The 144,179-nt window shown below is 37.7% G+C and overlaps 2 protein-coding genes across 3 annotated transcripts; one reads left to right on the top strand and one right to left on the bottom strand.

Annotated features, from left to right (window-relative positions):
* Nucleotides 1–24,174: 24,174 nt before the first annotated feature.
* On the bottom strand, nt 24,175–139,861 carry LOC140146610 (kelch-like protein 11). The gene is made up of 2 exons (XM_072168480.1): nt 137,853–139,861; nt 24,175–26,496 (listed from the first exon to the last, which is right to left on the bottom strand). Exon 1 carries the CDS (start codon nt 139,652–139,654, stop codon nt 137,897–137,899), a length of 1,758 nt encoding a protein of 585 aa, XP_072024581.1. The 5' UTR covers nt 139,655–139,861; the 3' UTR covers nt 24,175–26,496; nt 137,853–137,896.
* LOC140146603 (uncharacterized) lies at nt 62,848–71,952 on the top strand. Of its 2 annotated transcripts, XM_072168473.1 has the most exons (5): nt 62,848–65,395; nt 66,651–67,621; nt 68,323–68,392; nt 70,085–70,247; nt 71,268–71,952. In XM_072168473.1, the coding sequence occupies exons 2-5, from the start codon at nt 67,616–67,618 to the stop codon at nt 71,425–71,427; spliced, it is 399 nt and encodes a 132-aa protein (XP_072024574.1). In that variant the 5' UTR covers nt 62,848–65,395; nt 66,651–67,615; the 3' UTR covers nt 71,428–71,952. The 2 variants fall into 2 exon arrangements, 1 of the variants encoding a protein (XP_072024574.1); XR_011858268.1 differs by lacking the exons at nt 68,323–68,392; nt 70,085–70,247; nt 71,268–71,952 and having other exon boundaries at nt 66,651–67,615.
* Nucleotides 139,862–144,179: the final 4,318 nt, after the last annotated feature.

Here is a 144,179-nt window from a genome sequence, read left to right as displayed (position 1 = left end):
TGAGTTACTTCCACTTCTAATTTGCTCAGTACTCTTGAATACTTTAATAGTTGCAAAGTTATGAACCTTTTATAATATGTCCATTTACTTATGTTTTTTCACCTCAGTTTTGCCTATATTTCAGTTTCAGTTTTTGCCTATTATTTCAGTTTCATTTATTGCTAACTTTAGCCCGATTGCATCAGATGTGGTCAAAAATTTAAGCCTATTTCATGTATTTGGGAGCATTTTCCTTAATGCACATGCTTTTTTATTTATTTTTTCTTCATGAAATCATTTTCATGCCATGTGTCAAATGGCACCATTTTATGATATAACACTATTAACAGTGACATGTATTTTAAAAATATGTTTCAATATTTGGTAATAACGTTTCTGAATTCGCCGTTGAAAGTTAAAAAGGCAGCCATTTATTTCTGTGTAGTTGCATCCTTTTCACGTACACTTCTTTTATATTTAAGCCAGGATTTTAGTGTCATTGGTTTTGCATTGGAATAGTCAACAAGGAGGAAGTATAGGTAGCGCATATTGCCATTGGCAATGCCAACTATATTCCATTGTATATAGATTTGCACTTGCATTGAAACCGTACAAATCCTCATGTACATGGCTTGGTTCATCGAACCCAAATACATTGTGCATGTATAGAACAACATTTTAGTGATTGTGGGCACTGGAGGTACCGACTCATATATACAACACAAGGCTAAGTTGTAAGATATCACTGCTGTGGTGCCTGATATTCAACTGTGGCATTAAAGATGAGAGTGATTTACTGGAAGTTTCTTTTAACAACAAATGCTTATAACATAGCATACTCCCGAGCATCCTTCTCCTGCATTCCAATAGTGTGCCAATAATATGGCTTTACTGGTTGCTACTATACCTGCTCTTAAGCTTGGAACCCACTATATAGACCCTAGCTAAACCTCATCAACAAATTTAAACCTGTGGTATACTGCATTTATTGTCCATCTAGCCATGATGACAAGGAACTGTATAAACTTGTATTGTATAGCTAGCTACATAATGTATCAAAATGTTTGGTACCCATCAGTTTTTGGTGTTTATTGACAAGCCTGTTCTTCAATATGCAACATTGGATCCTCTTGAAATGCCCATGATTTATATAGTTTTATGACCTTTAATAACATTCATCTGTTCTAAGGGAGCTCCTATGTTGCATTTTGTTGTAGTAGTCTTGTCCATAATCATTGGAAACTGATGGGTACCAATCATTTTGATACACCATGCAGAAATGTCACCCATCCACTTAAGGCTGAAAAAAAACCACTTAGTGGCAACTCTGCCATCATAACTTTATATGATTTGGCTTTGAAAATCAAGGTTGCCAGTTATATTTGTCACCCAAAGATCAACGCCAGTCATTGTGAATAATGGAAACAAAGCAGTCTGCGTCAACCCCGGGCGTCAACACACAAGTTACACTTACATACACTTCCCCAAGACCACCAGCCCAAATATGTGTCGAATGCCCATCATGGCAACGGTAGGCCTACTTACTAGCAATTAGTATGTTGTTTCCCTATCTGTGGGTCAATGTGCCTACAAGTTTGCAAATATATATTGTTCTCCTCCACTTTGATCTGTTAGTACTTGCTTCATCACCGAGAATTGAACCCGGGACCTCATGCACCAACAACAAATACCCCTTTATCATACACAATGCCATGCTCTTTGTTTGTGACAGGCTAGTGCATTTGCACAGGGAAGAGGGTAGGATGCTGTGTTTTTACCCCGGGGGGTGCACTCAACTTTGGAAGTGACGGGTATGTGCCTACCGGAGTCGCGAAGTAGGGGCCTATCGGGTACAAAGCGTTATTTTTAAAAAGGGGGTCATTGGGTACAAATAAAATAAAAAAGGGGGTCATTGGGTACAATATTTTGAAAAAAGGGGGTCATCGAGTATAAGATTTTTAAAAAAGGGTCATCGGGTAGAAAATTTTGAAAAAATGGAGCAAAATTTTGAAAATTTCGGCATAATTTTGAAAAAATGGAGCAAAATTTGACAGTTTCGCATTTTTTGTTGCATTTTGATGATGCTATTCTAGAAAAAAGGGGGTCATTGGGTAGCCACAACCAAAAAAAGGGGGTCATTGGGTAGCCGCAACTAAAAAAAAAAGGGGGTCATCGGGTATTTTAAAAAAGGGGGTCATCGGGTATAGTCAACTTCAAAAGAGGGGGCCTATTGACAGGCACATACCGTCACTTCCAAAGTTGAGTGCCCCGGGTTTTTTACCTGCATAGGGGTATTAATTGGTGGTAGCTCTCAACTGCCCTCTTCCCTGTGCAAATGCATTAGCCTGTCTCAATAGATTTCTTTAAAGTAGCTAAATTGATAATTAACACTAACAGTTTCACTTTCAGTTTTGTTCTGCAGCACTAGGGAAGCACAGGGGCCTTAAAAAGTGTTTCAAATTTGTTAGAGTTCAAATGAGAACACATGTCTGAAAACCTGGGAAAGATGGAATCTCAATGATAAAAATTTGGAACAAAACTCCCTGTATTTAATGGACATTTCAGTAATGTTCTAATATTTGTTTCTTTCTTTCTCTCACTCACTCTGTCGAATAAAGGTTGAAATCAAGAACCACATCATCAACAATCAGTTGCGTACTTTGTTGCAATAATTTGCATGGATATAAATAAATTCCAGAATAATTCTTTTCACTACAATTTGCATCATTTAATAAGTTTGTAGCCTTCTATCTATTGCTATAGTTGATGTAGCTACAGGCCCATAGTGTTATTTATATTGGTTAGTGCATTGATCAACCTGCAAGGCAACAGCTAGCAGAATATAATGCAGGAAGGTCAGACAAAGCCTCACTATTTGAAACGAAGTGCATCACGGATTGCAACGATTATAGTCTATCTAGACAAACTTGTGGGATCGTGCTTAAAAAATATGTTGCCAAATATAAAATGTGTTGTTTTTCACCCAGCATTCTCTTAAAAGCTAATACAAATGTAATATAGTCCTGAAGCTACCACAGGCTGTTTGTTTAAACCTTCTGCATGCAGCAGCCGATATTTTGCAGACAATACGCTTCATTTTACCAAATTTATTTTGAAATTAGTAAAAAAGTAAGAGTTTTTAAGTTCTTACAAATAATTTCTGATAAAGTATATTTTGCTATGTTTCCCAAAGTCATACATGCATAGTATTGTGTCACCCATTCTGACAAAATTCAGTAAAAATATGTTATAAATTTAAATATATTATAACCTGTTAGCACAATGAAAGCTTAAAACAGCACCCCTAATACACAACAGAAAGCTAAGACAATCAATAGAGAAAATACTACAGAATTCATCTGAGCTGAATTTTGCCTTTAAGATATTATGCTAACCTCCGGTTTATACAATGTGTACATTTTCAATGTCCGTTCACTGATTAAATGTGTAAGAGTTTATTCCACACACATTTTGTTTAAGCTTATTAAAGTAAGTAGAATCGTTACGCTTCCAGGTGTTTTTTTTTTAAGTTGAAAAATGACCAGACTACATCTCAATCTGCACAACATGGATGCCAACAGCAAGATCAGTGCATGTTAGTGTCAAAAAATCTATTTTTAAATATTAATGCCATTAAAAACATTAGCAAACTTGAAATCCTGAGTGTTTTCACATCAGGGAAATGAAACTCATCTTTGTAGCGTACATCTCATCTCAGAATTTCCTGTTATGTGCGTATCCGACCAATATTTCTTCTTCATCCAATATCCTTCAAAAATAGTCCTCAGGGCAAAAAATTCTGAGTTGTTTTGCTTAATTTATAGTGACAAGGCGGTTGATTCAATGGTATTCCTATTCATCCTGATTTGGTCTGCTTTGCACTAAACACTTCACTGAATTGCTGAATCATGGTTTTTTTTCTGAAAAATGTAAGATTATAATCAAAAGAACGGTTGTACAAATTTAAATAACTCAATATTTTTGTGCTTTGACGCAAAATGAATTTAGCAATTTATTAATTTCACTGCTCAATCCTTCCCCATACGTGCACTGCATTATTAAACATTTCCTGCTTGTCTTGTACGTTTCATATTTGGAAATTGAATGAATAAAATTCTCTAACTTTCTGCACCATGAATATATTAGGATTGAAATTGTGGATGGACTGGCAAGGCCCCCGAGTTACCAGTGCAATTTTGACATGTTCTTTTAAACTTCGTCCCAAATTTAACCAAGAACTTGTTTCCCTACACCAGATACTATTAAAAGCGATAATTATGTATGATTTGCTCCACAGTGACGCCCTCAGTCTTACTTCAATTTCTACTTTTTGCATGATTGTAATGCCCAATGGTGTACTATATAGAATACCATGTGAAAGATTAAGCCTGAAGTGCTTTAAAGCCTTAATGTATGATTTCCTTCAAATTTTAACTTTATGTTATTCTATACTCAAAATGCTGAAATAACATGGTAAAGTGAAAGAAACCCTACTGGTCATTTTGGCCATTTAACATGTAGTTCTATGACTTTATGTTGAATTGTGCACTGTTGACCTACAAACACAACAAATTTTGATTCCATTTAGGTGCAAGTTGGGACATATGCAAACATTACAAATATGCCAAAAAACAGGTTTGAAAAAAAAAAACTTAACCACTTTCATATTATAATATCATACATTATGGCTTCTACAGTAAATTAAGAGTTTTTATAGTAAAACTGGGATTCTCCTGTTTCATTTGCTAATTCCCCCACAGAGTTCCATAGTTAAACAGAAAGTGGATTTCTTAATTTTACTTCATTATTTTGGCATTAGATGATCAGAAAACTTCCTTGACAGTTGCTACTAATAGTATGTAAGAATATTTGACAAAGAATAACACATTGAACTGTATCAGTACAGATCAAAAAGTATCACAGGATATTCCATCTTAAGGATGGAACTCCCCATCCCGCATTGATCTATATCAGTACAGATCCAAAAGCATCACATGATAGTCTCCATATCCTATTCCTATAAAAGAACGACCTATATCCCTCAAAATACCGAGTGTCTAAAAACAGAATATAAAGACGGTAAAAGAAAACATTGTACATCACGGTCCAGGATAGGTTAAAAGCAAGCCGCATGCTCTGCACCTTCTGTCCTAAACTCATTTACACAATCTATGTGTAGACAGATAGTTTTCTGTCAATTTTGACATATAGACGAGACATCTTTAGCCTGGTCTGAAGCACCCATTGACTTTTAGCTCGATTTCAACCGTTTCTTCTATCTCGGAGTCTAAGAGATACAGTGCAGGAAAACCAAGATGAGCACTTTGGGGTCTTAAGGACTTGGTTTACCCTCAGGGGCATTTGCGCTTCATGAATTGGGCACACTGTATTGCAGAGTCTATCAACTGGCTTTCAATGTTTCTTATAGTTATTATCCTATGAAGTATGTGTATGTATGCTCACTATGCTGTATGCCTATCGCAGAGATGAGGTGGATCTAGCTCACATTTTCAAGCTGTACGTATACAAGCCTTGAAATAAGCGGGCGCGGGGAGCAAATTTACCCTCGTAAAGCCACCAATTGGTCCTGGTCCTAGTAAAATTCACATGAACCAGGAGCAATTTTCTAAAATAAATTGCTCCTGCTTACAGTTTTACACTTGATGCAGTTGTGCTGGTATGCTGTATTGTATATAAGCAGAAAAGGATTTAATATTGAAAATTGCTCCTGTTTCCTCAGAAATTGCTCCTGGTTCTTGTAAAATCCCAGTGAACCAGGAGCAATGTTCAAAACAAATTGCTCCTGGTTCCAGTCTGCTTATTTCAAGGCTTGTACGTATAGCTGCAACATTTCACTACATAGCGAATTTGTTTTATTTATTATATTCTATACCTATGGAATATGTGATTGGTTAAGTGTTTCTGCTCGCTACGCTCACAAATTTGGACCCATGTGATGTTATGATGCAATCACCCTAAAGTGGTAGATACGCACAGTTACAGAAACATCTATTGCTACCGGTCGGACCTAGTGGCATGCGGGGGTCTCGGGTTTGAATCCCGACCAAAACAAACAACATCTTTGTTTGTTTTCTGTCTTTATTCCTTCCTTCTTTCCTTTACGGGATGGGGTATGAACGTTTGGACAGTATTTATTGTGGGACATCAGACACATCGAATTGCATTCTGAATACGAAGAATGTCTTTCTGATATCAAATAATTTTGATTTGTTGAAATTCGCAATGTAATACACATTTTATGGCAAATGATTAAAAATTGATATTTTTGATATTTAACAGTACTCGAAGTAAACTTTATAAATCTGATGATTTATACGTAAGTAATAAGTGTATGTAGGTGGGATGAAAAGCCAACAATCAATTGAAAATGTTGACCTTTCGTATTGAAGATATGGATTTTCTTTCCCAAACCACCAAAAAAAATTAGGTCTTTTTGGGAAAAAAATCCATTATCTTCAATATGAAAGGTCAAAATTTTCCAATTGATCGTCGGCTTTTCCTCCCAGCTACATACACTTTAAGAATATATCATTAGATTTATAAAATTTACTTTGAGGACGGTTATATAGGCCTATCAAAAATGTGAAAAATATCAAATTTTAATAATTTGTCATAAAATTTGTATTATATCATGAATTTAAAAAAATGAAAATTATTTGATATCAGAAAGACATTCTTCGTATTCAGAATGCAATTCGATATGTGTGATGTGCTCTCATGTCCCACAAAAAATACTGTCAAAACGCTCATTCCAGATCCCTTAAGGTAATAGCACATTAATCAAGCCTTGAAATAAGCAAACTGGAAACAGGCGCAATTTGTTTTGAATGTTGCTCCTGGTTCACTGGGATTTTACAAGAACCAGGAGCAATTTCTAAAGAAACAGGAGCAATTTTGAAATAGTAAATCCTTTTCTGCATATACAATACAGCATACAGCACTACTGCATCAAGTGCAAAATTAGAACCAGGATCAATTTGTTTCAGAAAATTGCTCCTGGTTCATGTTAATTTAACAAGGACCAGGAGCAATTGGATGGCTTTACGAGAGCAAATTTGCTCCCCGCGCCCACTTATTTCAAGGCTTGACATTAATAATAGTGGTTGAGAGACAAAGAATATTAACAACCTCATTTCATACTTAAAAATACAGCTTATTTTATTCAATAATAACTGAAAGCAACAACATATTTGTCAAAATAAAAGTTAAGCGGTTAATTCTCCTTCCTTCCCTTTACAAAGACATTGGTCAATATCAACATTATTATACACGTTACCAGCACTATAAGTTTACAAAAACGTAACAAAATCAATATAACAATATTTCATCACAAAACTAACACTTCTTCCGTATTATAATGCAATTTTAGGATTAATTTATAATAATGCTTATTTTCAACTTGCAAAAAATTTCAAGCCAAAGAAGATAGGTTAGAGTTGAGGTCATTTTCCCTTATTTTGGTCTAATTCTCGATCAAAAAATGATCGATCACCTGATTCTACATAATTGTACAACAACAAATTTGGTGCCAACCTTGATCATGTTTATGGAGGGTATTAGTCAAAAAGACAGTGGAAAATAATCCATTTCTATAGCACCTCTTATAACAGTTACCATGGTAACAGCACTCAAATAAATAAATAAACAATAACTTGTTACCTTTTACAGTTATTTGTTGTACGCAGATAAACACTTTATATGTATTCATAGGAAGAGTACAGAGACAAAATGATATATAAAAATGGCTGCCTTGTGATTTTGGCTATTCCAGAAAATAAGTGCACACCTCCTATAGAGGTATTGGAATTAGAACTGGAATTCCAGTTGGCAATGTTACTGGAAAAAGCTTGGAAATGCAAATAAATGAATCACAAAATTGTAATGAAGTGAACCTCTCAAATTGAGGATTCCCAATTTTGAACTATTTTCTGCTGGATTTATTTGGAATCTGATCTCCTCTATAGGAGGGGCGTGCATCTGGAATAGCTCCATTTCTTGTATTAAATTTGCTATTTTCAGTAACAATACAGATAAAGGTAACATCAGGCAGCTATGATATATACACGACAATAGCTGCCATGATTATTTCTTGGATTACATTTGCTATTTTACATAAGCAGATACATTTATAAGTACTAATTAGGGAGGGAATTACAAAGGGTGAATACAATATTAAACATTGTATAATTCAGAAAAGAAATGTGCACCAAAATATAGCATTTAACACTATCAATATCAAGAAGGTGACAAAAAAAATACTTCTGTTTTTCAGGCCCAACCCACCCAAGATTTTGTGTTTTTTTATTTTGTTTTAAATTTTGCTATTATCATGTAAAATCAACTCTTTTGGGCCAAAATTAATTGATTTTTATTGACAATTTTTGACAAAATTTCAAAACATTTTCAAAATATACAAACATACCTTGAAAATGTTTAAAAAATCTACGGACAGACGGATCCTACTTGAAAAGCCTGTCCGCCCTTAAAACGGTATTTTTTTTTTCACCTAAAGATAACAGAATCACAAGGCAGCTATGATGTATACATTGTATTTTGCAACTAAACTCTTCATATATTTATGATCACAATTACTGGGTGTGGTACTAGTGGGCAGGTCCTTGATCCAAAACAATAGCTATTTTCATAGATGATGAACCAACTTAATTTTGTTGACAACTTCGTTTAACTCAATATTTGAGATATTAAAAATCACTTCCTTGTCATAAGGTGATAGATCACAATTCTAATTGTGTGGTTCTTGTGTAAAAACAACAGTTTCCATTACAGATACTTCTGGAAATTTAAAGGTTACAATGAAAATATGTTGTTTTTCAATATTATTTTCTAAATAATACTTCACTAACACCTTATTTCCATATTTATTTTTCACAAACATCACTGCATAATTATAGCAAAGTGCCAAATTTTGTTGTCCATTTTATTTCTGCGAAATATCCAGCAAATTTACACAAAATTAAAGTCAATAACAAAGTTTGTGAAATTAAAATGCTACAAAATTAAGTTGTTTCACATTGTTTGCCTACCAATATTTTGTTCACTTAAACCAATTAGTTGTGCATTGAATATCAAATATGTCACACAATAGATCCCTAATATGGCATAACTGGGATCTGACCAAGCAATATGTAGACAATTACCACCAAAGTTGTTTTTAAGTTTAAATGCAACTTAAATATTGAAATTTGGTTATTTTCTTTGATTTCAGTTCAGTTATCCTGTTGTATAAAATGGGCATTGTATGTTACATTAAATTGGTGGGTGATAGTTCATATTGCTACTAATTAAACATTCTTTTACATTATTTTGTCTAGTTATAGGCTTAATTACACGTAGGCAGTATAAAATTATTTTTTTGGTTCTCATTCCCTCCCACCTCAATTTCTGTAATTTTTCAGATTTTTATTTTTTCAATTTTTCACAAATTTGAAAAAAAAAAGTGCCACCTAGTTTTCCTCAAGCACTTTTGGAAACCCGAGGGTTGGAAGACACCCAAAGCTACCAATAATGCTAATTTGATATTGAAGAAGAAGGGAAAAAACACCTCCTTCCCTCATCAATTCATGAATATCCTCGACAAGAACCAAAAAATTAATTTGAATTCAGTGGCCTTTAATTACACAGTAATGCTGAATATATGGTTGTCATATAAGATGTTGGCATCAAAATAATAACCCTTTACACAGACTAATATTTATAATGGTTACAAGGTTTAGTTCTGGCCATGAACTTAATTATGTTTAATTAAGCATAGAGTTGTTTCAAGTCTGTTGTCAGGTCAAGCTAACTGTTAGTTGAATTTCCTTCACTAATAATTGTACTGACAAAGTGCACTGAATTGTATTATTTCCCAGGATGATTCTTGATTGAAAAACACATACAGTATTGGACCTAAGTAATAAGCGATTATCAGCGCCTGTGAGGTACTTATTAAAATCATGAAATGCAAGTTAAAATTGAGAATTGACACCATCATTAAAGATACATTGTGTGAAGTCAAAATCATCAAAATAAGAACCTGGAAAGTTATGATGGTGATTTTATTTAGATATTTGATGGAATTGAGTTATGCAGACTTGTGCATTCAAAAAGAGACGTTTAGGTAACTTAACTATTCCATAGAAGATACTCATTTATTAATAGGGTAGGGATGCTAATTAGGTCTAATACTGTACCATATACCTTCATCAGAATCATCCATAATTTAGCCCTACTATAGGGCCTTTTAAAGATGCTATACTCAAAGAACTAAAGCTTAGTGACAGCTCCACCCAAAGGGGGAGGTCTTATCTAGAAGGGCTACCATGATTCATATTGCATGTAGTAAAAATTATCCTTTTTTTCAGACCCAAAATTGGTACCCACTAGAAATATTTCACATGGATAAGTAGGGGGTCAAACTACCATGAACAAGGATGAGGGTGCTTACAGACTAGATCTACTCATTAATACAATGGCAACCAGATGGTGACATCAAAACCAGACAAAAATGTTCTAGAAATATTTCTGAGTAGGTAGCACTTCTTGAACACCAGAGAGACGATGACTCCTTACAGGAATTGAAATATCTCTGAGTAAAGCAATTATAGAAACACCAGATTGATGAGGACCCCTGACAGGAATTGAAATATTTCTTAGTGGCAAATTGGACTCTGAAAAAAGGACATTTTCTACTCCTACCATATACATTCAGTTATTGAATATGGATTGCCAATGTGAGACCCATTTTACATGATCATGTTACAATAAATGTGTGTACACGGCCCAGTTTTTCATAAACATCTGTACAACAATTGTTTATGAAATATGTTTGTTTAATAGACTAACATATTTCTGAATACAATGGGTAAGTCTCATAGAATGAAAGCAAATTTAGGCTATTCCAGTTGAATTCCATACACCCCCCTATGGAAGACCAGACCTAAATCTCCCACACAGGGTGTGCAAATTTCAAATGAAGTCACCCATACAGGTAACCCCATTTGAAATTCACACTCCATCTTGAAGATTAATGTTATGTCTTCCAGGGGGTGTATGGATTTCAACTGGAATAGCCCGTACAGTAATACACACTTCACTTTATATTTAGGTGGCAATCAACATGACAACTCTTAATCCAGATTACAATAAAGTTGAAAAAACCAGATCAAATTATGTGAGTTCCAAGTTTAAACTTGATCAGCCCTATGCATCATCTGGTTTCAATGTGGACATTAGGCACATGATGAGTCCACACTGATCTGAATTAAAAAGATACGCATAGAAAGCCACCAATGTCAAATCATTATGACACATATTGAAACTATAAAATTAATATTGGACTATACAAACATACAGATTATAATTATACTATGTGCTTTAATTACAGTACAATATTATTGTGGCAAGCACACAGTTTATACAATGGTTAAGAGTGTAATACAACAATGTGGTACGATCTGATCCAGCCAGACCGAAGGAGGTAATTTTGAAAATTGAGTCAAGGTGACAAAAGAAAAAATAACTGATTTATGGGCCCAACCGACCCAGATTTTGCATTTTGAGAGACATTTTTTTTGCTTTTGATAAATTCATGTAAAATCAGGCATTTCATGAATTGACTGAAAATTTTTTGAAAAAAAAAAAAATCAGAACATTTTCAGAATATGTTTGCAAAAGCATCATCACATTTTTGCCAAATTTTCAAGCTTTTGGTGATATTTTAGCCTCCAGAAAAAAAACCCTGACCTATCCATCCTACTTGAAAAGTCCACCCACTCGTAAAACAGCGTAATTTTTTGTCGCCTAATATCATAATCAACTTTCACCTACACTTGAAAGGAAGTTCCAAAAGGAACCCTTTTCGTCCTCTCAGGACAGCTCTTGATGGCTCTAAACATGCTAAAGGACCATAAAACAATCTTAGTGCACTCTGAAGAATCTTTGATTCTCTGAAAACCATGCTGTTGGTTCACCCCAAATGTTTTTAATGCTCACAAACACCTTTTGAATTTGAAGGTTCTAAGGGGAACTATCTCTATTTAACCCTTAGGTTCTTGAAGATTTAGAACCTTTTAGAGAACCCAAAGAGGTTTAAATGGCTTTCAAAGAACCTAAAAAGGTTCCACAGAGTGTTCTAATCTCCTTTCATGGTTCCTCCTGAGAACCTTTAATTAAGGGTTCTCCTGAGAAGACAAAAATTTTTCCATCAGAACTTTCTTTTCTAAGAGTATAGCATGCAGTAACTACACTATTACCACCTTCAGCCTGGTCAGTTCAAATCACACCATAGGAACTATTATTAGCTGCACATGAATAGGGTTGCTGTGTAAGCAATCATTACAAATATTTTCACAATTATTCTAAATCTTAGAAACTTCTGAAAGTGATTTCTTTTTTCTCTCATATACTATAAATAAGATGCATCATTTTTAAGTTTTTGATCATAATGATGAAAATATGTCAGCTATGTAATAGATCTGACAGCAATCAGTCACATTGTAGATTCGTGAACATTTAGCACATTTGAAATTTGTGAAAATAAGCACCACAAAAACTTACACACAATTTGTCATCTGCAGAACACAACTGCAACATTAAATTCATTGTACATTATCAATTAGTTCATACACAAAAATATGTGAAAGACCAGCTTTATTCATCTACAATGCAAAACATGTCTGGGGAAAAAAGGTGCAAAATACCTTTATTTGGTGTGAGTACTTATATGCCCAGTAATGGCCAGTGTTTATTCACACCAGTGGCAGAGCCAAGGGGTGAAGGGGCCCTATGTCTTGCACCCATCTTTGCCCCCGTGTAGGATGCTGGCTGTCATGATATTTACTTTTTAGTACATTTTGGACAATTTTTGAACATTTTCATCAAATTTTCCCCCTTAAAAGTTGCCCCCACTGAAAAAGTATTGGCTATGACACTGATTCATACATTGTTGGCAGATTGGTAAAATTTGTATTTTATGCAATGTGAACATTTGGTGTATAGCAAATAAGCCAGAATCATAATCAGACATTCTATTTTTTTTAATACATATAATCATGGATGTTCTTAAAATGTTTTTTTTTAGATTTTTTTATCCACAAATCGTCTTTCACTAATTAAACACTTGTCAATTCTTATATGAATTGTCAATTCTTACATGAATTTGTACACAATGAATTGAACTCAGAACCCACTGACTTACATATGCCAATTAGTTGTTGAGTGTCTTTTCTCCCGTGCAAAATTTATGCTGGAATTTCTCTTACCATTACTAGGCATGTTTGTACTCATTTAAGTGCATTTTCAATGATGATCCCAAATATTATAAGCAACACAAATTATAATTTTAAAAATTTTGTTAAGATTTTGTGAAATTTTGGACCTTGACTATCCACAACATTGACAGTAAGGGTTAATTGGCATTCTATGCCTTTTGTGTATGCACAATGAGGACAATTGTGGCTGAAAGAATAGCTGCCATAAGTTATTTTTAACATTTGCTACAAAAATAGCATTTTTCCCTTGAAGAGTGTGAGCTTATAATATAATAGAATTAAACTGAAAAATATGGACTAAAACAGTTTCCTGCAAACATTTGTCAAAATTAGTAAGAGGAAACAAATGATAGTTGAAAAAAATGTTCATGTTATCTGACAAATTTAAACAGTACAATACTGTTCAAATGAAAATTGCAAATGGCAGCTATTATACTTGCGCATATCACCCATTACACTTGTACACCAAATAGGCTAGCATTACGCCCCAAAATTGGTGTGGTTTTAATGAACTGACAAAGCATTTGTTCTGTTTTAGTGCTCACAGTCATGTAAATGTGGTTTTGAATTGGACTTTTTATATTAAATGACTCATCTGAATCGAAACGAAAGAAATTAAAAGCTTTCCTCTTTTTTCATAATATTACCATGTCATGCAAGTCATACCAGTGTTTTGAGAATTTTCAAGTGCGATTAACAAGAACAAAAGATGAAAGTGTTGTACCGATCTTAGAGACATGTTTTATGGAAATGCTAGGACAATAAATGCATTGATTATTCATTCAACGAGGGCTTTGTGAAAACAGAGCGATCAGCGTATAGCGTTTCATGGACGGCTTGCAAGGAGTGCTTGACTTTTACAGAAAAGTCGGCACGGCATAATCAACAAATTAGATTGTGGGGCAAACAATAAAAGGTTGTTTTTTAGTTATGAGTACATTGTATAAGGAGTGTAAATTGCACGCTGTAACCGATGAGTTAAATTGTCATGAATGATAAAACGCCCGTCGGCACTAAAAGCGTATTCATTTGATATGACGGTGACAGTGGCAGGGCGGCCGCGGCGCGTAGACATGGCAGTTTCTCTCTTGGGGATGTCTGTTGCTTTGTCGCTGCTCAACCTGTTTCCATGACTCGATTTCAATTTTGCTGATGAATTAGTTTTTGAGATAAAAGGCACAAATATTGCTTTTTCCATTTAAAAAATATGTTACGGAAATCTTGATTGAAATGCTGTTTGAATGTGCCATTCACATAATATTGATAAGCGGATCTTGAACTGGTGCTTTTACATTTATTAAATTTTAATTTTTTTAAAGGATTGCACAAGTAAGTCATCATATTGTGCACAAAGTAGCAAGTGACATTTGATTTTTTTTCTCATCTGAAATTCTGAATGTCACAAAATAAAAGTTCAACAAGTTTTAACACAAAAGTTTAGGCTATGTTGTTTGTGGTATTGGGGGTGGGGGGGGGGTGCCAATTTGTTTATTTTTTATTTTTTTAGGCTGAAAAGTGGTGCAGCCATGGCGGCACCTTCCGCAGCGGTTCGGACGGGCCTGATGAAAGCACAAAAATTTGAAATGTAAAATGACATGACCGAACTTGTAAACAGCAACTTGTGACATTATTATTAATAGTCCAACAAACTCTTGGTATTGTCCACATCTACATACCAGGTACCAAATTAAGCATTGTAATATTGACAAACGTGGGTGGCTTTGTTTGTTTACTAGAGACAGATATCTTGTTGTGTTCAGTGTCACACAGCTGACATGTAAGTGACAATTGCACGCATTAGGGGCGCATATTAAACCGACTATTAGCCAGAATCTAGTCAAGCAAATGAAAAGGCGAAGAAAAAAAATATCAAGTTGCCATGCTGCCTGCAATTAGGTGTTATACCTACATTTAGTATACAAATGCCGAAGTCATGCAGCCCAGAGTCAGATGAAGGCATTTTAATCACAACTATGCCCATAGATAGGATTTACGAGTGGATAGTGAATTTTGATTTCAAAAAGGGTTGATTTCAACATCTTTACAAAAGAGGAGGAACCTATGTGTTTTTTTCACTTCAAAAAAGGGTTGATTTTCAATATTTTTAAAGAAACAACAGACCTTTTTATTCCCCCCTTTTCTATTTGGGGATGGGGGTTAAAGCTGGTAGACATATGACCTTAATCATCAACACAGGGAGTGTGAGTTTCAAATGGAGCTATGGGTGACTCCATTTGAAATCTACACCCCCTGTGTGGGAGATTAAGGTCAGGTGTTCTTTAGAGGGTGTTCAGGGCTTAGATTTCATCTCTGTTTTCAAGAATCAAAATCCATCATAGTCACTGCACTTACTGTATGATATATTGAGAAGTTGATTCGCATAACTGAATCTTACGAGAATAGATTCTGTAGTTCTCGTCAAAATCTAGGCCCTGCACTGCATAAGGATTTTGTCTGAAATAACTAGCCCATCATGTCTCGCCACCTAAGTCAACCTGTTTATTACCCGCATTTATTAGACTTGCTATAGTTTTTGAAGTGGTCATATCCAGGCAGGCGTTAGAAATAGGTCACTCTTATGTGCGCAGCATATAACGCTAATGCCGCGATGTGTGTTTGTGTACACATCTTGAAGTAGCACTGATTGAATGAAGCAAAAATCAATGTAAATTTGATTTCATTTAATATGATCGAAATTGAGGTTTACTTGACTTCAGTCGGGTAAATTTGGTCAATTTTAAAGATTATAGTATATGTATGAGTTGTCGTTTATTGGCTTCCTTTGTTAGATTTGGATGGGAGATAATACTCAAAATACTTTCCTATTTACAACATATTTATACATCAGGTAATAATAGGAATCGCCTAACATTGCCTATTAAGGGTGGTGCAATAATTATGTGTAATCCAGGAGTAAATTAAAAGAGGGGGGGGGAGAGCATTTTGTATGCATGACTAAAAAAAGGGGGGGGACAAAGATTTGTTGGCACATCAAGAGGGGGGGGGGGGATTTGTTGACAAAAGGGGGGGGGGGGGGCAAGCACGACACAACTAATTTTTGGCAAACCATTTTGAACATTGACCCCCCTCCTCTGATACACATAATACCTACATGTAATTAAGAAGCTCAATCAATGCAAAATAGAATGCATCCAAGTCAAAAATCTATTTGAAAACAAACATCGACAATGATATATATCGTCCATCCTTGGTCTGGAAAAACCTTCATGTACTTGTGGCCATTGGACAAATCTGCCAAGAGGTTACATCAAGGTTTTAAAATTAAATATGTTCAGGGGTCCTATCTATAGAGATTAATGCTACGCCAAACTCAGGCCTATTAATTAAACTTAATTCATATGTGCAAGTTTGAACAATGCCCTCGCTGATCTATCCAATAATATTATACTGATTTACATTATTTTTATAACTGTAAATGAACTTTGAGATGACAAGCAATCATACACCTGGAGAATACATTGATATGGGACTAACTTGTATCTGGCTATCTTGATTTGAATTGACGTATCATGAATCCAAACAAGAATGATACCACAAATAAAACGATCCCACCTATAGCTCATCACGTACCAGGTTTCTGGTAAAGACATTATGTGATTTGAGAGATGGGATCATGTTGTCATTGCATGTCATACGCAATAAAATATCACCACTCTGTGTTTGAATAGATATGTCGAAATGTGTGAAATTGAGTTTTGGACGATATTTGATTACTGGTGTGATCATTGCAACATTTTCATATATGATGGGATTTGGGCAATTGTCATGTTCACACTGGCGGCAGACACTCACAGGTTCAGAACCCTTGAAAGTTCACTCAGGGGTTTTGCCTGTGTGGAAGCACTTAGAGGTTTCACATTCCAAGTGAAAATTAGAAGTTTGACCAAATGCAAACCCCTGAGATTTGTTAGGGTTTTGGTCGAATCTCAAAGCACATTCGGAGGAGACTTCAAGGAGGTTTGGGCTATTTGAGGGTTTCAATCAGAGGTTTTCAGTCAGAGGTTCGCTGTATGATGTACATGGCTCAGTGGTTTCTGCTGTGTGGACACAAGGAGGCCTTGTTCACACGGGCTTAGTGTTAAGTTTGTGCTAGGCTAACACTAAGCTACCTTTGAATACGTATCGTGTTACCAAACATGAAGCTTTTTAAAAGATTTACTGAGATCAAGATTTACCGAGATCAATAACACGAATCAATGATATAGACCTAGCCGCAATTTGTGGCCCTCACAGACTTGGCCAGCGCGTAGCATGAGCAACCGACCGCGTAGCATGAGGACGCAACCTCACTGGATAGTAGGCCTATAGCAACAAAGCGTGAAAGTAATGCTACTATAATAGACCATGAGGAACTGTGTGGACAAGTATCAGTGTTTTATGATGACCTCACACTACCACCATGTTAAGCTCACACAGAGGTAAGCTCGCATCTGAACAAGCCTAGAGTTACTTATTTATTCTACATTTAGAGGTTCAAACTCTTGGAAGGTCGATATCCTTCTGAACATGCTTAATACAAGCTGGTGAAGATATAAATGTACACCTAGGAGTTCAAAACTTAATATCAAAATTGAGTTAAGTTCCAAATTGGATGATTGCAGATCAAAACCGGGGATCAAAAGAACCGATTGGTAGTATACAAACTAACTGTATGACTGGAGCAGCTTTCCAATGGTGCTGCTACTTTGAGATAACACATTGAGTGATCTAACGATAGTTCTGCACATCAGATTTGCTCAGGTCTGTAGCCAGAGAGATAATCCTGCTTCATGGACTTGGAATCTGATAGATGAGTAAAATTTGTCATCAAACTTAATAAACCACTCAATCTAGGCCTATATAAAAGGTATCAGGAACTAAAAAGTAGCTTTGGAAAACAAACAAACAAAAAAAACCCCAAAATTGCTTTGAAAAAAAATCCTGATGGAAGTCAGAGTCAAACTCAAAGACACATCTGACAAAAGCTGGACCACTCACACAGGGACTGGCTGCATCGGTACTGACGGCATACTCATAGCAATATAATAACTTGTTACAAATTTCCGTCGAAAAAGCCATCTATACTTATTAAAACCTATCTACTTTAAAAAAGAATTTTTGTTGAGCATTTTCTCTGTACACTTGTGAGATGTCATGTATTATGGAATTCTGGTGAAGTTGTCAAACTAAGAGCTAGAGAACTCTGATGAACCTTGCTCAAACTGTAGTCAATTAAATAGGGTCAGCCCATAGGCGCCTGGGATTCATGCAACATCACACACCGGTTATCTCTATATTCTACCAGGAATAAGATTTTACTCCATCACACTATTGCATCTCTTTCAAGTTGAATGTCAGACGGACTTTAAGTGCTTTGATAAATACCATACACTTACTGCCTTTTTGCATGAGAAGAGTAGCATCGGCTTAGCAAATCTTCCAATTGGAATACCGTAATTATTCTCTATGCGGAGGTGTGGAGCCTCCCCTATGTCTTTGATGAGATGATTAGTGTATGGTTGATTGGTCCTCAAGCCAATTTAGCCAAGTATTTGTCCAAGAGATGTGACGGGAGGCCGACCAGCACTGAGCTGTGTGTGTATGTTTGAAAATCATTATTGTGAATATTGGAAGAAATAATGCACTTGCCACCTGCCTCAAAAATGTATGACACACTCTTTAAAAAACCCCGGATCAAACTGGTCCAGATTTGGATCTAGTAGGTTCTATACATCATTTTTTTAAATCTGGAATCCTACATGTACTTCAGCATTTTACATTTTCGAAATGTATCAAATTCTTAAACAAACTGAAATGGCCTAATTCCATTTTACAGTTATATCACTAGTCTCACAAACAGGCCTGTACGCAGGATTTTTTTTCAAAGGGGGCGATTTTGTGGAAAGTGGACTTTTCCCAAAAAATTTGGACCTTTTTTGACCAAAAAACGTAAAAAACCTGATTTTTTTGCTCGCTACACTCGAAAATTTTTGAATTTTGGGACTTTTTGTATACTTTTGCAAATTTGGGGAGGTGCGGTCGCACCCTCCGCACCCCCCTGCGTACGAGCCTGCTCACAAACATGACAATCTCTAGTAGGCCTACACAGTTCCTTAATCCCAATATGCTTAATACAATAAAATACACCCAAAGATGATGAACTTCGGATGCGTTGGATACAAAAACTCATGTTCCATAACTTGAGGTCAAAATTTGAGCTTTGCTTGTTCAATGGGAATCATTGAGATATATCATTGGGTATGAGATCATTTTGCCTCATAGTGCCAGTAATCCTTTGGTCCATATCCAAAAAATGCTGAATTCAACACCTTGACCAGATAATCTTTTGGCCCACATCTTATTGAAATTGTTCAATTTTTGGTGCTACTGATACCATACAGTACATGTATTTGTATTATTACTTTATCTGAAAGCGCCCAACAAGACCTTTAGCCTGTAAAATACAGCTTTGGAAATTTTGCTTCAAAAGACCTATTTGGTGCATTTATGATCTATTTCGTATGAACACTCTTCTGCTTTTCAAAGGGCAAATCAAAGTATACCACTGTACAATAAATTCGGTGGTATAATGTGGAAAATAAATCTAAATTTGAGAAGAATAGTATCATTTAAAAGCTTTCATTGGCAAGGAGGTTTCCACAGGACCCAGCCCCCCTCGTTTAGATAACGGATGATTGGATGAACACTGCTCACATATATATACAAAAAATGTAATATTATTTCATAACAAAGTTTGGATCATTTTTTTTTCATTTGATTTGTTTGCTTTCTTTTTCTAATGGATGATTAGGTTTCAGTTTTATATTTTAAAGACATACAATGTACTAGCTGAAGAAATTGCACTGCCACAAATCCAATCGTTTTCATTTCTGCTCCAATAACTATGTCATATAGGCACTAAGGACCTCACTAATGGCCTCATCCCAATAACATAATTCAATAACCTCAATTAAACACTCATATTGCAAAATTTCACCTTAAGTTGTAGAGTATGAGTTTTCGTACCCAAATTTTCAAAGGTCATTCAATGATTGTATACAAATGTATTGGGGTTAAAGAACTGCACCCTGATGGATGAGCATGTTGTGGCTCCTATTGTGGTTTCCTACACATCTACGTCCCCACATTGCTTACATTTTGCATGTTTTTGTTTTTCTGCCAACAAAACTATGACATGGAAGTAATGCAGTGTGACAAGTTCACTATCTTACAGTACTTCCAAAATAGGCCAAATCTGATTTTCATGCACTATTTTCTTTCATGATTTATTTGCTGCAGATTAAGATTATGATGGATGTTAGGCAGCATTAGCTTCAACCTAATAACCCAATTTAGTGCTAAGATATATGTCAAATTGTCAATTTTCCATATCATTGCAATTTATATCCAAATTGAGAAGATTTTAAATTGGAGATTGATATCATACACATTGTATGAGTCTGCTGGAGACCAATCAAATTATCAACATTTATGTTAGCAGTGGAAGAACCCCCCTTTTTTGCAAGGGGCTATTCCATTTGAAATCCATATGTGACACGATCAAGGGAAATGAGTCGGATGTCGCTAATATTGATTTTGAGGTATTGGCAAAGAAAGTGTTAAAATTCTTTTGTTTTATATTGTTTTCAGCGATTGATAAATTGATGTAACTTTGCCGAAAAAATTAGTATCAACATGGGGTTTTCAGTTTCTGAAAGCACTAAATGTCTTCTTCAGAAACATATGTAAACATCATTTTTGACCAGGGTCGACATGTGACTCATTCCCCTTGATCATGTCACATATATGCTCATAGACATTCACAGTGGCGTAGCGTGGGTCATCCGATTGGGGGCACCGACCATGATTGGGGGGGCACAAGCCATTTTTGGCAATTTTCCTATGGGATTTTCTGAATTTTGCAATCGATAGCCCCCACCCCGGTCCCTATGACGGTATGCCACTGGACATTCACACTCCAAGTGCGGATGATTAAGGCGGTATCTTCCATAGGGAGTGTATGGATTTCAAATGGATTTCCCAAGGTGGCTAAACTGCAAATCTCATATCCCCCTTCTTTTATGGAAAACAAAAAAATGTCTCCCAAATTTAAAATTTTAAGCCCCTAAAACGCCCCATTCCTCGATCCTCTCAGCATGATTACTAAACAGCCCCTTCTACAGTTTACCAATCATTGCATATGACAACTTGAACTTGGAGGGCAAAAGAAAAACCTGGAATTTCATTTGGGCATATTTTAGAACTTTGATTGGGAGGAATAATGAGCTAATTAATGTAGTCCTGATTGAGGCTTTCTTTCTAATTAGTACGACTCTCTAAAAACTAATCAGAGTCGTAATGGTAACGCCATAGTTCAATAACCATCATAGCTACCAAAGTTAAGAGTTTTTAGTACCCAACACAGTCAAATGTCATTTCATGAGTGTAGAAGCATTACTGAGTTGATGGACAATGTCCTGTTAGATGAGAGTGATTTGGATGCTTGTGATCATGGTGATAGCGCTTGACAACATGGATGTGACAAGGAATAAATAAATAAATAGATTCTGTCAATGATGGCAACCGAGATGGGAAACTGGGACACGTAATTCGCAATTCTCGCAATCAAGTTTCTTCTTTTGATTGTTATTGAGTGAAACAAATCAGTTAATTCAAAATTACTTTCTTTTCTTTGATTTCATGCCAAAGCAATTTCCTTGGTGATTGGACCATCTTCTGGTTATGAAATCAGGGTTTAAGTATTAGGATTAGGCTTAGGATTATGATTTAGGCTTAGGGTTATTACATGAAATAATTACATAAAGGATGGACCCAGATTCTTCTGTAAAACTTGCTTTGGTGGTTCGCTCTGAAAATTTGGGTACAAAAACTCATACTCTGCAAATTGATCGATCCTTCATGTAATTATTTAACTCTAACCCTAATCCTAACCCTAATCCTAATCATAACCCTAATCCTAACCCTAATCCTAACCCTAAACTAACCCTAATCCTAACCCTAAACTAACCCTAACCTTAACCCTAACCCTAACCCTAATTTCGTGTAAAATTACATGAAGGAATAACCCAACTTGAGGACAAATTTACATGTAGCACTATGATTGTTTTATTGAAGTTATTGAACTATGCAATTGGAATGAGGCAATTGTACCAACCTGAAGTTGACCATCCGCTGATGAATGAGCTTATATCTCAAGCTTGCAAATTGGACATTTTTGAATTAGTTAGAAAATTAATGATGTTGGCAAAGTGACACAGTGACACTAATGATAGCTACATGTATCAATTCACATCCATCAAGTCAAGTCCATTCAGGATGTATGGCAGACAAATTTTTACAAAAATGTCAACTTCTAAATCTTTTGCCATCTCTGATCAATTATTGTCCAGCATAGAAAAGACTGGGATCTAAGCGAGTGCATATAAAAAACAACTTGGGCTGGGGAAGGGGGTCATGATCCACCAACTGAGCTTGCGGTTCTTGATATGGAAAGATGTGAAAGCATTTAAATGAGTAAAACATGCAGGTTTTATTCTAGTTCAACGCTGATGATGCTTGACATAAAGATAAGTTTGGTTTCCTTACGGAATGAATCTCATTTTTGTATTTTTGCATCATCACATTGATTGGACAGATTGAGCAAGTACCTTCATCCTGGACTGTATATGTATAATAAAGTCAAAAATATTAGGGTGGTCAAACAGACTTAAAGTAAGCCTGAAGAAAAAATCCGGATGCATAAATTTGGGCTAAAAAGCCCCAAAACGATCTGAAAAAAAAAAAAATAAAAGTGTGGAAAATTGGATCCAAATAATCTGGAATTAGGGATTAATCCTGAAAACTTACAACCCTGAGAATTGGAACAGCGAAAATAAGGTTTTGACCTATTAATATAAAGAAACATACATAACAAATTACTCAAAAATTGGCACTGTTTGCTACAATCATGCTTTCACAGGATTTCACCCCCGTCTTATTAACTTAATATTTATAGACCAATGTGACCACTGAAAGAGGGAAAGAGAAATTTTGGAAAAACAACAGGTGTATAAAAGTTGGGTATAATTTTAAAACTTGATTACTTGCAATGAACTGAAGTTGAGAACCAAAACGATGCAAGGTGAGAGCACAGATTACACATAGGTTATTCTAAATAAACAAACAGGGTGATTATAGAAAATATGAAATTGGTAATTAATCCAATCGATTAAATTTGCCAAAACTGACATCCCACCATGGAACTCTCAAAACACTGATGTGTTGCAAAAGTATGACATATGTAAGCTGTTAGTAACATTTTATACAACCTTTGTAATTTCTGTTCTTTTCTGATCCAATCATCCACAATTTTAAAACACAATTTTCTGTCATCATTTTTTCCCCTAAAATTCTATAAGTTTCCAAAATGTTGAAAATCCCATGAATCTAGCATATCTCTGATTGACAAGTGATTGCGGTTAGGTAATCATTGATTTTGGCACCTACATGCGCATTAGATCAAAACAGGAGATTCTTACATAATTGTCAAAATGGCTGAATACATGGCATTTTAAATTTAACATGTTACCATGGTTACTACATAATACAATACTGACCTCATCTTACCAACAAATACTCCATACAGGGTGTTTAACATAAATTACAAATATCATTATACAGGGTGTTTAAAAAAATAACAAAATATCCATTACCACACTTAACCTCACTGCTGAGACTTTCATTATATAAATGTGCAAATTCAACTTAACATTTCAATGAATACCATACTTAATACATCTTTGCATTTCCAGTGCAAACATATTCACAATATACTTGGCACTGGTTTATTATCACAAATTGAGATACCATAGAATTCATCTACAACTTCAAGCACATGTTTCTAAATAAGTTTTTTTGACGAAAGGCAGGCACCCTCCACAAAATCGTTATTTGGAGTTTGAGCAACTATATTCCTGATACAGGCGGCTGTACAAACATGTTATTGTAAGATCAATCTATTGTAATGTTTTTGTGGAAGGTGTCTGCCTTTTGTGATTTTGTCTCTTCTGCTGCCAAAAATAAACTCATTTAGGGGCATATACATGTCAATCTTTGGCAATGTTTTTGTGGAGGGTGTCTGCCTTTTGTCTCTTCTGTCACACTCCCTCCCAACTCATTTAGAGATCACGGTATGTTTATAGACAGAATTCTATGGTATTCAAGCTTTCATTAGGAATACAACATTTTTCTATAGTAATGCAATTATTTCCTTATTCAGTCTGGAACCAATAATTACTTTTGAAGGGGTGCAGATAATGTGCGAGTTGCGAGTGTGAGTTGCAAGAAGAACTTGCAAATGTAAGCTCACAACTCGCAAATTTCAACTTGCAAATCGCAAGTTTCAACTCGCAACTCGCAAATGCCAACTCGCAACTGCCATTGGCAACTCGCAACTTGCAGTTTTCAACTCACATCTCGCAAAATACCTTTACCCCTTTTGAAGACAACATGATAGCTTTATATCTGGTAAGGTACTGTACATGACAGGCTGCAAATAGGGCCAATGCATAGTCTGACATTTTTGTGCACATTTTTCTGTTGTGAAAAACAATTAAAGCAAATCCTCTTCTTCACTGCAATTTTCAGCCCACTCTCCATTTCAACGATTTTGTGATCAATTAGCTTAGTAAATTTGGGGCTTTGTTCTTCTCAGCAATGGGCTATTCCACTAATAAGTGCACACCCCCTATGGAGTAACTTTTCAATAATGGAAATGTCTGGATTTCCAAGTTTGCTTTCTGAAAATGACTGGAATTTCCGTTGCCAATGTCGCTTGAAAAAGCAATTAAATGAATAACAACTCACAGACTTGTCAAAATAAGCTTCTCAAGTTGAGGATTTCTGATTTTGAACTATTACTCTATTGACTTCGGACACTTTAAATATCTGGATTTCCAACTATCATGATTATGGACAAAAAGTCTGAACTCCTCTATATGGAGGGGTGTGCATCTATTTTCTAGAATAGCCCGTTGCTGTAGCAGAATCAATGCTGTTGTGTTTGTCACATCATAAAAATACACACAAAACATCGAACTCTAGGCCTACTGGCTCTTATTCTTGGATGGAAGGGGGGGGGGAGTTCATGGGATATAAATGAATAATAAAGGGAGTACTTTTGCGGGTAATTAATTTTTTCATTATATAAATTTGTTTACTTATTTTTTATAAAGATATACTCAACGAATACACATTTTCACAAGTTACAAATTTGTGCACATTAGTACAGCATTAAAGGCAGCACAAAAATAATTATTAAACATGGCATGAAAATTACCGCTTTTATACAGTAAATTTAAACCCTGTTGACCCGATTGCCTACTCTATTTGAAACCCATACTTTAGCTAAATCTTCCAGAGGGAGTGGGGATTTCAAACGGAATAATAGCTCATAGACACAATGATCCACAACATGCTCATCTATCAGGGCATAATTCGTTAACCACAATACATTTGTAAATGCATTGAGTGACCTTTGACAATTTGGATACAAAAACTCATACTCGCAAATTGAGGTCAATTTTTGCACTGTGATTGTTTAATTGAGGTTACTGAACTATGCCATTGGGATGAGGCCATTGTGGACCATAGTGAGATGACTGCATTTCTGTCTTTCCAGGTAAGAATACAGTATCTGCTTTCTTCACACCACAGGCACTACTGCATTTCTTACAGAACCAATGATTGGTTAATTACATGATATAATAATTTGAGTAACCAATCAAAATACAGCTTTTAGATCACTGCATTAGTGATGACTGAAGAAATCTGCAGATATCTATTTTTTCCTTCTTCGGGTGATGATGAGCAACAGGCGAAGTTCTGGATCCCTTTTGATGATCATTCACAATAAATATCATAAATAGCATCTGACTCACTAAAATTCCCCATTTTGTAGTCTGTTGCAGAATGTCACAAGGGAACAAACAGACAGGAAAGACAAACATGGGATTAAAGTTTACCTTCTGGATAACATCCAAAATGTCTGTAGAATACTAGTATCGTTAATCCATCCTCTGGGATATGGTATGAAATAAATGCCATCTCCTGAGGGTGTGTTCCCAATAAATATCATCCTTAATGAGACTGCATCCTCATCATCATCAATTCACAAAAATGAGATGCGGTTGCTATGTTGTGGTTTATCATTCATCATTGTCACTATCTGTATATAAGAGAAATAAAACAACAGAGAATGCATTTAGTAATTACTCTCAACGGAGTTATTAAAAGTTCAAAGTCAAATACATTATGAATGACACCTCAGTTATCTGGAGGTAATTTTGCAGGCACATTAATAATGAAAATGTCTGACAGGTTATAAAAACATAGTGTGTGAATATTGCACAGACTGACTATATTAGGGGATCGTATAAACCCCTATGGTAAACTGATTCAAATTTGTATTTTGTCTGAAGGAGACTGATGCGGGTGTATATGAGGACAAAGACCCTGTTCACATTAGAAAATTTCTTCATTCGACAAAGATAAGTTAATCTTGATTAACTAATTAAGCATGCGTACACATTACGCTGAACGAAGATCGAACGAAGACATTGCACTGTACACATTTCATGACAATTAACGAAGCTCAAACGAAGCTATTAACGCCCGGCTATTATTAAAGCCGGCGAAGGTCACTTGTCACATGATCACTTTCCTTCGTTGAACGAAGCGAGCGTACACATTACAAAATTAGCTTCGTCGAACGAAGTATTCCTTCGTCGAAACAACCTTTTTAGCTTCGCTGAACGAAGCAATTTTAATCTTCGTCGAAGCGAAGGAAGAAAAGTGCGTACACATTAGGAAAAAACGATTTTTAATCTTCGTTCAAGGTTCGTCGAAAGAAGAAAATTTCCTAATGTGAACAGGGTCAAAGAGAGTGTGTTTTTTGTGTAATTTATTCTACTAATATAATGCTATCCACTCTGTTAGATGCAATAGAAAGTAGCTGGGGCATCCAGGGAGCAACTCTGTTTATTCATTTATTTTCTTTATCATATGAATTTTAGGGGCCACAACTTGCTCTGCACTACCATGTATTCTGTAGAAATTAAAATTTTATCTTTCAAGCCTGTTGATTTCTTTTTATTAACTAGTACAATGTGTTGAGGAAGGGAAAGGAGAGTACTATCATCTTTCTTTCCCTCTCTCCTTCCTTCCTCCCTGCCTCACTTCATACTTCATCCACCCTTTCTTTGTTCCTTTCCTCCCACCCTTTCTTTCCTTTATTTTGCAACCATCAAAAACAACCAACTCTCATATCTGACACTTCAACACTCTATGCCGGTGTCAACTGCAGGCGACAAGTTTCAAATTTTCTTTCAAAATTTCAGAATAATGTAGAGCCACATTTGTTTGGAATCAGCATGGAAAATGCATCAACATGAGTACAAACAAACCTAGTATTGGTTCAGTGGTTCTTGAGAAAGCTCTTGATATATTGAGAAAATACTCTCAAAACTTGCACTTTTTATGTTGAAGCCTGTGGCTGGTATTTACAAGCAAGTCTGAAGCCATTAACCACGCTTTCAATATTGCTTTTAAGTTGAAAAAGGCGCAAAAAATGAACAACGTGAGGCTATTCCATTGCAACCATTAAATACAACCATAAGTCTCTCAGATCTGGGGGCAGCACATGTGCTAATACACCACGCCTGCTTACCAATACCATCAAAACTGCTTTGTTATGGGAAAATGCATAATAATGTAGGCCATATGCAGACATCAAATGCGGCTTTCAATTCTAAATACTGTCTACTACAACACTGATATGGCTAGACTAGACATTTATTTAGCAACATACCCAATTTGCATTAAAATCAGCTGCAAATTTGCATTAAACTCAGCTGCAAGCTATTATAGGGCCGTGGAAATGAGCGTCTAAGTGAGTAACATGAGCGAGTTTGCTTGTACAGCCTATATACCAGATGTGATCATAAAATGAGTCACTTTGACTAACTTGTGGAGCTAAATGTAAGCAAAGTCAATTTCGTTTTAGTTCTTAGTTCAACATGTTAAACTAAATATGTGACCATCCAGCACAACTGAGCCCTGAAGTCGCCAATCATCATTTTTGAGATATTCAACCAAAATATTCTGCTTGAAATTAGCTTTAAAATGATGTATATCATGTCTATAGCACTTTATATTTAAATAGTGAAAAATCAATAAAACAGTCAATAAATCCTTTGTTTCCTATTGTTTATTGTTAAGTTCAATGGAGCATATCTCAATAGTGGCACTGGCGACATCCGGGCTCAGTTGTGGAGGATGGTCACATATATGACTTAATTAACACCCTTTCCATGTGATCTTCTCTAAACTGAAACATACATTTTTTTGTAGCCTGTGCACTTGTTCACTTGATTTGGATCTTCAATAACTTGATTCTCTTCAAGTTGGTTACCATGGTTACATGAAAACCTCGTCCTCCTCTTCTTCATTTGTGAATACAGGCCTACAGCCATTCAGCATATCATTCATCTAAATTGGTTACCTTCAAGCTGGTTGAGAAGACATGACCCTTTCATAACACCAATATGAAGATTACAGCTTTTAAGCTGTAAAATACTGTAAAAATACTATTAAAATACTGTAAAAGCAGTGATTTTATCAGTACTACTACTATTAATTTTTCACCCAGGAAAAATGTTAACCGATTATGCTTGTTTTTAATATTCCTTGTATCTATATAGTTGTCTATCATATTGTGTGTGCATAATTTGTTAAATCATGGTAAATCTATAGCCAAAAAGAGTGAAAATAATGTGGTGGAAAAATGTCAGTTTTACCAGTACTTCATTCAACATGAGTAACTTGAGTCCCTTCAAGCTGATTACACAGAGAACCTATTCAGTCTCATCTCCTGTTTCCCCCTCAAGGTCAACAACAACAGCTGAAAACACCTCTTATGCACCCCTCCATCAGGCATCCCTATCATCATTTGGGAGCCAAGATTGCACCACTCAAATGATGTGAAAATACACCCAGAGTCTATACAGATTGTATGCAATAGAGTTGGCTGCATTGGATGACTTCATATGTGCTGAACCAGAACACCCTAAAATTCATCAAAAAGTTGGTATTTTTGGAACAAATGTGTTACTGAAACAGATAAATGAAAGCAATATGAGAAATACAAAATTTACCATCAAAATGTAGACCTAAATAGAATGAGGCTGTTGAACTTGGCAGGCTATGGTACATAGCCTGCCAAGCCCTAATTTTAAAACCTAACACCCAATGTCATTATAATATGACTAGAAAATGATTCTTCAGCATAATCACCTTACAGTCCACCATTCCATTTTAAAAGGAATTTTTATTCAGTTTAGCTGAACTGACTTTTGGCTCACATATTGCAATCATTTGAATACAAACACACACATTTTCATGCCTACCTTTATTGAAGGGCTTTTATTACAGGGGAGCCAAAATTCACACACAATTTAAACAGATCATTTGAAACCAAAATATTTGCTAATGAAGGAGTCCTTTTTCATACTTGTGAAAAAAGGTGGCTACAAACATCAAGCAATGTACAACATGTGGGAGGAAACAAGAAAATGAAACACAATATTTTGTTCCAAAATGGGGTTGCACTTTGCATATAAATATTTTGACAAGTGTCTGTGATATGAATTTATGATTGGGCTGCTTAGAAATGAAAAATGATGCCATAATTTGATATGAGGCGTTTACTGTATTTGGCCCTCTATTGACGGCAACACAGATGTACCAGAGCGGGAGATTTAATTCGTAATTCAATACTCATGATTGTGTATTGAATATCACTGTTGTGTACAATTCCCCGGGTACAATTCTGTATAGCACACAATAAATAATGGATAGAACCCCGACCTCGGGACACCGTAGTTTTACATCGGGACACCGCAGTAATGGCGAAGTCGGATAGGTGTATAGAAAAGCTTTCATCACTAAATCCCACCTGTTTATACATATAGGGGAAACATGGGAGCACTTTTCCACTTTTGTCCGCCTATATTCCCAGATTTGGTTTTGGGTATGATAAAATGTGAACCTTTTGGCATAAAATAATGTATGCAAAAATGAACTTGAAGATGGATCTAAACCAGAAACCTGAATTAATTATTATTTCAAATTGAGGTGATTTTTTGGAATCAAATTGACTGCTCAGTGCCAGAAGTGGGTACCTATGTGCAATAGCTGCCCTGTCAATATTTGGCAATTTTACACACAGTACTGTGACACCCCACTCATCTACACATGAAAGCTGTTGCACTAACCCACTTCTGCCACTGAACAGTGGAAATGTTTTACAAAGCCCAATTACCCCCACCCAGGTCTCAAAATTTAAACTTTCTAGGGCCCTCATTTCAAGGCCAATTATTTATGGGCACAAAGGCTATTATGTGATATGTGCCACATCGAAAGGATACACTTTTGGGCAGGATCATAATTTGGGTTTGTTGAAAATTTGTGATGTTAATAATGTTTAAAATATTGTCTGGTAGTTTCAGACCGGAATATGACTGGCATCTTGTATTTTTTGACATTTTTCAAGGCAGTTCCTTCTCTCAACATTGTCAATAATATTTTTAAAGGCCGATATCTCAATTTCCAATTTTATAATAACAGAACTTAACTCAATATCTTCGCTTAGGAATGTCCAATTTCAATGGGGAAAACGGTGTTGTGGAGCAAAATATCTCTATATTTAAGATAAGCAAAATACTCAAAATTGATAACCTGTCCAAAAGTGTCTCTTTTTGATATGCCACATCACATATATGTACAATGCTTTGACACTAAGGGGTACCAAAGCCAAGTCTAAGGTCAACAGTGACAATGCAATGGCCTTGTGAATTACAAGGCCTGTCCCCTCTATAAACTGCAATATCAAATGGTACAGCCCTACATTATCCAAGGTAGGGTTCATTAATCTGTGGTACACAATAAAGGCTCAGCCACTTTCTTAGCTTTTCTTTGTTCGCACCCTGGTTTAGGGATATGGGATAAAATTTTGCTAATTGCCTGGGGCTGTGAAAAAAGAACACAAGGCAGATCTTTGATTATTGCAGCTGCAGAGGAAAGAAAGATCAAGAAAAAACTGTTTACAGGTCCTAGACTCGATTACATGTTGATTTTCTTTGAAATGAATAAATTGATGGAATTAAGAGTGTCTTTGTACCAGTCGATTCAATATCAAAATCGACAAATTTTGCGCATAATTGCCCCCACCCCAACACCCCCAGCACCGCTACTTATTACAGGGCTATGCAATAATTATGAGCCCTGGGGAGAGTAAAATTGGAGAGAGGGCAAGAATTGTTTACCAAGCCAATAAGGGGGGGGGGGCATGCAGTTTTTAGCAGGTCGTAAGGGAGGGTCAAGCTATTTTTGCACATATTTACTGTGTAGAACTGGTTCCAGACTCCTCGCACTAGGGGGGAGAGGGGGTGCACCCTAAGGAGGGATAAGCATTAGTTGGCATGCTTTTTGGCAATTTTACACCCACCCCCAGCTCGTAATTTTTGCACAGCCTCTTATGCTGTCAGAAAACACAGCATTTAAAATGTCTAGACCATGGGTTCTCAACCATTTTTTAATCTCTTTTTTTTTAGAATTCAACCCCATTCTCAACCATTTTGAATGTAAACCAATTTCTTGAAAGTCATGCTCAGACCACGTACTGACATGAATGTCACAATCTAGTTTTACTCATGAAAATCAAATAAATATAGGCCCTACAAATAACAGAACCCACATTTTTCCATGTTTTTGCCTTTGATGCACATTTTCAAAAGAAAGATATGATAGAACAAAATACAAGGCTCTCCGGAGAGTTGAAAAATAAATTTTCCCATGTCACAATACTTTACGCTGTTCAATAACTTATCAATGTATGAAATTCTTGTATTTTTTCATTCACTTTTAAAGGGACACCATTATGGGATTGTAAAATGTGCATGTCTCTAGCTGCAACACTCTCAGAAAAGTTGGCTCAATGGAGAACACAGCCCAAAGTTGGGTAATGTTTTGCCCAATGTTGTGTAAATTCCTTCGCCAAACCCAATATTGGGTAAAACATTACCCAACATCAGGTAAAACATTATTCAACTTAGCTGTAATCTCCTTAACCAACGTTGGGCAAACTTTTTTTAGAGTGAAGCTGTGAGAACACTATGCAAGTGTCATGAAGTGTGATGCACCTTGCATAATTTGCTTTTTGTAAAAAAAAGATGCACCTTGCATAATTTGCTTTTTGTAAAAAAAAGTAATTTTCAAACAATTTTTGCAAACACAAAAACCATGCAGATGTTTTTCACACAAAATGAGTGACTATTAAACTTGGAAAAAATCAACTGCATTATTTTGTGAAGTCTTGCTCTGTCTTTAATAAGGCAAGGTACAAATGGGGTTTCAGTAACCCTAAAGGACCAGGAACCGGGACCAGGAACCTGTGAGTTGAGTGGGGCGAAATCAGGAACCACATTTTTAAAGGTTTTAGCATTTTTATTAGTTAAAACTAATAAACTGCATAGTACTTCTTAATAATAATTCATATACATTGATCAAGTCGAAAACGAGTTTTAGGAAGCCAATAATCGCATTTATATTTACATAGGTCTTGCAGTTCTTGAGTCAAAGCATACAGCATAAATAGTTTTGGACATTTTCTCCCATCCCAAGAAAAATCATGCACATGGGGCAGAATTGAGACATTTGAATCTCTATTTATAAAACCCATACTATTTTACCTGTGTGTCAGCTTTATTTGCCTCAATATTTGAATCTAAATACTGCTAAAGTTTGTTCGGTTTATATAAGGCGGAAAAAATAAACACTGTGTATTGACATAGAATGGCATGCACGCAGTTAGGCGCAATGCTTACGCTGAGGTGCGTTGCGTAATGTGTGACTGGCGCATGATTTAATATGTAAATTTACTGGAGTGTGAGTTGGGACTTTATTGACGCACGCAGTAACAAAAGCCTAATAATTTCCGCCTTATATAAGCCAAACAAACTTTAGGACATGGTCCCCTCCGACCTACCTTAACTTTCTTGAAGTATATTACACCTATACACCACACGTCTAGCTCCAAGGGTTCTTAGCCATGTCAAATCATGCATAAAAAGAGCTGAAATCTGATTTGAAAACCTACTTATCTCAACCCTGCAGTTAGATTCCAACTTCACAGCTCAGAGTGAACAGCACAATTCAATAGAATACTTTTGTTATACAATGGTTGGAGAAATTACTTTGCATATCTTGGATTTCTTCAAGGTTAAGCCACAGTTAGTCTAAAATTCTCTTTTTGCATTCAAAGTTTATTTTTCTGCAGCACCAAAAAAAACTCTATTTCATGCATCAATACATTAATAAGCAGTGTACAAGAAAGCATCCTAATATGATATAATAGTGTAAATAAACAATTGTGTACATCCATATCAAAAGGATGCACTTGTCGGCTGCTACATGTGTCTCATTTCACATAACAACTGGGAATAAATATCAGACTCATTTTAAGTGGAGGTCACTTCAAATCATCCCCAAGTCAAATGGCTTATTAATACAGAGACAATTCCATAACCATGTCATTCACTTGAGGATGATTTGAAGTGACGTCCACTTGAGATGAGTCTGGTATTTATTCCTAGCTATTATGTGAAATAAGGCACATGTAGCAGCCGACAAGTGCATCGTTTTGATATGGATATGTACACAATTTTGCTTTTACTGAAACATGTCCCAAGATTGATCATTTTAGTTGATAAATGGTTTCTCAAATTCTCATGCTGTAGGAAGAAACCCTAAAGGCACTGTTCTGGTTTCTCATCTCCATATAATCTGACACAATCCATCCATTGTGATCAATTCCATGAACCCAATACCATTGTTGACCCCTATTCAGGGAGGTCAAAGGTTAAGATAGGTCTTACCATTTTATTAGCAAACATCTGGTGTACAAACACGTTACCCACTATCTCCCTTTTTTCCTACATTACAACCAATTCTTTGTGATCTTATTTAAGTAATCCCATGGACCAAGACCATTGTTGACCCCTTCATTAATTTTTGAGGTCAAAGGTTAGCAAGGGTCTTAACTGTTTCATAGGGAATGCTATTTACTTTTACAGTATAATTCTATCCCCTTGCCATCATCTGAACACAAATCCCCCTTGATCCCTTGGAATGGAATATCCCTTAGGCTAAATCTATTGTTGACCCCCACTCCTTCACAAAAAGATCAGTGTGCATTTTAAATTGGTAGATTGTATAATGGTTACAGCGATGGTTACTATAGGGTGTCTCAAAGAAAAGTTTAATACAAGTAATTTTTTGTTTCGACTAGAATAAAAAGGGATATCAAAAATTGTTTGTTGCTGTGTATAAATATCTGTCCCCTTGGGTGGACAAATTTCAAAATGACCTACCAAAAATGCTTCCCCTCCTCTCGGCATGCCAAAATTAAAACCTTGTCCCCTGTTCTCGACATGCCAAAAAAATTGCTTTCCTCATGTCTCAGCCTCTATTGCATCCCCCTTTTTTTTAGGGGGGGCAACAAATTTTCTTCCCTCCTTTTGACTTACCAAAAATATTTTGGCCCCTTTCAATCTGCCAGAAATTGCTTCCTCCAAATTGCCACTTTCCAGCCTGTTTTTGCCCTCAATGGGAGGGAGGGGCGAATATAAAACCAGTTTGTTGAGTTACACAATTCTTGTAATATGACGACAAAAAAGAAGAAGAAAATGCTCTTCTAATTCAAATTTTTAAGAAGTTGAAACCAAATCTAAAACCTAAAAGAAAAAATAAATAGATATGCTTAAACTTTAATTTGATCCCTTTCCCATGTTGGCAAAGATATATTTCTTAAAAATAATCCTACTACTATTTCCAACTTTCCCTGCAGACTGCCTCCAGCATGAATACAAACAAAGCTTGAGTGACAAGTGTCATCTCAATTTACACTCATTTCAATTTTAGCATATTCTTATAAGGCCAAGTAAAAAATAAAATATGTTTCACGTCCGGGTTTTCGAAAAAAAGGAGGAGGAGGGGGCTTTTTATTTTCTATTTTTTATCGCAAAATTGGTGTAAATATCCATACTTAGAGCTGTTTTAGCGTATACAATAATACTTGGAAAAAGGAGGAGGCCCTATTTTATTTGTTGTTCTGAGAGTTACACCCCCTCCAATGATCACAAAACCTATCTAAAATGTTTCTTGTAGCTTAACAAGGCTATAGAAACCATTCCAACTTCCTAGACATATTTTTTGAAAAGTTATAACTGAATTTCAAAAAATATAAATATATTTGGGGAAACCTCAAAAAAGGAAGCGGGAGGGGACGTGAAACATGTTTATTTTTTTATTTTGCCTAACTTCTCATTTGCAGCTTCTCAACAAGGGAGTAAAGAACCCTGGTAAAAACCGTCAGGGTTTTTCCAAAATGGTTCCCTTTATTGCAAATGTGTTTTGTTTTCTTTCTTTGATTTAAAGGCCCATTAATTCAGCAATTTTCAGTACAAAATATCTATTCCTCCACAACCAAACGATCAAAAATTATATATCAATTTGATCAAAATATATTAATTATTATGTATATTGTATAAAACATGTAAATAACCTGCCCTAAAAGTGTAAATTGTTATAGAGGTGTCCACTGGCAAGTATATCTATGTGGCAGCTATTGCACTTCAGATAACTTTGGCAGAGCTCAGGAAACATAACATGACACCATTTTGATAAAAAGAAGCTAATATTTACTCATTTTACTCATTATTCTGCAACAGAGCCCACACCCTGGGGAGATAAACTTCAATCAATTTAGTGCCAAATCTGGGGCACAAATGCAAAAAAAATATTTATTTTGGTACATAGAACAGGAGTGCTACTAACATGTCTTATGAGAAGAATGTATGTTTACAAATAGCCACATCCACATGGAAGGCCTTTATTTTGCTTTAAAAGCAACATGGTTTTCAAGCAACAACTTGGGGAAATCTGCCATGTGAACTGTTTTGAGGATTCCAATACCTATATTGAAAACGGAATTAATAAAAATCCTTTAAAAAAGGAATGGGGCGCCCAATGTGAGCTTGGACGAATTAAAAAGACCACTACTCGTGTCAACCAGACCAAAAATGCTGTACTGCGCAGGTCAGCAACCAATCACGCCATGCCTTTGCCTTGACGTCAGACGCAAACTTATCTTTTTAATTCGGTCTTCCATTATAGTGAGGGCGAGTTAGCGCAGCGGTAGTTCCCTCACTTTGCACCACTGAGGTCCCGGGTTCAAGCCCCGGCACGGCCCAAGGACTCATGTGCACTTGGTTTATCCCGATTCCATGCTCGCACTTTTCGCAGGTTTTCTCCGGGATCTCCGGTTTCCTCCTGCTTTCACAAAAATCGGTGATTAGTTGTTTGGTTATCAAAAACTTCCTTCACCCAATGGAATTTGGGGAGCTGCACAGATAATTGGTGGATGTTACAATCTAAGTGCGGATAGGTCTGCGCCTGAGGTTCGGCTGCAACTGGCCTAGATGATGCGATCTGATTGTGATGATTCACCATGCAGCGAAATTACAGCGCTTTGAATCCTTCAAGATCTAGCTGGAAAAAGGCGCTATATAAATCCGAAATTTATTTATTTTATTTATAATAAGGTTGGGCCCAAATTTTAAGGGATTTCATGATCTACTTCCCCTCCCCCCAGTGATCCTCCAGCATGAGAGCTGAGCTCAAAATCCATCAACCCCCAGTATCAATATTTGACTCCATCACCTTCTAGGAACTTATAAAAAGTACATTGCTTTCAAATGATTGTTTTCCAAAAAAACTTGACAAAAAATATAAACCAACACACCCATCACCTGTTACTCAGAACACAAAGTCTGCATGACTTAACTCTGATTCCAATCAATTCGTTTCTGATATGGTTTTTCTCTATTTTTAAACACATGGGATAAGTGTTTCCTGAAACATAATACAGAAACTCAGCTGCTACTAGAAATATTCCTTTCACACTTACAAAACTCCCAAACAGCTCCCCTCTTAAAGTTACCATGGTTACAAAAATCTATGGTAATTTTGCTCAAAAGCTATTGAAACACTACTAACCATATTAGACTTTTTTGTCAGGTATATTTATTCATATAAATATTTGGTCATGGGAATGGTGATAATATTTAAAAGGGTGATACTTTTTGGGAACATTTTGAATGGAACATCTTGTGCATCTTGAGTTGATGCCTACCATATATGCCTACAGTGACTGTCAACCATTAACTTGTTTTTGGATGAAAACGAGAAAACCACTTTCCCTGTAAATAGCTGGTAAGTCCTACAAGAGGGGGACACAGATCTCGAGTCATCTGATTGGACTGAGTGCAATATTCACAAGCAGAGAAATCGAACATGTCAATAAATAATCCAATAAAGCCTAAGCTAATTTCTCTGTGAAAAAGTACAGACCATCGAAATATTTGCTCTCGAGATTTAAACATGACAAAAGAATAGACACTCAAATCATATAAACATCTCATCTATTCATGTACTTATCGCATGTAGGAGGATCGATAGAAAGCTATGACTTCCAATATACAGCTATTTGACTTTTATTCAAGTTTAATATTTATCACTCGAAAGAAAATGAAGAGAGAAAGAGAGAGAGAAGAGAGGGGGGAAAGAGTGTGTTGAAGTTGAATTTATTACTCTATCACCGAGCAAAAAGTGTTGGTACATTGTATTTGAGGTAGTGGCGCTTTTCCCAACGCATAAAAAAGCGCTCTACCTCATTGGGTAAAAGCCAATCGCTGTCGCTCAGCTATGTAGTATAAGTTTAGCTTTAGATGTTATGATTGTAGGCAAGTTCTGCCCCTCTTTTTAATCAGCTGATTTTTGGTTTCTGAACAAAAGAGAGAAACAAAAACTTCTAACTTGAAACGAGGGAGTATATACACAAACTTCCAGCCCAACCGGTACCCCCTGGAAGTCAAATGGTGCATCCCTTACTGGCTTGACTGCAGCTCAGAGAAATAAAATGGGATTCTATCATGTTGGACTAGAATGGTAAAAGCTTTTACTCACTAGCGAATAAAGAATCTTTCAACTCCCCAGTTCACATTGATCTCAAATGTGATGCCACAACTCAGCTACCAGAGTCAAATTTCATGAAAACATCGTGTTTTCTTGCTCTTCACTTTTCCCAAATGCGTACTCTTTTGAACCCTGGAAATTGGAAAATGTCAAATGTGTGCAATGGTGTGTGTTGGTAAAATGCAATTGGCTGGCTATTCTTGTTTGTTAAGAATGTTAAGTGAAAATGTGACTGGGGAAAAAAAGGACATGAACCGTTTGAGCTGCTCATCCAGGTTTTGAGTTTAAAGAAATCATGTATATTGGGCAAAAAAGTTCAATACTATAAAAATTATGTTATCAAAATAGTAATTGTTACCCCATTTCTCAAAATTATAGGAGGGTGACTGGACATGTCCCCTTTCCCAATCCCCTTTTTATCCCCTAATTACCCCCCTAAAAAAAAAAAGACAGTTTGTGGGTTGCCCTTTAAAATCTGGAGGAATTAGTCAGTCAGTCAATTTTATATTTTCCTTCTGAAAATAATAAGTACTCCATTAAAAAAAAATTATTTATTGGTTTTATTTAACAAAACAAGTCTTTGTCCTGTAAATTGTCATCACAAGTTCACCAATTGGCAATTTTACAGTTTTCAGACAAATTTGTCAAAAACAATTTGTTTTCAGTGAACACCATTGATATTTTGATAAGTCTATTAAAACATATGTGACCTAATATTATTGGGAAGTTTTAGAGATGGCTACTGCATGTTTAACACTATTTTTTGCCTTGGTCAATTCGAGCCTAAAATAACAAAAAAGAGCACCACATATCCGAAGAACAAAGCTTTGTTTACTCTTTTGGTTCAGCCTTTTTAATGCTAACCAGTCACACAGAAAATTACTTGCAATTTCCAAACTGGCAAATTTACATCCACATGCGTCAAATGATCCATCATTCACGCCCTGGTTGGTATAGAAATAAGATGCGCAGGGATACAGTTGACTAGAGAAAAGAGCTTCATTAATCATGGTACCATTTAGATCATTTGTAGAGTTCAATACATTATACAACCATACATTTGGTATAGTGTTTATATTGTTCCTCAGCTGGTAAAAATGAAGTCTCTTGTTTTTAGTTCTTGTCTTTAAATATCCTATTCAGGGATGCCAGTGGCCTGAAATGTGGGCTATATTATTAAAGCCTTAAAAAGGGCTGAAAATAAATAAAAGTGAGAAAATTTGGAGTATCAAAAAGTAGTGAAATCAGGCAATTGCCTAAAAACTGGCATCCTTGCTTATATTATGAGACAAAGTGAGGCATAATTTAAAGCAGTTGGGATGAAATGTTTCGTAGAGCTATAAATAAAAGTTCTTCTTTTATTTATAGCCTACAATATTTAAGGGGCAAAATGAGGATTCAGAAATGTTGAAATATTGCATCAGGCAAATTTAGCTACAGTATTTTGTACTAACTTGCATTCTCTGTCAAAAGATAAATTCAAAAAACGCTTAATAAAAATGAAAGAAAACACAACTTGCCAATTGATGACAGATAAACATGGAAAGACATATAAAAAATATAAAAAATCCTCTACAATGTTGACATGCACGTGCCTAGAAACTTAAACTTGCGTGTCTTTAAATATTGAAATATGGTAAAAGATTGATTGTATTCAGGAAATAAAGTACTTTATAAAGCGGAAGAAAACATACAACTTGTCAATTGATGACAAATAAGGATGATGTGATCTATAATGTAGAATAAAAAATAGAGATTTGAAGTTGCATCTGCTCTTGATTGTGATGGATTTAGGCAAAGCTTTCTGCAAATGTCATCTTGTTTTCTTCAAGAGGCTCACACCTTATGAATTGAGGATGGGGATTTTGGTGAGTTAGAAAATGGTGAGTTGCAATGAATACTAAAATGTGTCATCAAATATGAAGATTTAGGGAAAGCTTATTTTGTTCATCTTGTTTTCTTCATGAGGCTCACACCTTATGAATTGAGGATGGAACAATTTGGGGAGTTAGAAAATAGCGAGTTGCAATGAATACTAACATATGTGTTAGTAAATGAAAATGGTCAGTTGCAATAAATAGGGTTACAACACTTGGTTTGGGATGGTAATTTTGTTAGTTATGGGAAAGTGGAGAATTAAATCAGCCCAGAATTGGAAGAAAAGTTTCAACTTTTCTTTGAAAACCTTGCGGAATGTGTTTTTTCCCCTTTTTTTAATATAAAATTTTTATGACGAGTATTGTGGCGACTGTTTTGTACTTGTCAGTCTCATAAAGCTTAGCCTATTCAGCAGACTCAATGCCAATGCTCAGACATTCCAGTTTCTTGGCTGTGACACACAGGTACTGCCCATTCAAAAGAGAATGAGAATATGATGACGATTTTTATACAGGTTTGGTTGTTTTCTTGGAAAATTTGGACAGAAAATGTAAAAAAAAAAAAAAATGAAATATGATTTTTTCATTAAGCATAACGCGCATGGTTTTATTAATGTGCGAGGGAGACTTTGAGACAAACAATTTAAGCAATATATATAGCCTTATGTACTGCTAAAGCATAAAAACATTAAATTGGAAATATCTAAACAGCACTATATTGTATGCATAGTGACTAGCTTGTATTTAATAAAACCTGCTGTCATGAGACATTGCACATGAAATTGATAGTTAGATATTTATTCACTGACATGTTACAAATTAGTTGATTCTGTGCTTACATCATTCATGCATGCTTGGTGACTTCTGTTATTCAAACAAGCATTTAGTATTGGGAGATGAAAATGATTCGGATGAACAAATAATGCAATGAATCTACACATCATATAAAAGTGGGTGATCTAATAGAAAATCTAACCCCACCCTCACTTTACCAGGGGTGTGAGTGACCTCTATTGAAAAAAGAGGAACTTTGTTCAAAAAGAAGAAAAAAGAGGAAAAGCACTGAAATATGCTCAAAATGGGCTGAAAATGAAAGAAAAAGCTAACATTTTGCCTCAAAGAAATTTCCAAAAAAAGAGAGGAATTCAGCTCAAAAGAGGAGATTTCACACCTCAGTGCTTTACCCTGTCTATGTTTAGATTTGGGCAGCACACTGACGAAAGTTTATATAATTTTTTTCTCATAATTTTTAGGCATGATATATCTTAGCCAGATGGTATGAACAAGAAAGTATAGTGGCAAGATGGTGCATAACCCAGACCAGAACCCAGACCAGAACCCAGATCAAACCCTTAAAGCTTATATTTAGCCTGGGCAGACATTGAGGCTTTTTTCTGGCTCTCAACCCTCGATATGTTAGGTGCTATAACTCACCATACATGTAATGTAGGATATATTAAAACTCCGACCCGGTTTCTGGCATGGCTAAACCAGAGTTGAAGCCCTCCCATATGTAAGCTAGGACTCTCTAAATTGAGTGAGTTCAACAATTAACCCCTATCAAACAGTAGCCCATTAATTCATTAGATCTCACTAGGCATTGTCAGTGGTTTGTCCTCATATCACCTGGGGCCACTGCTGTATGGCCACTTCTCAACTGCATCAATATGCATCCCGCTTTGAGATGATTCGGTGAATTTTGTAACCTATATGGTAAGCTTTTTAATCAAAACCTAAATTTTGTCTTAATATCTTCACATTTGGCCACTACTGCTTGGAAGATATTTCTCAATTGGCTTTGCAATGATTTCTTGTAACCTATGTACACTGTATGGTGAGCATCTTTTTCAACATAAATAACAACAGAATGATCCAAGAGATAATATCCAGGAGTGCTACAAATTGCACTCCTGGATACATTTAGGAGTGCTGTAGGACAGTAGTAGCGTGTTTCTATTGAGCATCCGGAATTTTTCCAGTAAAATTGTTAACCGGGTAATAGCGGAGAATGACGGCCAACGATCAATTTCTATTCGGGACTGTTATCCGGAAAATGCAAGCAGCCGTGGCCCGATCGTCACACTTCGTGACTTTGCCAGAGAGAGGTCATATCTCAGGTCATTGCAAGTCTTGTTGGTTGACGATGGCGATCGTAACTTGTTCACTTTTCATGGGAAGTTTAACATGTTAATTCTACCTTCAAATGAATCTTGGAAGATAAATCCGTCCATGCTACACAAAAAAGATTAGCCTATGAGCCTACAAATTACAAAACATGTTGTATTTAATATTGAAGTTGTATGCCGGGCTTACTATCAGCCTACACACACTCTACATCACTGAACATGCTGAAACCTTCTCGGACCCTTATGCCTAGGCCTATTCCTTCAGTTAAGTGTGCACACGAAAAGAGGATTTAAGCCATGATTTATGATGTATTAATAATCTATACCTTAATTTATGCCTCTTTTAACAATGTTTAAAATATTTTTACTCTGAACGAAAGTTGTACGTCGTATTCGTCAGCTCAGCTCCGCAGCTGATGAAATGATTCACAAAACATGACACACGATGCGATCACGTGACCGTGTCAATTTTCGGTTTCTCTCCTGTAAGCGCAGTCTGTCGGAACGATGTCAGTTTACATTGGCGTTGTCCGGATAATTTCTCCGCCATTATCCTACTAAAAGTAAGATAAATTCCCCGGAAAACTCTCGCCGCTATTATCCGGAGAATAGCGGAGAAGGTCAGTTTCTATTGGGCACAGTTAATCTCTTAGCCGGTTTTTTTCTGGATAATGGCCCCAATAGAAACACGCTATAGGAGTGCTAAAAATCAGTCCTCAACACATTAACACTATTTTATTTTTTTTGGGGCCATTTAAGGAGTTTAGAATGGTGCGATCGAACTCGCACTCCTCAAAAGACAAGGCCTGAAAACGTATGATTTTGCTATGGGGCAGTACAAGTACTTGTTCACTCATCAGTTTTTACCCATGCAGTATCAGGGCTAATGCGAGTCATCCAATTGGACCGGGGGTACTGCTAATGATTGGCTGGTCACCCCTATGCCCTTATTGCCATTGCCCAGTCCCGGTACCCAGTATCCCCATACAGGGATTGGGATCAGTGCTAAAAATGCTGCCCTCTGAAAATGCATATACCTCAACCAACACTGACACAACAAAATAACGATACACATGCAGAGTTTGATACCAACGCACCAAAATACCGGGTGTCCCAAAAGTCCCTTAACATTGTGAATTTGCCATAACTTGCGTCGGCTTAATAGTGTTGTTACAAAAAATGCACAGTATGTAGATAATTCTTTTAGAAATGTTATGATACCAAACATGCCTATGTGGTCATGACCCTTTGGCATGAAATTAATGGATATCTACCGTGCATAAAACCCACTTTTATAAACGCAAAATAAGTCTCGTCATTTGAGACGTCAACACGATATAACGTGTTATCATTTTAAAATCTGTTTTGTGTAATCTGGCTGTGTTTGTTTGATTGATTGTTTGTTTGTTTTCAATGCGTAAACTTCATTTTCTGTTTTATCTGGGTTTTATATGGAAACTGCTTTTAAAGATCTTTTCTGAGGATTCGATGAACAGTTGTACGGGGTACGTTGTTCTCCATTGAAAGTCGACGTACTGATCGCCTTGGGCTTTTCGCCACCGCTCTTCGTATGACATCAATGTTTGTAGCCGATCTTCCTGTTTTTCCACGTCCTGCCCGAAGTAGATCATGGACAGATCCAGTTGATAGGAATTTCAGCACTAGTTGCTGGATTGTATTTCGGCTGGGTAGTGCATAATTTACATTAAACTGTTCCTTAAAAGCTCTTAAACATTGCTTCAGTAAGTTTGTCCGACTTTGTCTCGCAAAGAACCATACGACCTGAATCCGCTGATCTATAGGAAATTCATCTTCACTTCAACTGTTTTAAAGTAAAGTTTAATATTGTCAATATATCCTAATTATAATCTAAAACAGCAGTCACGCTTACGCTAAGCCATGTAATCCATGAATGTTCATACCTAAATGTAGCGTGCGCAGTGAGTGAACCAACTCTATTGTTCAGGGAAGCACATCATTCATGTTCTTGAACAAAGAACACATGAGCTTGCTTTGTGGGTTTGATACACACATATGTACAGTCGCACAGTTAGGTCAAAGGGTCATCAATAGTGCTCTTTTCGGTATCAGAATAATTCTAAAAGATCAATCTATATGAATATGTTCTCCATTTTGGTATGAAGTAGGAAATATTTGAGATATGGCCAATTCACAATGTTAAGTTACTTTTGGGACACGCTGTAGTTGGGAGTCCGATCTAGATTTCAGTAAACTAATACATCTATAACTTTTCCGCACGTCTACAATGCTACAATTTGTAGCAGTCCAGATTGCTCAATTAACTCCGACGACCACGGCCAATTTTCAAAGTTATAACCCGAGCTGGCGGATAATATTTCGTTCTCAGCTTGAGATGTAAGGTTGTCATTCTTGCAATGCTGTTACATAGCAGATGTGGTCAGCGGGATCTTGGATACTAGGTATCTTATCTGTTTTGACCTAGATCGAAGTTTTACTCAACTGAAAATTAAATCTGATCCCAACCAGGCCAAAGGACTGAGGCATGTATATTCTATTCCTGTTGAAATCCATACATACCCTATGGAAGATATGACCTTGCCTTTTTTGTGATTTTTAGTTTGTTTCTTTACCATTTTTATCATATTTTCTCCGCCAACTTTGAAAAAGTTTTGGCTACACCACTGGATCATGTCTCATCCCAAAGGCCTATTACTATTACAATGTATGTGTCAAAGGGGGTAGACTTGTCAAACAGAACAAGGAAATAATTATCCCAAAAATGACAGCATACATCACTTGTTTCAAAAGAATACCCTTACGAAAATTGCAGACATATTTACGTGAGCACTAGCTATGTGCTAGTTGAAAGCTAGTTACACACTTTTTTGCGAGCTAGTTATGTGCTTGTTACAAGCTATTACGATCACTGTTATGATCCAAGTGCGAGCGTGTATTTGGAACAGAACGCACCACTTGACAAGCTTGCATTATGTGAGCTCGCAGGAGCAATAAATTATGAGCAAGCACAAGCTTATAATTTCTTTTTGTTACAGTTTTGGATGTATATATTTTAGAGTGCTTTCCCAACTCCTCACCACCCAATGACGTAGAAAAACATAGATCGCTGAGCTCGCGCTGGTACGTTGCCGTTTCATTGACAATCACACACTAAATAAGCCATTATGAAATGAAGGGACCTAACAAAATCAGCATCAAACAACTGAAATGGGAACTGAATTTACTCTAGCATGTATGGATTAATAAAATTAATAAATTACTTGTTTTAGCATATTCAACTTTACTGTGTACCATTTTTTTTTTTTTTTAAATTGCTGAATAATAAAGGCAAGCACGCTCCTAAATCTAGTTCATTCGCCCATTGCCATGCGGGCGCTACAGGAACGGCGACTGAAGGCGAAATTTCGTAAAGTGGTAGAGTTGTTTAGCGTGGCAACACTGATGAAATACCAGATTCAGGCGTGTTTGCCTTTATAATTCAGCAATTTTGTGATAAAAACAATGGTATACTGGGAAATTTAATGCGTTTTAATACATGTTTTGTTCAACTTTGTGTATCTATACAGCACCCAAACCCCGGGACCCAAACCGGCTTCACAGATTCGGCGAGCAGGGCACTCTATCCTTTCTACCTCATTGTCACCACTCCAGATATACAGTAAACCACCATTCTACAGAATAAAAGGAATATATATTTCCGACACACATACTGTATAACCCATGCACTTTATAGCATTAAATCAAATAAACATATCAAGCACGAAAAGAAAACCTCGCAGACCCGTGCACAATGCGTCAGCCTTGCTTTCTTTCATTTCGCAATACAACCATTGTGCATAATACTCTAGTTACCATAGTAACTGACATGGAGAATCATAGAAGTGATGTAAATCTCTTGTGTTACCATGGTAACATGAATCACATTCTAAAAATTCTACACACATAGGGGCCCGGCTAAATAAAACATATTTTCTTATTTTCCTTCCGCCGTTTTCCCCACACACTTTGCTCTATGGATTTATGATAGCATGAGCTTTCTGATAAAAGATGGACTCGTGACTCAACATTGTAAAATCTAATAAAGACAAAAGTGAACATAATGAACAAAATATACAAATAATTGCTGCATGCTTTCAAATTGATTTCTCGCTTCGATACCTATTGCGAATAGAAACGGTTTGATGTGTCAGCAATGGAAATAAATTGCATAATTTGATTAAATCAAGTTTTATTACCAGAGCAATGAAACCAAGTCGCTGTCTTTTTGAGTCAATTACGATAAGTGTCAATTTAGTTTTCAGAAATTAAGCTTTGAATAAATTAAATTTATTAGTCTCAATCATGTGTGCCATATATTTCGAGGATTGGGTGCAAAGAAAGGAGTATCTGCAATAGCTGCCCTATGACAATATGACAATTTCTGCATTTAATCTTGTACACATATGACACCTGGCAGCTATTGCAGAAAGGCCTTTCTTACACTACACCCCGATTTAATGACTGCCTTACACCCACACACTTATCTATTTAATTTAATTAATTTGCAGCTGCAAAGGGAGTTATTAAAATCAATCAAATGCAATATTTTGCATTAATCAACATAGGATTCTTCCATTTGAAATCCATACACCCCCTATGGAAGATACAAACCTAATCTCCCACACAGGGGGTGTATTTCAAATGGGAGTTACCCAGTCAGGTAAGCCCATTTGTGGGCTCTGTGTGTTAGATTAAGGTCATGTCTTCTGCAGGGGGTGTGTGGGTCTCAATTTGAATAACCCATTAGATGCCTATGTGTGCCAATTTCAGTTGGATAGACACACTGATGAAATTCATTTGTTTTGAGATCAGACTAAAAGTTTGATGATGCCCTAAAAACAAAAGTGCTTTTGCCAAGAAGCCAACCACATCCCTCCCTCCCTGAAATATAAGTGTGAAATGTTGAAAATTCAAACCCGAAAGATAAACTTGACCAATAAAACAAATGTTAAAAATGACTTTTTGACTTCCTCACAGGGATGAAAACAAGCAATGACACAATTTCCTGAACAAGATTTACATCCCTACACCCCCCTTAATGAAAAAATGAACTTTTGTTAATTAGGGTGTCTTTTGGTTTGTTCCCTAAGATGCAATTTTATCTTTGTCCTTGCATAGTAGGCCAATGGTCAGCATCGCCTTCATCATCATCATTGCCATCATCATTGCCATCATCATTACCAGCATCATCACAATCATCATCATCATGATAAATTATATAACCCATCGTCCCATCCATTCCCCTGCCTCCATTTTTGTGTGCTGCCACAACGCCAATCATTACCATCACCATGCCGCATATCATCATCATCATCATCACCACCACCACCACCACCACCACCAGCACCCAAACAAACTTCTTTTTGTTCACAACCAAATCCATCACTCCCTTGAACTAAATCTCAAAACACACACATCGCCTAAAACCTTTTAGCCATTTTGGAGAAAAAGACAACAAACAAAACAGTCCCAGCCAGGCACAGACTCCCCCAAGATTGCATGTATAGAAGTTGTTGTTCAGTCTACATGGCAAAATTGACGCTAAATTGAGAGTCCGTTGGGTCATTTACGACAAGATTCCTTCAATTAGAGCTCTACTATGTCTTGTTTACCTCACTAATAGAACAGCAATTCAATTGCGCAGAGATTCATCCTTGTTTTTGTACCCTTTCACTTTTTTGGAACAAGCTCCAAAGCTCGTTTACAGCTTGTCAACTTGCTAAGCTAGCTGAGATGCCTGGATGAGATAATTGAGCTATTAGGCTATTCCAGTTGAAATGCATACACCCCCTATGAAAGACATAATTTTTATCTCCCACACAGGGGGCGTAGACTTCAAATGGAGTCACCCATTCAGATAACCCTATTTGAAATTCACACTCCCTGTGTGGAAGATCAAGGTCATGTCTTCCATAAGGGGTGTATGGATTTCAACTAGAATAGTCCAATTGGGATATTTTAGGTCAATTAATGTGCAGAGCCTGTTTTTGCCCTTTTAAATTCTGCATATCATGAACGTTCTTTTCCCGGCACGTGTAAAGAATCCTACCATAGGTGTCATGTAGTACAATTTGTAATAATTATTGCTTTTCAAAAAAATCATAGATATAATTTGGTTCTAGGAATTGAATATATTTATAATCAAGACAATTACTGACCTGCCTTGCCTCCTATTCTCATAAGGGGCGGTGGAATAATTATGTGTTATGGGGGCAGAGATTTTTGGCAGGGGGCTAAGAAGTAAACATTTGTGAATTTTTCCTTTAAAAAGGGCTGCAGGTTTCAACGTCTTTACCAAAAAAAACCCAAAAAACAAAAAAGTGTGATTCCTTCAACCAAAAGGGGGCTGATTTTGAACGGTTTTACAGAAGAGCACCCTCTCCTTCTCCTAGCTCTGTATAAGTGCATGAGTGTATAAGTATTGGGTTTAAAGAACTCTGATTCCTGAAATATAAACATATTTAAAATCCCAGTGAACCAGTTGTCTTCTACTTCCATGATATGAATGACAGCATAGTGTAGACACTTTCATATTTTGATAATCACAGGGAATTATTTCTTATATTTTCTTATCCACAATTCACATTAAAAACCCACTCTTATAAATATTACAGCCTATTACTTTCCATTCCATCTGCCACAGATACTAGACTTCAAGACTGCTCATTATTTTCTTATTTTATAGTTTTGCATTCAACTTCAAGTTAATACAAATTTAAGTCAACAGGGACTTAGAGCATACCATACATGCCATACTATTAAACTTTGAATGATAGGTTTCATTAATGTCAACAGGCACATTCACATTGGCATTACACCTAAAGATTCCTTACACTTGGTGTTACAATGTTATCCATCAAAATGCCAAAAAGTGCATGCAGCGAAAACATCCAGAAAGCGTTAAAATTAAGGCTTGTACTTTTGGTAAATTGTCACCACTTCAACAATCAACAATCTGAGGACACAGTGGCTCAGTGGTTACGGCCTTGGACTCATTATCTGAGAGCTTGTTCCACATACGTGGGTTCAAGTCCCCCTCCCACCCACTGTGTTGCGCCATTGGGCAAGGCGCTTTGCCTCGCTTGCCTCACCCCACCCAGGTACAATGGGAAGCTGTTAGGGGTAGTCACAGTCATTGTACTGATGAACCCTGCACCATTTGTAGGCAGCAAACATGGTTCCGACATATTCTAATGATGGCGGAATAAATGTAAAGCGATTTGAGGCTGTTTACGGCAGAAAGCTCTTTACATTTATAAATATCTACATTTATATTTTTTATTCATGGAGACTGCCAACCACCCTCTCCCCATGCTGCCTTTCTCCCTCCCCATCAATACCTAAGTTACAAAATATTTCAGCTGCAACAGAAGAAGAGTATACAAATAACTTTTGAACATCTCTGAAATCTTAAGATGTTTGCAAACATGTGAATACAATCTACTGACAAGACTCATTACTGTCAAGAGAAATGTTGCACATTAATCACTTAACTGCACATTGCAAAATAAGCAGCATCAAATTATTTGTTTCTTTCTTTTTTCTGCCTTCTTTACGAAATAGATAAGTATGTAAATAATGTAGCATTGTTGTCAAGTGCTTGGTTTCTAGGGTCTATGTTGATTTAAGTAGATACTTAAAAACTAATTTCCTGAAAGTGGAATGCAAATTCAAATCTAAGGAACATTTCAGTTGTATTCTAAGTTTGCCTATATTTTGTGGAAAAGAAAATTTTGAAAATAAAAACAAAAAAGAACAAAAGTTCAATTTCTGTTTTGGGCATGTAAGTATGTAACCAATCAGTGATTGTTAGGAGCACAAACTGGCTGGGAACGAGCTAATTATACTATACTTCTGTTTATGAAAATAAAAATCATTGTTGTCATACATATCGTAAATTGAAACAAAGTAATTTGTATTTGCTAATACCAGTACTAATTCTGTTTGTGAAGAATAAATAGGTCTGTTCATCAAGATGGCCGACTCAGACAAACATCATCCAAGGTACATGTTTACATTTTTGCTAATGGCGTGAGAGATTGAAATTGCTGGTGGCTGGCCACCGAGATAGACCAGAGTGCTAACCGTGTCTTGGGCCAGGAGTTTAATTTCATTAATGAGTAACATTTCTTGCATTGCTTGTAAACAAGCACTAACTTGCACTAGCACTGCAGGCCTGCGTTCCATTACTTGAAGCATTAGTCTCACTGGGAAAAACAAACTTTTCTCTAATAGTCCAACTCAAGAGGGAAGTATGTTGCATTGGGTGTATCAGATAAATGACTATCTTCAGTAGATAGCATGACTATCTTCAGTAGATAGCATGACTATCTTCAGTAGATAGCATGACACATATATACATACACAGTATGGCCGTGTGTAAACATTGGTGTTTGTGTTGGTGTGGATTCATGGATGTTAGGTAAATTACTATCTTCTGTAGATAGCATGGCACAGAGCACTGCATCTTGGGGTTGTCTATATACCATGTCTTGGGCTGGGAGGAATTTTATTTCATTAATGAAGTAACATTTCTTGCATTACTTGCAAACAAACACCAACCTGCACCAGCACTGTGGGCTTATGTTCCATTACTGGAAGCATTAGTCTCACTAGGAAAAACAAACTTTTCTCTAATAGTCCTACTGCTACTAGGGCGGTATATCTGTTGGAAGGGTGTATCAGATAAATGGCTATCTTCAGTAGATAGCATAACACAATTTTATACATTGTGTGGGTTAGATTTAGTGTCCGTGGTGTGCAGATGTGAATTGGTGGATGCTATAGATGAATTACTATCTTCAGTAGATAGCATCACACACAGTACTGATGTGTCTTGGGCTGCATAACCATGTCTTGGGCTTGGATGAATTTAATGCATTGCTTATAAACAAGCCCTATTCTGTACCAGCACAGTAGACTTATGATCCATTACTTGAAGCATTAGTCTCACACGAAAACACTTAAATGCTATGGTAGTCCTACTGGGGGAGTAGGTCTATGTGTGTATCATGTCCATGTGTGTGGGCGGTGGGGGGTGGTGGGTGGCGGTGTGTGTCAAGTTAGACAAACAATGATCTTCTGTTTCCATCAAAAACACCATTATGTAGATGTGATGAGACAGTGGTGTAAAAATAGCCCCAACAAACATGCATTATGCATGTATGCTACGACAAAATGTAGATAATAAATTGCAATTGTATGCTGACTGGATGCTACTGATTGCTATTTTACTGCTATGCTACCTAAAGAAGATTATGCTATCTACTGAAGATAATCTATGCTATCTACTGAAGATAGCCTATGCTATCTACTGAAGATAACCTATGCCATAGTATCTACTGAAGATAACCTATGCTATCTACTGAAGATAACCCATACTATCTACTGAAGATAGCTTATGCTATCTTGCCTGTGCTATCTACTGAAGATAGCCTATGCCAGCTACTGAAGATAGCCTACTGAATGCTATCTACCGAAGATAGCATATGATATCTACTGAAGGTAGCCTATGCTATCTACTGAAGATAGCATAGGCTATGTTATCTACTGAAGATAGCCTATGCTATCTACTGAAGATAGCCTGTGCTATATACTGAAGATAGCCTGTGCTATATACTGAAGATAGCCTGTGCTATATACTGAAGATAGCCTAAGCTATAATTGATAAATAACTTTCTAGTTTCTTCAGGTCTATATCATCAGTTCATCAAATGCAATTTTGTGTGGACAAAGAACAAAAGCTTGAAATGTTTGACTCACAAAAATAAATTTATTGGCAATGAGGACTTTGCCCAGGGATGAGGATGTATAGTTGATACTGCATTTCCCACTCCAGAGTAATTTGTACAGGAATTTGTCTCTTGTAATTGTCGCTATTTCACTTGTCTCAAGTTACTCTCCTTACCTTATAGACCTATAGTAACACACTGCACATGGCTATTGGCTTCAATGTACACAAAATAGGCTTTTGAGAAAATTACCCAAGGGCTATCTCAAGGCATGTTTGGACTCATTTTAATACATTTGTCATTCTGATTCCAAATATTGCAACATGCTCATTTTGAAATTTGGTAACATTTGTGTAATGTAGGAATTTGTCGACTCCATTCGACACACTCATGTGTACGTAGAGGGTTAAAATACCATCTTGTAACTGCCAATAACAGAGCTTTGATGAGATGAGGGAATTATGTGTGGGATAAAAAAAAAATTAAATGTTTTGGAATACAAGAATTGATTGACTGCATGGTTTATTGATTATGAAGTACTTGACTGAACTGGTTCAAATCAGTTCAAGTGTGCCATGCACCTTACAGATGATGCGTTATCAGAATTCATGGGACAGAAGTGGTAGAAAAAAAATTGTACATCTTGAGGTTTGGATGATGCATAGAACTAAGTCATTATTATTTGCCTATTGCACGGTACCGCCATATGCGAGAGCCTCGAACTGGCAATAGACATGAAAGGATGTATTAGACAGTGAAGTGTTACGTGTAATCCGATTATCACTATGTCAACTGGATCACGCGTTTGAGTTCTGCACCACGATCGAAATGATCGCAACACAAAAATCTATGGCAGGTACTACCAATTTCCAAAAGGTGTGTGATCCATTTACCAGGGAGTTATGTAACCACTTCGCTGGTGAATTACGTAACTTTATGCAATAATGTTATATGACTGGTTCAATTCTCACTCATGCATGCTGCCTGATCGAGGCTCTCCTCGCATACGGCGGAAACGTGCAATGGGTGATAATGTCCACCACATAACTGAACTCATTATAAACATTATAGTCAATGCAACTTCACAAGAGCAAGAGTTTTTAGGATTAATGTATCTGGGTATTCAAATTCTTTAGTCAAATTGCTTATTTGTCACTAACCTCACATTATCATATTTACAATCAACACAACTCATTATGGACAATACATTACAACTTTCTGAGCTTTTTCATGTTAAAACTGAAGTACATGTACCAGGGTAGTCAAAATTCATGGACCCTACTGTTTACCTGTTCATATCAAACTACTCATTAACTTCCCTATCTACAACATGGAACTCATTGTCAACAAGTCATTACAAGTTTACAAGCATGTTCACTTTAAACAGACGTTCACCCTCCCACGCGGGTGTCGGCTGCAGACGACAAGTTCGATTTTTATTTTTAATTCAAAAATTTCAGAATTGAAAGTTTTTATGACCATATTTGGAATCTGCATGAAAAATGCATTAAAATAAGTACAAACAAGTCTAGTATTGGTTCAGTAGTTCTTAAGATAGCTCTTGATATTTTGAGAGAATAGCTCAAAACTTGGAACTTTTTATGTTGAAGCCTATAGCTAGCACGCAGAGCATCAAGTACCCAGGGTAGTCACAAATTCTATGGGACGTATCGCTTATTTGTACATGTCAAACCGGGTACGTTAAATCGATATACGGCAGCTTGTAATCAACAAGTCTTTTTTATAAGTACCATCACTTGAAATCCTTGAGTAGAGGCATTTGAGATGTCATTCAGGTAGTAACTCTATTAGTGTGGATGTGAATGCAATTTAACATTAAATCCTCTACTCCTGTACCATTGGCTCATCTGAATACCAATTACACAAGTCAAATTGTCTGTCATTTCGTTTCTTTTAAATTTGAACATTTTGTGAATACTGATGACTGAATTAAGGGCAGTACATTGTCAAACGTTTTTGCATAGGATTTTTTGATTGCGACAAACAAAGTATTTTTTGTTCTTTCCTGTATTTTGTGTTTAAATGCATTACTTTGTTGCAGCAAAATTGCACTATGTTTAGCCACATTGGTCATGTAAAATAAACTCAATGAGTACAAGTAAATTGCACATACATTTGAAGCACTACAAGAAAATAATGTTGACACACTTTGTTATACATCACCACACCCTCCCAATTCAGTAAATGATGCTCATGAAATTAGCATTTATGACAACTGGACTCTAAAATCTCCCCAACATTGATTAATTGAAATTCACCCTTTCCATGTATCCACCATCTTGCTACGAAAATGAGGTTCTCCCTGCAAAAGCATGCACAAAATGTGCATTTTTGTTTCTTTCGCTTTTGTAGCAACGTGCCACATTAGGCTTTTGCAATATGTACGCAACAATTAAAGCATGCATTTGACAGGTAAACCCCTCATTTTGAGATATTCATGCGATCGGCAAAATGGGGAGGGAAAGGGACAGTTTGCACTTCTCATCAATCATAGACTACTAATTTAACTGAACTAGGGGAGCCGCAATGAATAGTTCCTATAGTTTTTCTATACTTGTGTACAAAAATGTAGCTTTTCAGCCTGTTGGTATATTATAACTACAAGCCAGGTTTTCAGAGGCCTGCTCACAGTTTCAGAAGCATTTATGCCAATCAGGCACCTCTATGAACCTCTTTTTGTAACATTGCAACATTCACTTCCAATCATATTATACCATACACGTTTATGTTATATAACATTGAGCATGATTTTGTGGCATCTTCCTTTAGCCACCATGGCTGCGTCACCATGGAGATGGTAGCTGCCCGGACAGCCGGAGGCTTTACACATGTTCAGTGTAGTTTGCATGCATAGTTCTTGTTTCTTCATTTTCAATTTCCGCTCTGTGTGTGTGCATGCCAATCTTAGCTCAGATTGACATGCGAGTTTGGCAATTTAAGCTTACTGCCAACATTTGTATTAGTACATAGCCACTTCAAAAGAGACATATTTTTTCAAATTTTGAAGGAATGCTAGGATTGACATGAGCTTGGCAGTTTTGTAAGCTTACTGCGCCAATGCATGTTGTATACTGCACCTAAAAATATCCGAATACTTAAAACAAAAGCCACAAAGACACTAAAACTAAATTACAAAATAAAGTATTCAATAGATAGAGATATTTTGATACCTCATTTGGTATGATACAACTTCATTTTCCTAACTTATAATAATTTGAATAATATCATTAGCCATGCTTCACTTTATCTAAATGTTGAAAATGCCAAGATTGTCATACATGAATTAGGGAGTTACTAGTAAGCCCAACTTTGCCAGCATTTGCATTTATCATAAAAACTGATCAACGTGAAGCTTTTCATAATTTTCTGTGAATGTGTGTGTGTCCTCGATTCACCCACACATATTCATAACATTTGAATAGTAGAACAGAATTTGAACTTCAGAAACTTTCTTCTTATGTTCCCCATCATTTTTCTCAAAATAAATAACAATGACAATATGAAGGGTTTGTTATAGTATAATAGTGATTTTTAAAAACACAATTTTTTGACATAAATGTAGCAGAATCTCTGTGTAGTGGATTCAAGCATAGATAAATTTTGAGGCAAAGACAATTTCAATCCAAAGTTTTCTTGTAGTCTATTGCTATATAGTGAATGTTAAGGTAGGTTAATGTAGTGCTCAGTTATCCCCCAGGCTTCTTCAATGAAGTTGAATGCATGTACATTGTACATATTATATGTTGTAGAGCTACATAAGAGGTTTACCATGAGTATATTCAAAGATAAGAAATACGATTTTAAAAGTGACAACTTTAATTTCAGCATGGCAGCAGATGATTAGTCTCGTAGAACAGACTTCATTGCAAAGGCTGACTGCAATATCGAAGTTGCACGGCTAAGAGGTTTATAAATAAATTCACAGGCAAATTAGAAGAGATTTGAGTAACAAATTACGAGTGCGTGTGTATACTAAGAAGATTTCTGATTTGTGCCAGCGGAAATTACAGACTGTGTGTACTTTGCGAGGTAAATGACTTTCCGCCGATTCAGAAGATGAAGGTGCCGATTCCAAGTGTATATACATTAAGCATGATTAAATTTGCACTTCTGCGAGTTTAATTAATCTAGCTTTACTGTCTTTTCACCCTCGGTATATCTCAAACATGTGCATCTGTTAGGGCACAGTTCAATGACATCAATAAGCTTGCACAGTCATACAATGACTTCTAAATGCAGTGGGTACTAAAACTCATACCCTGCAGCATGAGGTCAATTTTACAACTCTGATTGTTGACAGGGGTTATTGAACTTCTGCCACTGGAGATGAGACTTATTTTGTACATAGCCTATAGTATCAATGAATGATGAACATGCACCTCTGTGGTTTCATTAATTTAATATTAGCTGCCTTATAATGTTTGCTTTGATTTTGTCTGTGGCAACTTTGTCAATCTTTATAGCAAATGAATTGATCCACACATTTTTATACACTTTCAAAAAATTGGCACCACGATTGAAACCTATTTATTTGATCTTATAGGTCTGTGACCTGATTGACAGCCTCATCCCCCATTTTTATTTATGAAAATTGAGATTTTAGTTTCAGAAGATAGCTCATATTTTTTCAATTACTTTTTAGCCCCCCGAGATATGATTCGTTTAAAGGGTGTGGACAAAAACGTAGTGATTTATGGTTACCACACCGGGCGTGTATGGACTACGCTTCTCATATCCAAATTGCTGCAGCAATGCAACTCAAAATTTGGAAATGTATTTAATGGTAGGCCTTAAAATCAAAAATAGAAAACAGAACATTAAAAACAAGACCACGCCTCTTTAAGAGCAGAATTTAGCAGATCTACTATTTAAAGTTTGTGAGTGCAAAGTAGTCTCTTCTGCCATTTCTTTAATTTAAGAGGAGACTTAAGAGGGCGGGGGTGGGTGGGGTTGGGTCGGGTTGGGCATTTGCTTTTGTGTGCCTGGAATGAATCTTGAATTGAGGAAAAACCAAAATAAGGGTCCAAGTGGGCTGGTTATGTGTGGGGTGGGGCTGGGTGTACCCCATATATGCATTCCCCACCACTCCCCCTTTGTTGGCTAGTGCAAAGTGTAGAATGTTAATTTGCACTGTATTGATGTATTTTAATTAATTTAAAATTATCAGGTGAGCGCTTGGGATGTGAATAAGCAATGCAAATACAATTAACTGAGCAAATGATATAAAGCAGGTTATTAATTTAATGAATATTCTCATTTACACACACAGCACATCATGTCAATATTTGTTAATAATATAATAAAAAAAAGTGATATTGGAAAATACATCTTGCTAAATGTTTAGAAGTAATTAAATTATTTCTAACTTGCCAACATTTCATTGAAGTTACACAAATGTGACATGATTAAGGGGAATGAATCACATGTCGGCAATTTTCAGTTTTTTACATCATTTTCTGGCAGTTTATGAATGCTACATTTTGATGCAAACCCCATCAAAATCGGACATCTGGTTTCCGAGTTATGAGCAATTTATCGATGGCTGCAAACAAAATAAAACAAAACAATTTGAACACTGTTTTTGCCAATATCTCAAAAACAATATTAGCGACATCCGACTCATTCCTCTTGATCATGTCACAAATATTAATTTTCTATTGTACCTTTTCAATTGTAGGGGAAGGTGGGGCATAACGGAACACTTAACTTTGAGGATGCTCTGTGACGTCACCATAAGTAATATGACTGTAAAAAGTATATGTTCAGTTGAAGTTTGTATTTACCTTTAATATACCAGTAACCAATATAACTTGAATCTTACAATTTTTTATAAAAATGAAGAAATATTTTCAACAAAAAAAATCCGTTTGCCCCACTATCGGGCAAACGGAACCCCCTATGGGGCAAAACGGCACCCTGGGTGCAAACTTATATCAGTTGTTCCATCGGTAGGCCCTAGGCCTAGTTATATGTAGGCCTATATTCAGTTACAATATTAAGTGGGCCTACCATCTCTGTGGAGTGAGTGGTTAACTTCTTATAGGCCTAGTAGGCCTATAATATGTATGACCAATATTTGATTAGAAAGAAATATTCAGTAGGCCTACCATCTCTGTGGAGTAAGTGCACTGTAAAAAATAACAGCGTATTTTACAGTATTTTACTGTTAAATTTGACAGCGAATGACTGTTTCTCCGATCTACGGAAGTTTGCTGTTATTTTTACAGGTTTTTCGATCGAATGATGTAAAGTTTGCGATCGTAACAGTATACTTCTGTAGATTACCCTCGACGCTGGTGGCGTGATCACAACGCATGCGCATAATCGTGCCAGCCTCGCTATCGAGTATTCCTCCATTTCACTGCTGCTGAATTTGACCGTAGCCGGTAAGTGTGAGAATAGATTCAAATCACCCTAAATTAACCACCATTCGGTTATTAATAGAAGTGTGATTAGTTTGAATATACTGCACATTGCATGACGACTATACGCAAGTATGATTTTTGTTTGTGTACATGTGTATATACCTCTGATTTTGGATGATTTTCATGACCATAGGTTTCGCGTGTTAATATGCCATGTACAATGATGTATGCTGCATGCACATGATGCATCAGTGATATTCCCGTGATATTCTGCATAGTCTTAAACATATTGTTAAATAATGAGTCCCTCTGTTGAATCAGTGCTGTGGTACAACAATACGCATGTATGCGTGTATACATGTACATACATCATGTATGAGTAAGTACATGATAAGTAAGCTTATTATTTTGTCAGAAACGATATCAGGTGATGTGCCGCTTGACTCCACTTGGAGTGTTGGAAAGTATTCAAGCAGAAGCAGAAGCCATGTTGTACTGACATGACTGATGTGATGACAGTCCTTTAAAAAAAAACATGAAAAAGGTATATTTCGGGTATACTAAAATGCAGCAAACCTTTGACGAGCGCGACTACCGTGATATTGCAAATTCGGCGCTAACAACGCGTACGGTGCACAGTTCATTCATAAATTTCCACTCGGCAACAACAGATCGCCCCAGCAGCCAATCAGAGACAAGTGCGTGCAACGCAGTAAATACACGATGTATCATCATGATCATTACAATACGCGCTCGTCAAAGGTTTACTGCATTTTAGTATAGTCCGAATAATCGGACCCAGAACAAAATATTAATTTCTGACATGATCCTGATCTGGGTCTGAACTGTTTCCATATGAAATCTTGATGGCAAATTGGACAATTTAAGCACATGGTTCTATGTGACAGCTTTTTAATCCCTATTCATGTTACGTGAATCACGCTATTGTGGACCATCCTTCTGATACTTGAGTGTTTGGCCTGGGGTGTTTGGACAAGCGGAACGGTCTTTTGTCTACCTCTGTGTTTGTAAACAAACCAGGAGGTCGAAATCGTCCTCCTCGCTGAATACGAAAGTCAGCGTAATAGTACGGCACTATATTTCGGGTTGCTTACACTGAAAACCAACATTGATTGAACGGCACTGACATCGCTCGCATGCATGCATGCTCGGCGTCACTCGCATATTTTTTAATGAGCATCACAGATCACACACGTGGCTTTGAGTGTTCCGATCTTGCATGATCATGACAATGCATGATGAATCCTGTGACGTGCATGCGCGTAATTGAGCAATCAGATTAGGCCAAATAAAAAAATAAACATGTTTCACGTCCCCTCCCGCTTCCTTTTTTGAGGTTTTCTCAAATAGATTTTTATTTTTTGAAATTCAGTTATAACTTTTCAAAAAATATGTCTAGGAAGTTGGGATGCTTTCTATAGCCTTGTTAAGATACAAGAATCATTTTAGGAAGGTTTTGTGATCATTAGAGGGGTGTAACTCTCAGAACAACAAATAAAAAAGGGCCTCCTCCTTTTTCCAGGCATTATTGTATGTACGGATTGTACGCTAAAACAGCTCTAAGTATGGGTATTTACACCAATTTTGCGATAAAAAATAGAAAATAAAAAGCCCCTCTTCCTCCTTTTTTTTCAAAAACCGGACGTGAAACATGTTTTATTTTTACTTAGCCTTAGTTGTATACATAACATAGTCACTATAGCTAAAACTTAAGTAAAATATAAGTTTCTCGATCCTGAGAGCTCAGTTGGCACGCAATGACAATTGCGCCGAGCGTACGACGCTTACCACACACGCATGACACGCTTGGGTTAGCGTGACATTTCCTGTGCGTGCGCAATCGATCGCGCTATTTCATGATTTTGGCATTCCCCCAGAATTACAATATTACGCAGTGCACGCAGTAGTTCATAATCTCAGGATCGATAAACTTACATTTTAGTAGTAAGCTAAAGATACCTAATTTTGAAAGTTTCATGAAAATCGGACATTCCTTTTTCTTAAAAATTGCCATTTTGGGTCAAAATTCAGCGTTTTTGCGCAAATTTTCTTCCTTTCGGTATTTTATTGTTTACATCTATGAAGATACACCGAAGTTTGATCTGCTCGAGAAATTTGAGCTTTTTAGCAGAAGTAGTTTGTCTGCAACGCTCATCAGAACGTTCTTACATTACAGTGTCATTGTGCGTCTGTTTCAATGAATGAATTTTTTTAAACAGGGTGAATTGACATTACATGTATGTTTATAATATGAAAATAATTTTAAAATGGAATGCTTTTAAAGCTAAAGGTGGACAAGCACACTTCATTTGCTCATGTTAAATACTCGCACAATGTTCCAGTATGATGGTATCCCGCATTGAATTCCGAGCTCGGATATATTTTCCAACCATAATTAACCAATCTTACCGGTTAATTAACGTTAATTAACCGGTTAATTAACCACCGTTTATAATTAACCGGTTAATTAAGAACACGTCATAACATGTGTGTATGTCTTTTATGGCTAAATTTTTGAGCACGAAGGGCCATTTTACAAAATTTTCGCAAATGTTTCATGAAATGTGGCTTTCATTACTTGATAGTATCAATTATTATTCAAATGCAAATTTTCTAAAAATCATGCAGGTTGGTTTTTTTTTTTTTTTTCCAAATTTTCTAAATTTAATTAAAAGCGCCCTCGCACCCAAATTTTGACCTAAAATGTCAATTTTTAAGAACTGCAGTGTCCGAATTGCATGCAACTTTCATAAATTAATTTATTGACCTCATTTTAATATGATTACATACAAATTTGTTAGTGAAAATCATTAAAACAGTCCAAAATTGCCCAAAATATAGATTTTCAGGTTTAGTTGGCAGCCATCTTGGATTGCTCACGCTTATCATCTGGGCAGCCTGGTTTTCGGACTTTTTTCATTTTTTTCCCTCAAAATGGGGTCAGTACACATATTTCTACAAAATTAAGGGGTACCTGGCTGGTTCTGAAGATATGACCTCAAATCAGGGCTTACTCATTTTACTGTTTAAATTTTGTGTACATGAAGATATTATTTTGTAAGTTGAATTGCAGGAAAACTAAGGATCTGTATGAAATTTTAAATGGTCCATAGTAAATAATGTAGTTTTAGAACATTAAAAATGATTTCTTTTGTAAGATTTGCTGAAGTTCCAATGTGTGCAACCCACGCTTTAGAAAGGGTGGGTTTATAAAGTTCTGAAAAAGGGTAAAAGGGTGGGTTAGTAGCTTCCTCTGTTATAAAGGGTGTTCATATAAAAAGGGTGGGTCAAAAGTCGGTTTTGATGGTGGTTGGTTACAATTGCAAGTTTTCCAAAAAGTGTGTGTCTTTAATTTTTTACCATGTTGAGACCCTCCAAAGATTGAAAATGCTCATACACAGAATAGACACTGTTTACATGGACCTACATGTAGGCCTACATTGTAGCCCTCACTAGTTGTCACATCAGTGTATAGCCTACTGGATGATGACACCACCGGAGGCTCCAGTGAGGGACATTATGAAACGTAACTTCACTATTAGGCTCCACTCAAATTATGCGGGACTTGTTATTGATACTAAAATTAGCTGCACAAATATATGACACCAGATTTCTTGTCATATGTTGAATATATGTTCTGCACTTCCTGAAATGGTTTACTCACTACTCAGCACATTAAAATTAAATTTATGCAAGAAGTGAATCTGCGCCATCATATGACTTTAATGCCAAACTTAATCCTTTTTAAAATATAAAATGCAACCATATGTACATACATGTAACTGTGTGTGTTTTTCTTTGCAGACTTCTAAAAAGCACTGTGTAGGACACACCAGCAAAATGTATACATATGGAATTGGAAGGAGCATATCTTTGCTCATTTTGTAGACAACAATTTGTGACATTAAAAGGCTACGTAACTCACTGCCGATTTCACAGAAACGAGTGCAACAATACTTTCCCTTGTCCGTACACTGGATGCATCCGCAGGTGTTTTACATACAAGGGGTTCTTCAGTCACATACAACGTGATCATGATAAACCAACAGGGAGATCGATACTATTGAACAATGCAAGGTGCATTGATGTTAACTTGCAATGTCAAATTACTTTCTGCAAACAAGTCTGTGACAGTGTTGAAGATTTGCGACAGCATTTAAGAGAGCATCTTGATCTTGGAACTGCAGTTTTATGCCCGTACAACAATTGCAAGTAGAAAAAAAAAAAAAAATCTACATTTACCTCCCATCTCTCTAGATACCACAAGCCAAATGCAGCAGATCAACTTCCTGCAGACATAGTTGTTGTTGATGCCAACAATGAGAATGAAGATATTGATTTGGACAATCAAATATATGATGATGGGGAGGAGGAAACAGAACTAGAAGCTTTACAAGAGACAGATAATGCTGAGGAACTATACCGGAAAAACCTTCTTCTGTTCTATCTCAAATTAGAGTCGAAGTTCCTTTTGCCATCATCAACAGTTCAACACATTATAGATGAGTTGAAAGAGATTCACTGTCTTGGTCAGTCATTTGTGCTGAAAAATTGAGATCCCGTTTGAATGAGCTGGAAATTCCAGAAGATGAGAGAAAAGAACTGATAGATGATCTATGGTCATCAGATCAATTAGTTTATCTTAGTGAAGGGCCTCTACGTTCAAACTACATCCGTAAATCAACGTATAAAAAGGACTTTTCGTACGTTGATTCAGTGACTTATGATCTTGGTTTAAACGAGGAAAATAGAGAATGTTCATTTGAGTACATCCCCATCAAAGCATCATTGCTAAGCCTGTTCAAAAACAGTTCGGTACAGGAGGAATATAAAACAACAAAATTTCCTGTTTACCATGGATATTCCATGCACAATGACGGACAGGAACATATATTGCATGACATAACAGATGGGTTAGGGTTTAAAAGCAATCACATTTTCAGTGAAAACCCAGATGCTTTAAAGCTCATTTTGTATCAGGATTCATTTGAAGTGTGTAATCCACTTGGATCGGGAAGGAAGAAGCACAAAGTTCTTGGAGTGTATTTGACATTGGCAAATTTCCGGCCACATTTGCGATCCAATGTTGATCAGTTGCTTCTAGTTCTTCTTTGCAAAGAAGTTGATTTCAAATATTTTGGACAAGACAAAATATTTCAACCCTTAATACGTGACTTGAAGGACTTAGAATTGAATGGTATTAACATTATTAATGATGAGCAACCTGTAAAGGGTGCACTCTGCTTTATAGCTGGAGACAATTTGGGGTCTCATTGCATAGGTGGGTTCGTTGAAAATTTCAGCAGTACTGCTTATTGGTGCAGGTGGTGCTTGCTTGAAAGCGAGACATTCCAAGAAAACCCTTTAGATCTTGGTTTACTTCAGACTGAAGAAAATTACAATTGGGCATTGCAAGAGTTACAGGAAGATGATGATGACCCAAACAATGTGCAAGGAGTCAAATTTGATTCTTGTTTTAATGAACTTGCATATTTTCATGTGTGTAGATCTGGACTTCCCCCATGCCTTGGCCATGACTTGTTTGAGGGCATAGTGAGTTTTGATGTAGCTTTGGTACTGAAACACTTAATCAAGCAAGAGAAGTGGTTTACATACACTCATTTAAATAGGAAGATAGCCCAGTTCAAATATCTTGGTTCTGACAAGAATAACAAACCAAATCAAATTAATCCAAAAGGTGATGGTTTAGGAGGACAGGCACTTCAGAATTGGTGTTTTGTTCGCTTGCTTCCAATAATAATTGGTGACAAGATAAGAGAACCAGAGAATGAATACTGGCAGCAGTTTTTGAGACTACGAGACATTATTGAACTTGTGTGTGCTCCGCAGATAAGTGAAGCTCAAGTAGCAATTTTGAATTTCGCAATTGATGAATATCTGGAGGCTCGTTCAAATCTTTTCCCAGATGTCAGGTTCAAACCAAAGCATCATTTCTTGAAACACTACCCCTTACTTATCATGCAGTATGGTCCTTTAATAAGGACCTGGACCATGAGATTTGAGAGCAAGCATGCATACTTCAAGAATTGTGTAAGGCATTTACAGAACTTCAAAAGCTTATGTAAGACCTTGGCAGAGAGACACCAGTTATTGCAAGCTTACAGGTGTGCGGGAGAGTACTTTGCAGAAGACATTAAAGTGAAACAAGCATTTGCACTGCATGCAGATACTTACACAGATGGTGTCCGCGACTGTCTATTAAGAATTGGGGTTCTCCTGCAGATCAGATTACTTATGAGCTGATATACCGAGGAACAACTTACAAGACAGGGAATTACCTTGTTGTAGGTTTTGATGGCAGTTCACTCAAATTTGGGAAAATTGTGTTCATGCTTATAAGAACAAACTCTGAAGTGTATTTTGTCGTGCAAGTTCACAAATCTGTGTTCAACACCGACTTACATACGTATTCAATTAATTGTAGAGAGGAAAAGTCATATACATGTGTTAAGAGTGAAGATATTTTAGACTATTACCCACTAAGTGCATATGGTAAAAGACAGCATTGCCAGATACCACTGAAACATGCCATTCCTTCTGCATATTTTTAGCGTTCAGATCTAGTCATCAGCCATGGAGACTTCTCTACAATCTGAAATTGAAGCCATTCTTCCAAACATTGACAAGATGAAAGCATCCTTGGTGGCTAACCATTTGTGTCAAGAATCTGGAGTTGAAGACAAGGGCGACCTCAAATACGTCACAGAAGAAGATCTAGACATGTTAAAACCAGTGCAAAAAGGAAACTGCTCCAAGCGTGGAAGCGTAATAATGGTAAGTGGTTAATAATGTAATTTTACCTGATTTAAGTGTGCTGAAAATCGTTTAAGGTGTGTGATGGTGTGCTATTGCACTGGCACACCTTAAGACAAGGGCTAGTTGTGTTTGTATTGGCGTAATAGGCTATCAAAAATAGTGTAGGCTAGTAGGGAATTAGTTTATTTTTATTATTTATTTATTTTAGATATATGTTTTGAACATGTTGAAACATTCATCACGGGCTTGTTAAAAGTAACCAGATGTAGTAAGTACACATCAATATAAAAGGACACATACCATACCATTATTTCGAAGTTGCTTTACTTCCATTTATGAAATTTAAAGCACCGCTTTCAACCGTATGAATTTATAAAAAATTTGTTTTACTAAAGAAAAGTCTAGTGTAGGGCCTAATTTTAGGATAGGTCGGGGTTACGCCAATACAATGTTCAATTAATTGTTTGTGGCCTTGGGTACATTCATTTGTGCTGCACTGCTGACAACGAATCTGAAATAAAACTGAAATTGTAGCATATTGCAATTTAACAAAAACATACGTTCAATTCATAAACATCAACCAGGAATTTAAATTTCAAATTTTGAAGAATGACCCAATGATTGTACTCTTGAGAATACAAATTGATTCAGAGGATAAACATGGATGTTGTATTTTGGTTGCCAAAAACTTATGTGTGATTATGAACATTGAGTATTGGATGTTGGCACTGGGATAAGAAAATACCACAATCATTATGTCGCCATAATTTGGGAATTGAACTATATGAATTAAATTTTTCAAGTTGGCAAATGGGTCATTCCACCGTTGCGGATGTGACACTCGGAGACTTTGAGAGGTTGTTAATTACTTTACTAGCTGTTAACACAGCAACCTTATTACCTTAATCTTAATTTGTTTATCAATGTATCTTGGCATGTTGTTTACACAGTGACAAGACCCCTCAGCTCTGTGACTATCTTCACCTTGAAATATCAAAAAATGTGTGTTGCGGACGTGATGTAAGAAATGTCACGTCCGCAACGCACATTTTTTGATATTTCAAGGATAAGATAGTCACAGAGCTGAGGTGTCTTGTCACTGTGTAAACAACATGCCAAGATACATTGATAAACAAATTAAGATTAAGGTTCCTGTGTTTAAAACAATAAAGTAACAGCCCCTTAAAGTCTCTAAATGTCACTTCCGCAACAAATGGAATGGCAGAAATTATAAAAATGAGAACAGAGCAAAGATTTTCTTTTCCCCCCACAGTTTCACCAAAGGTTGTTGAACAATCTCAGGCTCCAGTAGAAACTCAAGAAAAAATGTCTAAGAGCAGCAGTGGTAGCAGTACATGCACCGCAAGAAGTACAACAGCAGCAGACTCGTTTCGCAAGTATTTAGTTCCATGGAACAAAATGAGTAAGGTTCTCATGCAACAACTCGAGGAAGGTAAAAGGCCATTGCCTTCTCACAGGAGAGATATGGTACGGATTATCATAAAGGATGTAATGACAATATGTCCATCGCCAAAGAAGAGCCAGCTTGGCCACATAGCTGCAAACATTGTGGCGAAATATCCCAATTCTTTTAAGGATTTCATAGGCGATCAAGTCGTTGGCAGTGGTTATGACTCTTTGTTGAAAAACCTCACAGAAAAGGCTCAGAATGCAAATAGAGGCAAGAACTCTAGTAATGCAGCTGCAGAACCGGAAAAGAAGCGACTCAAAACAAATAGAACCGATAGCTATGGATGTGTCAACTACAGTCCAGAAGAACTCCCTTGAAAGAAAGTGAAGAGACCCAAATGCAGAAGAAGGAAGAAATGAAGCTAATTGCTCTTCAAAAGGACAAACTAAGGACTGCCAGCAGAAACTGAAAAACAACATGAAGGACACCTATGTGTCACAGCGCAAAGATATTGTGGAAAAGCAGTTGCCAGTTCCTGAACTGTGTGCTGAGTGGCCATACTTGTTCACTGTTGGTGGAATGTGCCTACATGCTGAATTGCTTGTGGGAATAAACATGAAGACAGAAATTGAAAAGGCGTTCCAACAGAAAGGAAAGCTGATTCTTCAATATTTCCGTGCAAAGAGTGCAAAGAAGAGTGTTCAGACCGTTCTAGCAGATATCGACAAGGCCAAGGGGCTTCAGGAAATGACAAACCTGAATTGCCAGGAATCATTCTGCTACTTCTGGCTCACTTTGGGGAAGATGCTGGTGAACTTTTCATAGTTATGGAGGTAAGTTCCAGCATGATTCTGTAATGCTATCTCTCATCCTGCAGTTTATTCAGTTATCATGCAAGTTAGAGATAGAAGAGTCCTTCTTGAATATTCTTCCATTGTTTCAAATGATTTAGTACAATTCTGCAGATTGTCATTTCCCAATACCGTTAAGTTAAACTGCTTGGTGGGGAAAAATGGTAATCTCGTAATGAGATTTGCTGGAAATTTGACAATTTGGATGGAAATATTATAGACATAAAGTAATATATAAAAAATGGTGGGAAATTTGACTATATTCCTGGGGAAAATACATTTTTTTCAGCCCTGACTAAGTGACTATTGCAGCAGCATGATGGCAGCGTTACTCTTTTATAACTTCTAAGGAAAAAAGAAAATAATGCAAATTTCAATCATAAATCTGCTTCAGCATTCTCTCCTCAGGTTAGACCTACAAAACTAACTGAATGTTGATGTTCTTGGTGCTAGTGTATTTGCTCCGTGTACTTTACAGGTTTAAATAAGGCTTGATTGATTCACAGGTTTAATTATACGAGACTTTCCTTGCAAACTTCCTTAATTTTCCATAATTTGTAAAACCCAATGAAATTTAGTTAACATTCCTGAGAGGTAAAATTTAAAATGACAATGGAATTGCACTACAACAAGAGAATCATATTCAGTCATTAAATTTTAATCGAAATCCAATACTCTTTCAGACTACTGTCACCAAGCAGGATGCTGAAAAGTTGAATACTGAGAGGAAACCACCCATGCTAATAACATGTGGTAAGTTCAACTGAATTCATTAAGTATAAAATAAATATATAATATTGTCCAAGTTCGACTCTAATCTGGTACCATATTTACTTTGCTGATGGGTGCAAGTCATTAGCAGGGACAGGCGATTTGCGCGGAAAAAAATAGCAAATTGCGCGGAACTTTTTTTTTCAGTACAAATCATGTATCCCTAAATTGCGCGGAAAGAAAGTTCCGCGCAAATCGCCTGTCCCTGGTCATTAGTCAGATATCGTGGATCATTAATTGTTCTGAACTGTAATTTTTCTGAAACGTTTTTTGTTCCCAATGGTCATGGTCCAAATTTGTCTTGGACTCGAAAATGTTCAGACTAACAATTTTTCACAGATTTGACTTGTGTTGTACAGTAATTGTACTGCCTGTTAATTGTATTGCCTGTTATCAACTGTTCCTTATTCACACATATTTCCTTGAACTGACAGCAACGTGTTGTAACAAAATAAGCTAATGTATTATTAGACAAATTTGCCATGTATTGATTTTATTAATTTTATAATATATTCAAGATTATATTTCAAGCTATTGAATAAATTTTGTTTCAATACAATCGGTTACCGACAAGCGAAGAAGATATGGCTTATTGTGTTAACTAGTCCCGAAACAGCGTGGACCAGTTTGGTGTGTTTGGCTGGCAAAAGTGACTGATCATGAACAATCTTTGATAACGTTGAACACTTTAAAAACAATATTAGACAAATTTGTCATGCATAGAATTCATTGTTTTTATGATATCGTCAAGATTATATTTTAGGCTTCTGAATAAGCTTTGTTTCAATAAAAATCGGTCAACGACAAGCGAAGATATGGCCAATTGTATAAACTAGTCCCAAAACAGCTTGAGCAAGTTGACTGGCAAAAGTGACTGAATCATGAACAAAATGAACGGTCGTTGCTCTTAAGATGTGTAGCTTCAAAGAACGGAGTATTTAAAGTGAATTGATATAAATATTTAAAAAATTGGAAACAATTCTCACATTATTTATGTAAATATTTTGGAAGAATGAGGCGCAACTCTTGTGGTTTTTTTTCTGAGATTTTTTGATGACAAGCATGAGAGTCCATTTTACGCGGTATACAAACTTGCTATGTGCGGACCCGTGGTGCAAACATGACAATATTGGCCCAACTCTAGCGATTTATTAAATCATTGAATCTGAAGTAAGAGAGACTCCAATTCAAGTTTTTATGTTAGCCAAAATATTACTAATATTACTGCATGTAACATACGTAAATACTCTTACTCGATCTTTTCTGAAATAAAAATGCCATTATGTAATCATAAGGTCATTTGACGAGTGTAAACTTGATTTGAGCGAACATGACAAAAGTGGCCCAGTATGTTTTCTGGACCACTTATTAAATCTGATATAACATTTGAACCCGAACTAGGAAAGGGACCAAGTAAAGTTTTCCTGTTAGCCAAGATTCCTCTTATTAAACTGCATGTAAGATTTACATCACAATTTCTTTTAGTTTTTTATAACAAGAACAAATGCACTTGTATATTTTTTTTGTTACATCTGTAAAATATGCATTGGCATCGTACCTATTCTCAAAGTGGGATAAAGTTGAGTGCGACATTTACAAGAAATTTAAGACGGGTGAGTCCTGTGGGCCACTTTCAGGTTATTAAAGATATCCCAATATTTCCTTTCCTATTAGGGGACATCTTGACTGCAGACCGGTTCATGTTGAACATCGATGGCGAAGTGGTCCACTGGGACTTGTCCAGTTTTCCTGATGCACTTATGATGTTGTTTGCAAGTTATTATGTATTCAGCATTGAATATGGAGAGGCATGTACGACAATGGAGTTTGTTCAAAGGTATTTTTTAAAATAAATTATGATACCATGCAATGATGTAATTCATAACTCTGATGGTCTTTCTAAAAGTTACATAGCATTAGTTGTGACCAATTATAAACTCACATTTGATGGTCCTAATTACCCATGCAGTGCAAACACAATAAATTTGGACGGTGAGACTTAGCACAACATTCATACTCCAGGTGAATTTATACCCAGGACTCAAATGCACTGTCACTTACTTGCATGTTTCAAGTTTTTGAGCTTGCCAATAGATCATGCAATACCAATTATACGCATCACCAAATAGCAAGGCCAGTTTAAAAAAAATCATTCCCCATCATGCTGTGTTTGGGTGTGAATTAAGCTGCGGTTGATTTTTTTGTGCGACCAGGGGTGTGGACAAGCTCTTCTCAGTGTGAGGGGCACCCAATTTTCCTCCTGATTTACCCTTCCGATTTTTGTTCCATGGAGGGAAGTCAGCACTCTGTTATGCTAACAGTTAGGGCAATTTCTCTTCATTTTTGGGGATGGACTAAAACATATTAGGGACAACACCAGATGGAAAGAAGAAAAATCAACTCATTTTTGATGTTTTGAATTTGAGTATGAATTAACTTAAGCTTTCAGACACATCGGTTGTTAAGCTTAAATTTTGTCAAAATTGTGTAAATATAGTGTAATTTTGTTTTTCTCTTCAAATTTGTTGGACAAATCTGTTTTCTGTACATGTAAGGACAGATCAATCTACTGGGTTGTAGCAACTCCAAATTTTAGTGCTAGCTAAAACTTGAATCAATATGCATGTACCTGGCCATGCATGTGACAACAAAAGTATTATGTGTTTTGTTCAACTTTCCTGGAGGAACAAACTTATCAATCAGTCATTTTAGTGGTGGTTGGCAAATTAAGACATGAAATTCACTCGAGTGCCAGTTGCTGCTGACCCTTGCAGCTATAGTCTTTAACTACTTTACTGTGGTAGTGATATTTTATACTTGATTATGTAAGCTATGTTCACTTGTTTAATATTTTCAGGTGTATGGTTGGGATCAATCCGGACAGGGGATGCAAGTCAGCAGCGAAGAAGAAATTTAGATACAGTCTAAACCCAAAGCTGCTCAGCCTCATCAACAGCATCCAAGATTACCAGACAAGTGTTTTTCTTTGTGAGGAAGCTGATGATGGTAAACACTAATAGTGGGATGACAATCGGATCGTGTACAGCTCATGTGGATTTCTTCGGTCCTGTTTTGTCAAACAAATGAATTGATATTGCATCTCTGTTCAGTGCCCTGCTTTCTAATTTCAATTGCCTCTTTGACCCACCACTGGCACTTATACCGATCACTCTCTCTACCTATGATTCTGGCCTCTTCCCAATCAATACAACATGATTATAAATACATTTGTTTAGTCCACAAAGTGATCTGTGTAAGAGTCGACTTGTGCACAGTAGATTGAGATGCCTTTCTGGTGGCTCTGGTGTGAATCATCAACTTAGCAACATAGTCATGTGTTTGACGATCTTCTGCGAAAATATGACCTTCAATATTTTGTTATGTTTGAAAGGTTCCATTTCTAGTGAGTGATTTCTAGAATCAACAATCAGAAATATAATATACATTATATTATGGCCTGCTATACCGCGTAGTTTTATAAAGAAGTTTTCTCCATACTTCAGAGCTGGACAGAGTTTCTCTCTATTCTGCATCAATGTTGCTTGTAAGCATTCATACATGTATTCATATATGTTTGCCTGTACATCTTGACTGCAAACCGGTTCATTTATTAATGGCAAAGTGCACTCTTGTGCACTCTCTTACTGATGCACTGATCACTTGTTTGCAAGCTATTATGTATTCAGCATTGAATATGGAGAGGCATGTACGTCTTTGTAGGATGATGGAGTTTGTTCAAAGCTATTCGTTTTTGTAATTATGTAATTTATTACCTTTTAAAAGTTATATAGTTGTCAAGACCAATTAAAATCTCATCACGTTTGATGGGGTACATCTCATCACAATCATTGTTATGTATGTGATTGTGTACTGCAGCCAGTTACATTCTTTTGTACCAAATTTACACTGGCTCAGTGAGAACTCATGAAATCCAAATTTAGGCCTACCCCAGTGTATTGGAATTGAGGTGAGAGAATACAGATCTCTGTGTTAAACATGTCTTGAAATAAACTCAAATAGGAATTTCATACAGATCATTATGTTTGTACATGTAGATGAATAAAATGTTTAACTAATTAGTCTTGTTATTGTTACAAAGTTATCAATGAAAATTGAAGTTAAAATGTGACCTGTTACAGCAAAAGGTATCATAAGACCTTTGCTATATGTACATGTTACTGCATGCATACCTGCCAAGTGTCACATATTTCCCGGGACATTCCCGTATTTCAACTCCAAAGACCACAAAAAAACGGGACGTCCCGTATTTCAGATATGCCAAAATAGTTTCCCGTATTTTGTACATCATGTAAAATTAGCAATTTTTGTACAAAATTTGTCAACTTTGCCTATAGTTGGCTTCAAAAGAAAATATTAATTTTCACACCGATTTTTCAAAATGTTTGGCTACAAGCCAAACCTCCAGAAAAGACAGAAAAAACCCACCGACCCGACCCTACTTGAAAGGTGTGCCCAGATAATTTTTTTTGTGGCCTTAGCAATATTTAATTAACAAATAAGCACATACCGACAAACCTTTATAATTTCACAGCAAACTTCATTTAGCAAATTAGGCTTTAAGTCCAACGACATTCGCTTCGTCTGAGATACATTAAACTGCGATATTTGCTATGACTAGGAGCGTTCAGAGTTCCAGTGATTTCATCGGGTGACATTGTGCGATGCTAGTATTTTACGCATACATTACATCACACACGGCATTCGCAGGAGCATTTGTGAGAGGTAAGCATCGAGCGACATCTGCCGATTAAATCGCTGGAACTCTGAATGCTCCTTTATTCTCTCAAACGGAGAGAAAATGTTGATTATGATGCTTGAATATTGGTTAAATTGTTAGCATTATATAGTTAAAACAATGTTAACATCAAAATACTCAAGCATTGTAAGTATCGTTCGCTCTCCATTTAAGCGAATAAGTTGGAGCGAATATCGTGCGCTAATGTCTTTGGACGCAAAGCTTTACAAGGATAATTTCTAAAATGAAATTGCAAGCGAAATTATGAAGTGGTTGTACAGTATAGAATCATGAATATGCTTTATTGCGTCTGCCTGGTGGAAGCTAGGTTCAGTAAGCAAACTAAGCAACTAATTACTGTAGATTAGAGTAAACGTTTTGTGCAAAAGGCCATTCACTGAACACTTCACTTTGAGTGTCCCGATTTTTGAGTTTCAAATGTTGGCAGCTATGTGCATGGTTTGGTATACATTAATAAATACCATTCAGGTATAAATAGCTGCCAAAGTCAAGTGGTTTTGGAATGCCAGCTTATTGTTAGAGGCTAGATAATAAGGATTAAACCAAAAGGGGACAAAAACCAGAGTTGTATAAGTTTATTATCCGCTTTCAGTATTGATTATCGATTGGTTTATAATGTTTGTGAATCGGAGTACAGTCTGACTTAAGGTACCTTTTCGCTGTAACGAGCCACAAATGTGTGTTTCTATGATTAAGTTGATCCACCTAAATTCCAATTATTGCATGCCTTGGTAACATTGAGATAACTTTAATTCTATGCATCATTCTTACATCATGTACAGGCAGGTCAGATAATTTCACAATCAAGGTTCCATTATTGTTCTCTGAATGAATATGTGATTATACTGGGATGGTAAAAAAAATAAAGTTAATTCAATTAGGCCCAAAAAAATTGTTTGATTGTCTATAGAAGGAATTATTGAGACAAGGCGGTCAGGTTTTCTTTTCTTTTTTAAATTTTGACTCTGCTAATATTTTTGACAAAGGCCAGATTCAGATTTTCAGACTGCACTGTTCAAAATACCTTGGATCTATTTCAAATTAAAGAAATGCGATACTGCTTGAAACCTGTAGCGAAAGTTTATTTTCAACAAATATTTGCGATTTTTGACAAAGTTCAAATTTTTCAACAGAAAATATTTGGGATTTTAGGCAAAATTATTTACTGAGTTTATTACAAAAGTCGGTTACATTATGGACAATCAAACAACCCTCCCCCTTACAATGAAACTGATACCACATACATGTAATGTATTATAGCGCACTGCATTTTCTTCAGATTAATATTGTTCAAAATTTTAACATTCTTAAGGGGAAACTGCACAAATTACGCATTATTTTGCGTGCTGCTTTCTCAAATTATCAACACTGTTTTGGAAAATGATAAAAGCACCCTGGAGCAAATTGTCTGAGAACACAAAGATGGCAGTAAAAATTTAGTAGGCCAAGCTGTTGATTATTTATAATCAATCATTATTTTGAATGTTTTGATCAATAACGCGAGAACCGTGTAGCCTACTGAAATTTTAATGCCATTTTTAGTTTCTCAGACAATTTGATGAGGATGATGTTATTATTAAGAAAGTGTTAATTTTGTTCTGTAGTGTTCCCTTTAAAGATACCATTCTTAAACACTTGAGAAATTCATTGGTCAAATTCATAAGGAACTTCCAAAGAAATGAAGATACTTGGAGAAATTCCCTGCAAATTCATTGGTTATTAGCCATGTGATATAACACGATATCACATGAGCGACACAAAAGCGTAGCATCAGACACTGCTCGTTGGAACACAAGCATCTCGCAGCGGTAGCGCGCGTCGGCGCATATCGTTTTAACCAATAAGTGCTTTGTGGATTGGCCAATTTCATGCACAGGAATATAACTTGGAAAACAAATTTGATTTGATGTAAAAATCATCATAAAAATTTGACTCTTTGAATTTGTTGATCTGTTTAAGAATGAGAATAAAGGTATTGTTTTTAGACCCATTAGAACTATATTTTTACGTGGAACAACTCGGCCTACGGCCTCGTTGCTTCAAATAATGGTCTCACCTGTGTGATATCACGCCGTAGACACACGGCTGGATGGGTCTAAAAGCAATACCTTTATTCTCTAAATATTGTATGTTGTGTATGAAAAAGTTTATTCTAAAAACTAGACTATAGAAACATACATAATACGTGTATGTAGAAACAAAAGTAGTGAAAATTATTCTTACCCGTTTGACATTTGCAGTTGGTGCTTTCAAATTGCACTGTTAATTTAATATTGAGACCAATTATTGTGCTCTCAACATGAATGTACATGGCTATGATTGCATTCTACTATTTTGGCTACTGGTAAAATAATGCAGATATGCTGAAATTTTGATGCTTCTACTGCACAAGCCCACATGGCAAGTGAACATGAAAAATATCAAATTTCATGTGAAGTGCATTGGCTATGTTTATTGAGCATGTGAAGTATGCATGTACATTGAACTGACCATCGCGTAGCCTAGATACTTGAAAGAAAACAGCTTAAATTTATTTGGTTTTAATTATTTGTATTAATTGCCTTGGACAGACTTCTCCTAGTCCTGTTCACTTCTGGTTCTTCATGGCAGCGGCACTATCCTTTGGAGATATTAGGGTATCCTGCCTCAATGTAGTAGTGTCTCATTTTGCGTGCCCATGCTTAAACGCACACGTCCAAACAAATAACACCTGAAGAGGCAAGATGTGATGCTTATTTCACTTGAAACACATTGAACTTCAAAAGGGACAAGGAAGCGAACATGAGATTAGGTACTATTTTTGATGTGCCACTTTTTCATATTTTTTGAGCGATGTATTTCAAGTCTTGCATCCATATGGTCCACCTAGATATCGCAGCCAATCAGATCTGATATTACACTTACCATGCAAATGTAGTAAGCAAAATATGTACATTATTTTCACCAAATTAGGGCCCCCCCCCCTCTCAAAATAAAAGTTGTGTTGCCCTCAAGTGGAAAAATTTGAATTTTGGGTCGGTAAGAATTTTGGGGTTTTTTTTTAGCACCCAAAATGCCAAGATTGGGTGCATTTGGCACCTTTTGCCACTTTTTTTTCTAAAAAAACCCCACCCAATCTAAATAAATTGGGCGTTTCCCCAATTTTTTTTTTTTTAGAATTTTTGACAAGGGTCGGTCGCAGGGCAACACAACATTTTTTTTTACTTGGCCTTACTAGCCCTCATTGTAACACTCCCAAGATGACTCATTTACCAGTCCATTTAATTTTGTCCCTACTTGGCATTTTCATGAAACCACATAAATGTGTAATTCATTTTGTCAACTCTGGAAAGATTTTGCATTGTACCGTATTCAGTTATTACCTGTGTACATATTGCATTGAATCGAACATTATAGTGTGTATCAGGGCTGTCAACTTTTCGAAATTGCTTGGCGTGAGAGTGGTGTATCAGTATGGTAATAATGTTTATGTTTGCGGAGTACATTATTGTCGCCACGTAGCTTGAGAATCTAACAAGAGGTGGGGGGGGGGATTTTGCACAATGTGTGACATTTGGCTACTTTTAAATGATGATGCGAATATTTTTAACTGATGCAGGACATTTTATGTGTTTGGTGGGAGAACGGGAGAAAGAGTGTTTAGGTGGGAGACTCCCACCAAATGCAGGAGAGTTGACAGCCCTGGTGTATTCTACAATTAATTGCACGATTGTCTGAATCAAATCATATAAAATTGAATTTATTGTATTACCGTTTACTGTGCACATGTATAATTCTGTCATAATACCTGTCCACATTTTTACATTCAACTTAACTGAATTACATTTATTTGAAGTTGTAAACGTCCAGATTCCTTCTGAATGGCTATACAGGTCTCACTCATATGGCGCAGCCTTGCTGGAAGTTACTGACTGATTGTACTTTGCAAGTATTGCATGATCAGTACAGCATAAGCTCCTGTCACATTAGCTGGAGTGTAACTTTAAATTAGTGTGCCCTGAAAGCTACTCTCGACTTGAAACCGCCTACTTGGCCATAGAAGATTCTAGATATTGAAGTGTATAACTGTGTATTGTATTCCACAGCATTGAACTGCTGAATTTAATTACATTTAACATGTATTATACATTGCAATTTGTATTCTGCAACATTTTGAATCAATTGAAATAAATGGTTATTGTCAGTTTACTGATTATAGTGATAAATTATGTTTTGCATTTTTTGTTATTGAAGTGCATAACTTAAACCTGCAGTTTAGGGTAATGATTTCCTGAAACTTTATTATTTTTACAGTATTTATATGTAAAACTTTAACAGTTCAGTATAAATGCATGTAAAATTTACGTCACACTGTAACAAAAATGTTGTAAACTTTTACGATAAAAAGGCTGGCAGCCAATCTGCCAACTAACCCTTGTAATTTACTAGCATTAACGGTAATTTGTCGTTAAAAAATTGACAGCAAACTGTAAATATTTACAGTCAGCGGTAAAAAATAACACGGAAAGCCGTATTTTATTACAGTAAACTGCAATTATTTTTACAGTAACTTGTAAATTTTATGGTAAAAAGCTGTAAGTATTTTTACAGGAAACTGTAAATAATTACAGTCAACTGTAAAAAATAACACGAAAGCTGTATTTTTTACAGTTAACTGCAATTGTTTTAACAGTAACTTGTAAATATTACGGTTGAAAGCTGTCAATATTTTTACGGTATTAGAAATGTGTACCGTAAATTTTACGAGGGTTTGTTGGCAGACTGGCTGCCAGCTTTTTTATCGTAAAATTTACGACTTTTTTTTTACAGTGTGGTTAACTTTTAATCATTAATTCTATATCTGTAGGTCTAGTTATATGTCTATGTTTCAGCGAAGTGTTTATACCATGTTCGAGTAGGCCCCTAGATAACGCCTACATTTCCTGGAGTGAAGACAACTTATGTCCAATTGGGGCAAACGGAACCCATCTGTGGGACAAATGCCCGGGGCAAAACGGAACCCTGTTCCGTTATGCCCCACACCTAGGTTCCGTTTTGCCCCATACCCGATTTTTAGAAATAGGTTGCATGCATAATACATCGTAGCATATAGGCCATGCACTTAATACAGCTCATGGCTAGTACCTTCGTGTTTACAATATACACAATTATTTGGGAATCTGATATTAATGAAGTAAAATTTCAGCGCATTAAACATCTACATATCTTACACCAGACGGGTAGTAATTTTTTGACTCGATCTTGCTCGAATGTCAGTGGATTGTTTCAGATAAAATTTTTGTTGTAAATCCTCGTAGCCATACTTGTGTTCCTGAATATAATTTGCATAGGCGGCATTATTGCCAAGGCCTATTTTTCCAGGTGGTTCCGTTTTGCCCCGGGGGTCCGTTATGCCCCACCTTCCCCTACCAATTTAGTAAAAACAAATCAAATTACATGGAGCGCTGATGAACATTTCAGATGATCTTAAAATGTATTCACTGATTAAATTCACTTTCAGGAGAGAAAGCCATATAAACATCAACATGTCAATCTTCATTCCTCCAACAGGCACTGCAGGATGTTGTTTTATAGTCTGTGTGGTATATATATAAGATGTTCGCACACAAATCGCCTGTCATTTTATTTGTTTTCCTTAGTGTAAATTACTACCAGACGTGGGCGAGCTGGTGGAACGGGACTGAACAGTTTTGGGGATACCACCGTTTAACCCAACACGTCGCTCGGAAAATGTCAACACAGAATTGCACAAACAGCTTACAGGGGTAGGTTTTGGTGTCTTAAAATTGTTTTTTGCCTGTGGTGAGATTATGCAGCTTGCATGTAAGAATTAAATCCTTGTTTTTCTTTATTTCTAAAATGTAATGTTTTGAATAGCACTGTTGTTTCCGATCCAGTTAAAATCCTCAGTTTAGTTGAGTGTATTACCTGTATTGCATAATAGAGGTGATTCTGATTACAAGAAAAATGTTAGGGAATCAGATAGACTAAAGGATAGCATGCTTGTTATTTAGGCTAATACCATCTTGTTCTTCCCAATGTTGTAGCCAGGACTTTCTCAGAGTGGGATGGGAGGGGGAGAGGCAACATACAGACAGTATCCCACAGATACCGCTTTTTACCTTGGTAAGGCAGATTTTAACTAGGGAAGGCAGATTTATGCAATAAAGTTGTTTTTCTTGTCCAGTTCCTGACAAACACCTTCCATGTCAATGGCCCACTCAATGACAGTGTTGCCGATAATTTTTCAGGCCCAATCATGGTGAAATCTGTGAAAGTCACAAATTTTTTCTCCCAAACCATTGGTATCCAAAGACAGGAAACTACATGAAGTTGCAATTGGAACCAATGCAGATACCACTTTTTACCTTGGCAAGGCAGATTTTAACTAGGGAAGGCAGATTTATGCAATAAAGTTGTTTTTCTTGTCCAGTAACACCTTCCATGTCAATGGCCCACTCAATGACAGTGTTGCCGATAATTTTTCAGCCACAATCATGGTGAAATCTGCAAAAAGTCACCGATTTTTTCTCCCAAACCATCGGTATCCAAAGAAAGGAAACTACATAAGTTGCACTTGCATGCAATTGAAATGTTGAAAATCCACCTAAATTTGTTCTTACCCATCATGACCACAGGTTTCTACAGGGCAAGAAAGGTCATAAGTCACAGGAAAATCTTCAGAAGTCATCTAATTGGGTTACTAAATTCTGGGTGTAGCAACCCTGCTCAATGACAAGATTTAATATAGCAAAAACACTTCAATTTTCAATTGTTAATATGATCAAAATCACAATGAATTAAGCCACCATAGCTTTAAATCTATTTACTGACCCTCATACAATGGAACTGTCATTTCTACTTGAAAAGATAATCATTGAGGTGGCCTTGTTATCATATTAACCATCTCTGCTCTGTTGTCAGATGCAGAGATAACAAAACTTCAGATGGAAAAACAAATTTTGCCTTTTCTTGATCACAGACCAATTTAGCACCTTACCATTTCACATTTGGGCCTGATTGTTGGTAAGTACAGATATGCCTAGTTTTGACTGATTGCTTTAGAAGACTACTTCTTACATTTTGTGAGATATTTTAATGAGCAGTTCTATACTATAGTTAAAAGGTCCTCACTGAGAAAGTAGGGATACCCTCTTGACCCACTCCCCATTACATACCCGAAATTGAGCAACATGAGCCTTTTAATTCAGCAAAAGGGGCAAAATGTTTTTGATTTAAGCCTAACTTCCACATTTTTTTTGTATGAAATCTTGCAATTTACAAGGAAAATCACTGTGCATGCATGCATCCCATATGCCATGATGCAATCACCCTAAGTCATATGCACGGTCCAGCGAAACACCGGTGCCTACCGGTACCGGTCGGTGATCTTGACCTTGTGCTTGCACATGGCTGGTCCTGTCCCCGGGGTCCTGTCCAAGCTTCAAATTTAGAGGGTGCACTGCAAAGTTCATCTTCTCTCTTTTTTTCGTTCCATTTACTATAGCCAAAAAGCAGGGACAGTTATAATGTTGCTGTTGGTTTAATTGTCCCTACATGTACTTTGTTTCGCTCTAGTCTGTATGAGCATGTTTCTACTGAGCAAACAATTGAATTTGATTTAATTAGGAGTGATGCGAGGAACATGTGGCAACGGCCCCAGTAGTTCACTACCATTCACCTTCACCTGATCTGTTTCTACTGGAGCTGTTACCGCATATTCGTTACATCACCCGTCATTAACTCGAATTCACCTGCAACCGCTTCAGGCATTGAATTTTGCAATGTGACAGGTGTGCTGTAAATCGCACGCCTGGATAACCCGAGGTGTGCTTTTAGGTGTGCTGCAAATCGCACACCTAAATAAACCAAGGTGTGCTTTTTTCAAAACTGGTGTATGACTATGATTTCATTTTCAGCTAAAACTTAGCAATTGTGACAACATATACATGTACTTTTTTTAAATGGCCATGGTAAAAGCTCTGGGGTAATGAATGGTGTATACTGCATAGATGTCCCTGGACTTTGGACTTATTGCTAGTGTCATTTGTAATTTTTTTTTTTTAATTAGTTTTTTTTTTTGGATTTAGAATGTCCCTAGAATATCCCTGGAACTTTAGAATGTCCCTGGAATTTTTTTTTTTTTAATAAAAAAAAATTACAAAAATATTTAAAAATTATAAATTCTTGTTTAAAATAGGCAAATTTGTAAATTATGTTCACATAATAATCTATGAATGATTTTAAAATGCATTTGTTTTGTATGCTTCTTTACTTCATAAATAGGTTCTAATGTGAACATCAATTTATAAATTTGCCTATTTTGAACATGAATTTATAATTTTTTAAATCTTTTGTAATTTTTTTTCAAGTTTTAAAAAAAAAAATTAAAAATATTTCAGGGACATTTTTAAGTTCCAGGGACATTCTAAATAAAAAATAAAAAAACTTTTTTTTTTTTTTTTTTTTTAGGTGTGCGAAAAATCGCACCCCTCGGCGTATTTTCAGGCGTGCGGCGCGTGCGAATCGCACTCGCACGCCTTAAAACTCAATCCCTGCCGCTTGCTCAGTAGAAACAAGCTGTATGCTTTCATTAATAAGTCCCACTCACCTGTTCATCCGAAACGCAACCAGTTCAGCAGAAACAAGACAGGATATGAAATTAAACAGAAAGAAACACACATTTATTAATATCAATTTCGACTTTAGTATTTAACTCTTCACTTATATTGCAATGCATTTAAAATCAAATCATGCAGGAACTTATTGCCACCATTTATTTTCAGTTATTTTGAAGAAAATCTGAAATTAGGGATATAACAACATATAGAATAACTTGCAGATAATTAATTAAATCTGAGCTACAATTCTCTTGAAGTTGAAATTCAAAAAAATAAAATGCCTGGCAAAATTAGATTTAAATTTTAATAGAGTAACAGGTTGAGCAGGTATTTAATTAGATTGATGTGTGAAAAGAATTAAGAGATAATAAGAGAGATGTCCTTGCTGTCAATTGATGAAAGCCAAAGTAATCACAAGATAGACATCCTAATCAGCAGTAATGGGAGCTATCCATATGATACTAATTAATCTGTATTACTTTAAATTGATTTGAATCCAATCCTGGATTTGAAAGATGTATGAACAGCATTGGATGAAATGTCCTGTCTGTGAAGCCAAAACTATACAAGATAGACATCCTATATGCAGTAATGGGGGCTGTCCATATGATACTAATTAATCTGTATTACTTCAAATTGATTTGAATCCAATCTTGGATTTGAAAGATGTATGAACAGCATTGGATGAAATGTCCTGTCTGTCACTAGTGAAGCCAAAACTATCACAAGATGGACATCCTAATGGGGGCTGTTCACAGGATACCAATTAATATGTATTACTTCAAATTGATCTGAATCACAGACCTGGGTTTGAAGATATGTGAACAGAATTAACAGATATCTGAACAGAATTAACAGATATCTATTATAAAGAGATGTATCCCACCCATCTGTCACTTGGTAACTTGATAAGAGCCAAAACAATCAAGAAGTCCTGTCTGTCACTGGTGAAGCCAAAACTATACAATATGGACATCCTAATGGGGGCTGTTCATAGGATACCAATTAATCTGTATTACTTCAAATTGATCTGAATCACAGACCTGGGTTTGAAGATGTGTGAACAGAATTAACAGATAAAGAGATGTATCCCAGATGGCACTTGGTAAGAGCCAAAACAATCAAGAAGTGACATCCTGATCAGTAGTATAAATGGGGATAGGATAATTTACAGATGTATCTACATGTAGTCCACAATCCACATTAATGTAAGGGTATATGATGTATTGTTGGTCAAAGCAGCAAAAAAAAAGTAGTTCACAGCATCTTGCGAATGGTAGTGAGCTTTAGCAAAAATTGCATTGCTCAATTCATAGCGAGCATGTAGAAGAATTCAAATATCACAGATATACTTTTGTAGGTCCTGTGGTTCTTGAGTTATGTTGTAAAGAGAGCTGAAACAACAACACTTTTGTAAAACGTACATAACTCATTTAAAAAAACAACAAAAAAATTAAGCAAGTTTTCAAAGTATATGATTTGTAGAATGAACTAAATTGCAAAACACCAAAGTGTTATTTTTCAATAATATATTGATATAGATTTTTGGCTGTTTCGACCAACAATACCTTGTATACCCTTAAATTCACAGACATTTGCCGACAAAAATGTGTTTGATCAACTTGCCCATCAAGATTGGGTAGTTGCTACAATCGGTCTGCCACTATTTCAACTTGCCCGGATATCTATCGTGTAATAATTGGTTTCATTCAGAGTGGTTGTATGCGAGCTTTTTACTTCAAACCAAAACTGAGGCCAATGGGAAATATTTGTACCAAATTTGACACCTAGTCCAAACAATGCACTTTTTTAAATTTTGATTTTTGTGCATTTCCAAGTCAATTTTTTTCCCGGCCAATTCACAAATTCCGGAAATTTCTGGAAAAGTTACATCTCTAAATAAGAAACTTATTACCTATGCGAAAAAGGCATGGTTGAACTATGGTTAACCATGGTCAACCATGGTTCAACCATGGGTTTTGACCATGGTCAAACATGCTTTTGAAAAATGGCACCACGGCCAGAGACCATGGTCAACCTTTTGACCATGGTCTATCTAAAGTGACCATGGTCAACCATGGTTAAAACTTAGCATGTTTGACCATGGTTGAACCATTGTCAACCATAGTTCAACAACCAGGGTTTTGACCATGGTCAACCACATTTTTGACCATGGACAACCATGTTTTGACCATGGTCAACCATGTTTTGACCATGGTCAACCATGTTTTGACCATGGTCAACCATGGTCAACCATGTTTTTTTTTTTGGCACCACGGCCAGAGACCATGGTCAACCATGGTCAACCTTTTGCCCATGGTCTATCTAAAGTGACCATGGTCAACCATGGTTAAAACTTAGCATTTCTGGAAAAGTTACATCTCTAAATAAGAAACTTATTACCTATGCGAAAAAGGCATGGTTGAACTATGGTTAACCATGGTCAACCATGGTTCAACCATGGGTTTTGACCATGGTCAAACCATGGTCAACCATGCTTTTGAAAAATGGCACCACGGCCAGAGACCATGGTCTATCTAAAGTGACCATGGTCAACCATGGTTTAAACTTAGCATGTTTGACCATGGTTGAACCATTGTCAACCATAGTTCAACAACCAGGGTTTTGACCATGGTCAACTATGTTTTAGACCATGGTCAACCATGTTTTTGACCATGTTTTTGACCATGGTCAACCATGTTTTTGACCATGGTCAACCATGGTCAACCATGTTTTTGAAAAAATGGCACCACGGCCAGAGACCATGGTCAACCATGGTTAACCTTTTGACCATGGTCTATCTAAAGTGACCATGGTCAACCATGGTTAAAACTTAGCATGTTTGACCATGGTTGAACCATTGTCAACCATAGTTCAACAACCAGGGTTTTGACCATGGTCAACCATGTTTTAGACCATGGTGAACCATGTTTTTGACCATGGTCAACCATGTTTTTGACCATGGTCAACCATGGTCAACCATGGTCTATCTAAAGTGACCATGGTAGAGGGCGGGGCCTGAAGAATGTCAGGGAAATTATGGGGTAAATATTTAACGGAATAAACTGCATAATCATATTATTTAGATTTATTCCGTTAAAAATCTTATTTTAACTTATCAAATTACTAGTTTTTATATTCTATGGTGTCAAATATTTATTCACAACGTTGTAAATACGCATTAAATACGATTAATAACAACAGAGGGCGCTTTTCTCATTCACTACCCAGAGTCAACCATGGTCAGGTGAGGTGATGACCATGGCTGACAATGCTCAGCCATGCTAAAGCATGGTCGACCATGGTATACTTGAAGTAACCATGGTCAACCATGGTCAGGTGAGGTGATGACCATGGCTGACCATGCTCACACATGCTAAAGCATGGTTGACCATGGTATACTTGAAGTGACCATGGTCAGGTGAGGTGATGACCATGGCTGACCATGCTCACCCATGCTAAAGCATGATTGACCATGGTATACTTGAAGTGACCATGGTCAACCATGGTCAAGTGAGGTGATGAACATGGCTGACCATGCTCACCCATGATAAAGCATGGTTGACCATGGTATACTTAAAAGTGACCATGGTCAACCATGGTTAAGTGAGGTGAAGACCATGGCTGACCATGCTCGGCCATGCTAAAGCATGGTCGACCATGGTATACCATGGTGACCATGGCAACCATGGTTGACCATGGTCAAGCCACCATGGCTGATCATCGCTGACCATAGTTAACCATGGTCAACCATGTTTTGACCATGGTTGACCATGGTTGACCATGCTAGCACGGTTGACATTTCGCCTTAGCCTTATGTGATACTATAGTACTTTTGATTTTGATCATAGTTTTGTAATTTTTTGATTCTAGACTGCTCATGTTTATCAACATTGTTTTTATCTCCTGCAAATCAGGCATAAGGTAGTAGAATGTTTAAATATTTTAAAATAAACATTCAGTAAATCAGATATCTATGATAGGCTTGTTATTGAAATAAATCAAACTTGTTTTGTGCATATTTTAAACAATCCAACTCCTGGGAAAGTATGGAAAATTGCTCTCTACGCCATTTAAATATCTTGTGGTGAGATGCAGGGTTGCCCAAAAAAAATTCAGCCTGAATAGCGGGTCAAAACCATCAAATAATAGAAAAATCATCAAATCTTTCTCAAAAGTCGCCCAGAAAATCTTGCAGTGTCTCAAGTCTCTCTTTTCAATATACCACGTCACATGCTAGCTTTCCCCCACTCTCATCACAGACCCTAGAATTTTTCATTTTGTGTCGTCGGTGCATTCACCATATTTTTTTAAACAAGTACAATGATTCAGAACGAAGACAGCGACCTAAACATGATACATGTACATTGGTTGTTGATCTTTGTTCCTGACATTGCAATGCTACACACATCATTAATCGCATTAACCACAAATTATTTGCTTGGAATGTTGTTATGCATTACTGACATTCACAATAGCAGAAATATAGAATGTTAATATTTTGTTTATTTGATCATGGTCAATTAAATTTGCTAGGAAAATATTCACAACATCCTTACACAATTCCAACACATAAATTTATTTATTGTCCCCCTAAATGGGATCAATATATCTAGGGCCTACAAATTTGTTATTACTAGCTTTCACATAATTTCTACTTGTACTTCCATGCATAAACAAAAGATTTCAGTTTTGCACTTGTAACAAAGAAAAAAAAGTTCAGTACAGTTATAAATCTCAGCTATTCCTTTTAATTTAAGTGAAGAATGTAACCGCACAGAAATTCTATTTTGAATTCAGTCCATGACCCTGTCATATTCAGCAATCCTGTTCTTTACACCGCCTTGTAATTTTCCAAGTCACCTCACACCATCTCCCTTAAATGCCCTGCTTAAATGTACCCTAAAATCTATAATGTTTACAAGTTCAGTATCATATAGACCGCATAAATGGTGCAATTTGATCCAGCAAAATGAGTCACTACACAAATGTACGTTAAGAAAAAATATATACATCGGGCCTATTTTTCGTAAATGTTATTGCACTTGAGGCCATATAAAATTCATCTTTTGGTTCTCAATTTCTGTGGTAAGTCCTCTTTTTAGATTTATCAAAAAATTAAAACTTTGGAATCAGTGCTTTAGGAAAAACTTTTATATTATTAAGTAATTTCATTTGAGATCAAATATCATTTCAAAGTCTTTTTGTGTATTCATGTTTATCCCTCAGATTATCACATTTGAATAAGAGAAAAGGATAAGGACCTCCTCATTTTCCTTGAGCGCTAACAATGCTAATTTTACACTGAACAAAACACACTCCCCCCACCAATTAATGAAAAACCTTGGGACAAGAATCAACAAATGAATAATTATATGTGATGCGATCAAGCAAAATCAGTCGGAACTCGGAAATATTGATTTTGAGATATAGCCAAAGAAAGGCAATATTTCTCTTTTTTTGGATACCGTACTCTTAATTGCTCATATTGGGTTTTCTGTAAAATGCAGCCTTGCAATTGGCCTTTTACTATCCTATAAGAAACTGAAAATTTAATATTTCCGAGTTCCGACTGATTTTGCTTGATCGCATCACATATGTGACCAGGATCTGTGATGTGACATACTGAATTAGAAACCTGTATGAAATTCATACATGCAATGAAGTAACAATGAAGACAGCCCAAATTGGATTATTTGCAAGATTGCTAGAAAACGAATATTGGTTGAAATTTTATTAACTTTTATGAACTGAAAAGAATAACTAGTTTTTTATACTCCATTTTTAAAATGTATCCTTTTAAAGATGGTCTTAAAGATTATTAGTTCTACATCAGTGGCACTCACTGAGGCCTAAAAAAACCCTGTTCTACAGGGCCCCATTGACCCAGATTTTCTAAAATTTAACATTTTTTGTTAATTTGCTATATTGGCCAACATGTATGCATGCATGTAAAATCAGCTGTTTTTGGCCAAAAATTGGGGTTTGATGGAAATTGCTATTAAAATCAGCTGCTTTTGGCAAAAAGACAATTTATTTTGACTGAAAAAACCAGCCCAATAAATGCATGCTACATGTACTATACTATAAAGTACTACTATACTACTAGTGACCTCTGGGTAACATTGACCAATTCTATTGAAACCAAATTCCAGTGTGGATTTATATCCCTTGTTATGGGCATTCAATAGTAAGCTTTCTGGAGTCACAAAATGGGATCAAAATTCCTTACTGGACTATAAAACTTGTTTACAAAATGTTTTGATTTTCAATTTTTATTTTACTGTATGGGCAATATATAATAAGGAGAATGGACAATACATTGTCAGGGCCCTAGAAAGGTTGAAAAATGTGGGTCGGCCATCAAAATGTAGGGCAGCCATAATACAAATATGTGCAAAAATTGAAAAAGTGGGGCAGCCCTGGCTGTATATTTGGCCTAATATATTGTAGCTTACTCAAAAGTGGTACTATACTATAGTAGTTTTTAGTACTATAATTTGGGCAAACATGTGCATTTTTAAAATTAAAAATGCAAATTCTCTAGAGTGCCAAACATCATTTTTTTCCGTGTGCCCAAATACAGACATATGAGGTTAATTTAGAGTTCTAACACATCACAAATTCCTTTTCCCAAGTGTCTGAAACAACATATTGAATACAAAAATTAGGGATTCAATCATGTTTCACCGTTGTTCATCACCGATTAACAACGATGCGTCCGCATCGTCTCAGACAGTGGTTTACTTCGCGAGGGGAGCTTTAGCAACCCGAGCAAAGTAAACCACACAGACGCGCCGGACGCGAGTTGTTAATCGGCAGGGCCGTAGTTAGCGGGCGGCCGGGATGCCATGACCACCCACTTTTTTGAGACAGTATGTTTTTCTTTATATCTTTATTTCAATTTGGGCATATACTTGTAATTTGGCCGCCCACATTTGTGATGGCCGCCCCACATTTTTCAACCTTGCTACGGCCCTGTTAATCGGTGACAGCAACGGTGAAACATTATTGAATCCCTTTCAACAACTAAACAAGCTAAAGATGTCTAATTCACATGATTCTTTCATTTGGAATGTCCATTTGTCATTGCCACTCAACCTTACAAGAAGATCGCGGTATTTCTCTGTTGATATCGCCAATAAAACTAAAGAATAAAGCGGTAAAATTTAGCTGCTACCATCAACATAAGAGAGTACATGTTCACGTATATGTTCCAGGCATGACGAATTTTACGCGCTCATGCGTAACATGTACAAATTCCTTTTCCCAAGTGTCTGAAACAACATATTGAATACAAAAATTAGGGATTCAATCATGTTTCACCGTTGTTCATCACCGATTAACAACGATGCGTCCGCATCGTCTCAGACAGTGGTTTACTTCGCGAGGGGAGCTTTAGCAACCCGAGCGAAGTAAACCACGCAGATGCGCCGGATGCGAGTTGTTAATCGGCAGGGCCGTAGTTAGCGGGGCGGCCGGGGATGCCATGACCACCCCACTTTTTTGAGACAGTATGTTTTTCTTTATATCTTTATTTCAATTTGGGCATATACTTGTAATTTGGCCGCCCACATTTGTGATGGCCGCCCCACATTTTTCAACCTTGCTACGGCCCTGTTAATCGGTGACAGCAACGGTGAAACATTATTGAATCCCTTTCAACAACTAAACAAGCTAAAGATGTCTAATTCACATGATTCTTTCATTTGGAATGTCCATTTGTCATTGCCACTCAACCTTACAAGAAGATCGCGGTATTTCTCTGTTGATATCGCCAATAAAACTAAAGAATAAAGCGGTAAAATTTAGCTGCTACCATCAACATAAGAGAGTACATGTTCACGTATATGTTCCAGGCATGACGAATTTTACGCGCTCATGCGTAACATGTACGCGTAACCTTGCGTTCGCGTATACGCTACTGGACTGTGGATTCATTATGGATTAACAACGGTTGGCTCCTGTCAGTAATAGCCAAAAGAAATGCATTTTTCACCATTTTCTACTTCTTTGTTCCTTGTTTTCTAAGCTGGGATCATAAAATAAATTGGCAGCATTTTCTGCATTTATATTTTGGTCAACTCACATAAATATAACAAACAATTTATCTGCACAGCAAACAACTCACCTTGCCAACTATGCAAAGCATAGCATCACAAATTTTGACATACAAAACATGAAGCCAAAGTATCCAATATGGGTTATAAGCTTACACATTCACTCTCACTTCCCACTATTCCTTTAAACTCCCTTTTAAATAATCTATATCAGAACTTAAGTTTCCTCTTATACTTGGCATGCTCAGACTGTCTTAGAATTCCCAAAGATTGTCATGCTCAAGAATTGTGATTCCTAAAGTCAGATTCTTACTCCACATCGCAGCGCGATGCGATGCTTAACGATGCTTTTAGAACTTCGCAGCATCGCGCGATGAAATTAAAATGTACATTTTAATTTCATCGCGCGATGCTGCGATGTTTTAAAAGCATGTGGAGTCTACATCCATCTCCTTTAATGGTCATTCTGCCGATCTTGAATTTCCAGAAGCCAATCACAAGCGTGCACGGCTGCGATATCGCAGCACGATGCTATGAAGTTGAACAAAATCCAACTCCATCGCGGACCGCGATGATAATTTTTATCGCCGAGCTCGTAAAAACCTGGCTCAGATTTCAGTTTTTATAGCATCGCAGCGCGCTGCGATGTGGAGTAAGAACCGGACTTAAGTCATTCCCTGAGTGCATGTCCAAACGACTAAATTGAAGGATGGTTCCTAAAATTTTGCGGGCCCACCTTTGTTTGCAATGGACATTTTATTGTGAAATTTCATTGTACAAGGAATACATTAAAAAAAATTCCACATAGCCCACGAATGAAAAGTATTTAATTATCTTTGTAATCACTCAAAAAGCATTTTGTGTGAATTTTACATCCGAACTAGGTGCTATTAAATTTTTATGAGCCTTTTTATTTTACATTTAAGTCTATGGGGGTGACGATTAGAAATTGACGGCAATATTGAAAAACCCTCATTTTGGACCATTTTAGACACTAAAATGCCCATAAAAAAGAATAGCACCTAGTTTGGATGTAAAATTCACACAAAATGCTACCTGAGTGAGTACAAACATAACTAAATACATTTCATTCCGGGGCTATATCAAAAACAAAAAATGTCCTATACCTTAATGGTTATGCCCGAGTGAAGTAAAGGTATAGGAAAAAGTTGTTGAATTGAGAATCACAAAATGGTTTGTTCTAGGCCAGTGGCACTGGAGGATCACTTGGGATATCGCAAATACCCTAGATAGCATGGTTTTTGCTTCAGAATTGTGTTGCTTAAAGCAAAAACCATATGTGTGGACGAGCCTATCGTGAAAGCAAAACTTGATTTTCCGATACCAATCTTACGGGAAAACTATAAAAGCTTTTAATTTAATGGAAATGTTATTCCCTGTGGTTTGTTCTTACTTCAGGGCATATAAATACAGTATGTGACTTTTGGTAAACAGCTAAAAGCCAGCCAATTCCTATGAGTGAGGACTTCATTTATATAAAATGTGCTACAAAAATGTGCTGTATATGAAATGGAATGTACAAATGTAGGTACAATGGATAACTTTTGAAATGAGTGTATATAATTTGTTTACACAATTTCGCATTTCAGACAACAGGCACATTATAGAACAAACCAGGCACATATACTCAGGATTTGTTTTGGGGACATTGTACCAGTTGGATGGGTGATTTTGTGTAAATCGGACGTCTCCCCCAAAGTTGGGACCTTTTCTGACCAAGAAAGCAATTCAAAGCATAACAAACCTGATTTTCTTGCTTTCAAATTTAGGATTTTTTTTTGAGGGGGGATTCTTTTTTACTTTTGGGAAAAAGTGGACCTTTAAGCTATTATTGATATATCTTGTCCAGATGTATTGATTGATATTTCACACATGTATGGCATGACTATCTTAACTCAACCCTATACAGTCATATTACTTTGAAGAATGAAAAAATGAAGGACACCAATTTTCCACTAAATTTGACCTCATGAAAAACATCAGCATTGAAATCTATGGTTTTAAGCAATCAATGAAAATAAGGATTCATCTTGACATCTTATTTCATTTTACACACATGATTGGATTTTATTGTTTACTTGACCTGAAATGAACCTTTTATAACTCTATAAAAAATCAGGTTGTTAATCCATGGTTTAAGCTTTACAGCAAAATAACTTGCATACTTGGTTTGGTGGCGTCTGGCCAGATGAAGGGGGCTATACCCGGCTACCTGTACATGTATAGACCCGTGACGTCACACAGACGTCACAGGTCTATTAGATCTGTTGATTAAATGCACTTTTTTGGCCCAGATCTATGCTGTTTCGTATATTTATCAGCGTTTCCAACCCTTTTGAAACCATTCTAAGGCATTCCATGCGCTACAATGTCAAAATTGTGGCTACATCATAGATATCTCGGGCATCTCAGAGCATTACCTGGTTTTTCCATATGAAAGTTATAGTGTTCCATCAAAGCTTTCCTCGTGTGCTGCCACCTAGCGGTGGTTCCGGGAACATTGCGTCCAGACTGTTGCATGTAAACATGTGTTCTTTTCAATGGAATGTTGTTAAAAACAAATTTGGGATAAAAATGATTCAGTCTTTTGACATAGCCCAGGCCTGGGGATCCTTTTCTTTGAAACGGGCAAATGGTGAAAAAAGTGACACAAAATGACAATGAAAAATTTACCCTATTCAGATATTCATCAATTCCATTCCCAAACACTCCGGAATAAATTTGGAATATTGGAATAAGCTTGACAACATGTTTTCATTTTAAAAGAGCGACAAAATCTAATTCTTGACAAGGAATTCCATGCCAATTTGCTTCATATTTTGATTAAAACATTTTTTAGCAAATTTCATAATTTTGATGGTTGCCAACGCCAGCAACAAGAAATCACTTTAAACTGCAATAAACTTGTACACATTGCTTCAAGTTCAACCCAACCTATACAGGTAACACAATATACTATCAGAATTGTCTAATTTATTAAAGTTAATTATTGCTGTGAAGACAGATTCTGGTCGAAACAGGCCGTGGGAATGAGCGCCAAGGCCTTGCTGCCAGGAGTAGCAGGACATGACAAATGAGATAGGTGGTGACACACTGCTATATATTTACCAATTTTGTGTCTTAATTTATGATGGTATATATCTTGGTATCTACTAATGAATGATTGGTTGGGGAATTACCAAGAACTTGAGTCATAATATTTGGTTCACTGGCATCCATGATTTATGGGAATTTGGTGGGAAATCTAGCAGATGAAATTGGTGTTCATCTTGACAAATGATGATGAGGGGCACAATTCTCAGCATAGACTGTTTTCAGTCTGTGGTCTCAGTAGAGCTCTTGGTGTCACTACTGTTTATCACTAAATTTCAACACAAAACTTGGTGGTACCATAATTGTGTACACAACACCATGGCACATCCCTGTGTACCTTCAACCATGGAGACCCATGACAGGATTTAAGACTAGTTTTCACAGCTCCCTTTTACTAATTTGTCAAAAGGTATAGAATTTTATTGCTTTCATAACCTTCCATTAGGACATTTAATTATAATGTTGGTGTATTTATAAACCACTACAGGCATTATGATCTGAAATTATTTCATTATAAAAATGGAACTATAGACCCTGGACAAAATGTAATTGCTGCATCTAAATTCTAATAACCAAGGACAATACAGGAAAATGAAAAAACATAACACAACCAATGGATTAATTAGCTATTGTGGCACAGACAATTAAGCATAGTAATGATTTGTGTATTGGTCTCCAGGGAAAGGTGATTCAACAATGTCATAGAAATGTCAATGTCACAAGTTGTGATTAGCTCTAGAGCCATGACAACATCCCAACCAGTCAAGTATTGATCAACATGACAATAGCAGGTTTGGCACTGATGTGCTTGATGCTGCTATGCTCTTGCAATGTGTATATAGCAAGCCATTTGGCCCATTACATGTACGTATTGTGGCAACGCTTTGCTTTAAAAAAAGCAATGTGTTGTTAAATCAGCCAATACGAAGAGAGCTTTTGGCTTCGAAAACAATGTGTTGCTTAAAAAGCAATGTGTTGTTTTCATTGCTCGACTCTCTAGGTCAGCAATGCATTGTTTAGGTTGACCAATCATCTCAACACTTTCAAGAGATGTGACTTTGATGCTTCTGATCATATCCCTCCCTGTTCTGATATAGCTGTATGTTTTACATCGACGACATAGTCTCCTATAAGATTCGCTGTGATTGGTGCTCTTCGCAACACATTCTAAAATGAAGGCATTGCATTGCTTTGGGCCTCCTATGGAGGAATTTATTAGCATTGCCAATTAAACTATGTTTCTATTAGCTGATGGTTTAACAACGCTTTGCTTATTGAAAGCTATGTGTAGCAATATGCAATGGGCCCTATGTCTTGCTATAGTCCTGAGATCAGAGGGAACTGAACCACTGGCCCAGTTTTATTTTTATGGGCTTAAAGGTGTCAGTCTGGTCAGTAGGATCACAAACATGACTAGGACACAGTTCCTTAACCCAAATATGTTTCTCCACTCACAAAATGACATTTGGCTTACAGGCTAACTCTCTTTTGTGTATGTGTGTGCTATTTGCACTATTTTATAGCTACAATGGCTTTTATTTATATGTGGTAGAATGTAAGCTACATGTACTATATAAAAGAGGATACTAGTATGTTGCATGGTGATTGCCCCCAAGATGACCACAACTCATTTGTCTATCAACTAAATGATCAAATTCAATCTGGTTCAGTATTAAATTACCCAAATGCCAGAAAAGCTCAATTTGATCTCGATCTAGCCCAGTTCAATCTGTTTTTCTGCCGAAAGCAGTATGTATTCGAATTGGAACATGAAACACGACTATTGGGCGAAATAATGGCCGGATTGCCATGACAAATCATTCTGTCAAGTACATTTGGGCTACGTTTTCCATGTTGCCACGAAGTTCTTACAGTACAAAATGCTCAATAAGTCTGCATTTCGGGCTAATGAATTATGCATTAGAAAAAAAAAAAATGGCAGGGACGGTCATAAATTCTTTATCTGGGTTGTAGTAAAATGTTTGCCTTGAAGAGTGATTATAACAATGTTTGACTTGATTCTGGACTTTGAAAAGAATATAAAGCTTTGAATGTGTGAAGTTTTTATTGTTTTAAAGAAGTTAATCTGAAATAAGGTATCTGTGAAGGATTTTACGGATATTTAGAGGGCCTGCACCCCGTCTTACAAAAATGTCGAATTATTTTGTGAACGGTACCTAAATAGGTCAGGCTGAGACGAATAGTTTGGGGAGACCGGGGCTAAGTGGGACTGGGGGCAAAGCGGAATCATCAGTCGGCTGCGGAGCAGGTGACTACAAGCTCCTATTTTGGCTGCATCCTTTTTAACCAAATATCCCACAGAGTCGTGCGATATGTCAAACTTTTCCTCTGGTCATAAGGAACAAAAAGTCAGTGGTCACATCTATGTAGGATCATTGGTTAATGAGATATAGTCACTTTTTTGTACTTTGTGTACTTAACCCTCTATCTTTTAACCAAATATCCCATAGAGTCGTGCGATATGTCAAACTTTTCCTCTGGTCATAAGGAACAAAAAAGTCAGTGGTCGCATCTCTGTAGGATCATTGGTTAATGAGATATAGTCACTTTTTTTCTACTTTCTGTACTTAACCCTCTATCTTTTTAACCAAATATTCCACAGAGTCGATGCGATATGTCAAACTTTTCCTCTGGTCATAAGGAACAAAAAGTCAGTGGTCACATCTCTGTAGGATCATTGGTTAATGAGATATAGTCACTTTTTCTACTTTCTGTACTTAACTCTCTATCTTTTTAACCAAATATCCCACAGAGTCGTGCGATATGTCGATATGTCAAACTTTTCCTCTGGTCATAAGGAACAAAAAAGTCAGTGGTCACATCTCTGTAGGATCATTGGTTAATGAGATATAGTCACTTTTTGTACTTTGTGTACTTAACCCTCTATCTTTTTAACCAAATATCCCACAGAGTCGTGCGATATGTCAAACTTTTCCTCTGGTCATAAGGAACAAAAAAGTCAGTGGTCACATCTCTGTAGGATCATTGGTTAATGAGATATAGTCACTTTTTTCTACTTTGTGTAGTTAACCTCTATCTTTTTAACCAAATATCCCACAGAGTCGCATGCGATATGTCAAACTTTTCCTCTGGCCATAAGGAACAAAGAAGTCAGCGGTGGCATATCTGTAGGATCATTGGTTAATGAGATAGAGTTACTTTTCCAATTTTGTGCATTTAACCCTCTATCTTTTTAACCAAATATTCTAGAGAGTCGTGCGATATGTCAAACTTTTCGCCTGGTCATAAGGAACAAAAAATTCAGTGGTCGGCGTATCTGTACGATCATTGGTTAATGAGATATAGTCACTTATTGTACTTTGTGCACTTAACTCTGTATCTTTTAATAAAATATCCTACAGAGTCGCATGCGATATGTCGAACTTTTCCTCCGGTCATAAGGAACAAAAAGGTTGACTGGCGCGAGGTTCATATTGGGGCGTATGCACCAAATATGTATCTTGTAAACCTTACGTTTTGCCTTGCTTGCTTCGTAATCCTGTTTGGGCTGGACCAAAATATGTTCCACTTTCCCCGATCTCCCTAGGTAATGGTAATATTCGTTTAAGCTTACTGATTTTCTTTATTTTATTACTAGTATATTGTGAAAAACCATGTAGCTGTGGTGTTAGCTCAATATGCTAGGAAAATATTATAACCGATGACCCCATGTTGAATTTGGCTAAATCAGCTGTATTTTTGATGATAAAATAGCACGTACTCGATCGACATCCGCCATCTTGTATTTAAAATGCCTAGCAACTGTCACTCAAACTTACGATGTGTCAACTGCCGTTCACTTTTATCAGGACCGCGACACTCCGGAGGACAGCAGAGGACAGAAAAATGTGACTCTCCTGCTAGTCTCCTACACAACCAGTTAATTATGTTTTTGTTCATACCGCATACAGTCTGGCCCGCGCCCGAGACTAGCAGGAGAGTCACATTTTCTGTCCTCACATCGGTATAGGCCTTCTGCACGTTAATTGTACGGAGTGTCGCTTCTCTACCTTTATTTTCTCTGCTTTTATACAGGGATTGAATACGAGTGTCACGGCCCGGGGTTTAGTGTGCATTCAAATCCTTACTAGCCGTCGGAAATGATTGCAAATTACACATTTGTAATCATTTTGACCACAAAATATGATGTGAAACACAGGTAAGCAATGAGAACAAGTCCTACATTTGAAATTTGTAGCTTACTACAAGTACAACCTGAGACTAGCATTGACTAGTCTCAGCTGCATGTAGGCCTACTCATCTGAATTCCTACGGACTGAAGACAGCCTGAAGACATAATCATAATTCATATACATGTCAGATGTATAATTGTATTGGCAAATATCCACAAAAGCGTTCATTATCAATTTATTTTGATAAATTGTCACATTTTATGCCATGTATTATATTCTTAAAACTAACGTGGATTTGCGAACAATTTGTCGCAATAAATGACGTTCATGGTGAAACGGTGGGCCAAAATGGGTTATATTTGGTAATATGCACACGAATGGTCAAATTAATAGAAAAATACCTGTGATAAATTTATCTGTACACATTGTCGCACTCCGAGTGACGTATGGTATATTTGCAACCCTGTGGTGGATTTGCGAACAATTTGTCGACATAAATAACGTTCGTGGAGAAACGGTCGCCCAAAATGCATTATTTTTGGTAATATGCAGACGAATGGCCAAATGAATAGAAAAATACCTGTAATAAATTTATCTGTACAAATTGTCGCACTCCGAGTGACATATGGTATATTTGCAACCCTGCTGTGGATTTGCGAACAATTTGTTGACATAAATGACGCTTGGAGAAATTATTAGAAAAAAAAGCTTTTATTTTGCCTAGGCCTGTCCTCCATGCTAGGCAGGGTCTTAGGCAGGATCAGAAGGTTTGGGTGTGTAAATTTAAAAAACGGGGTGTGTAAATTTAAAATTTATGTACAAAGTGGGCAAAAACTGGGTGTGTATATTCCTGCATTAAATACATCAGAATTATTACCATTGCAAGATGGCTTAAATAAAGCTAGTTCACCACGTAAACTTGTATGGCTCAAAATTCGGACCGCTTCGCCATTAAGTTTACTGTCATTGCGTATTTTGAAATTGTTGACGTTTTAATGATCCCCGATTTCCGGTTGATTATTTTAGCTGTGTCACGTCCGCGCGCATGACGCTGGTGGTAACCAGCCTAGCCTAACTTCAGTAAAAAAAATACGATCGCCGATATCGATGTGATGTGGGACTTGCATAGGATTACACAGAGATATTTCGTGCCAAAATTTGACCATTTGTAGGCAAGTTGGCCTTACTTTGTCTGCGTTGTGTGAAAAAGGACAGTCTTAAGTAAGTATACGCTTTTGATGTTTTGGGAGACAGTGAGGGATCCGAAACAGCGGGTGGCGGAGCTTATTCTTGACTGTTTAATATTCATTCAATACGCTGCCTTACGGTAATAGTCTTATACGATGGACAGATAGTATCAGTTTGTGAATGAGGACATCGTATAAGTTCCTTGTACTAGGCTTAAAGCTAGCATTTCAAGTATCTCTTATGGCAAATAACAGATGGTGCCCGCTGGAATCTCTTGAGGCATTGTCTTTTTTAAAGACATTTCTTGTTTAGAGTGTATTCAAAAGACTCATGCCTATGAAAATAACAGCTCCATCACTTAACTTAAATCTCCATTTTCTATCTTTAGGCTTGACTCAATTACTGAGCAAATTCGCAGTGGGATGTCAGGTAAGCCAAACATCTAGGATGACGGTTCTTAAACTCTGGTTTCATAATTGAGTACGTACCCTGCTGATTAAAACAACCAGTTATGAAATTGCCATAGAGGTTTGGATGACCTCGAATGACCTCATGATGTTCTTGCAGTTGATGGTTTTAAGGGGGTACTACACCCATCGCATTTTTTTACGGGTTTTTTGCATTTTGTGAAGAAATGAGAAAAAAAAATTGGACATAGTGGTATGCAAAATGAAGGGGCAAATCTTCTCGTTCTATTGGTGGCATCGGTATCAATGTAGCTTACATGCTTTTGAAGGTAGAGGCCAAAAGGTGGTACATCACTGATGTTTTAAATTCACTTCATTTTGGAAAGCTTGCTATCAACGGATTTCGTTAAAATTTTGGATATGTGTTGCTAACGCATTAGAGAAATAATGTTGATATGTAAAATGGGAATAAGTGGTTCCTGATGGCTTCATGAACTTGGTGATTTTCAGTGCTCCACATCTATCAAAAACGAACTGGTTAAAATGCTTCTATTTTCAATGTTGAGCTATATTTTGTATTTTTAACTAGCGACATTATTTCACTGAAACTTAATTAAGCCATAGGTAACAGGTTACCACAACCATACTACAGCAATGTTGAAAAAATTGCATTTCTCGTCACCTATACCCACCATATTTCGTAAGTGCGTTAAGCTTATATTTGCGATTTTGGTAACTATTTTACCTTTTGTTTTCTAACCCATTTCAACTAGGAACTCCAAAATTGATACAGTGATAGCATATTTTAAGCGGAGTCATATCATTTGTAACTTACCTATGATTGTCGCTATCCAAGGCAAAAAAATCAAATATTGTGTATATTTCCATAGAGTTCTGCACGATATACGGTAGCAATTTTGACACACGACAATTTTGACAAGTGTTCACCCACAATCCATTATTATACTGAGTTGCGAGTTTTGGTATATATTTAGGTATTTTTAAGATCAAATTCCGGTATATGGGGCAATCCCAATACGGAGCCATGGAGAAGGAAAAAACAAATTTTAGACCGGGGGCACAGGAATTTGGGAAAATTTGGCAGATCGAAGGGGGGAATTTTTGGCGCACATTAAATGGGACACGACTGATTTTTAAATAACACGCACAAGGCTTTGGAATCACGTCACGGGTATGCCTACAGAATAGAAACGCAGTCAAAATCATGAACAAATTCCTGCATCGTTATCCGCACGCTCAGGCCTATAACGTGAGGCCCTACGCTCAATTTAGACATTCCCATCTATACAATTTTAAAGGCCTATCCAGTGATCCCAGCAAAGTGTGAAAAATTAAAATTGTTTATAAATGTCTAAAAGTGAAGGATAAGTCATTTAAAATGTCATTTAATATTTTTGAAATGTATTTGGCATAGGATCCTAACAGCAGTAGGCCAATTGACAAAGTTGAAGCCCGATATAATGTAGGTGGCCTATCATAGGCTTATCCCGCTAGTAGGCCCTAATCAGATTCGTGTAAAATGTCTGATGATTTTTTCCGTGTATGAGTTTTTGTCTTTAATACTCTGCGTTTGGCTAAACCACTAATAGGCCTACTATAACAACAAACAGGGACAACAAAGGCGATTATGAAGGCCGGGAAGGGGTAAGATTATAAGAAATTCAGTTGGTAGGCCTACACCATTTGGAAATCCCCAGTGAGCCCCTTATCATGCTTATTTCATCATCTAATATTTTAATTATATGACTGCCCCGGCTATAACCTTTAACTTTCATTTTTCCGTGTTACCTTTAAAATGTAGGCCTCACGCCTATTATTTTATGCGAATTGTAGGCCTATACTGTGCTTTTCACCGCTGATTAAGTTTATATTATCGCAACTCGCCATCTGGGGTGGTGAATTTCTTTCCCCATGCCAACAAATCTTTGTCCTCCCCACTTTGACATGCCAACCCCCCCTATCGACATAGGCCTACCAAAACATTGTCCCCCTAGGCCTACATGGCAACCGGTATACTTTTAGGCAGGCCGAGAAGGGGCAAGCAAGTTTTGGCACGTAGGCCTATATTATTGCAAAAGCCAAGTATTAATATACTCCTTTAAAATGCCTCTTCTGGCACAAAAGAAATACCGGTAGCAGAGTGATGCCACGTGCACATGTGCATTGACATTGGCCAATATCTATGGGGTGTAATAGGTCTACTATTATTTATTATTCACTTTTTCTACTCACTTTATTAGGGCCTACCATTTAAAATGTCTAAAATTGCGGAATTGTTAAAATGTCTTAATTTGCGGAAATGAGCAAATTTCTCATACGCTCAGTGCCGTACATAAGGGGGGGCAATGGGGAAGCTACCCCAACCCGGTGGAAAGTCCGCCCCCCCCCCCCCTTTGGATGCGGTCGCCCTGAAGAATTTTACTAGGGTCTTTTTTGTACTTTTGAGCCTATTTTGTTTCGTTCAATTTCCCCCTAGAATGAGGGTTTCCCCTTTCACTCCTTTGCCCCCCCCCCCCCCTTAAAAAGTCCTAGCTACGCCCATGATCCCCCATGACGCCACTTCACGGGGGGGGGGGGGGGGCACAACATACATTTCTGGTGGATATGCTCCTGGGGTATGCTTCCCCAGAATTTAGTAGGGTCCGGGACTGAGCTCCTGGGGGTGCTGACGGCGCAGGGTAGGCCTACATGCCGGAAAGGGATCATTTTGGAGCTGCCAATAAATATAAAGGTGGTCTTTTGGAGCTGCGAATAGTCAAAATTGGGTCTTTCTTGGCTTTCTGGGTGAATAACGACTGAAAAAAAACCAGATATGTGAAGAATGATCGAGCGATGTAGGTCTTAGAGCTGAAATTGTCAAGTTTCCGTGTTTACGTATGCCTGCGCCTGCGCCTATAGCTCTATTTTGGTCACGGGTCTTTGGGAGCTGCGGAATCCAAAAAATGGAGGGGGGTCTTTCGGGAGAGCATACCCGTATGGTCTTTTGTGTTAAGTTCCAACGCTTAAAATTCAATTTTAATAACACGACGGTCACAATCTTGATTTTATCAGGATTTTACCAAGAGAAGGTGCTAGGCATACATGCTCATGTTTGAATCTGGCAACTTTGAACTTATGCGATAGTCTTGTAGCCGTCTGGCCCTGTTCAGTTTTATACACGCATTTGAATAGGAATTGTTTTATGACTTACCTAATGTTTATGGAGCACATTTTCTTCATTAGTTTGTCAAGTTGATGTCAAATGTTCTATGCTATATTATTTGGCAATAGTGGTTTTTTTTGCCTATAGTATGTCCAAACATGGTCCAATGTTGTAATTTGTTGTTTTTGATCGCAAAGGTCGGATATTTTTATTCCCGATTTAACTGTGCACCCGCCGGAGGGCTTCATAAGGGTGCAGAATTCGCTAAAGTTTGACGGTACTTTTGCCTTTTTTGACACTAAAACGCATTCGATCCTTAATTTTATTTCAACAAAATTTTTGATTAGGTAGCATATTAATGAGGCGGCTACAATTTTTTTTACCAAATCTTAAAGAATTATTATTCTCAAATGTCTGACCTGTGTATTTCCTATTGGTAATACAAATTGACGTGTCAGCCCTAAACATACATAGGCAGGTCGTATTTTGGACTGGTAGCAACTTCTCTAATACTGTATACGTGATCGATGAATGTTAGAAACGGCAGAAACCGGTTGTGACGGAGACTACGTGGTAGCGTCCTTAACAACCAGTCAACTTTAAGACAAATAGGTGAAAAGGACACTTTCACGATGTTTTTTCATATTTTTTTTATTTCACATGATCAGTGCATATATCGCCTAGCTTGAAATGATAAAATATTTTTTTAGACCAATCAAACCAATATATGGGTGTAGTACGCCCTTAAGCTTTGTACATTTCTGTCCAATAACATCAAATTTAGAGTCTTTCTGGGATAAAAATGGGTAATTTGGTGAAATTATGATGTCCATGTGATTTGTGGGTATACACTATGAAATTTTGTCAATGAAAAAAGCACTGATATTTACCTCAACACTGAAAACATGCTGAAAAGAAATTCAGTGTGAAAAATCACACTGAAAACAAACCCTTTGTTATGCAGCTATGCAAATGAGAATAATGCTCATTTTCACTGAAATATCTCTGAAAACTTTAACCTGGGGCAAATCACACTGAAATTCTACTGAAAAGAATTGACCTCTTGGTAAATCACACTGAAATTGGTCACAACCATGGCAGTGGTAATAACAGGGATTCCTTAATCCCACTGAAATTGATTTAATCACACTGAAATGAGCTGGCCAGTGCTATTGTTATGTAAATTTATCCTTTGAATCATTGCTCATTATAGCAAGTATCAAAATACTGAAAATACACTGAAATACTTCTAAAACACAATTTCAGAGTTGACTTTCTTTTGTTCTGGTCATTTCAGTGTTGAGGTTTGCTTTTCAGTGCTTTTTTCATTGACAAAATTTCATAGTGATAATCTGTTAAAGTTTCCAGGTCTTTGAGAGACAAACTGGGCTTTTGGACCAATCCCTGCAGAGAAATATCAGTTAACGTTCAGTAAACATGGTAAATAACGTTGCCAAACTTTTTTCTGTGGGTGTAATCTGTAGGCCTAAATGTTTCTAGGTCTATGAGAGGCAAACTGGAACTTCAAACCATAAGCACTGCAAAGAAATTACATGGTAAATATCATTGCCAGACTTTTACAGTTCAAAAGCAGAGACATATTTTTTATAATCCAATATATGTTTAGAAACATATTTGCAATACATTCTTAAAACTGCATTTTCACATCACACAGTTGCACAATTTTGACAAAAAAAGTTGCTTTAAGGAGGAACTTGTTTACAAAATGTAGCCTCTATTACAAAGGCATAATAGATCAGGAGTAATCACCCATTGCTTGTTTTTTATTTAGAACCCTGCTTATTTTAATATTTGCAACTTTAAGAAAACCTAATCATTTCACATCTTATCTAAACCTATAAAAGTCTGGCCCCTGGACCTGTTTGTCCCTCACAAGTTCATGACTTGTATCTAAATAACCCAGTTCAAAATTAGCTAGTGATATGCAGCTGCAACATGTGAGTGGCCAAAATAAACTCAATTGAACTGGAAATGTCAATGACAGTAAAGCTAAATCTAACCAATTCCCCTCAAGGGCTTGCTTCTTATTCCACATTTGTCTGTATGTGTGTGACTTTACACTGCATCGTCCTGTAATGTACATTAGTGATGTTCAGATTGATGAGAAACTCCCAAGGAATTGAACCTCTGGGGGAATGCAGTTATGTGACTAGACTTTTCAGGTGGGGTCTATGGGGTGTACAGCTTTTTTGCTTCTTATTCCACATTTGTCTGCATGTATGTGACTTTACACTGCATTGTCCTACAATGTACATCAGCCATGTTCAGAATGATGAGAAACTCCCAAGGATTTAAAACTCTGGGGGAAGGCAGTCCTGTGGCTACACTAATCAGGTGGGGTCTATGGGGTGTACCATTTTTGTTTTGTTTTTGCTTCTTATTCCACATTTGTCTGCATGTATGTGACTTTACACTGCATTGTCCTGTAATGTACATCAGCCATGTTCAGAGTGATGAGAAACTCCCAAGGAATTGAACCTCTGGGGGAATGCAGTTATGTGACTAGACTATTCAGGTGGGGTCTATGGGGTGTACAGCATTTTTTTTTCTTGATTTTTATTCCACATCTGTCTGCATGTGTGTGACTTTACACTGCATTGTCCTGCAATGTACATCAGCCATGTTCAGACTGATGAGAAACTCCCAAGGATTTGAACCTCTGGATGAAGGCAGTCATGTGGCTACACTAATCAGGTGGGGTCTACAGGGTGTACAGCTTTTTTTGTTTTGCTTCTTATTCCACATTTGTCTGCATGTGTGACTTTGTGAAACGCATCATTATCCTACAATGTACATCAGCGATGTTCAGACTGATGAGAAACCCCCAAGGATTTGAACCTCAGAGTGAAGGCAGTCCTGTGGTTTAACTACTCAGATGACTCGTTTTTGGCAGACTAAAATTTCGACATTGTTGACTCAAGTTATTCTTTTTTCCAATAGTAACTTCTTACGCCACCCCCCCCTGCTAAATACGAAATGGAACATTTGACCTTTCTGGATATTGAAAACAGTAAATACCCCATAGCACAAGGTCAACTTGTTTGACTTCACTGGTAATGCAGGTTACTGAACAATGCCAAAAGAATGAGGCTATTGTAGGTCTTGGCTTGGATTCAAGATCCACCAAGTCTAATCTTCTTGCTCCATTTTCCTATGCCCTTGAAGATACAATAGAACAAAGTTACCTGATTTGTTGGCAACTATTATGGAAAATATTATGCAGACTTTAAAAGGCAACATATCAGATGAGATGTTAATGACTAATACCCCATAATGCAGTGTCTGTCAGTAAATAACAATACCCATAATTTTATGGTGAATTTAAACAAATGAGGAAGAAAGAAGTAGGCACAGTGTATGTTAAAATATTCCCTATAATTTCAAAATTTTGAATATTTACAAAATTTTAATTGTTTTAATGTAAACATGTCCACAAAATTCCATTTTTACGAGGAAGATGTCCATACTTTTTTAAAGATCTATAGCCAAATTTCCCATGAACACTTTTGCAGATCACTAACTACCAATAATAATCTGTGTTTATGGGTCTGGCACTGATGCATTATGGGATCATACACAGCACACAATATAAATTATATTCTCTTTTGGAATAAAATTGAACAATAATTTAAGAATTTAACACATTTCTGGTAACCCACTGGTGGTCTACCTAAAACCTTATCACAAGTGTATTATCTGAATCTAAGTAAAAACCACTTGTAAATTATACTTTTATATTGTAAAATCACAATGCAAATAGTATTGAAATAACTCTGTAGAGCAAAACAATCTCCTTTATGACTATTTATACTGAGTAAACTCATGTTAATGCCCTGCCTGCTGGTCACAGGCTTCAGCATAAAAAGTTATTTTCTTAAAATTTCAAGAGCGATCTCAAGAACCACTGAACCAATACTGTACTTGTTTGTACTCATTTTGATGCATTTTTCATGCTGATTTCAAATATGGTCATCAAAATTAAAATTTCTGAAATGTTTGATTTTTTAAAGAAAATTTTGGATTTATCTGCAGTTGACACCCATGGCAAGGGAGGGTTAAATTGTACTGTTTTCATAACACTGAGGGATCTGAAGGATAAGTGGTTTATTATTTGTTCTCTACTTAGAGTTTAAAGCTTTTCATTTTTATTCTGCAGTTCATCAGAATAAGCTAACTATCAGTATTCACAGTCCTAGGGCAGTTCTTGATATTTGGGTACAGTGCAGCTGCAATTCTGAAAAAAACCCACAGCCCTAAAATATACAAAATGTGACAAACAGAGACCCAAAATATAGCCCCATTTAAAAACCGTATCTACGTTACCCAAAATATACTCATCTTCAATTACAAGATTATTGAATGTGTAATCCTAGCATCCTAATTATATAACATTTTTCAGTTAAGTCCACAAAAAAGCTAATTCCCAAAATATCAGTTGATTCTAATTTGGCGTTTGCGAGTTATGCATGATTAGGCCAAATAAAATATTAAAAAAATGTTTCACGTTCGGGTTTTCAAAAAAGGAGGAAGAGGGGCTTTTATTTTCTATTTTTATCACAAAATCGGTGTAGAGCTGCTTTGGCGTATATAGGCCTACAATAATGCCTGGAAAAAGGAGGAGGCCTTTTTTATTTTGTTGTTCTGAGAATTAGGGTCCCTCTAATGATCAAAAAATCTTCCAACAGTGTTTCTTGTAATAACAACTTATTATTCCACAATATGTAGGCCTATAGTCCCATAACATATTATTTAAACATTGGGAAGGCCCAGGTTTTTTGATTTTTTTTTCTTCATTTTTTTGAGTATAACTTATGTTTTTACTCAGTTAAATGCATGCACAGAAAAACTTAGTGTTGTTCTTCCATAGATCATCTACATTAAGCCTCCCAGAGCATCAATATCCCATGTAGAAATTTTCTATCAGTTTCTCCTGATCCATGTATGTAAGTAATCACTTTTATCCACCCTGACCTTTGACCTATACATCCAACTCGTAACACTGGCAGTGTTTCCCTGCAACCTAATCTCGTCGCCTCGAAATTAACTAATAAATCAACATCAATTTTTTCCATTGCCTAAAATGACACATCTGGTACTAACCATTTAGTCATATAGTGGGGTATTCTTGCCACATTGGGCTCCATTGAAATTTGCATTGGTGTTTTACGCTCTTGATTTCACACTCTCTACATACATGTACATGTATCACAAGAAATAAGTTTGACAATCACTATGTCTTTCTATCTAGGAGTGGGGCACACATATCACTGGGGACAGGGAGGGGGATTTCCATCACTATGTCACACTTCACAGCTAAAGCTTTATGGAGATGAGAGTGTATTGGGTATGAATAAATGTACTTGGCAAATACCAAGCATGAAGCATGTCACAATATTAAGCTGCAGCAAAGAAGCCAATTAATCCAGTAAATACAAGGAATATTTTCATCAAAATAATAAAATTGCTATAATAAATATTGTTATTTTAGGGTTATGTTTATGGTTATTGAGGATGGGTTTTTTGTTGTTGAGGTAAACGAAGGAAGTTCTGGTCAAATTCACAGGGCTGTGGCATGTGAGCCTCCCTAAAAATGGACTGGGGAAAAGGGGTTATATAGGCCTATAAGCCCACATTGATACCATGAGTCAATGATCCTAGTATAAAAATGAAACTTTGAACTTGGTTTAAAGTTGATTATAATCAGAGTTCATTTCCACTTTCTTTTCGAACTGTTTGCTAATTTAAAATGAAAAAAAAAACAAAAAAAACGGCCTGCCTCGAATTCCTTTCTTGTTCTTGTTTTCGGTTGCCTTTTCCATTTAAATTGGCTATTTTCCATTGTACAGAACACACATATATTTTACAGAACTTTTAAATGGCTCAGTAATGCATACCAAGCAGCAACACCATTGAAAGCCAAAAATAGCGGAGTATACAGCTGAGACAGGCTGCTAATTGGTTATTGAGAGCCAACTAGTAAAGAATTACACTGAGAGCGACTACATGGCGACTCAATACCACAACATCCAATGCCTTCCTTATTTACAACAAGAGGTTTCAGGCTTCTATCTTGAAAGGCTAGAGTTAAATGACACCAATGCAAGAACACAATGTTCGTGTAGCCATGTTCAGACCAGAATGAATCTCAGGTTTAATGCTCCGTGTGCCAATGGCGTAGATTTATTTTTGGCATGGGGGGATGAGGTTCGAAAGAATTTCTTGAAGTATAGTAAATCCGGCAGCTTTTAGCGTCAGAATAAGTTTATGGTACAAATGAGTGTGAAGCGAGCAAGTGCTTTTTAGGCTAAAAATTGCCAAATATGAGGTTAATTTGGTCAGAAACCCACATACATGTATACAGGCACCAACATGGGGGGGGGGGGGGGTTGAATGGACTATCCCATCACCCACTCAACATATTTGGGGGTCTTATCCCATAGGCTTCAACATCAAGTTTTGAGATATTTTCTCAAAATATCAAGAGCTATCTCAAGAACCACTGAACCAATACTCAGGCTTGTTTGTACTTCCAAATATGGTCATGAAAATGTACAATTCTGAATTATTTAAGACAATTTGAAACTGTCGCCTTATCGACAACGACTTCATTAGGCATGCTTGTGATATGTTTGTTTCTGTCATATTTCTTAAATCTGAAATCTCTGATACCTGCAGTACGATGTGGTTCAAGAATGAAGCTGTTCCTATGATTAGTCCGATTTGGATCAAGAACAACAACAGAAAAGCTGATTCCTATGATTAGAAGTGCTTGAAGCAAGGAATTATCATGCGGTTACCAGATGAGGCTGGAAATAGCTCAATTCTTATATTTCTTAATCTTTCCAAGCTAAAGTGCAAAAAACCTGAAAATTAAAGTAGCGCAAAAATGGCTACCTTAACATAAACACCCTCAAGGTAAAATACCAAGTTCAAGTTTCATTATAAAGGCAGTCTCAAGGTTGTTCATATGTCATGATGTACACAGAGCATTCATTGTATGGCAGAACATGCTAAACATGCTGTTAAGCTAAGTTCGCATTCACTAGTGTACAAATGTACAATAACCCCATACACAGGGCACAATTCTTTATATTAACCCCAATACCTAATTTGCATATTCATTGAATGACCTTTGACTGACTTGGGTACAAAAACTCATAACCTGGTAACTTGGGGTCAAATCATAACTCTTGTCAAATGGGATCTAATATAGAACCATGTCCCTGGGAATGATACCATTATGGAAATCCTAGAGTAGTGATTGCTGAGATGATGGAAGATGTGTCTGTATAGTTGTTTTAGTGTTGACATATCACTTTCACTCAGCTGATGGAGATGCCTTTCTCTGTCTTACTGGCTTTCAGTGTTAAAATTTGAAAATGATGATCAGCCAGTAGGACCTACAGTCCGCACCTCTCTACCTGGACTTATCTCTCTGTTATCCCACTGTGTAATCCCAGGGAAGTGGTAATACTTACTATACCCCTGGTATGTATGTTGATGGTTTGCCACCTAACCCTACCCGTGGTTTTTTGGCTATCGGAAGGGAAAGAAGGAACGAAAAAGGAGAGAAGATGAAGAAGAAAGTCACTTGGCACCCCGGGATTCAACCTCGGACCCCTCGCATGCCACGCAGAAGATCCCCAGCATGTAGCTACACAGGTGACGTTGGCCCGCCAACGATTCCCTGGGTGTATATGACTTGGTCTGATTGCGTCATCAAGTCCCGTGGAATGCATGCACGCAGAGTGGTTTTAATAGTGAGCTTTAGTGAGTCCTAGTTGGGTTAGGGTTACGGAGGTATATAGGGAAAAACATGCATGGTCACTAACCCTAACCCTACCCGTGGTTTTTTGGCTATCGGAAGGGAAAGAAGGAACGAAAAAGGAGAGAAGATGAAGAAGAAAGTCACTTGGCACCCCCGGGATTCGAACCTCGGACCCCTCGCATGCCACGCAGAAGATCCCCAGCATGTAGCTACACAGGTGATGTTGGCCCGGCCAACGATTCCCTGGGTGTATATGACTTGGTCTGATTGCATCATCAAGTCCCGTGGAATGCATGCACGCAGAGTGGTTTTAATAGTGAGCTTTAGTGAGTCCTAGTTGGGTTAGGGTTAAAGGGGCATTTCCTGATCAACAGCCTAAACCCCCACTTTTCTGAAAAGTTGGGATTTTTAAACCACTGGTAGCAGGAAATTTTGCATACATTTCCATAATGTTTTCCTGAGCCTTGTGAATGTATGCCAAAATATCTTGCCCCCCAATACTTTTGACTTTCCATAAGTCCCCCCAACCTTCGACTTTAAGTTGGCAGTCTAGAGTTGAGACCCCATTAACAAGGCGTCATTACAAGACGATGAGACTGGAGACAGCAGAATTAACTCAAAAATCCCTCACTCCTGAATCAATTTACTAAACCCAATCACCGATCAGTTAACAAACCATGATGATGCTTCAAGGAAATCTACCATCAAAACGCTACAATTACAAGACCATGAGAATGAAGACGAGCAGATGACATGAGTAATCTATTAGCTAATTAGATTGGATGCTAGGTACGCTAATCAAGCTTGTAAAATAAACGACACTGAACTCATTTATGAGAGGCCCATGTTGAACAAGATCCCTTTGACCTGATACACTTATTAGCTGTTTGTATCAAATTATTTGGGATTGATACTGATAAATGAAGTTGGCTAACTTGACTGATATTAGATGATGCATCAGGATTTAGTGGCCATTTACCTGTGTATTATGATATGGGATGATCGCGATTTGTCATGTTTTGGCACCTGGCAAATTTTGATCAGTATAAAAAATTATTAGGAAAAGTTGAAGAGAGAAACTCAATGTGGCTTAATTTAAGGCCAAGTAAAATGAAAACATTTTTTGTGTCCGGGTTTTTGAAAAAAAGGAGGAAGGTGTTTTTTTAAATTTTTTTATTGAAAAGAGCTGTTTCAGTGCAGCATACAATAAAGCCTGGAAGAAGGAGGTATTTTTTTATTTTTTTATTCTGAAAGGTAGGCCCCCTCAAGCATGATGTCAAAACCTTCCAAAAGTGTTACTTGTACATATTTACTAGCAAGGCTATATAGAAAGCATCTCAACTTCCTAGACATATTTTTTGTAAAAGTTTTAACTGAATTTCAAACAATAAAATTATAAATGAAGAAATAAAAAAAGGAAGCGGGAGGGCATGTGTAATTCACCATATTGAATTATCACATCAGGGGGCCAAAGTAGTGCACCTCACATTGACTACGTAAAAGAGGAAGACAATTCTCTAGGGATGAGGGTACTTGAAATCAAACATTCAGGAACTGACATTCTTCGGACTAGTGTCTGAGGGGATATGGCATGATTTTTTCCTCTCATTTTTTCCCTACCAGATGGACAATCTTAGGTCAGCTTTGGAGCAAAGCTCGGTCTGACTGTAAGTACATGTACATACATGTACACCCACACATAAAGTGCTCCTTAGGTGAATCTCTATAGCCACATTTCTAATAAGTCCAGCTGCTGTAAGGGTAAGACCAACTGGTAAAACTCATCAAATTAGTCCCGGTAAAAAATAACAATTCGCTGAATTAGTTTGATCATTATCATTTGTTAGTAAATTGATTATGAATGGCAAAAGTTACAGCATTTTTATTCCCCGTGTTGATTATAATACTGCCATAATAGCATCTGAAAGGTTCACTAAGGCTGGCTAATTTAGATAAGGTACACTAAGCATGCTAAGGCTGGCTAATTTAGATAAGCTAAGCTTACAGTAACTTCCAAATGGACATGTTAAATGGAATGGAAAAATCCAATTTCAATTTATCTCCTTATTTTGGTTGATTGAACCACAAATTACTTTTGTCGAATAAGATTTTGATTTCAATTTCTTTGTCCACAAAACTTTTAAGCCCACCTGCCCTTAATATTAATAATTAATATAAACTGATCAATACGCTTGAATATTTCCGATCCATCATCAGCGATGTCATTAGGCATTTGTAATTAATCAATGCTACATTGACTTTGTTCTTTTTATATACCATTGTGTAGCTTCTTTCTTCGTAAGCACAGCATCATGTTCTGCAGATGTATGTATTGATCGAAACGTGTAATATTATGTTTAGTACAAATAAATATATATTCCATTATTCTAAATGATGAAATGTGTTTGTCAGCTAACTATCCAACATAAGGGGTGCAAATCAATAGAGGAGTACTTTAATTCTCTCAGAATTTAGTCGGAACAGTTGCATTGGGATTTAATGTCTTGCATCCCCGTACTGAGGGTCCCAAATGCTAAATTACACTTATGAATACATGATAGTATACATTCATTGAAATTGCAAGGCATACATTGTGCATTGAACACCACAAGTACCTGAATCTGAAATGTTGCATATCAAGTCATGTACAATGTAATGTATTGAGAAAAGTGTTGGTTAAAATGTTCAAGGAAAAGGAAAAATAAGGCAAAAATAAATAAAGGAAACACTGCGCAACTATACGGTTACTCTTGAAGTTAGATCACTGATTCAAAAAAATATTTTATTCACAATTTCATCATAATAGTAACTCCAGTTGCCATAGCAATATACATCCTAGTCATCTGCTACATAACATGACTAACAACATTTTTTCCAACAAATTCATTAATTTTACTCATCATGACTTTTGTCATCCAGTACCTATCATTATATCACTCCATCCTACATCAATGACAAAAACATCAATTTACTATACATCAGGCAACCTTGATTCATTGTTTCCAATTTAAATGGATTTATTTGGAAATTGAAAGATCAGTCTTTGTTTGCTTTGATGGCTTTAAATATAGTTTTAAATTACACTCTTTACTTGTAATCATTTTACCAGACAATTTTGTTAAATAAACCATGTCAGTGACTGATGGATTTTGTGTTTATTTTGACTGTAATTGCATTCGTCTTTATAGACATGATAGATTTTGTTGAATTTTGATTATTTTGAAAATCTTGTGATAATATATGTGGAATCAATCAGTAAAATTAATCAGTACCATATATTAAACAAGTCGTATATAATGCATTACATTACAAGTACTCAACTTGTTTTGGTGAGCATTGTCATTTGAGGTGAAATATGGTATGCTTGACGATTCACCAAAATATGAAGACTAGATTCCAACTTCTGTGTTTTTATCATGTGAAAGACACTGGTAGCAAAAATAAATTGAAATTTGTGCAACCACTAACTTACAATCAATCACAACCTTGTAAAATTAACAAGTTACAAGGGTACACATATAATCTAGGCCCATTAAATAGTCTGGTATTGAATATCTGAATCTAAATCTAATGAACCAAATTTTGGGCAAAATATTTCCAGGTGGCTTAATTTATTTTTCCAAATCTTATTTTTTAAAGAATTATGTCAATTTGCCATTAAAAACGATCACTATTCTTCCTGTTACAATACATCTGAAGTGACAAACTTTGACTAATGCATTTAAAATATGTGATAACAATGGAAGCTTTTTTTTTTTTCCTTTTTTTTATTTTTAATGGCGATATTTTAACAAGAAATTTGTAAAAGACTGATGTTATTTTGAGCAAATTTAGACATAAATTGTTGGAATGAAAAGTATAAAATCAATTTATTTCCAAGGCCAGTATTTACAGCAATTTAAATGTCTATTTTCGGTGGTTCCTTAATATGATACCAATGATTCATACATTGTAGCAAACTAAATGTATAGAATAAATATTTTTATGAAACTTGAAATTGTGTGTTATGGCTTAATGTTAGGGCTTGTATGTGCTTTTGATTTAACAAGGGTTTTGTTGGCTGGCATTACAACTTTACACATGTACCAAACAATGGCTGTTATTCGTGCTTATTTCACCAGAATTGAAGATTATAAGCTTGTATTTCATTGCATAAATTTGAGCATCGCTCGAGAAAATTAGGCTATTACCGTACTGACGCGAGTATAGTCCCACCTTCGAGTAAAGTCCCACCCCCAAATTTTCGAATTTTTTATTATTTTTTAAAGTTATTTATTTTTTCGGTTTTGGAGTGTCCCAGGACCTAGACCTAAATGCTAGGATCATTCATGGTTAACCTAAAAAAAAAATTTAAAAAATTTCAAGATGTTTTGTATTTTTAATATGAACATTGATAATTTGTTTTCATTTCATACTTTATTAATGATTTCAAAATGCATTCAAATTCAATGCATTTTGAAATCCTTAATAGAGTATGAATTTTTTTTTTTTTTTTTGAAATTCGAGTATATACTATACTCGCGTCAGTACGGTACTTTATTTGTCTCAATATTTGAGTGCAAACACCTCTCTGACACGCTGTAATCAAACCATCACTGGCTATCATGGTAATGAGCCTGTTGTGATTCAAGTTTTTCTTTCACCAGAGGGAAGATATCTTACCCTTCCCAGAATACTTTGCAATATGATACATCACCTCATTTCATGAAATGATATTCCCATTACAAAATTGCTAAACATGGGTCAATAGTCAAGAAATAAGCACATTTTGCAAGACATGGATGTGCTCTTTTCATTTTAAGGTACACTTCGTTTCTATCGAACCATGTTGCACTCCATGTATAGATATCAAATCAGTAGAGAGAATTGAAATTGAGAAATGCATTATGGGAAGTGTAAGATATCTTGCCTAATATTACACTATTAATTGCAGCAAGAACAAGTATAACATCAAAAGTGAACATACTACAAATTGAGCAAAGGCCCCAAATTATGAATGGAATGTAGCAAGTGCAATCACGGTAACAGAATTTGGCGGAGATTGACTTTCCGGTAGCTAAACAAGAAGCCTGCAGGTGGCCAAACAGGGTTGTTGAATTTGCCCAACGAGGCGCATTGCTATGGCGACAAGCATGCGTGCCTGCCTCCACCCTTATAGAGGTGACACAGTGAAAGTTGTTTAATTTGCTCAACATGGCTCATTGATATGAAGATAAGTGTAGAAATGGGCTATTCCGCTTGAAGTCCATACACCCCATATGGATGACATAATCTAAATCTTCCACACCCCCCCCCATGTGGGTCTTCTATACAGGGTGTACATGTAAATGTAAGTGTATGGATGGGATTCAACTGGAATAGCCCAATGCATGGGCATCAGTGAAAATACCTATAAGATTACCATACGAATGCTAAATTCCAAAGCCGCTATTGAAGTACATTACTTTGCAAAATATTCACAGCTTGCAGTAAAAATCTGACTGTTCTGTTTAAAAAAAAATGTATACATGCTAGGCCAGTACATGCATGTCATGCAATAGTTCATAAGACTATTATCCTAATGGGTTTTTTTAATGTCCTATACCTTAATGCTAAATGAAACATAGGTGTGTATTTCCGAAGTATGTCACTCCTATTCCAACAACAATAAGACCAGATCAAAAAATTTGTTATCCTATATCACACAAATAACATGCCTGGGTTCATTCACACAGTTAAAAAACAAAAGTTGTTTTGCTTGAATTCTGTCAAGCCAACCAGAAGTGACATCAACCATAACAACCAGATAAACACAACTAATAACACATGGGTGTGTTATACAATAATCTGTTGACAATGCTATCTACTGAAGACAGTAATTGACTCAAATCAGTGATGCCAGTGGCCTGAAATGACTTTGCAAGACAAGCTTGAAAAGGCACGCAAATTTGGTCTATAAAGCATCAAAATGGACTGAAAATAAATTTATACTAGAGCGGGTCTCGGGTTGCGCGGTTTTCGGCATACGCGGTTGGTGTGTAAGGTTGTTGGGTGATGGTATGGTAGTAGTTGTGTTTAAATGTGAGTTTCTTTTCAGAACCCTGTATGGGCGAAGCCCGGATGGCGCAATGTAATAGGCCGCACAGCTGTGTAATGTTTATGTTTTACAAGATGCCCAGAGCACGGGTTGGGATATGGAAAATCCCCTCGTGGTGTCGAGTTCACAACAGGTGTTGGTATTGCTTTACCAAAACAACCCGAGCCGTGTGTTGGAAGATTTTGTATGTTTAGACAGTTTTCTAGCAATGTTGACTGTACCCACCAAGTTTCATGCCCATACGACAGATTTTAGTAATTTGACCTCAGATGACCCATGAGTGACCTTGGATTACCCCCAAATGACCTTCCAAAATTTGACTCTTAATGTTGACTGTACTCACCAAATTTCATGTTGTTATGACAGTTTTTAATTTGACCTCAGATGACCCCTGGGTGACCTCGGATGACACCGAAATGACCTTCCAATAACTTGACTCTAAATGTTGATTATACCCACCAAGTTTCGTGCCCATATAACAGTTTTAGTAATTTGACCTCAGATGCCCCTGGGTGACCTCGGATGACCCCGAAATGACCTTCCAAACATTGACTCTAAGTGTTGACTATGCCCACCAAGTTTCGTGCCCATATGACAGTTTTAGTAATTTGACCTCAGATGAACTCTGTGTGACCTTGGATGGAAGGGGGAAACGGGGAGGAACGGGAGGGAAGCTATGATTTCCTTTCTCCATGCTCAAAATTAAATGTTGAAAGTTTTCATTTTTCGTTGGAAAGGGTGTGCCCGAGTGATTGCGTATTAAAACAGACGTTAACAAACAAAAACAAAATTCCCTAAATTGTTATGCCAAAATAAAAAAATTCATCTTGTAAATTTTTGGCTCTATGTAAAGTTTGGAAGGATTTTTGTTTCTCAAAAAAGAAAAGAAAATCTGGTGTCATAATGAATCAAAAGATGTATGTTTTACACAGTAAATGAAGTAAACATTATGATGAGCAGTGATTATGCCATCTAATCTAATCTTAATATTTCGTCTTTTTGTCAAATTGTCAAAAGTATGTGATAGCCGATTTATTGCTCAACCGCACCAAGTATTTAGTTTTGTTTAGTTGTGTCGTTAAAATACCCAAACAATTAAGTTTCCGACGATACAGTTCTTTCAGGGACACCCTGTATATAGCATGTTTGTACTACAGTATCGATTTTATTGAAGGTCACTGGTAAACAAACACTTGATAGTCTGTGCCTCGGCCAGACTGTATGTAACTATCACGATGTTTGTTCGGATCGCCCGACATAAATTGGATGTGTAGGAGACTAGGTCTGTGCAAACAAATGAGCGTTTCCAAAAAGCAACACAAAAGCAAACAAAAATACACCCATTGCCCGCTATTTACTGCACGAAATGAACGACTCTAATCAGGTACGAAATGAACGACTCTAATCAGCTGCGGCAATTCCACAATCATGCACAATGGTGCATAGGCCTATCTTATACACGTATTCTTATTCGTGCATTTGACGGACTTGGGTGTTTTTGTTTTTGTTATATATCTCCTCTCCTAAACACATATTATTATAGAAAATCTATCTACTTCTTCATTCGCTTACATACTATATACCCTGCAACTTTCAATCTACACAGTGGTTAGATAACCCCTTAAACGTGCGAACAAATATTGCAAAACAAAATTAAAGTATGGCTCTCCGCCTATGGCTACGCCCATACAATAAGTGTGGAGATTTGGAGAAAAAGCCTGAAAACTTGCATCCTGCTTAAATAAATGCACCTGTTTGAAAGCCAGGAATTTTTCACTACAAGTAGATAGAATAATGCTGTAAACTTATGCACTAAAATGTGGCCTGTTCTGTCAAAATCAGATGGAACTACATGTAGACACCTATATTGAAACAGGGCAAGTTCTGGGGTCAGTGTAAGATGCAAAACAACACGAGGGGAAGTCTAACTGACCAGATGCAAAGTTTGATGTACATCACTAAAGAACATGATAAAGAAATCTCTCCTGGAAGCAGGACTTGACAAGTGCCTGTCATTTTCACTAAAACAATGCTGTCTACTGAAGATAGCACAGTGTAATAAGAATGGAAACAATTGTGAATTACAACTGCTGCTGTCTACTGAAGATATTAAACAGTGAATCTAAACAGAAAAAATAATAATTGGCTTTTCACACCATGTACATGTATGGCTTTCAACTTAATTTCTGGCAGCTCCTCTTTACCATTGTACATTTGTAATTGTGTAGTTTAAATGCATAGACAAAACATCATACATGTACATGTATAAATGCAAGGCAACTAGACTAGGAACATTATATGAAGTTGATGAACCAACTGGGAGTAGACAAACAGCCAATCAATGCATTCACTCAATTTACAAACACAAAAATGTTTAACATTTAAAAATAGCTACCTGCATGATAGAGAAGTTATAGACCAAATGTAAAATGTAATGCCTTTCTTTCTGTAGTTTTTTTTTTCAATACATCATATGATCTAATTATTAACACTTCATGCAAATGACTAGGAGCCAGCATGATTGTATTTCTTATGACAGCTCATTTTTCCTTCAACAATCACACCTCCAAATTGACCCCAACACCCTGCAAAATTTAATATAATAGATCTATTCTAGGGTATTTGTTTTATGTTAATAAGTAGCACTTTGTGAGAGATGAATGCGCCTTGGGAGATGATCTTTTGGTTGCCTTGTTTACCCAGCCAAAGAGACAATAAAAGTGTCTGGTAGTCATCCACAGTACATATTTAATCCACATCAATGTGGACCAGTATCAAATGGCCAATGTACAGCTGTATGTATACCATAGTTTGCTTTGGAGTATCGAGCAAAATCCAGTGTCAATTTGGCAACAACAATCTTCGATAGAAAGCAAAATAATACTTCTACGCTACTCAAATTTGGTACACTCAACGGAGCGCTTTCACCGGCTTAACTGGGGTCTTCAGCGGATGTTATTGCTCTGAAGATTTGTTGTTGCTAATGATGTAGTACTTAGTAGGGACACCTCCGATGACATCACAAATGTTGATGACGTAAAACAGGAAGAAATCTTCAGAGCAATAACATCTGCTGAAGACGCCGGTTGAACCGGTGAAAGCGCTCCGGTGAGTGTACCAAATTGGAGAAGCTTAGAATTATTATATTGCTCCCTATTATAACAATCTTCCACTTAGGCAAAAATGTTCCACAGCAACAAAACTACAATGTATATCCGATGTGTACAATGTACATTATACTTGGCCTGGATTTAAGCAATTTGAACCATTCTAGTTTTGACCGCATCGTGTGGATTTCCTATAGATGTTATCCATGCAAGACAAGGGCATCCACATTGGACTTTTCACACCGCAAATCTCATCCTGTTGGTTGAACAACAATGACTCAGTGCCCTTTTATCTACATGTACATCATCAATGCTGTCAGATTAGAAAAAACGCCTTAGTGCAATCGCCCATTTTATAATACCACATTAGTTTGTTCCTAATCCTAAGGAGAAAAATCATCAGAACAATGTTTTTATATAATTTATAAAAAATAAATTGTGAATGTTTTTGTATACACATTAGTACATGTCAATAGTTTACCTGGATTTTGTTTCTGAATCATTCAAAAGTAAGGTAGTCCATAATGTTACCAATTGTCATGGTTGATGACATTTCAAACATGATGTTTGTGTCAAAAAAGGATTTTTGATGGAGCTTGGCATTTACTGGAAGAGTGATTCATCAAGGGATCTTTTAGACAAATATTTTCACCCTTGGTTTTTTAAAAGGCTAGTTTTTGGTTATCCAATTTGACAAGTAGGGCTTACCTAGACCATGAGTAACTTAGGCTTGGGGCTAAATTGCTTGTCTGGCCTTCCTTCAGTCATAATTTAGGATTTTAAAACATGGTCATCTCCAAGACACAGTTCTTGAACCCCAATATCATGAATATATACATGTAGTACATGTACATTCATTGACTGACCTATGAATGTGTTGGGCACACCATCTCATACTCCACAACTTGGGGGTCAAATTTTGTGAGTATTATTGCCTTGAGGTCAATGGACTGTGGCACATGATATGGGACTATTTTGGTTCCTTAAATCGATGATGATGATGATGATGATGGGATCTGAAAAGAGGAGGGGACTGACCACAACTTATCTGAAATGGGATGGATGGATTCACTACATTTTTGTATGTTTGAGTGAAATGGGTTTTCTATTCAAATATTAACCACTTGAGTACAACTACAACCAATATGCTGCACTTTTATATGATGAGTAAGTTTGCAAAACTGGTTCAACAAGTTTGGTTGTAACTTGAAAATGCACTTTACAGGCTCTATTGATCATGATGTGTTGAAATAGAGCTTCTCCGTTGATTCAGAAGGATATATGTATTATGTAGACCTATGTTGTACTTTAAATTCTAAGTGCTTGTTATTGGTTAAAAACCTGGTAACTTACCAACCGATATTACACATTATGTATGAATGACCTATTAATATTAACCATGCTACATGAAAATAGACCATGCTGTACAAGTACATTATTATTAATATTATTATTATTAACCACAGAGAGGGTTTTTTTTTGGGGGGGTGCAAGAAGGTTTTAGCAAATCACAAAGAAAGACAAGAAATTTGTTTGCAGCTCGAAGGGGGATACAATTACCGAATAGGGTGCAACTTGCTAGACTTGAGTCCAATCCTCGTTTACGGAGTTTAGGGTTGGGGTAGGGCAGTCTTGTAATAAGACAAGTAGAGTTGCACACCCTATTCGCAATTGCTCTGGAAGAGGAAATTTCAACCAAAGGCAACTTCTGGCCCACATAAATAGGGCACTCTTTTCACATCACTAAATATAAAAGGTGAAGAAAAACAGTACAAATTTTATATCAAAATGTTGCTGCTCTGTTCCACCAACTTTACTGTCCATATCAATATCTGGAAGAAATAGGTCTAATGTAGTATTCTCAGCATCTCACTCAGATACAAAGTTCCTTCCATGTCAAAACAAGTGTTCCAATTCCCCTCCTATAAAATATTGCTTTGACTCATAACATTGTGTGAGCTCCTATTCTTACTCTGGGGTTGTGTATACAGCATTATGTTTTATTATTGAATAATAACTTCCGTTGGTGATATACTTCGCATTTTCTTCAACACAGTATGCAATGATACTGCATATAGCGGGAATTAATGGTGAGGTTTTGATTAAAACAGTGAAAGAACAGATATAACTTGCTAAAAATTAACCACAAAAAAAATCTCTCAATATATATACATTATGTGCAGGATGCCAAATTGCCAATTCTTATTTAGGTGTTTAGAATGCCCAGAACAAGGTTAGCACAATGACAGTTATTTCAGAGACAGATATCCTTTCTAGAGAGACCCTTTCTATATGGTTTGTTTTATCTACCTAGTGTCAATACATAGGCAACCATTTTGAGAATGTTTGTCAGTCCCTCTCTGAGGACCAAGTCAGATGGGGGGCAAGCAAAGTAATTTACATCATTTTTATGTTCAGAGATGTGCTTTATGCATGTAAACAACATCCTGGTGTGGTTTTGGCTTCATTTACAAATGAATTTCAACTGTTTATGGAATTTAAAAAAAAAACACATTTAACACTTGAATACCTTCAGCTGATTTTTAAACATCAACCTTCAACATTTGGTCTATAAACATCATTACATGTACAGTTCATACATGTACAATGTACCAATCATCAGGCATTCAGTTCAATCAGTCATCCTTCCAAATGTGCAATTAGTACAGTGAAGTACAGGTTTTGGTTTAAATGACTCACAAAAATGTTTCTTTCTGATTGAATATTTACTCAATGGTGGATGACAAACCCCATTATCAATTAGAAAAGTAAGCATGACATCTACAATGCATGTTCATATGTATGTAGATGTGTGCTTGACATATGGAAATGGTAAATGGAAAAATGCTGCTGCTCTTGCATCACATGCTGATTATGATCTTGTATAGTTCATGGTATGGTATCCATGCAAAAACAAAACAACATAAAATATGCATGTCTTATAGCTGCCGAACATGTTCATTTTCATAAAATGGGGGTGGAGAAGCTGAAAAATAAGGACAAGAAGAAGGGGGAGCAAAGAGAGAAAGAAGGGGAGGGATAGGGAGAAAGAGAAGAGAAAGGGGAGGAGAGGGAGAAAGAGAAGAGAAGAGAAAGGGGAGGAGAGGGAGAAAGAGAAGAGAAAGGGGAGGAGAGGGAGAAAGAGAAGAGAAAGGGGAGGAAGGGGAGGGGAAAAGAAAAGGGAAAAGGAGGAGAGGGGGAGAGAAGAAAAAGGAACAGGGATGACACTGACATCCCCCCCCCCTTTAAAATGCGAAACATTTAATATGCAACTCCAAACTCGCCTTTTGAATGACTCCTTGTTTCAACGCCATTAAAATTCCCTACCATTCATTAGACATTCAAGTCAACAACCACAACTGTCTGGACAACCACACTGGGACAGAATCCCAATCACACAGACCTGAATTTAAGTGACAAGAGTAAACCATAAAAAGAAATAAAAATTGCAAGTAGTTGCTACTGGGGAATCTTACGATTTCTACCTGTACGTGAGGAATACAAATCAGCTTTTATCTCTTTCTATACAAATGTACAATCATGTACATGCCTTCTTGCTTTGTAGAGCATTTGAAATCATCTCCGCTCTTCTCTCATCTCCCAGCTGAAAATATGGCATTTTAAGGTTTGTCTTATTAAAACCCTGGGATTATGGAAACTTTTGGTGCTCATACAATGTACAGGTAACTGCTTTTTGTTGATCTATATGGGATATAAGTATACAGATTTAGAATAACAAACACTTTACGTATCCATCTGTGGCATCAAACTTGGTTGAAAATGCATTGTTTTTTACAACATCACAAACAATTTTAAACCAAAATTTGACATCAAGAGATGGATTCTTCAAGTGCCTGTAGAACAACATTTGGTTAAGTGGGTGGTTATGACTTATGAGGCCCAAATGTTTCCATAATTGCAGGGTTAAGATCATCCTTAAATCACTATCACTCAGTGTATGTTCCAATTTCAAAAATATGGACCAATCATCCAGGCTTCTAAATTTTGAAGCTTTAATAAAATGGCAATGCTCTTGGTTAAAAATGAAGAAATATAAAAACTGGGGATATGTGCCTTATGGCTCTACAAGTGGTACTCATATTTTGTGAAAAGAAAAACAGGAAAAAATGAGGAATACTTGGGATATTGGATAAAAATAGGCCAGCAGCCCACTTAAAGCAGCTGTGTGTGGCAGTAATATGCAAACAATGTCCTTTTTGTAAAATTATTTCAAAGCAGCACTTCGATGATATCATGACTTCCCAAGATGCATAGCACAATCATGTCTGTTTGGTTTGAAAGAGGTTAAGTAGAAGGCCCCCCATTCATCTGCCAAGGCCTCCTCCCCTTCACTCTGCCGATTTTGACCAATCTCCCTCTCTTCCCTCCCACTGCAAATTTGATTTTTTTTTTAATTATTTTTCTTTATAATATTATTTTTTCATAAAGATATGTCTGCTTTTTGGGGGGTATAACTTTGGATCCCTATTTTCAGAAAACAAAGATGGGATGTTTTTGTTCAAAATTTTCTCAAAAAATCTGGATAAAGTGCAACTCTTCAACAAAATGTGTACAAAGTTTCCAGGAAGGGAACATTGAACATTAGGGAATTGAACATTGTCTATTTTGGGGTTTCTTTTCATCAAATTTTGTACTACCATACTTGGGAATTTTTTGGAATCCTCGCATCATCCCTACCCAATCCGACCACTCCTCCCCCTCATCAAATGGCTCAGGTTATGAGGTACATCACAAGAGTTACATCAAGTTCTCTAAATTGACTATTCTCGCATGCAGTTATAAATCATGCACATTACAAGCATGCAATGCATGATGGGGTGTCCTGCATTAATTATCCTCTTGATTTTCATTCTATATTGAAGGATAACAAAACCAATGCTCCTCACACATTCCACAGCATCAATTACATCCTCCCTCCTACACTACCTTTATACCTTGCAAAAAACATGCATCAGTCTTGAGCGAGCGCAGCGCAAACGTGTCTTCCCATGATGCTTTGCACGAAATCAGCTATTCCAGTTGAAATCCATGCACCCCGTATGGAAGACATCACATCATGACTTGTGAATTTCAAATGGGGTTACCTAAATCAGAGACTAATATTTAGTAACTCCCATTTCATATCAGTTATATCATGTAGTCAAAGATACAAAATCTTAACCCTAGCACTGCCCATGGGTTTTTGCTATCGGAAGGCAAAGGAGGAACAAAAAAGGAAAGAAGATGAACAAAGAAGTTACTTAGAAGTTGGTACATGTACCCCCGGGAATTGAACCTAGGAATCCTTGCAAGCCACACACAAGATCACCGACCAGTAGCCATGGGGGTTTCACTGGCAGGCGATTCCGTGTGTGCATATGACATACAATATCTAGTAGTCAAGTTATTATATTTGTAGCTTTAAAAATTACTTTATAATTAATAGTCAAAACTATTATTTTGTATAAGTTATTTTAAGGTGTTTCATGTTTGTATTTATGTATATAGTGTTTCAAGTTTTTTTTTTGATTATACCTTTTGTGAGGTGAATGTCAATAAAGAATCTGAATCTATATGGTAATTGCGAGGGATGCATGCTTGTGCAGTGGTTTTCCTTGTAAGATGTTTTGTGGTTTAGGGTTATAAATTTGACTGTGGTTACAGATTAAATGTGCTGGTTCACATTTTATAAACAAAACGATCTATACATGTAGGCATGATGGGAAAGTATAATATTATTCCTGTTGTGAGTGAGCACATTGATTATCTGGCTGGCCAGCTACTCCTGGTTCAACCAACTCCACATAATGTTCCTTACATCGCCTTGTAATACATTTGAAATACGAGCTTGACGCGGCACAACCCGACAAAATTCACACCACGGAGTAAGAATGATGCAATGTGCCACGTTCCATCAAATATTAATAAGGCACACTCACAAGTCTCACTCTCAGATCACTTGCTCTTCTCCCACACTCTCTTACTCCCTCCCTGTTTCTCTTGCACACTGCATGTTACTACAGCTATAGGATCCACAACATGCTCATCTACCAGGGCATAGCACTACTTTCGGGCTCTGTTGCTAATAGTAGTATACTATCCAGAGAGGTTGTGTCGCGCAACACACGCTCGATTGAACGCCTCGCGCTACGCGCTCGCTAAGTCCGTGAGGGCCACGGACTGCGGCTATCAGGGCACAGTTCTTTACCTCCTATACATTTGTACATTCATTGAATGACGTTTGAAAATTTGGGTACAAAAATTCAAACTCTACAACTTGAATGTCAAATTCTGTTTGTTCTTCTTTATACTGGGTCCATATTCAGGGGAAGTATTCTCATGTTCTTCCATATGGCCCAGTTTTGCACTGTGATTGTTTTATTGAGGTTATTGAACTATGCCATTGTGATGAGGCAATTGTAGTCCACAGTGCTAGCTGTAATGTGGCACAAGCTCTCAAACATACATTTTACTCCCCCTCCCCCGACTTCCTCTTGCATGAGTTCCCCCCTTTTTCTCATACCAGCTGTTCAAGTTTGAATAAAGTACATGTAGGGTACATAATGTAATTTTATCTGAGCAAAATTCTGTGGATGCTGATGTATGATGAGATTGACTCAGGTTGTACAGACTGTTCATTCACCCCCTTTTCAAACATTTGCCTAGCTAGTCTGACCGGCTGGACCCGATTCTTTCCCTTCCACCACCTCTACTTTCTAGCTGAAAAATGAAACTGGAACTAACAAAACACTGGGAACCAGACAGCATAGGGCAGTGGTTCTCAGTGTTATTTGTGCTCCATGTTTCTTTTCATCCCTTCCATATGTACACATGCATTGTACATGTATGTCAGGTAAATTATACCGTGCAAAAAATAAAAATAGAGTTCCATCTCAACAGACCACCGTCAACTTGCTAAGGTTAGACGATCTTTAGCTTCATTATGCAAACACCGACCTGGGATTTCACCACGAACGAAGAAACGAGACACACACTGATGATTATAATAGGAGACAAGTCTGTGGCTCATTCTACCTTGAAAGCTAGTGCTATGTACAGGGCAATTCCCTTGTCAAGAGATGCTAATGTTCAACACAATGTTGTAGAGTTTTTCTGAAGCTATACACGTATATCCGGTAGATTTACATCGCATAATTTAGCTTCCTTAAACCCAAATGTATATACGTTTACGATGTATCAACTCTGTTTTTCACAAAGTTTCCACACAAATACTTCACATAAAACCTATATGGTGAGTACAAGGACTACATGTAATGAGTAGATTGTAAAACAATACATTTTTGCAGCCATGGCATTTTATTTCAAATTTCCTTTAAAAATATTCAAGCCTAGACATTGTGTCCCTACATCATACAATTCAGTGCAAATAATTTGTTTTTGTCACAACTTCCATTTCTTGATTTCCACAAACAACCCTTGCGTTAATCACAACAATAAGGCCATCCAAGTAAAAAAAAATAGTTTCTCATCCCTGCCTGCATCGTTTTTTGCTGCCACATCTAAATATTTTTTTTTTTACAAAAAACAAAACAATAAAAGATAATATTTTAATTGATTTTTGCTGTCAGTATCTTCTAGTCTCATTTACAGTTACACATAGTTTGTCCCCTACTATATTTATAAAATATATGGCGGGGCACATATGGAATTTTTGCCGAAAAGACACTAGATCTATCGTCTTTGGAGAAAAAACTGTTGTTATTGGAAAAGTAAAAAAAGAGTGCCCTCATCCTCCTTTTTGAAAAAAATTAGGATTGAGAAACTAACATTTTTTTACTTGGCCTAAAAATTAAAATATCTAAGCATCTCAATTTATGAAACTGAGTATCTTTGGTACAGTTTAAAACCATCATCATTGGGCTACTGTAATCCCAGTACATTGATCATTGAGACTGTGGGTACAGACATGTATACATATGTACATACCTCTGCATCAGGGCTGTAGCAAAAAGTAAAAATGTAGGGCGGCCAGCGGCCATCACAAATGTGGGGCTGCCAAATTATAAATATATGCCCAAATTGAAATAATATAAAGAAAAACATAACAAATTTCTCAAAAACATACGGCCCTGTGTGATGTGTATAATCATAGACCATAAATGGTCTATGGTATAATGCTGTGTCACCCAGAAGCGATGCAGATTTACATTCAGAAAGCAATTGCACCGGATTCAGAAATTGCAAAAACCTTCATAGATGTGTATGTATCTGGACAATATACCCCCCCACACACCTGCACATCATGCATTGTATAACTATCAGGAGGAAAGCATTCAACACTTTCTTGGGTAAGGTGTTGGCATTGGGGGAATGGATTTAAAAACACCGAGTTTTGCATTATTTATAGGGTGAAATACATGTAGAACACTAGGAACCAGCCCTATGGCTGTCAACCCACACATGTCTCAAATACACAAAACACTTCAAGAAGAAAATCTGTGCCAATATCAAAAGTTCCTTTAATCATATCACTATCTATGCTTTAATCCAGGGATAAAGAAACACAATGTATAAATTGCATGAATCAGGCATGAAAACCTGGCCATTTCCTCTCCTCTGTATAGAGCAGTCTGGTATTTTTAGGTGCAAACTGGTTTGATATGATATACCACAAAAATACAAACATGTGGATTTTGTGGTGATTTTCTTTGAGAGTCAAATTCCCTACTTTAATTATGTAAGCCTCATTCAGTCATTTGCTCATCGAAGGATCATAAAAATTCAGGTTTTGGCACCTTTATTACTAGATGTGTTAACATTTAGCCTGCTAATTTTGTTACACTTACGCTGGGATCACTGAATGAGCCATTTAATGGTTAGTAAAAGAACTTTGCCCAGTTAAGTGAGAGTATTTGATTTTCCAGTATTTTTTATAGTAAATGCTATCATATGGACTGCATAGAGCAGGTGCAATGGAAAATTATTAAAAAAACAACTCGGAAGAGATCAGAAAATAGTCCCAAACAAAAATGTTTGGTAGACTCATAACCGGTGCGATCTTACCTTTCCGATGTTGATTAAGATACTTCTTGCATCGATCCCGAGATGCGGAAAAAACCAATAGTCATTTTGTCCCACATAAATGAATAAATAACAAAACCCCGATCCCCGGTGGACTCACCCAAAAGGTGACGCCACACCATATGATCGCCCTTATCCGACTTGGGATCCCCTACTCGGACCAAACTTGTAGGGGTGGCGGGTCCGGGATAATCAACATCGAAAGGTAAGATCGCACCGGTTATGAGTCTACCAAACATTTTTGTTTGGGACTAGACTCAGTACACCGGTCGATCTTACCGCTTCCGATGTTGATTAAGATACTTCTTGCATCAACATCTGAAAGATCGATCTAGCAAGTAACCGGCGGATGGAGGTACAAGATTGGTCAGCATCAGATCAGGATCGAGCGGTAACGATGGTTTTCGCGAGGTCAGAAAATATTTTCCCCAACGGTCGGGAAACAAAAAAGACCACGCGATCACAGACATAAACCTCCTTACTTAATAAGTTTGGTGGTTAAGAATAGCGACACTGGTTCTTACCATGCTGAGTATTCTGTATAGTCTGAAAACCTGGTACCCGTACACCACCGTATTATGATCGCCCGAACAATGTCCCGGTAACCTCCCGCCCGTCTCTGATTACTAACGTAAACGGAAGTATCGTAGAGAAGGGCGAAGGTGGCTTCCGGGACACCGCCTGCTAGATCTCCTCAAGGGACAACCGAACGGTATACCCAAGATGATGAGATAGCCCGTGTCGAGTGGGTCGTGGGACGCGAAACCTTCGCGATCCCCGGACCCCACCAACACCTGGACCAGCCATTGCGACAGCGCTGGACCGAAAACTCTGTAAGGGTGATGAATGCGGTCGTGAGTCCTCGCAAGGCTTGTGTTCGGAAGAAATAGTGCTGCAGCGCCTTATCGGACACCCCAGCCTATCTTTGGCTTCAGCCGAACCTTGCCCAACCCTGGGGATTGGAGAGGGACGAATGTCGGTATGCACCGCGCCCGTCAGAGTCACGAGAACAGAGCGCCAAACAGTGTCGCTCCAGTGTTTGTGAACACGGAAGCTAACCTCGGGACCGTGTGCAACTCAGCACCGCCGTCCCGAAGCCAACGCCAAACCGGAAAGCCATCTTGAGAGTTACGTATTTAAGCTGCCGCTTTTGGACGGAAGGTCAAAAGGGTGACCCTTAAAGTAATCTAAGACTGTGTTGGGATCCCTTAGGAGGATCACTTTCCTTTTTGGTAGACACTGCTGAACATACCGTCGAGGCGTAGACTAATAAGGTAACCATCGGCTATGATAGTCGAATTCGCCTCGAAACCTCGGTGAATGGAGAGGACAGCTGACTTATAGCTGGCCCCAGTGGCCCGCTGAAGTCTTGCTTGGAACTTTTCTGTCAGAAACTCCGAACTAGCAGCACAGAGGTTCTAGCGGAGAGCTATTTGTCTCATTGCACCAAGCGTAGTATGGAGCCAGACTCTGGCTATACGTACGGAGGGTAGACTTCCGCCTAGCCCCGGCGATGAGAAAAACAGCTTCTGATGAAAAGTATCCCTCCGCGGCGCGTCCCCTGGTAAGGGCCATGCAGCTAACTGCAGGTGCTCTAGTGATAGACTGGTACCTCCGCCCGGCATCCGGAGTAGATCTGGTACTGGGAGTGCCAGCGCCTTGCCGCTAGCAGAATGACAATGCAGTCTTCCCACCCGATCTTGGCCACCACCCTCATGAGTAGTGAGATCGGAGGGACTGCATAAGCTGTCATCCTCCCCAGTCTATGGACAGAGCGCCCACGGTGAATGCTTGGGGGTCCGTGACCCTTGAGCAGTACACCGCAGTGGATGATTGCGATGAGATGCGACCAGATCTTTCGAGGGGTGGTACATCCCTTGAAGATCGCCTGAGCGACTCTGGAGCAAGGGACCATTCTGCTGGTCCCGACACCCTTCCTCGTGACAGATTGTGCGCGAGGATGCTGGTGACGCCTGCGATGTGTATCGCTCTCATCGTAATCTGCCTGAACTTGCACCACCCTATCAGGTGTCGTGCATGCAGGCTCAATCGTGGTGGCCCGGAGTCCCCTTGTCTGTTGGGGTAGGCTACCACGGTTGTGTTATCCGTCAGGACAACGGTATGTGATTCCACGATCACCTCCTCGTAAGCGAGGAGGTTGATGTGAAACTCTGTCTCTATGGCCCCCATAGGCCCGAGACGGAGTCTCCGTGGATGTGGACCCCCAGCCCCGCTTTTGACGCTATGGACGCCACTACGTGACATACCGGGGTGCAGGAAACCTGACACCCTGGGTCAAATTGGGCTGATGGGTCCACCACCAGAGTTCTCTCTCGCGATCTCCGACAACGGAACCGCGAGGGATATTGGTGATTTACTGGGCCTGCAAGCAGGCTAGAAGGTGTAGTTGGGTAAGCCTAACGTAGAAACGGCAGTACAGTACGAGGTCTACCATACTGGCCATTAGGCCTACCACCTTCATCCATGCCACAGCGGGTTTTGCCCGAGACTCGCCAAGAGTCAGGCACACCGCACCATGTTCGCCACCCGCCGGGTGAGAGCACCGCGAACCCCTCCGTGAGGGTGATCTGGGCCCCTACAAATAGTGGTGACTGCATGTCTGGGACCACGCTGGACTTTTTTGAGTTGATCAAAAAAATCCAGGGTCCCGCACCCTCACGGACTATCAACCCCATGAGACCCGTAGTCTTCAGTGGAGTGCGTCCGTATATGAGCCAAACGTCTAGGTAGCAACTGATGTTGACACCCCTGTGCTTCAGGTACGCTGCCACCGCTCTGACCAAGAGTGTTAAACACCCTGGGAGAGATGGACAGGCCGGATGGCCGGTATCAAAACTGGTAATTTTGATCCTGTACCTAGAAGCGCAGATGCCTCCGATCTTGAGAGGCGATTGGCATATGCAGATAGGCGTCCGAGAGATCTAGCGATGCTGTTCCCATGCCCCTGATGGAGCAGGCTAGCACCGAGGCGAGAGTCCCCATTCTGAACCTCTTGGGCCTGAAGAACGTGTTCAACAGTCTGCGGTTCCGGATGGGGCTCCTGTCGCTGTCTTCCTTGGAGCCAATGGCTCCAAGATCACCCGAGAACGGGGGTAGACCGACAATCGCCCGCTTGCGTGAGAAGCTGTGTGATCCCTGTCAGTAGTGCCCGACGCTGGGGGCCGCCTGACGGCACTACTGTGGACCTCTGAAATGTGCAGATGAATGTGGCGAGACTGGGTTGCCAGTCTGTAACCCCCACTCACCACTGACCATACCCAGGCGCTCAAAGAGATGGTTTCCCACCTCTGGGTGAAAGCCATAAGCGGTCGCCCACTGGGAGATCCCCTGTGGAAAAACTGCTGAGTCCCCAGGAATGCTCTGCCTAGCTTCCCTTGGCAGAGCGCTTGCTCTTAGTCGGGCTTGCCAGCTGTTCCTGTGCTACCCTTGCGCCTCCCAGAAATGGGTGCTGCAGAGGTAGTGGGCTCGGGTACTGTTGGTGGTGCACGGCCTGCTGAAGTCGGAGCTCCTACCCATGGTAAGGGCAGTTTCCGACCTCTTCAGAGTGCTCCTCACAGCTTCTTTGCACGGTCCTCCACCGTAGCGCAGAAGCATCCAAAGAGAAAAAGGACCCTGCCTTTCCATCGCTGAGCGATTGGAGTGGCAGGCCCCTCCCCCCGGCGCTGAGTGGACACCCTATGGGCTAGGCCCATGGAGCTCTCGTTGAGGCTAGCTGTTAGCACCGCTAATAGGCTCACCTGCTGGAAGAGCTCAGATGTTGTCTGAGCGTGATACGCTTGACGACATCTGGGTCCCGCTCGGATCCCCTCAGGTAGGTCCTGTGGTCCTCCCGCGTTACACGCAGAGGAAGCGTGCAAGCACGCGCCGTCATAGCTCTACTGAGCTCGACAGCCCCACGATATCTACCCGTGAGGTTTGCCGGAATGAGAGTGTAGGCGTCCCCTGTGAGGAAGCAGCAGCTGAGCATCCTACTGAAAAGGATCCCTGGTCCTCCTCCATGGACTCCCCTTAGGGGGTGTCCGGAGGAAGATCAGTGCTGTTGCTCCCTTCAAGGGCAGCGGGGAAGGAGACTGTAGTGATGTCACTACCGGACTCAGCTTCCGACTCCTTTCCCTCGCCCACAGTATCCGTATCATGCTCCGATGATGACGGTAACTGAGGACGGGCATCTGAAAGCGGGTAAGAAGGCATAACCACTGTGTGGCTCGCCGACTACCTGCCAGCAGAAGAGGGAGTACTCCGCAAGACCCTGAGGTATCCGCCATGGCACCACTGGGTCCGCCTGCTCGCAGCAGCCGTCGTCCTAGCGCTTAGCAGCACGGGCCTACCCTGATCAAGATCTGGGTTAGCCCCATGCCGGCTGGCCTGGTCAACAGCTGATGTTGGTACTGCGTGGCCATCGCTAGGGCGACACTTGCCACGGTGCTAGGCCGTGGAAGAAACACCCTGCGGCGGGTACCACGGGCATACCCGCCGCAGCTGACCCTGAAAGGATCCGCCACCAGGGTAACCCCATGGTACTGCAGTACCAGCACCGCCTCCCCTTGTTGCCACAGAGACTGTGGCGACTAAGGCGGTGCTGCGGTACCGGTGCGGTATCAGCGTGGGTACCGTGAGGGTTCCCAACTGTGGACCGCTGTACCCTCGCCACACTGCGTTCCCTGTTTGGGGGATCAAGCTGTGTGCTGGCGTGGTACCGGCGCGGTACTAGCGTAGGTGCCCGTGAGGGCTCCCCGGCTGTGTACCACTGTACCCATGCCTCACTGCGTTCCCCGCAAGGGGATCAAGCCGTGTGTATGGGTACCCCGCTATACCGGCTGTCCCTTGGCTAGAGGGAGCTTGCCTAGTACCACGGGTAGCTGAGCGTGCATACCCCCGATCAATCACCTCGCCACCCGAATAGGCAGCGTCAATCAATGGAGCTATGCCCTGTTGATTTGACAGTGATCGATCAAGAGAGGGTAATTGACCCATTGACGGTAATGGATCACCCACGCCCGCTGGCTCTCGAGGACATAAGTGGGTTGTTGATCAGCTAGGCTGTTCAAGCTACTTACTGTACCCTCTAGAGCTTCGCCCAAGGTCGCTGTGTGTGGCGGACCACTCACGGCAGCTATGGGCGGTGCATAGCGGCTACCACTGAAGTCAAGCCGTAGCTCGTCTTTGTAGCTGCCACCGGATGCACGCGGGTCGCTGTCCCGTGAGAGACTGCGAGCCCAACCCCTGAATAATCGCCAGCCAGTCCCTGTGGACAGCCAGCAGCTATTCTAGGGCCCAGGGTATCACTCGGCGGTCCCGCCATGGAACGCTGCCGCAGACAACCCCAGTTGGTTCTGCTAAGACTACACCCACAGCGTTAGCCGCGGTATCGCCTCTGTTGAACCCATGCATGCTAGGGTTCAACCCAGGCAAGCCCGGGTACCTTGCATGCTGCCCGTCGCTGGCTACTACTGTGGCTGTTTGAGCCTGTAGATATGCCTGCAACAGACGGGTGTCCTCCTGCTAAAAACCCGTGAGGATTTTCGCTAGAGGACTGGTATCCTCCTGCTACAAACCCGCTTAGGGTTTTCGCTGGTGGTTACCGCTCTGCTGCCTGCTACTTTGCTCCGACGTATAGTCAGTGCTTTCGCTGGCTGCTGAGCCTTTGGACGCTTAGCAGTCCCTCGAAGGAACCGCCTGCTTGTCCGGGGACCGGAGCCCCTTAAGCAGACCTGCCATGACCCATAGGGGCTGTCACAGCAGAATCTACCGACGACTGGTATCCTCCTGCTGCAAAACCCGCTAGGGTTTCCGCTGGTGGTTACCGCTTGCTGCCTGCTACTTTGCTCCGACGATATAGTCAGTGCTTTTCGCTGGCTGCTGAGCCTTTGGACGCTTAGCAGTCCCAAGGAACCGCTTGCTTGTCCGGGGACCGGAGCCCCTTAAGCAGACCTGCCATGACCCATAGGGGCTGTCACAGCAGAATCCACCGTGTCGACCTTACCAGTGCCCTTGGTAGATTTCTTCTTCGCCTTATGGCGATGGCGGAGCCTATCCAAATCGTCAAGCTGGAACTCGGAGAGTCCTAAGCAAAAGAAAGACATCTAGAAGATCGTGAGCACTCCCTGTGGGTGAAACAGAGCGGTGTGGGTCCCGCTCCGTCACCAGGAAAGGGCAAGCCCGACAGGGCCGAGGCGAGCGAGAGAAAGGGAGGGGGGCACTACCCCCCAACACGCCGACTCAAGCCCAGTAAGCAAACCTGAGCACGGAGGCTGGTCGCTAACGTTAGTGGTAAAGTCAGGACTGGCTAACTTTATTACTAAAATGTCAGACGGGCCCCTCCCAATCCCCCCCGTATGACTATCTGATTAACTCGCCTTTATTGGACGGTAATGAAGACATAACGATAGAGTAATCACCCTAACATAGCAACAATAACCTACCGTACATGAAATACAATGTGTATGTACAAACATCTATTGTAACTTACAGGCTGCAATGGTTGTTTTACGTGGAAACAAAATGAATGGCGCCAACGAGCGGCCATTTTGAATTGCTCGTGTGTCCCGTATACAAACGGAGGCACGATATGTAGCTAAGTTTTGGATCGTTTTTTGTCACTTTTTCGCCAGAAAATGCCGTCAAAACTATCCTCAGTCGAACAATACCGGTTTGGTTTTACCTAAGGTGTGAAACTACAACCGTATATCTCGCCTTGGTCGAGAAATTGATACACAGTGCTATGAACAATCGATAGGCACGCCTGTGTCAGTCGGAGACCAAGGAGGATAAGGGCGATCATATGGTGTGGCGTCACCTTTTGGGTGAGTCCACCGGGGGATCGGGGGTTTTTGTTATTTATTCATTTATGTGGGACAAAATGACTATTGGTTTTTTTCCGCATCTCGGGATCGATGCAAGAAGTATCTTAATCAACATCGGAAACGGTAAGATCGACCGGTGTACTGAGTCTAAATATTTTTCACCCTGCAGGTCCAAATAGCATACTTTGTGTGCTAGTCATGCAGGCTTCAAAATATAAAGATTCAAAGTTTTGATGTATTTTCTGAAAATACCAAGCAATCTCAAGAACCACTGATTGGCTTGTTTGTGTTTGCACTCATTTTTACGCATTTTTCATTCTGATTCCAAATATGGTCATGAAAAATGTACAATTCTGAAATGTTTGGATTTAAAAAAAAAGAAATATGGAACTTGTCGTCTGAAGTCAACACTCGCGTGGGGAGGGTTCAACACTAAAAAGCTACATATAAAAAGAGAAATCGTGAACCAATGCATTTACAACTATTAAAATCTTCATTTTACCAGCCTGTTGATTAAGTCTTTTACTGTTCAGTGGAAAAAAAAAAAAAAAAAAATACTATTAATTAATATCTTATCAACAAAACAATTGGCAGTGGTAAAATTGATTTTTTTTTTAATGGTCTTTTGATACCATACAATGTACGTTGGGTAAATATCTACAAATTGCCAGCTTGTATTTTCATCCTTCTTTCCTTTCTCTTTATCATCATGTTCTGTTCTAGTAAATGACAGAAAATAAATTATGAACAAAAACAAAATTCATTTGAACTTTGACATTATAATTTTACCATTTCCTAGGATTCTGTCTGTGCGCAATATCTAGGGCCTATCTATCTACAGTAGACAGCACTATTTTCAAATTTGCTTTTAAATTCCACAGTTGGTCAACAGTGTGCAATGTCCAGCTGTTGATGTTACCATGGTAACTGTCCAGCAAATGAAAACAATAACAGCAACAATGCATTTTGTGTTTAAAAGCCTTTAATTGTTTGTTATTGGACTGATATAGCTGGGTGGACCTGAACACAATTAATTTTTCACTGCAGTGCAGAGATCAGCTCTCACCATATGGCATGCATGATTCATATTTCTTTTAGTTGACATCAAATATACAGTTGATGCCAAAAGTATGTTTTAAATTACTCAAAATTTTTAAAAATTGGTATCAAGTGCACGGTAGAATTAATATAATTTTATTTTGAGTTTGACCAAGTAACACAATTGTACTACATACAGCTAGTTTCTCAGCCTTGTCTTCTTCATTTTTTAGGAATTCTGAAATTATTTTCGAAGACCTAATAATTGGTAAAAGATTTGCTTAGACTGTCCAATCTCTTCTTCCCAATGGGCCGAAGCATACAATGTAAAGCAAGTTTGCATTTATTATACCTCAGATAAGGACCATAAAAAGATTTTACAAGAACCTCCCCTCCTCTTCAAGTTGCCCAACTGATACGATATAACGGGTATGGTCTTGGTCATAATACCCAGACAAAAACTATGGTACTGTAATCTATTTTAGGCGGCCTACAAAATGACTCGCAATACAATGTAAATTATACATTGAATAAAACACTGAACACCTGTTGCACAGAATATTCAACATCCTAAAAATACATGTATCCATAAAATAAAAAGTAAGATGTGTCCCATGCACAGTTCATAGTGATCAAAACTTCAAAATGGCTCTAAATTGAAAACAAAACTCTTCATTACCCATTCAAGCATAAAATGATGAGTTCTTATCAGTCAGAGAAAAATTGACAAACAACCTCTTCCCAGAGCTAGTTTCCACTTTGCACCATTCAGTGAAAAACAAGGTGATTAGTTCCGGCTCATCAACTACAACTTTACAAGACAGATGATCCCTCATTTCAGCAGATCAAGGTATTTGTGAGTGCAAGAGAGTCCAGCACAACAACACATTCCTTGGAAGGTCTCTCCTCAATAAACAGGCCTGGAAAAAATGGGGAATTCAGGAATCTCATTCCTGGGAATTTTTGTAATCTTGATAGAAGTTGCTTTTTTTGGATTAAAGAAATTAAAAGAAATGGTTGGAAATCCTAATTTGTTGGAGGGAAATTTGTCTACATTCCTGGGAAATCAAATTTTTTCCAGGCCTGTAAACAAATGTTTTACCTTCTGCCTGTAGGATTCATTGGATTGAGATAATTGCACACATCACCCAGCCCCACTATTTGATTGAAAACCAACCTTAATGATGTGTGTCATTCCTAATTGCATCTTTTATATCTTGTCAATATTTGTAATATCAAACACATCTGTGAAACACGTGGGCTATTCCATTTGAAATCCATTCACCCCTGTATGTAAGACATGACTTTATAGTCATATACACAGGGGGGGTGTAGATTTCAAATAGAGTCACCCATTTGAAATTCACACTCCCTGTGTGGGAGATTAAAGGTCATGTATGCCTACATGGGTGTACAATATGACTTCCATAGGGGGTGTAGCCTATGGTTTTTAACTGAAATAGCCCTACAATGTATAGCCAACAGATGGTTGCTTTTCGCTCAACCAGTCTTAATTTTTTTAAACAATTTTATTATTTTGAACTGACTGTCAAAAGCTGATTCCATTTCAATCACTGATTGATCATTGAAAGTACTGGTACCGGTACGATAAAATGCCAAAAGGTAATTTATAAATGCTTTTAAATTTTTGCTGCCAAAATATAAGCGATGTGTATACCTAGTAGAGTAATTGATTAACCCTATCTATACCAGTACCGGTACATAACTTTTTCAAAATTAAAAAAAAACAAAAAAACAATTGCACCATCAATACCCCGAATCGTGTTTTCCTCTGGTGCTTAGATAATTCCAATTCCAAAAGCCTTTGTGATTGAAACTGAGATGATGTCGTCATCGATGCGCACTATTTCCTCGCTGCTCATTCTTGACCAGTCAAATGTGCCCAGTGATGATGCAGATTGCGCACATCAACTTGACATTCTGGGTTGCATTTTTTTTTCGCTACAGGTACCATACAAGTGCATTCAGACAAATTGCAAGTTGCCAAAATGGCTTATCACTTGCTCTGTGAAAACCACAAGGAATTTAGCATCTTGGCAAACTGCAATTTATTATACATACCTGTACAATCAAAGCTATCTTCTTGGTCACAAAAAACAAAGCCACTAAACCTCGTTGGAAAGAAACTCGTAAGGCACTTGAAGCACACAACATGCAGACGCTAATGTGGATGCTGGCGGTGGTGCTATACTACTCCACATCTTCAACTTTTGGTTGAAGACACACGCATCCCATCCACCAAATAAGAAAACATTCCTATCCGACGTGCAGTACTGTAGGCAGCTGATATCCGTCACTTGATGGCCAAGCCGATTTTTCTCTTCGGTCCAAACATTTCGCTTCGTATCAAGGCAGTAGACTTTACTGGATAAATCCGTAACATAAATTTTGTGCTGATAAGACTCGACAACTGGAAACTCCCAAGGTCGTTCTTCGGCAGCTATTGGAATGGAAGGAATTGTGGTCCACTCGTTAGTGTACGTGTCATAACGTTCGACTGTCGGGACCGATCTTCGGAAGGAATCCCTTCCGGCAATGGCATAGATGTAACGATCTGCTACGGTCGTTACCTGCATGGCGTAGCGCTTGGACAACATCGGGCTGACGTATGCCCATTTGTTTGTGTCGCTATCGTAACGTTCCACACTCTGTTGTAACCTGTCCCACCGGATGCCACCAAAAGCGTAGAGATGTCCATTACATGAAACAAGAGACAGATACTCGCGTGGAGTCTGTAATGGAGCGACTTTGCTCCAACTATTTGTGATTGGATCATAGGAATGTACATGATTGGATACGTCACGGTTACTATCGGACCCCCCAGCTGCGTACATGAATCCATGTAATGTTGCGACCGCATGGAATCGCAACTCGCTTGGAAGTCCTGGCAGTGATGTCCATCTGTTTTCATTCACTATGTATCCGTAGCATTCCGCTAATGGTCCGTTCTCAGACACACCACCTGTAATGACCACCACATCGGTCAACCGTCCTTTACGCGGTTTTAACACCGGACTGTCGCTACAGTAACTTCTTCTCGTTGTGTCAGTCTGGTGCATGGCTTCAGCTAATTGCTTCGCACATTCTTTGTTATCCGTCACCAACACCTCCTTTTCAACAACTGTAATCAGGTACTCCCTTTCAAGCTGTGCTAATCTCACGTGCACAAGAAGGCGTGGAAACTTATCGCGTCTATTATCCAAATCAAATCGCACCCACTTCACCACCATTTCGGAGATGCTCTCCTCTTTCTCGACACGTATCTTATCATCCGTGATCCACTCCAACACATCATTGAAAGATAACCTGACAAAATCCTCCATGGAATGCTTCAAAACCTGCATGAACTGATTACGAATGAACTGAGTCGCTCGTTGATGGAGCTTATCAAATCTGTACAAATCCGCTAAATTGCGAACGACAAGGCAGTTTGACGCATCCAAATTTTGCCATAGAAACTTGTGACAGTAATCCTTGAGCGTACTCATGAGGAATGGATCAGCACCGCGTAGTATACTCTCAACGTTATCTGCATTTATACAAATCTTCCCTGTGTACATATAATCCAAGATCAACTCCATTGCTTCCGCTGATGTACATTCGACTGTCGCGAGAGCCATGTTTCGTTTGTCTTCCTCAAGACCACTATTGCACATTGTATCAAAGTACGGACTATATGCTGCTAGAACATTACGGTGGGCTTTGAATACTTTATCTTCAACATGGAGCACCATATCACAGTACTTTTCATCGGCTCTCTGTGCCCGTAGTTTAGTAAGCAAGTGGGAGCCGTGGTCATCTTCTGTGAATTCCATACATTCATGGTGGTTTTGGCTATTGTCATGATTGTTACACAACGCCATGGTGAACTGAATGAGACTTGTCGTAAGCTTCGAGATAATTCCGAAAAGATACTAGTCCAAACTCAGTAGTTTCCTCTCAATATACACGAGTACAAGTTATAAAATCCTCCATCTGCAGTTAGTCAACCATTGTTTACAGGTCTATTCCCAACCACAGCTGATAATACAGTGTTTGATTTCTGTAACTGGCATCATAGAACAGTCCTCGTCGATTATTCATTCACAAATGAATTAGTGGATTGATGAATTGTTTACAGTGTTTCTAGTACATTCTTTCAATTTTCCTAAAGGAATAAATGTTTAATATTCGTAAAATAAATATCATTTGTTTTTATTATACGTTTGTCGAAATTCATAGAAATGAGTATCATGATCTTTTTAAAGTTTAGCTTTGTGATTTTAAACCAAAAATATTCAGTAATTTTAGGGAATATTTGTAAGCCGAAACCCCGGAAGTCAGGGAGCTTTCTCTATTTGCAGAGGGCGTTATCATCATCGGAAAGCCAATCACAGACCAATCAGCTGATGCTGCAAAGGCATTTTGTGGTATCAGAGTATGGAAAGAAGGGAAAGAGGGAGCTGTGCAGAAATAGCTGACATCGACTGAGCCCTGGTTCCTCTCGCTATTCCGAAGGTCCGCCATTCCGAAGGTTCCCTATTCCGAAGGTTCGTTTTTCCGAACGTGTAGTTTTACCATTCACTATTCCGAATGTAAAAAAACGGTTCTCTATTACGAAGGTTCTCTATTCCGAAAATTCCCAAAACACAAACATGTTCTCTATTCCGAAAATAGAAAGGTTCTCTATTCCGAGTGAAGAAAGGTTCTCTATTCCGAATATTCAAATAGGCATATGGGTTCTCTATTCCGAAAACGAATAAAGGTTCTTTATTCCGAAACAAGTCAACGTGTTCTCTACTCCGAATATGAAAAAAGGTTCTCTATTCCAAATGCCAATGTGTCATGTTTTTTTTTATCTTGAGTTCCTCTAATTACTTGTAAAGGTAGAGAACACTTTGAGGTTTGTAACTGTGGAGTCTGCAATGTTTTGCAAGTGAAGAACAATATAAAATTAGCTACTTTGCATACAATTTGCATTATAAGGTAGTCACCTTACCGTCATCAGCATGGTCATCAAGTAGGCCTATTGCCAACAGTGTTCGATTTACCTGGATTAGCGTAGCAAAATGCTACTCACAATTTTGTAATTGCTACTCAAATCTGAAAGTGAGTAGCATTTTTTGCTACACATAAAAATATACGAAAATCGATCACTGGCCACTGACTTGAACTGAAAATGGAACATTCAGGATTAGCATGTTGCAAAATGCTACTCACAAATTTTGGAATTGCTACTCAAATCTGAAAGTGAGTAGCATTCTTTGCTACACAAAAAAATATACGAAAATCGATCACTGATTGCCAATCAGTCAAACTGAAAATTCAACATAATTTTACCATTATGTAGGCCTGCATATCCAGTGCCGCCGACAAAGGGAGGTAACCGGATGAAGAAAACATACCTTAGGGCCTACTATAGGGCAGTAAAAGCAAAGAAAAGGGACCTCAGGGGCCCGTAAAAGGTAAAGGAAAGATACATTGTAATAAGGCCTATTTTCTTTGCTTTAGGGCCTACGGGCCAACAAAGGTCTCTTTTCTTGTCCATTAGGCATCTTCTTTGCTTTTTACGGGCCCTCCGAGGTCTCTTTTTATGGTTCCATTAAGGTATCTTTTTTTTTGCTTATTAAGCTGTTTTACATATTTACTAAGTTCTTTTATTTCCTTTACTAGCCTCATTTCGGAATAAAGAACCTGTTTTAGATTTTGGAATGGAGAACCCTTTTTTCATATTCGGAATAGAGAACCCTTTTTCATATTCGGAGTAGAAAACACGGTGACTTATTTCGGAATGATGAACCTTCTTTCGTTTTCGGAATAGAGAACCCTTTTTCATATTCGGAATAGAGAACCTTTTCTGTTTTCGGAATAGAGAACCTTTTTAATTTTCGGAATAGTGAACCAACGGAATAGCGAACCTTCGGAATAGCGAACCTTCGGAATAGCGAAGTTCGCCCCCCCCCCTCCCGGAGTTCGCCCCCGGAGTTCGCCCCTGCAGATTCTGAGCTAGAAGTCCTGGAGACTGTACACATAGGCGTAGATCGGGTGATGGGGTGGGTAGGGGTAGCCGGGTAGGTGGGGTTCAATTCCCCAATATTTTGATAGGGGGTGGTCATGCAATCATCATGCATGGGTTGACCAAATAAACCTCATATTTGGCCCTTTTAGCCAAAAAGTGCCCATTTTATTCCACAAGTTTTGCACCATATTTCACCAGTCAATTCATTTCAATATTTGTTTTGCACCTTCAAAATTATAGACATTTAAATATCGGGTTATATAAAGAGCATGCATACGGTATTTTTTTTAAACGTATGCATGCTCTTTATATAACGTTTTAAAAAACGTTATTGCAAAATAATGTTGGGCAAACATTTTTGCAATATATTTTGCCAATGTTTTAAAAACAAAATTCTGTTAGAATGTTTTGCATCACATTTTCAAAAATGTTTTATAATGTTTTTTAAAAACGTTTTTATATAACCCGACATTTAAACTTATTTTGTAAAACGTTGTGTGTTTGCTAGGTCAGCAGTATAGTCGATCATACCTAAGGGGTGGTACAATAATTATGTGTACCCCCGGGAGGGTGGTGAATTTTAGGGGGCAAAGATTTTTGGCAGGCCAAAAGGGGCGGCAGCATATGAGGGGGAGGGGTCGAGCGATTTTGGCAGGTCGAAAGAGGGGGGGGCAAGCGATTTTTGGCACAGATATTTTGGGCACCGTTTCTATATTAGGCCTACGCTCTAAAAAGGTGTAGGAAAACGTTAGAAACACGTTCAAATATTAAATTTGAAAATTTTTGCTCGCAAAAACGCATTATATTATTATGGTAAGACAATTTTTAAATTAAAAGGTTTTAAATTCAGGTTTACAAAAATCTTGCGTAAGGGGGGCAAAAGATTTTTGGCACGTCAAAGGGGGAGGGGCAAAGTTTTTTTGGCACGTCAAAAGGGGGGGGGGGGGCAAGCAATTTTTGGCAGACCATTTTTGAGAATTCACCACCCCAGGGGTAGGCCTACACATAATTATTGCATAGCCCCTAAGTCATCCACCACACCTCCATGTCAACAGTAAATAGCATGTCAATTTAATCCACACAGTCATCACCATGATCACTGAGCAGTCAATAGCATTGACCAACAGCACCCAGAGGGGTGGGGTGGTCTTGTTTTCAGGCTGGGTATCCATGCTCAATCCATTGAGTGAGACTAGCGCTAAGAGAGAGGCTTATTTTTATTTTTTCTATTTTTTGGAATTTTTGATCAAAATATTTTGTAGAAGAAAAATGTGAGTTTTAACTTTCAAAAGTAATTTCCGGTACAATTGTCGTATTTGTGTAGGGGGAAGTGGGGCAAATTGGTCCACCTAAGGGGCAAAATGGGATACCAAATTTTACTCGGCTATAATACTAATACCCGACAAGTGACCCCTACAAAACAACATCGGCTTTTATGATTAGTTGCAATTTTGTTTTTCAGAAAATAATAATAATATATAAAATTGGTCACGGCTTTAATGTGATATAGAGTATGATATATCTCGGCAAATAGAAAAACTTAATCATCACTGAGCCCCCAACTCGTGAAGAGGTAGGCCTAGTCGAAGCAATAGCAGCCATGAAGACCAACAAGGCAGCAGCACTATGATTGGACTGTGCTTTAACTGCTGAGGCACTTCAGGGAGCAGGCGATAGCTTGATTGATATGATTCTCGAATTCTGTATGGAAGTATTCTCAACGCTGATACAGCCACGTCAGTGGGTCACATATCGTCGGTCGCAACACATAGTGGCGTACGTGAAGGACAAAATACGTTTCTGATCAAAACGTTTTTGAAGGATATGCTACTAGTAGGCCTAACGGAGTCAATACTCCTCCACTGTTATCTGCCAGTGTCCCGATTCCATTTGTAATTGAAGTTAAAGGTTCAAACTATTAAACTGTATCTTTAATAGTTAACAAGGAATAACTGTTATAGGATAATAGCTAGCTCTAAACCTATACGCCACTATGTGAAACGGAAAATTTTGAAAATCACTCTACGCCACTATGTGTTGCGACCGACGATATGTAATCATTCATTTACCAAAGAAAGTCGTCCTCTGATGACAATTGGTGTTTTAAAATAAAAAATACCCCTATCGGGATCAGGTTTCTGACTACAGGCTGTACTAATGCGGTTCATTTTCTACACTGTAAATGAGGTGTTTTGATGCTAAACACAGGGATTGAGTTTTAAGGCGTGCGAGTGCGATTCGCACGCGCCGCACGCCTGAAAATACGCCGAGGGGTGCGATTTTTCGCACACCTAAAAAAAAAAAAAAATAAATAAAAAAAAAAAATTTTTTTTTTATTTTTTTTTTTTTTAGTTTTTTATTTTTATTTAAAATGTCCCTGAAATATTTTT

This window comes from Amphiura filiformis, chromosome 2, assembly GCF_039555335.1.
Source record: "Amphiura filiformis chromosome 2, Afil_fr2py, whole genome shotgun sequence".
NCBI lineage: Eukaryota > Metazoa > Echinodermata > Ophiuroidea > Amphilepidida > Amphiuridae > Amphiura > Amphiura filiformis.
The sequence above is the reverse complement of the archived record's forward strand: the minus strand, read 5'-3'. Positions and strand labels throughout refer to the sequence as shown.

Excerpts from the sequence above, each read along its gene's own strand:
- LOC140146603 (XM_072168473.1), top strand. Across the intron at positions 68,393-70,084 it reads ACCCATGCTAATAACATGTG|GGGACATCTTGACTGCAGAC; the intron begins GTAAGTTCAACT and ends CTTTCCTATTAG. Across the intron at positions 70,248-71,267 it reads ACAATGGAGTTTGTTCAAAG|GTGTATGGTTGGGATCAATC; the intron begins GTATTTTTTAAA and ends TAATATTTTCAG.
- LOC140146610 (XM_072168480.1), bottom strand. The coding sequence starts at position 139,654 with ATGGCGTTGTGTAACAATCATGACAATAGCCAAAACCACCATGAATGT.